The sequence below is a fragment of the Argopecten irradians genome, chromosome 7 (assembly GCF_041381155.1).
Source record: "Argopecten irradians isolate NY chromosome 7, Ai_NY, whole genome shotgun sequence".
Lineage (NCBI taxonomy): Eukaryota > Metazoa > Mollusca > Bivalvia > Pectinida > Pectinidae > Argopecten > Argopecten irradians.
In genome coordinates, this window is record NC_091140.1 from 46,226,065 (window position 1) to 46,370,243 (window position 144,179).

Sequence of the window (144,179 nt, forward strand, 5' to 3'; positions counted from 1 at the left end):
ACGTAATCATATTAAGATTCAGCCAATGAACGGGAGAATGAATATGGAAGGAGCGAGGTTTTAGCCAATTAGATCATAGTATGAAAGTGGTATAAAAAGGGGTGCACGTGAAGAAAAGAGAGAGTACATGGAAATTTTGGGACTTACTCCACGCATCTCAGGATCAGCTATTTTAATTCGGATTACTTTACTACACTTAGTGTGTTTGTGACTATGGGATTTATACTTGGGATGTACTGTACGGATATTTCCTACATGTATCAGTGATGTGATATACATACGGATTACTCTATCATTCTTAGTGTGTGTCCATGGGATTTATACTTGCATTTGGGATGTACTGAATACTTCGCAATTATGGATATCACCTAGCAGTGATCATGAACTTAAGTGAAAACAGTGTGCCAGTGTGTGTGTTCCTAGTGGATTTATTGTGAACTATATTACGTGGATGTTTATGTGAATAAACTATGTGAATTTTAAAGTGACGTTTTCTAGTTTTCCCTGCCGTAGTCACCTTCCATCACGGACTTACGATATACAATAGCCTTAAGTGCTATCATATTTTGGAGAAACGCTACAAATGGTGGCAGCGGTGGGATGGAAGTTACCATGATTACGGCAGTGGAAATGTTACTTTGCTGAACTTTTTGGATTTTATATTTGTGACTATTTGTGGTAATGGATATTCCGGAAACATCGAGGAGATCATTTCAGCGAGGGCTCACTTTTCCGCATGTGCGTCGAAATTTCAATTATAATTTCGACCACAGTGAAGTGATGAGTGCTGATTTGCTTTATTATTCACCTCGGACATTCCGTGATTCGGATGTTGAAATATCATCGATGACCACTACTCCGAGTGTTGGACAAATAGGGACTACAGTGAGTTGTGATATATGTGCTTCGTGTTCACGGACAGCGAATCAACGCAAGTCGGAACATCAATATACGGGATTCATTCTAAGATGGATTATTGTGTTGCTGTATTTGGCAAGTTCTGTGGGTATAGTGTACTATAGATACCCAAACCACATTATCACGTGCTTCATAAAAGAGTTTAAAGTGTTTGGAACTCTAGTGTTCTGGTTGTGTATCACGTGTTCTGTGATAGTGAATTCGATTCAGAATCCCGTGATGGTAGACATAGTGACAAATATGTCCCAGGGATTAGTGGACGATAGTGAATTAGTGTCGTCAAACAGCCAAGATGAAGCGATATTCAGTAGGAGTAACTAAACAAGAAGGAATTATGTACGCGAAATTCCGTCAAATGTGTCCCTGCTGGAGCAGTAGGCCGTGCGCGCGCGTCGGCCGCGCGGGAATGGAGGACTAATACAGGCGAGGAACGGAGTTAAGACTGTACCCAGCAATATGTGCTACTAACAGGGATACAGACACAATGAGTTTTGTGAAATTATTTCTTCCGCGGGAAACTGCAAACAGGAAGAAGAGTACGACTTACTCGAAACCAGAGTAATGTGTAATGTAATAATGTGTGATTTAGCTACGGAAGTGCGTGATATGGTGGACTGGAAAGTTGACACCGGAGACGTATTTTTATATCCGAAGATCTCTATAGCGGTACCGTTGCTATGAGGATCGTCCTGTATTGGAGCCTGACCTTTCCTTGTGTGAGACAGTCGATGTAAACACGTTGTTTGTGATAGTGATTTTATCAAAATTTATCATTCGGGAACTATCGTTATTAAGACAGTCTATCAAGCCAATGGATCACGTGCTGTTTAAGGAAGCACTATGGAGAGAATACCTCGACAAGTGTGAAGTATTGGACGAGGGATTTTAGCCATGCAATAAACCACAATGATTGATAGAGGGAATCGGAGAGTATATTGTATTTTAATTGGGACAGTTGCCGGACAGTGTTGTCGACTTAAAACGTCGTTGTGAGGAAACCCCATTTTGTGTATATTATTCGTAAAGACGTCAACTTGGTGTGTGATATTAAAGTTGTGTTGTGTTTATCAGTGGATCTACAAATGGATTATCATCAAATGCCTTTCAGTGAAGACGATAGATGGAAGATCGCCTTCGTTATTCCACTAGGTGGATTGTACCAATGTTATAGTGATGGTGTTTTGTTTAGTCAACGCCTGGATCACTTTCTCCAGAATTATTGAGAAAACGCTGAGTGGATGACAGTGGAACATTGCAGTGTTTTGAGTGGATGACAGTGGAACATTGCAGTGTTTTATCTGGACTGTGTTATTGTGTACGGGAAGAATTTCAGTCAGAAGATGGACAACTTGTATTGATGGCAGTCATGCATGAAGATACCTGACGGTGCCGATTTGAAGTTGAAGGCCTATAAAAAGGTGTCACTTGTTCTGCAGACAAGTGACGTTCCTGTGACATGTGGTGTCCAGGATGGCGTCCGGACTGATTCTTCAAGAACAAAGGCAACGCTGAAGATGTAATCATCAGAAACCGATCCAGAACCATATGTCAGGAAGTTGGTGAAAACTTCGCATTAATAGCGAAGTGTCTACATGGTCATACCAAGCAATGTAAAGTTTGGTGGTAGACAACAGAAACTTTTGGTGACGTGAAGAAATGGTTGACTTCAACTTTTGGAAATCCAGACGTCCACACGGAGGATTTATGCTGAACACTGAGGCAAGAAACTACATGCTGTATGAGCTGTGATGTCCCAAGAGTGACCTGGAACCTGTTACAACCAGTACCCAGGAGACACATGAACATGGGCTGATTCCAAAGATAATGTTGTGGTGGTGATCCATCCAGAGCGCTAGCCTTAGAAACCCAATTTTTGTTGAAATAAAATGGACGAACCGGAAGAAGTACCTGTACGTTGTGTGTGTACACGTACTTGTACCATGCCTGTCGCAGTACCGGAACAAGGCTGGGCTACGATGAACATTTTGAAATTACCTGTTTTGCTGATGATGACCTAATGTGTGGTGGCCGTTCCAGATGACTCTGAAGAACTGTGAAATGAACATTTTTGAAATAATAGACTTTCGCGCAAAGTTACATGTGACACTTAGATATCAGTGATGAACAATTTTGTGAATTAATATGTGACACATTACTGTACGTGGATTTATATATGTGACACTAAGATATCAGTGATGAACTTAACTAATCCGGTGGATTATTATGTGAGATATTCATTTTACGTGGATATATATAAGTGACACTAAGATATCCAAGTGATGAACAATTCTGTGGATTATTAAAAATGTGACATTCCTTTAACGTGGATGATACTTACGTGACACTTATTTTAAAAGTGATTCTACGTGGATTTATAATTTGTTTAGTGAACAATATATGTCAACACTTATTTCAAGTGTACAATGTGACATATGAATTATCTGTGAGCAGAGACTTGAAGTGTGTCCGGATTATCGGTACGATATCCGTAAAAGGTTACTTTCGTGAACGATTGACTTTTAACTTTTAAGTGAAGTATATGTGTTCATTCCCATGAGTGGATTACTTCATTCCAAATGTGACATTTTCTCTTGTTGGATTTATTATGTTGATCTTCTATTTCATGTTGATCATTATTGTTGAAATAATTATGTGAATCAGAGTTGACTGTATGACATGTTTCTTTCATCATAAATATAAATAGTTCAGTGACTGTGAACGTGGATATATTCGCGCACGTTTCATTGCGCGGAAAACGTGTTAAATTGTCGCGAAGCTGGTATTTTCTCAACGAATACGCGTGGACGTCTATATAGTATCACGGAATGTACACCGGATTTTGCGCGCGGAAGTGGCTTCTAATATTTATGTACACCGGAGATAGCGCGCGATATATATCACCGTCTATCATCGGTACACCGGAAATGGCTACACTCGAAGCGAAAGCGTAAACAAACGGTATGGCGGAAGGTAAGATAATCACTGTTTTTACCTGTATCATAAGCCTCTGCTTACTGAATCCTTGTCTTATCGTTACAGAAAAGATTCTAGTTACGTTACAGATATAGATTGTGAATTTTGATTGCAGCGTTATAGAATTATTTGACAAACACGAATGGTGTGCATGGGGTGTACCTTCGGTTTGATGTTGAAATCGTAAATAATTTCGTTTTATTAAATAGTTTTTGATTAACTTATCTTCAAATATATATTAAAAATATATATTATTGCTATATAGTTGCTATCAAACCGATATATTGACGATTCTGTGTAAATTAATGTCGTTTTGAATACATTATTTACTCGGCCTAGTGTACGGAGTATAGCCATTTAAAAATAACTAGTGTACGGAGTATAGCAGGGTAGGTGTACGGAGTATAGTTAGTTCAGAACAACTTCGTTTTAAGAAATTTGCTATTTTAAGATTTAATATCCTTTCTTTCTTTGCAGAAATGAATGAATCCATTGATTTGTCGGTCATTGTCAGTGATGAGGATGGATTTGCTTGCCATCTTTGCAATTATAGGACCATGGATAAACGTAACTTTAGTAAACATTGTAAGAAAGTGCACAAGAATAGTCAACCAAGAAGTACAAGTACACCGATAAAGGAAAACACAAACAAATCCAAGAAGGATATGTGCGACCATTGTGGCAAGTGTTTTAAGACACGATATGGCCTGTCTCTACATATTAAAACTAAACATGAAAAAATATTCAAATTCACGTGCAACACTTGTGATAAAAAGTTCAACCAGGCCGCACAGTTCCGGGCACATTTAGCAAGCCACATGAAAGAACTAGGAGTTAAATGCGCATCTTGTCACAAGTATTTTAAATCACAGTTTTCTTTGACAAAGCATTTGTCCACATGTACAAAAAACACCAATTCCGACAAAACGAAGCCCTATGTATGTACGGAATGTAACGCAGAATTTACATTCAAGTACAGTCTGGATTATCATATCCGGGGGAAGCACAGCAACCAGGTGTATAGCTGCGAGCAATGTGGGAAAAGTTTTGCCTGGAGATCAAGCTTGCGGGTACATAAGATTACCCATTCATCACAGTAAAGTTCTAAAAGCACAAATGTCCATAGACCATTTTTACGTTATATGGGTCTAGATAAAAAAAAATCGTACTCCACAAATTATTCATGTATACTCTATATGGTGTTTTATATATATATTATATATATATATCTCATGTACATCACGTTGAGTACGGTTTTTATAGAGTTTTTGTCTAGACCCATGGCGTTTAAAAATGTCCATAGGTCTATGAACAATTGTGTGGGTCAAAAGTTTGTATTCCATCGTGTTTATGTTGTGGTTTTGTTTGAACACAAACTATTTATTTTATTGGTGACAGGATGTCTCGAAGTCGATATCCAACTTATTTGAATGGTTTAATTGTTATTCTTAGATCATTCCGTCCGTCATTCCGTTCGTCCGTCGACGGCATATTGTTAGTATCGTAGGCGGCGTATTAGGGCCACTATATTATTTCATTTATCTTTATCTTCATATACATATGTATATCGAGAGTTAGTTATTTGATACTAACTTGTATGTGCAAGATACTAAGTTGTAGGCGGCGTATTAGGGCCATTATATTTTTTTTTATTTATCTTGTACGTACAACTTAGTATATTGTATGTACGTATCTTCATATACATATGTATATCGAGAGTTAGTTATTTGATACTAACTTGTATGTGCAAGATACTAAGCTGTAGGCGGCGTATTAGGACCATTATATTATTTTATTTAACTTGTACGTACAACTTAGTATATTGTATGTACGTATCTTCATATACATATGTATATCGAGAGTTAGTTATTTGATACTAACTTGTATGTGCAAGATACTAAGTTGTAGGCGGCGTATTAGGGCCAGTATATCATTTTATTTATCTTGTACGTACAACTTAGTATATTGTATGTACGTATCTTCATATATATCGAGAGTTAGTTATTTGATACTAATTTGTATGTGCAAAGATACTAAGTTGTACATACAAGTTAAACTTATTATATAGTGGTCCTTACACACTGCCGTAGTATCTTTCCTGTGGGCTTGGGAAATAAATGGCCATATTGAGATTCAGATTAAGCTTCTTCATTTCCCTTGTGTTTCAAAGAATATTGGAGAGCAAATTTATATCTAGCCATACAGATAGTGTTGGTTGATTATGTATACAAAATTATGTACTCATGTACTGTACGTCAGTTGTACATAATCATAACGTATATAAACTAAATTTACTAATGAAATGGAACTACATATTTTGAAATCATCACTACGATTTTTGTGCTAAATTAATAAATTTATTAATTTTATAAATGGTATCTATATTTTCAATGAAATATAAATGACACAGTAAATTCTTATAAATTACGCTTACAATGTGTATACATGTTCATTTTCATTATTTTGATATACAAGGATAGAAACAATGAAATATACTATTTCATATGCATAATCTTTTTGAAGTATCTTAGAAAACCAGGGTATTATCAATATTCCTTCAATTTATGCATATGTTCATACTGTACCATCTTGATATCATATTGACATTAGAATGCTGAAGAATATATTATTGCAAGGGGCCAGAGTGGAACCCAAAGGGGCTATTTTGACGGTACATATGTACAGCTCATTTTTAGGATAATGTTTCGGTAGGTATTACTGACATTCAAGGACTTAATGTATCCTTATGAACTACCTTCTTAATGAAAAACACTCCTACTTCATAGATATGAATAAGGATTCACTCATCTTTTATGTGTCCATGTGATGTTTGAATCCTACCCGAGGGATATTTTAATAGATTTTTTATTGTTATCGTTAAACAAACAGTTTTTATGTGTTACACTTTGACATTTTAATTTTGTTAATAATGTTACTTGTTGCTAACTATTTCATATGTTTTATTAAAATGTTATATTGAATAATTGTGTGCCTTTTGTATTTTAGATTGATAGTAGCTTACATGAACATGAACCATGATGAATTTTCAGAAGACATATTCATCCTACTGACTTATCAATTGTTATTTCATCAATCGTTAAAACATGTTGTAATGTAGAAGACTAGTTTATGCATTGTTTGTGAACATGAACTCTAATACCTGTTAAAGGAAAACAAACAAGTTTTTTTTAAAAGTCCAGTTGATTTGAATTGACCGCGCAGATTTTACTTTTCAAACATCTATTCCTAGTCTTTTATGAGGCAATATTTTGCTCTCATCACATTTGTGAAATTGACGGACTGGAGCAACACCTCTCGCAGGCTCGTTCGGGTTTGCAATCGTAGCAACTCTTCTTCTCGACTTCCGCTTTGAACGTTGTTTGGAGTCGAAGATATGGTCTCTGAAACAGCAAAACAATCAGAATTATGCAATATCTTGCCATCAGACGTAAAATAAAATGTACTGTTATGTGCCTGTGTCGAATTATTTCGTAATAAAGACGTAGCTATGTCGTTATAATGACTTTTCTATATCGTAATAACGACTTATCTATATCGTTATAACGACTTAGCTGTGTCGTTATAACGACATAGTTTGTCATAATAACGACTAACCTATGTCGTTATAACAACATAGCTTATTCGTTATTACGACATACGAATGTACTAAGTCGTTATCACGAGATACTAAGTCGTTATTACGACATACTAAGTCGTTATAACGAGATACTAAGTCGTTAATACGACACAGGTAAGTCGTTATTACGACATAGTTAAGTCGTTATTACGACTTATTACGACTTAGTATCTCGTAATAACGACATATTTTTTTTTAAATGTGACCCTAACAGGCTTCCGTATAATCCGTCTTAACGTTTAGTGACTTCACTCATGATGTATTTTGCATTTGTATATTTTTGCGTTATTCCTAATAACATGTACATTAGTGGCATATATGGAAAATCAATTAGTTCGTTTTAACATTATTGTATAAAAAAAACCCAAAAACATTAGGTATGACTAACTATTTTTCAATAACAGTGACCTTTCAAATGACATTTTGACCCCTATTTCATCCATAATCTATGTTAGTTATTATATATCAAAATCCATTTATACAGCCTCAACTTATCAATCGCGAACCAGCAGACTGACAGACGGAGACTAACACGAAAGAAATTTTATGAATTGTTAATCTCGATGTTTTCACAGTCTCACAAGATAATTGATATTATCTGAAGTAAATCTGAGTATTCTTGTTTATATATCACTGATAGCATTGCAATTGTTTCGTCCATTACTAATATGTTGACATTTTAAATACTTAATCGAGTATTTTAACTCAATTCCTCACCTTATAAAAATTGTGTCTGTACACAATGGCGTCATGTAGATTCCACTAGTCTCCATCTGAGATTCCTGAAGGAGTTCATGAATAGGATATACTTTTGATTGGTGAGATATTGTCATCTGGAACGGTCGATCAGGCTGCAGCCGAGTTTTCAAAAGCTGACACGCAGACTCGAGCGCAGTCAGTACTTCTTCCGCTTTTATGACTCCAGAACCTTTAGGATCAAGATCTTGAAATTGACCAAAAAAGTTTTCAACTTCTAAGCTTCCAAGCGATCGAACATTATAAGTTCCTGATTTCACGTGGGGGAAAATCTGGAGTCTTCGTTCAATGTTAGTTAGAAACCCTTGAAACATAATATTGGGCACCCCTATAACGTGGCTACCGAAGGGAGGGAAGGAACAAAAGTTGACTCCATCCAAAAACCACTCTCTCAACCGTAGTCTCCTCTGGGATCTCACCCACGATGACAAACCAGGCTCATCTTCCGCATCATAGAATTCTCTCACGAGCTTACAAAATTCAGCTTCCTTACTAAATCCTAATTGCAGCATTCGTGATTCCACTTCACTAGAAAACGTTTCGCGCGCGATCGCATCACTCTGCTTATCAATGAGATCTTCAACATGAGGTGTTTTCAGATTTGTTTTGTTTTCTTTCGCAACAGCTATCCAGGCCTCCTTGCATATACCGCGTTCTTTGATTCCATCTTTGCATACTTTAGTTCTGCAATTTGTAATTAAGTGATGTACGTCTAAAAAGCCGAAAATGTAGGACAGCGTCTGAGGATTGTGTTCTGGTTTCGAAAACCATAGAATCTCCAGTTCTTCATCTGGCCCATTGATAATCGTGGGTGACGTATATGGCATATCATCCCTCCAGCGCATAATCTCTTCCACAACTTCATATTCAGAAATAATTGCATTCAGAATTCCTTTCGGAATATGTCGTATCACCTTCTTACACATATTGGAAAGCCTGTCTGGATTCTTGCTCCTTGCCTTTCGGAGACTCTGTTGATGCATATGCCATTGGGCTGTCACAACAAAATACAGATACTCGGCTAATTTCCTTTTGTTCCATGATCTACAAAAATGCATGGGATGATTTGCAACGAATGGTTTTATTGTATCTAGACATGCCATGATATCTGTCTTTGTCAAGCCTGCCATAATACCGTCAGATGTCGCAAGTAGCTGCTGGAATCTCTGTATAGAAAGATTTTTCATTTTGCCAGAAGATTGCAGAATTTCTAACAGATCACTGAAGGTCAGGGTTATATCGCCGATGGTTGTTGTTTCACTTCTGGTGATAGAATCACTTATAGACTCATCTTCAGGAACAGGCATCTCTTCTTGAAGACTGGAATCACAAACGGCATCTGGTAAGGAAAAGGAGCATGTGCTTCTTATTCTGTCCAAATCTGTTATTGCTTCAACTCCAACAAACGGTACTGTGGCAATCATATCTTCTGTGCTAGGGGAGATAGCTTGCATCGACGAAATGTCCGAATCTGTCAAAGCTGACAGAACATGGGATGGGACATCACTCAAAATAGAGTCAATATCGATATTAGTACTAACACTGGCTGGTTTATCTTTAGCAGGTGTTTTGCTTTTCTGATATTTGGTTTCTTTCAGTGTTTCAGAAATTGGTCGAGAAGTTCGAAACAGTCTTATTGGTTCTTTAAGACCGACGTGGAGAGATTTGCTGGAATGACTGAATTCAATATCTAATTTGTCATTCATGTTGTTTTGGTTAATTTCTATAAGGCCACCAACGTCAAAAATCTTCTTTGTCAGTTGTGCTGTTGTTCTTCTTTTCACATCATTGAAGACTTTCTTCTGAAGTTCAATTAAAGTAAGAGGTTGTCCTTTGTCGTCTTGGTAAGCCAATTTAGCCCATTGGCCGTCATAAGACACTGCTGGAGTATAAAGACCCTTTTGGTAGAGACACAGAAGGACGTCTTGCAGCATCTTCCTCATAGCTTCCGACTTCATGCTATAGCCTTTTAGGCCATAGCCTATTGGAAATGCATGTGGCACTTCTGGTTTGTACAGTCGATCCATGTCACACACCATGAATACAAGTACCTCACTCGCTCTTTGTGCTGATAGCCTATGACACTTTTGTATCACATCAATCGCCTTGTAAGTAGTCTTGTGCAACGATGAAACAACTGTTTCTGCAAGAACATCTATAGATGATTCGACTTTTCTATGGTGAGTATTTCGTTGGCATTCATCGAAATCTGAATGGCTGCATGGAGTTGCTTTCACGGAGGGAATTTCGACGACAAGACTGACTTGGTTTTTTCGATAAGACTCGATCTTAGCCCGGAGTGATGATATTTCTGGTCTCAGTTTTTTTGGAATGCTATTCCCATCAACTAATGAAATCTCTGTTAGAATTTCTTCCCATAAGGACGCATCGAAGTTCGCCAAATGGACAGCCGTTGACTCCTCCGAGAATGACACGAAGTATAGATGCTGAACTTGAAGACTATACATCTGGCTGAGAATTTGAGTCACATATCTAGCGGGTAGAATATAGTGAACGGGTGTTGTATATTTCTTGTCTGGATAGGGGCATTTTATTTCAATCCCATAAATGACTTCTGATTGATTACCATTTGGCCGAACACTACCGTCTGGGCTTACGACAAGAATAGTTCGCTCACCTGTATCATCTTTTGTTACATAACAACCTTCCTCGAAGAAAGCATTATTTGAATGATCTCAGTTTTTTTGGAATGCTATTCCCATCAACTAATGAAATCTCTGTTAGAATTTCTTCCCATAAGGACGCATCGAAGTTCGCCAAATGGACAGCCGTTGACTCCTCCGAGAATGACACGAAGTATAGATGCTGAACTTGAAGACTATACATCTGGCTGAGAATTTGAGTCACATATCTAGCGGGTAGAATATAGTGAACGGGTGTTGTATATTTCTTGTCTGGATAGGGGCATTTTATTTCAATCCCATAAATGACTTCTGATTGATTACCATTTGGCCGAACACTACCGTCTGGGCTTACGACAAGAATAGTTCGCTCACCTGTATCATCTTTTGTTACATAACAACCTTCCTCGAAGAAAGCATTATTTGAATGAAATACCGGTAAAAATCCGGACACAAACGTAGCTATTGCGTTTATTTCATTTTTGGTTCCATAATCAAGTCTTTTCTGGAGGTCATCAGATATATGACGAGCACAACCTTTCACATTTTGTATCTCAGTGATAAATTCCTTCTGTGCCTTGAGACCCTCTAAACCGATGGCACGATTGATAGTACTTCCTGTGATAATTGACTGCTTTCTTAAAGAAAACCAAGCTGGAGTCCTCTGTTTTATTAGTGGAGGATCATTATTTTCGCCAACATCGTTAAGGCAAACAAAATTTTCCTGATGACTGAATTCAACAGTGTTGCAATTTCCCTTCCGCAAATGGCTTGCATTGCCCAACGCCGCGGCCGCATCACAGAACTGATCCGTAAGCAGCAGTATGTCTGCTATGCAATGTTCTATTTGAGAGATCGTCGTACGTATACTGCTGATCACCATAGCATAACAGCTTGTCTTCCAATCACCTTCACATCTCGACATCATTTTTTCCAGAAAGAGCGATTTCTTTACTTTAAGTTGTCTCATATCCATGATTCGTTTGCTTAAGATCATGATGGACGTTTTGCAAATTTCCTTAATTTCCTCACTTTCTATTTGTGACAAATCACATATTGTAGTCCGGCACATTGTGATTAACTGTTCCAATGTTTGATTAATCTGTTTCAAAAGGGTAATTTCTTCGCATAATCTTTTATTTTTTTCCTCACATGTAGGCTCGTCCTCTTTTCCCCATAGATTTACTTCTCCGTAGGATGATGGATTTATCTTTTTCCCGTCGACACACACTTTGTATGTTGCGGTTTGATTTGGATCGCTCTGGACAATTTTTTCAATTATTTTGGGTATCATTCCTGGTTTGTCCTTTTCAATAAAATGTTCGTCAACATCCAAACACCTTCTGTCCGGAACAATGAAGTTTATTTGTGAGGCATTCGTAGAGAAATACCCCATGTTGGCTTCTTTCAAAACAACTTGACCTTTGTTTTTCTGTCCACCCATGAAGCGTAAAAAGCGACCTTTAAACAACTGTAAACCTGTACGCCAAAACAGTTTTGTCTTGTCGTTGTATCGCATCTGTGTGGAAGAGCTCTCCAACGAAAACCATCGCACGACATCCAAAAAAAGTAAAAACGCAATGTTTTCCAAAGGAAACCTTTTCTCACTAAGAAGTCGATTAAACAAAACGAACTCGTCCAGTTTACCCGCGGTCTTTAACGTGTCAACAACACTAGGTAGTAATGAAGTTAACTCATTAAGATATTCGGTTTCTTCTGGCGGTATGGCGTGTTCCTCATGCTCTAAGTTGATCGCTATTTCTTTTGTTAAAGGTTCATCGTCGTGATCTTGTGAAGATATCGAAATTCTAACCTTTTTCTTTGTGGGGCTATCCTTTGGAATGGCATTGGCCCGTGATACATGTATGGTATCATTATTGGGATGGATGGTAATTGTTCGCCCTTGATCAACACAAAGTTCTGGAATAATGGAATATTTCAACACTGAAGATTTGCCACCAAAATATCGTCTAAACTTTATTTCTTTCGTTGGATGTTCCGTTATGGAATGTTCGACAGCTTTTCTATAATAAGCATTTTTTTCGTTGCACAAAACACATACGTACACAGGATTGTCCATCTAAAACATACAAAACATAAATAATCATTACGAGAAGATCATAGTTACATAAAGTCATTGTAAATATTAGCTATACTCCGTACACTACAATAATAATTTTAGCTATACTCCGTACACCTCGCGAGCTATACTCCGTACACATATGTCATGCTATAAACAGAATATTAGCAAATTATCGAAGCAATTCAGATTATCGGCGTTTCGTACAAATGATTAATGTATATATACCTTGATATTCGATTTGTAATATGATCTATATAATTTCTGTTTATTTCAAAATAAAGAAAAAATTCACATCAGTTCAACTTTTCTGCAGGTACACACCACCTATTTTTTCAAATAATTCTATAACGCTGTAATCAAAATTCACAATCTATATCTGTAACGTAACTAGAATCTTTTCTGAAACGATAAGAAAAGGATTCAGTAAGCAGAGGCTTATGATACAGGTAAAAACAGTGATTATCTTACCTTCGGCCATACCGTTGGTTTACGCTTTCGCTTCGAGTGTAGCTATTTCCGGTGTACCGATGATAGACGGTGTATATACTTTGCGTAGTTGGGGTGGTTTCCTCTTCGCGTAAATTTCCATGTTTGCAGAACCTGATTTTATCATTTTATACCATTGTTTAAATGTAATTCAGTTATAGATGTAGTATACCTTTACTTTTGTCGGAGACAAAACTTGAAAAGTTGGGGGTAGTGTAGCGTGGAAATTTATGTCACGCTTAGTTTTTATTTGTTGTTAAAGTTAAAGTTTATTTGTATTGTAAAATAACAGTTTTATACTATTTAGTTCATAGTTTTAGTTTATATATATGCAGTATGTTTAGTGTATATATACATACATAGGACAGTTAGGGACCAGGTGGCCACGCGCACGTGCCCATCTGGGGTCGTTACGTATAAGGGAGCTAGGGCACCGCATTCCGTTTTCCATATAAGGAGTTGTTTACGACTAGGGCTGTGTATTAGGGTCCAGTTTGATGGACAGGTTGCATAAGGTGTTCGTATTAATAGTAACAGAAAGCTAAATTTAGGTAGTGTTCACTCCGGCCAGCCAATTAGAGCTAGGTTGGGAGGGGGGGGGATAGAAGTAGGTAGAAATACGTAATCATATTAAGATTCAGTCAATGAACGGGAGAATGAATATGGAAGGAGCGAGGTTTTAGCCAATTAGATCATAGTATGAAAGTGGTATAAAAGGGGGTGCACGTGAAGAAAAGAGAGAGTACATGGAAATTTTGGGACTTACTCCACGCATCTCAGGATCAGCTATTTTAATTCGGATTACTTTACTACACTTAGTGTGTTTGTGACTATGGGATTTATACTTGGGATGTACTGTACGGATATTTCCTACATGTATCAGTGATGTGATATACATACGGATTACTCTATCATTCTTAGTGTGTGTCCATGGGATTTATACTTGCATTTGGGATGTACTGAATACTTCGCAATTATGGATATCACCTAGCAGTGATCATGAACTTAAGTGAAACAGTGTGCCAGTGTGTGTGTTCCTAGTGGATTTATTGTGAACTATATTACGTGGATGTTTATGTGAATAAACTATGTGAATTTTAAAGTGACGTTTTCTAGTTTTCCCTGCCGTAGTCACCTTCCATCACGGACTTACGATATACAATAGCGTCTCGTCATAGCCCAAGTGCTATCATATTTTGGAAAAACGCTACATAATTATATATTAGTCAAATTTTCTAACTCTAAAGTTCTTATCATTATGATATTATACCACAACTCCATGTTTACTATTACTGTCGTAATACTCATCCCTGGGCTATTCTGTAGAAAAAATAAAGATCCTGTATGCGACAACATGCAGTTTGGTCCTTTGATGAAATCCAAAAGAATTGGATGACAGTACAAAGAAATTTGGCGTCATTCTCTGTAAACTTCAATAGAAGTTTTTGTAAGCCTGTGATTGTTTTTCTCTCTCTCCTGAAATGCCTTCAGTAACACATTAGATATCGAAGATAAATCGAAGTATAAAATTCCTAAAGAAATTGTTATGTATGACACTAAATACATGTAGTTATGAGATAAGGGAGATAACTCCTATAGCTTTTATTATCAATACATCCTATACAGTTCATATCATTGATTTAGGTTATAGAACTTTCTAGAATATTATCATGTATAAACAAATATGTTTGTAAACATGTTGATTATAAGTAGAGATCTAGAATGATCTATTTCCAGAAAGTTCTGTGTGTTTATTTGTTTACTGTTTTTAGTTAGATATTTCTAGAAGTAGAAGGTTCTCCAATATTCTTGAATTAGGGTTTAGCTATATATACTCCAGCTGTCCAAGGCTAATCAGAACTGTAATGAGACCTGTAATTAGACATATCAAGAATTGTACAGCGCCATATAAGATTCTATTGGGAGAGCTATTGTGACTTTATATGTGGATTATTACAACACATTGTGTGGATTTATTCATATTGCCTGGAACTTTACAAATCATCTGTGGACATTCATTTTCCTTGTGGATTTGTGATTATTGTTAATTTGAAACCTGGAAGGATCAAGGGTTATACCAGGACATTCGCATACAGATAAGTAACACTTTAAATCATCGTATTACTCTTGTACCACCACCAATTACTTTAGATATTGTAAACCATCTCTGTATAATATTTTATGTATAATTAAATTGTGTTTTGAATCTAGCTGCTGGTTTCTCATTTCTGTTATTCTGGGTCATAACAGAATTGGGGGCTCGTGTCCGAGATCGATATTTAATTTGTGAAATCTAACTTTGAAAAATTAATTTAGAAATTTTCAAAATTTGTGTAAAAAACCAGCAGCTAGATAAACATGACTACTATGGAGGTAGAACAATTTGTTAAAGCGCCATCTCTGGAAGTTCTTTTGCAAATTAGTAAGAAGGATTTACTGTTATTGGGTAAACATTTAGGCCTAACTATCAAAACTAATTTGAGGAAAGCTGAAATTCGGAATGTAATTATAAGATATTTTGTTGACAATGGCAAATTTGACTCTAGTGCATTAGATAATATAGAGGAAACAGTCACTTCAGAAATCCAAATTAGACAAATGGAACTTGAAAATAAAATGAAAATGAAACAAATAGAGAAAGAAATGAGAGAAAGAGAAAAAGAAAAGGAGTTAAGAGAAAAAGAAATAGACAAAGAAAGAGAGTTAAGAGAAAAAGAAATTGAGAAAGAATTAAAAGAAAAAGAGAGAGATCAGATGTTAGAGCTAGAGAAACATAAAATTCAAGCTGAAACAAAACTTAGAATTAAAGAATTAGAACTAGCTTCTCAGGACAGTTCAAGTAATCCAACTTCTAGGGGTTTACAAGGAAACAGAGGTTTTGATGTCAGTAGAAACATTAGGTTAGTTCCTCCTTTTCAAGAGAAAGAAGTTGACAAGTATTTTCTGCATTTTGAGAAAATAGCTGATAGTATGAAATGACCTGAAGATAAGCTTACAATGCTTCTTCAAAGTGTCTTGATTGGTAAAGCTAGAGACATTTATTCTTCTTTGTCTGTAGATGAGATTTCAAATTACCAAGTAGTCAAGAAAGCTATTTTGAAAGCTTATGAGTTAGTTCCTGAGGCTTACCGCCAGAAATTTCGAAACTCGAGAGAGAGAGATGAACAAACTCATGTAGAATTTGCCAGAGAAAAAGAACAATTATTTAATAGGTGGTGTGATTCTAAAGAAAGAAATTGATGAGGATTTCGGTAAATTGAGGCAATTATTGTTGATAGAGGAGTTTAAACGTTGTGTCCACATAAACATAAAAACTCATTTAGATGAGAGAAAAGTTGAAACACTCAGTGAAGCAGCTACAATGGCTGATGATTACGCTCTCACCCACAAAGGCTCATTTGTTAAAAACAGTTCTCAAGACAAAAACAGTACCACATGTACTAGTAAATTTGGTCAGCCTAGGAACCCAACCTTTAGTGGCCCTTCTAACGACAAACCTAAATTAGGTGATAAGACTAAGTCTGATTCTAAAACAGATCATAGGGCAGGTGTGGGGTCTCCTTCTGGTCCTGTTTGTAATTACTGCAAGAAAGTAGGGCATACTATGTCTGAATGTTATTCTCTCCAGCGTAAGGAGCAAAGGCGTAAACAGTCAGTTCCGTCTCTGTTAGCTATGTCAAAGCCTAGTCAGAAACTTAGTGATATTGTGGAAGATTCTCAAGTGTCTGTTGAGATTAAGAGCTCAGAGTCTGAAAGTGTCTTGGTAAAGTACTCTCCTTTCATTTCTGAAGGTTTTGTTTCACTTACTAGTGATATCACCAACTTGAAACCTGTAAAGATTTTGAGAGATATTGGGGCTTCTCATTCTTTAATATTAGATGGTGTAGTGCCTTTGTCTGAGGAGACCTCGTCTGGTAGTAGCGTTTTGCTTCAAGGTGTAGAGTTAGGTTTTGTTAATGTCCCTCTCCATTGTGTTTATTTAAAGTCAGACTTGGTTACTGGGCCTGTCACCATAGGTGTTAGACCGGAACTTCCCATAGAGGGCGTGTCGCTCATTTTAGGCAATGATTTGGCTGGAGAGAAAGTTAGGGTAGATCCCTTAGTGTCCAGTATTCCAGATAAAACAGGTGATGCTGAGACTATTCAACAGGAATTTCCTGGTATTTTCCCTTCTTGTGCTGTAACTCGTTCACACTGTCTTGGCTCATGATATAGAGGATGTCGGGGGCAAGTGTGATCTTTTGAGTAATCCTGTAGACTTTGATAGTGATAGAGATGTTCCTAACAAGCGTACTTCTTTGGCTGACATGATGAGTAAATCATCTTTGTCTAGAGAGGAGCTTATAGTAGAACAGGAAAAAGATCCTGAAATCTCCTTACTGTGTAATCGGGCTTTGAGTGAGGAAAAGGCTGAGAAAGTCCCGGTTTGTTACTTCCGTCGGTCAGGTGTGTTGATGCGCAAGTGGCGCCCCCCTGATGTGTCTCCCGAGGAAGACTGGAAGGTTGTCAATCAAATAGTTGTCCCACTGAGGTATAGGCAAGATATTCTGAGTTTGTCTCATGATGTACCTATGGCAGGGCATTTAGGTGTGACCAAGACTTATAACAGGATCTTAGATCACTTCTTTTGGCCCAAGTTGAAACGGAATGTGGCTGATTTTTGTAGGTCTTGTCATACTTGTCAGGTGGTAGGGAAACCTAATCAGAAAATCCCTGTGACACCTCTGCACCCGATTCCAGCATTTGAGGAACCATTTAGTAGAGTCATTATAGACTGTGTAGGTCCTCTACCCAAAACTAAGTCTGGTAATGAGTATCTTTTAACTATTATGTGTGCTTCCACACGCTTTCCTGAAGCCATTCCACTCAGAAATATTAAGGCCCCTAACATAGTCAAGGCTTTGGTTAAATTCTTTACATTGGTTGGTCTTCCAAAAGCTGTCCAATCGGACCAAGGTTCGAATTTCATGTCTGGTATTTTTCAACAAGTCATGTACCAGCTCCAGATCAAGCAGTATAAGTCTAGTGCTTACCATCCAGAGTCTCAGGGTGCGTTAGAACGTTTTCATCAGACATTGAAGAATATGATGAGATCTTATTGTTTTGAAAACAAAAGAGATTGGGACGAAGGTATACACATGTTGTTGTTTGGCGTTAGAGAATCTGTACAAGCATCTCTTGGTTTCAGTCCCTTTGAACTTGTGTTTGGACATACTGTACGTGGTCCTTTGAAAATTTTGAAAGACAAAATTCTGGACGAAGATTCTAAAGTGAATCTCTTAGAGTATGTGTCTAACTTTAAGCAAAGATTGATAAGGGCATGCGAATTGGTAAAAGAAAATTTGGCCGTTACTCAAACCAAAATGAAAACATGGTATGATAAAGATGCCCGTGCAAGAAGTTTTGATCCAGGTGACAAAATTTTGGCATTATTACCAATACCGATTCAGCCTTTGCAAGCTAGATATGTTGGACCTTATGTTGTTGAGAAAAAGGTCGATGATGTTAACTACATTGTACAAACTCCAGGGAGGCGCAGGAAAATTCAATTATGTCATGTTAATATGCTTAAGAAATATGTAGATAGAGAAGAGAGCAAGACCTCTCAACCTATTGCTACTTTGGCCTCTGTACCATCACAAAGTGAAAATACAGCTGATATTTGTAAATTAGACTTAGATGGTGGTGTACAAGATGTAGGTTTAGACTGTGGTGTTAAGTTACGGATGTGCTCGCGAACTTGGACAAGAAACTGTGTCATCTATCAGAAAAGGAACGCAATGAACTGAAAGATTTGATGCTTGAGTATAAACATTTGTTTCCGGATACACCAGGCAAAACAGATGATATCTATCATGACGTAGATGTTGGTGATGCGCCACCTGTCAAGCAACATCCTTACCGTGTCAACCCTTTGAAGGAAGAACATTTAAAGAAAGAAATTCAATACATGTTGGACAAAGATATTATTGAACCAAGCAAAAGCGAATGGAGCTCTCCATGTGTTCTGGTGCCAAAGCCAGACAAGACATACCGATTCTGTACTGACTTCAGAAAAGTAAACTCTGTCAGTAAAACAGACTCTTATCTAATTCCAAGGATTGACTCATGTATTGACAAAGTTGGCAAACCCAAGTACGTAAGCAAGTTTGACCTGTTGAAAGGGTATTGGCAGGTGCCATTAACAGAAAGAGCTAAAGAAGTGTCGGCATTTGTAACCTCACAAGGTTTGTACCAGTACAAAGTTATGCCGTTTGGTATGAAGAATGCCCCGGCAACATTTCAACGTCTTCTCAACAGCGTGATATCAGACCTGGAAGGCTGTGATGGATACATTGATGACGTCATCAACTACCACGACACGTGGGAAGACCATCTACGCGGGATTCGTGAATTCTTCGAGAGACTCACACTACCATGAAATTGACTGTAAACTTACTGAAATGTGAATTTTGTCATGCAACTGTTGAATTTTTAGGCCATGTTGTAGGACAGGGGCAGGTTAAACCTGTTCACGCTAAAGTAGAATCAATTATAGATTTTCCAATTCCTGGAGGCAAGAGAGAGCTGATGAGATTTCTTGGTATGGCTGGATACTACAGAAAATTTTGTCAAAATTTCTCTGTTATAGCAGCTCCACTTACTGCTTTGTTAAAGAAAAATGTCAAATTTGTCTGGTCAGACGAATGTAAGTCTGCTTTTGAGAAATTAAAAGCCATACTATCAAACTCACCAGTTCTGACTGCTCCAGATTTTAATAAACAGTTTAAGCTGTTTGTTGACGCCAGCGATGTAGGTGTTGGTGCTGTTTTGATGCAAGAAGGTACTGACTGAACAAATTGACCATCCAATTTGTTATTTCTCGAAAAAAATTGACAAACACCAGAGAAATTATTCCACCATTGAGAAAGAATGTTTAGCGTTTATTTTGGCCTTGAACCAATTTGATGTATATCTCTGCACTACAGTTGTGCCTGTGTTGGTCTTCACCGACCACAACCCTTTGACATTCATTGGGAAAATGAAAAACAAAAACCAAAGAATTATCAGGTGGAGTTTGACTTTGCAAGAGTACAATCTTGACATCAAACATATCAAAGGAAAAGACAATATTCTAGCTGATGCTTTATCAAGGATTTAAATATGACTTGATATGTCAAGAAAGTTTCCTTTTCAAGAAAACTTTCTTTTCTTTAAGGAGGGGTGTGTTATGTATGACACTAAATACATGTAGTTATGAGATAAGGGAGATAACTCCTATAGCTTTATTATCAATACATCCTATAAAGTTCATATCATTGATTTAGGTTATAGAACTTTCTAGAATATTATCATGTATAAACAAATATGTTTGTAAACATGATGATTATAAGTAGAGATCTAGAAGGATATATTTCCAGAAAGTTCTGTGTGTTTATTTGTTTACTGTTTTTAGTTAGATATTTCTAGAAGTAGAAGGTTCTCCAATATTCTTGAATTAGGGTTTAGCTATATATACTCCAGCTGTCCAAGGCTAATCAGAACTGTAATGAGACCTGTAATTAGACATATCAAGAATTGAACAGCGCCATATAAGATTCTATTGGGAGAGCTATTGTGACTTTATCTGTTGATTGTTACAATACTTTATGTGGATTTATTCATATTGCCTGGAACTTTACAAATCATCTGTGGACATTCATTTTCCTTGTGGATTTGTGATTATTGTTAATTTGAAACCTGGAAGGATCAAGGGTTATACCAGGACATTCGCATACAGATAAGTAACACTTTAAATCATCGTATTACTCTTGTACCACCACCAATTACTTTAGATATTGTAAACCATCTCTGTATAATATTTTATATATAATTAAATTGTGTTTTGAATCTAGCTGCTGGTTTCTCATTTCTGTTATTCTGGGTCATAACAGAATCTACATATTTCTTGTATACAAGGGTCATATTAGCTAGTGCATTATGCAATAATGTCGAACTCACCGCACCAGGTGAACACTGCGATATAAAATTAAATGTCGAACTCTTACGTGACAACTCATAAAATCGACTCGTCACCTGGTGCATTCAGTTGCAATTCCCGGTATTTTATAAAGACAGGAAAGGCTTATGTTTGGTGGTTGCAGCTGAGAAGGATTTAAATGAAGATTCTTCCATTTTCCATCTCAGCAAGTTGTGGTTGCAGCTAACAAGGTCAATACAGCAAGGTAATACAAATTCGAAGGCATTGTTAATATTTTTGTAAATGTCCCACTTTCCAAATCATAAACATATTTAATAAGTTCTTATAATTCGAAAATGATCAGTCACAAAAAAAGATCATTATGTATCAGTCGTTTAAAACAAAAAAAATGAACGCCATAAATATACTTACACCAAGCTTTATTCATTATCGGTATAACAAAGTGGTAATTAGCACCAGTGAAGTTACTAGGTCGTCCCACCTGATGCCTCAGGAGTGAACTTATTTTAGTTTTAAACTAAAATTCTTGTCTCCCCATGGTAAACATGGATGAGACCTAACAGAGCCTACCATGTCCCACCCGGTTTTCCTCGGGAGTGGACTAAAATTCCTGTCCCCCATGGTGAATCATGGATGAGACCTAACCTGGAACTAGATTGAAGTCAGATTTGATTGCATGCGAGTCCGAATCCCTAGGATCCTGCCATACATTTGGATCAAATCCTGCTACGACAATTTGCTTCCATCATTCCACCATGCTTTTGTTTTCCTTGTTTCTTTCTTTCTTTAATCCATTTCTTACCTCCATCCCTGTAATGGCACAAACACAAAGCATGATTTGTTTGTTGTTTTTTTTTTTCTTCTTCTTTTTTTCTCTTCTTTTTTTATAATATGTACCTATATTTCAATTTCTGAACGTCATACCCAGTAGCATAATAAATTACATTGCACAATATACTTGTTTATCTATTGTCCCCAAATTTTTAAATATTTTTACAGACACTAGTCGCAGATAATACACTTAATAGCACCCATTACTGAGTTATCAAATATAGCTTTAAAATATAAACAAAATAATAAAGGATAAGCTACATGGTCAAGACTGTTTAGCTTAAAAAGTTAATGTCATTCAGATCACGATATCTATTTCACTAGTTAAAAAACTGTCAGTTTGTGAAAATGCACTTGGAAGTCATCCTCAATCAACCACGCTTCAAACATTCTCTTCAGTCACTGCCAGCATTGATTACATGTGTAATATTAATAAGTTTGTCTTAAAATTCTTAAATTCAAAGTTCGCCGAACCATGAGAATCATTTAAAAATTGACAACAAAGCACTTGTCCGAGGGAATCCAGCACAGAACGAATCCAGCACGGAACGAATCAAGCACGGAACGTCAAAGGTGTCTTGTTGCGGTGGTTTCTCTCTGTAGCATGACCTGCAATTAAAAAAACCTCAAAGCAGAAAAAAGGTACTGGTGAAAGCAAGGATAAAAGAATAAGCAACTACCTTAAAACCATCATATCAGAAAAAGGGGGTGGGAGGGAGGGAAAAAAAATTGCACTGCCATAGACTATACAGATGGGCTCAAAAAGTGAAACAAGCATCCAAGTCAAAGAGACGCTTAAGATAACTGTAATGCTATTAATAAACGCTGTAACAATCAGAGTCAGTGAGATGCTTAACTATATAAAACCTTAAAGGGACTTGTTCTGTGGATATTAAGGACGCACCCCCGCTAATCTGGGACAGCTAATCGGCGATCAGCTGTACCAGAGAAAAGCACGGGTTGGTCTCATATCTCCCCAAAGTAATTTTTAGTGAGAACAATCGTACGACAATCCAGTTGATGCACTGCCATTTCGTGCATATCAGCACTGTGCATATCAGCCTTGTATCTATATACATGTATCACATTATATAGATATTCCATCTATAAATCTGTTGCTGTCCCCTGGGTAAATCATATAACATATTATTTTTCCATGGTGAACAAGAACTCCCCAGTGGTAATTAGCACCAGTGAAGTTACCAGGTCGTCCCACCTGTTGCCTCAGAAGTGAACTAATTTTAGTTTTAAACTAAAATTATTTTCTCCCCATGGTAAACATGGATGAGACCTAACAGAGCCTACCATGTTCCACCCGGTTTACCTCGGGAGTGGACTAAAATTCCTGTCCCTCATGGTAAATCATGGATGAGACCTAACCTGGAACTAGATTGAAGTCAGATTTGATTGCATGCGAGTCCGAATCCCTAGGATCCTGCCACAAGAGACGGTCTATACTGACTCTCCCAATGCAATCAAGGCCTCCTATTTCACGGACCCCCCCCTTTTCTAGGAATCCCAACGCAACTTACTATGTTAGCCTCACCCCAACCCCCAAATCTTTTAGTTTGCATTGTCTGAAGTTATTATCTTTTTTTTCTACTGGGCAGTGATTTCTTAAAAAAAAAGAAATCAGGGGCCTGTGTCACTTGCTAAGGGCAAATTAAACCAGTCAGTACTTAATATTGTTAGTGATACTAGTTATTAGCTACAATATTATAGGTACAAATATATGTATGCCATCTAAACTCTTGTATCCAAATATTAAAATATTAGCACAGTTGCCTGAAGGGGCTGAAACTTTAGCAAAACAAAGTGCAATGTTTATGTTTCAAGTTCTGCTATCTAAATGATCATAAATCGACACATCTTTAAATGGTTTAATTATGGATATACATGTATATACCACAAATTCTAAACTTTTCTACAGTTTTGACAACTCAATACCAACAATCAAATAACATTAAGCCATTCCCAATTAATTTACAAAATGAACACCCTGACATACCAGTGACCATTTAAGTTGAAATAGCATGCTAATTTTACATGCCTTTACTCTAACACTGTGACTGATGAAAGTAATGAGTATCGAAACCAGCATCATAAATGAAAGCATGATCAACGCTACTTCTTTGTTGCACCTACATGCACGAATATGTGTGACTCATAAAATGAAAGTAAAATGACAGCAAATTGAATCACACAGAATATTACTTTACCGTATAATTTTAATTGACCTCTAATAATTAGTTGTCCAACTGAGAAATTACAATGCAGTTATGTACCCTAAATCCCATATGTATATTTATTTCATTTATTCATTGTAAGAAAGCGGAAGTGTGTGTCTTTGCATACAAACAGATTTCTAGCAATACATGTAACTATAGCTATTACATAATAGACTTGTAGCTGTGTCATTTCCTAAACTGTGAATCAAGGTTAATATATAAGGTCCCATGATGTAACTGTTATAGTTAAAAATTCGAATTTGTCCAAATAAGTAGAATACAAAATGATCGAGGTGATTATATAATTTACTATCTCGTGCTTGTTGGTAAATCCTTTGCGGTAAGATTTAAGTCTGTTATACCTCTACTTATTGTGCTTGTATTATATAAAACACAAGACCTGGCACACAAGTGTTCTAGTCAAAGTATGGCGTCACATATTGAGATCAATGCACATGCATAGCATTTATTAATTTTAAATTCTATTTTTGTTTTGAATTATTATTTATAATGGAAATACTTAACTTGCTATCTAAATATGATTATCACTTTAATATATGATTGATATCACATGAGAGTAACTGTGTCCCTGTAAGTGTGTAACACAACTGTCCTAATATTGAGAATTCATTAATGAGATCTCCAAGAACATAAAATTATTTAATTATTAACGAGGATTGACTTATATAACTACTTCATTCGGTGTTTAAAGTCTGTTAATGGTGTCATGCATTAGTTTGAATGATAGTTGTAATAGGAACATGAATAGTACCATTCTTATAAAATCTGAGGCAAAACACTTTTAATTTTAAAACTATTAATTCTTTACCTGTAGAATTATGTTCCTTGAAACAGCAGATATCAAACTATGAATTCAATGACTACATATTTGATATTTTTAATTATAATTATATATCATACCTATATATATAAATATCATACAATTAATACAAATTTCTTCCTTCATTTTAAATATATATTAATTAAGTACAACATTTTAAAATAAATGTATACAATAACAATTACAAACCACCATTATTTAAGTGTTTATCTAGGGAAACTGACAAACAGCTAAGAATACATGCATACATGTACCGGTACTTCCATTTCAATAATAGTTTGAATCTAGTGAATCGAATTGGTCAAAATTAATCTCTGCAGAAAATTGGAGAATGTTGTATTAAGTTGTTTCAGGTTATAAGCTGATACTTATATAATTACTTATATTAATTTATGCATGTTTTGGTAATCATCTATGAGACTTTGTGTACTTAAAATATTGGCAAATTAAGACATAAAAAGATAAATGCATAATAATTGTAATATAAATTAAAATAAAGGTATAATTAATAGAAATTGTCCCCATGCTGCCTGTTACTGTCATCAAACCTTACCCATAAGTTTGCACCAAGTTTTTTTTCAAATTTGTTGTTGCTAGTCCATATATTGCTATTGGTATATATTTACTTTAACATCTTTAATTCCTTCCTGTTCTGGATCATCTAATTACTGGACTAAAGTATGTATAGATATAAAAGTAGGCTCGGCACTACACTAAGTAATTATTATCACCTAATACTTAAATAACCAGCATATATAGCACTCCCAATGCTAACAATTTTCATACATGTAATACATATATATAAATATTATTAAGAACGAACTACCTAGTTATCGGACATGGTTATCTTAAGTTTATATGCCATATATACATACTGCATTAACTGATTTTTTTACACAGGAACCTTGTTTGTTATATTTAATTAGTGTATGGTTGTCCTAGTATTATAACAGCTGTATGATGTAACGGGTGTACTGTAATATGTTTTATGTATCTATAGCAGCTGCCCAAAAAGAGCATGTTCCTCTTAAATCACTTCAATATAGCATAGATATAGCAACGTATTCCCGAACATTTGATTTAGACTCGATGGTAAAAATTAGCATCCTAGAGTTACCTCCCTTCTTTTGAATGTTGTTACTTGTTAAATATTTTTACCCGTTATTTGCATCAATTTAAATCCTAAATAAGCATTATTTACCAAATATCATGTTCTATTGTTTATGTAAGATACTTCGCCCGGACAGCGTGATCAATCAAAATCACGATATTAAACGATGGATATTATTTAAGTCTGTAAGCCTATATTTTGGTCACATCATCAATTAACCAATTAACATTACCTATTGTCTCGACTACCGACGATCATTGAGATGTTGTAGACCTCATCGCCGAGTCTATTTCGGGGGTTTGGTGCTTTCACTCTGGCATCCAATTCTCGCCGTAAAAAGTGGCATGTGTCGTCGCTTGGCAGTCCTGTTGATGCTATATTTTGCTGTGATAATCTTGGTATGATGAAACATCAACGACAGGGATATTTCGCTCTCCGATGGAGACGGATTACATCGAAAAAATTTGCACTGCCATAGACTATACAGATGGGCTCAAAAAGTGAAACAAGCATCACAGTCAAAGAGACGCTTAAGATAATTGTAATCCTATTAATAAGCGCTGTAACTATCAGAGTCAGTGAGATGCTTAACAATATAAAACCTCAAAGGGACTTGTTCTGTGGATATTAAGGACGCACCCACGCTAATCTGGGACAGCTAATCGGCGATCAGCTGTCCCAGAGAATTGTTTGTTTTAACTGGCATTTATCATTTAAAATTGGATAAATGCATTTTTATTGATAAAACCAAAATCTAAATGCATAGAATCAGATGTACAATTCTGTTGGTGATGAAAATAACAAATGTCGACGATAAAAAAAGCATTATGCAAACCAACCAATGATTGATCTAATTGAAAAATTGCAGACAAGAACCATATGTTCAAGAACAGGAAACGTTGTCTGCTAAATCGACACCTGTAATACAAGCTGTTTTGTTTTACCTTTACTTTTACAGCTTTTTCCGGACAATGAAGATGACTACCAAATACAGCAGAGGTCTGGATGACATTATAACGTGTATGGCCACGTCGGGAATCTTCCTCTGGACACAAATTTGGACAGTCTAAGTAAGATGAAAGTATTATCATAGTTAAGTAGTGTTAGCAAAACATTAAGTTATGTATATCATAAATATATCTACTATATTGCATGTTACAACTCACAAGAAAAAAAACATTTTTTTTATAAAAAAAAATGAATTTTCGTACATTTTTTGTGTTTTTCATTAAGGCGATGAGTGTGATTTAATTGCTAATTAATTAACCTAATGATCATTTATATCATGGAGGAAGAGGTGATATACCCGAAGTTTTTGCCTAATTAGGGGTATGGAAATATTTTGATTTTGGAACTTATACAACTATTGTTCTGATTTTGAAGGACTCATTGGCAATTTTTCATTCATGTAATATCTATAAGTCATGATTGTCCAATTCCTACAAACATATCTGAAAACAAGTTGTTCGATCATGTTCCTTGGTCTGTTACAGAGTCACTCACTGCTACTAAATGTAACTGTTATGTAATCATTCTCAGTGCACACATGTTTATGAACAAATTACATGTAGATCTATATGAGCGCACATGTCCCTTCGGCGTTTGGTTCTTGTTTGTTACCGTGAATCAGTTTGTTTTGCTAGCGATTTCTATATTATGTGGATATTTTTTTCCGCATCACGCATCTGCACATGTTATATATATGCTATATGCAAGGAAATTGAAAGTGGGTATACCAAAATAGATGATATCAAAGTTTAAAATTGTACCAGATCGTGAGTTCGTTAAGTTATTTGCTGATTTTGGTATGCTATGAATGATAAAATTGAGTATTTTGACCAGTTTTATCTCGGCTTTTTATGGCTTTTATAAAGTTCTATTTTGTGGTTATCTAATATTAACTTTTGTCTATGTTTGCTGTGAAACAGTGTAGGATATGAGATGCATGTATTTATTCTAAAAGAAAATTAATTTTGAGAGCATTTTGTGTCAATTTATTTAGCACACATAATGTTGACCTTTTCAAGTACCATATCTGTGAAATGCAAATATAAATTCGCGCTATTTTTTTAATTCATCGAACCTCCTCCTCGACGATTACGCTGTCTGATGCACGACATCAACAATTTAAAAACACTCGAAAATAAGTTTTGAAATTAAGTTTTTTTATTAAGATTTTTCAACTCGCTTAAAGAGAAAGAAGATATTACCAAATGAAATGTTACTTAGAACAAATGTTCTTGGTTATTTTCTACATTTTTACAAAGTGTAACCAGTAGTGGCGACGTCTGACGAATCTGAAAGTTACGGGGTGAATGATTTGGGTTTGCTTACCAGAATTTGTCAATAGGAAATATTGCAACAGCTAGAAATTTATCAAGCATTAAACTTTCTTCCTATGGCGTTTATGGTATATATATATATAGATACCAGAGCTTGCAAACAATCTTTAGAATGCGTGGTATAGAACATGGATTCCATAGGAAGATAGTATAAAACTTATATTTACATTATTAGCTCATTTTTGGGGTTCCTCCATTATATTTAAGTTAGACAAGTAAAACTGTTTATAAACTACGACATACAAGAATGAACAGCCATTTTCGCGGTGATCAGACCATGTCAATATCAATGATATCATAAAATTAACATATTCATATTTTGGGTGTCAATTTTACCTTCATATACTTCATTTGGGCTTGTTTAGTTTATATGATAGAAGTGACAAGTGAATGAAATTATAACTGCTTGTCTGTCATCACCGTTTTTTTCTTCATGTTGATAACTTAATGGTACATGTAGCCGATTTCAGTTTACATTGATTATGATCAATATATTTTACTCTTAAACCTTTATTGATAAAAAGAGGAATAATTCAGTCTAGATTAGACAAACAAAAAGTATATACATAGCAGATTTTGGAACTGCCGATGGACGTGCGTCCCTTCGTCTTATCAACGAAATAATGGGTATTTATCTGCCATCTAACACAGGTTATTACATGTAACAGCTAAGGTTATTCTTTCATTAACAAAATTCAAATTGCATTTTATTTTTATTGAATTGAATTTCTACTTGAATAGATAGTAGAAATTATGCATACTCTTTGTGCATAGGCAATATTTAATTAATAAAAAATGAAGCATTATTATATGTTCTTCTATTATAAGGGTAATGCTTGAAGTTAACATTAAAGATGGTGGGTGTTGTTTAGAACTTGCCATCAAAAGAAAGTACTCGTTTGTTGAATGTAAAGGTAACGCGGTACCGTTAATCAAAAAAGTAAAATATTACATTTATTATATTAATGGATTACAGATTTATCCACTCTAACCTTGGAAAAAAACGAACCATCGTCGTGTATTACAATGATCAGCCACAGAACGACTTCAACCTTCTCAGCAAAGTCATAAAGGTTATATTTTGATTTTATGTAACATATGATACCTATCAGGTTCCTCCAAACAATACTAGTCCCAATCGTATTTTCTGGATAAAACTCTAAAGGTGTTTTTTTTTTTTAATTTTCTTATTGATTTTTCCATCGCCGACAGAGCATAAATGATGCTCATCATTTGAACGGTATTTGGTGTTTAACCATGTTTGTCTCATTAACACAAAACAATTAATATAAAATAATTTAGCTTACTTCTGGTGCGCAATCAGTACTTCATTCAATATAGGACATAGTACCAAAGACACAAATATTTTTAATATTTTTTAATCTTGAAATGAAATTAGAAGCTCAAACTTTTCAATGGTGGTAATGATGTAAAGTAAATAAGTTCTGTAACTGTTTTATTAAGACAAAATTATAATTGTCAGCAGTAGAACATCTTTAACCAGAATCATCGAAACTATTGCTGCATTTCAGATAACACAACGGCGTTAAAACTTATAGATAAAGATCACGTCTACCCAGTAATGGTATCGAGGGATATGTACGGACAGTGCCTTCCCGATAATTCCCTGGACTTGACAATATCTTCTGCGGCAACGCATTATTTATCTAAACAGTAGGTATCAGTAGAGTTTTTTTGATATAGTGTATCTAACATTAGTGTCAGGAGAAAAAGAAACATTCCACTTATAATCAGATGATAATGCCTCCACCAAGTGTATTTCCAACTCATAATCCATAGCTGGATTTTAGTAATAATATTTGAAATGAATTTAATCACTTATCAGACGTTTAAGACAATGTTAGGTTTTCCATTGGTAACTTAACTATTCGGATTTTATGGTGGATGTCGTCGAAGGTCAATTGACTTAGATATTTTCCTTAATTTCGGTAATACCTTTCTCCAGAAAATATTGATTCAAATAGTTTCCTTAAAGTTTTGGTACGTTAATTGAACTAGGGCCTAATCATATATAATGTGGTGCAAATTTTGATGTATTATCCTTCAGGATTTGTCAAATCAAAAACGGCGTTTTCTTGCATGAGGCGGATAATGAAGAGCAAAAGCTGATGAAAGAGCAAGGAAAACTGGACTGGAGGACGTGTGTTGTTTCAAGAGGACGTGAATTGATACCAGGTATGAACAACAATATATATCAATTAGATCATTATACATTTTCATAGGCTTGAACTCCAGTAAACATGGAAATCGACGCGAGGGGTAGCGGAATTACGCTAATTACGCGAAGGACATTTTTGCGCAAACAATTTCCGAAGCTTAGTATGTGGTAAATGTATGAAACTTTATTGCAAAACGTTAACAGATGGTTTTTATCGAGAATAATATAAAGAAAAACACAGGTTTAGATTCCTTTAAATGGTGCATCTTAATATTTCAAAATGCAAAGTCCATAAGCTTGCATAATCGCTTACCTTCGAAACATTTCCTTCCGTCTAGTAGCGGTGATGTCTGAGAATAATGCGCGACATCCCGAAGAAAAACTTCGAACTTCTCTGGATTTTTAAATGATAATCTGTGTTTAATATTGTCTCCACTGTCACCCCATAAACACATGACATCAACAGCAAGTAATCAATCAACATACATAAATAATTTTGGCCAACCAACGAAAGTGAACAGATTATTTAAAACAAGGTAGAATCCCAACAACAAGGCAGGCAGAGCGACCGAATACAACTGTTACCATCACTGCTATCCTGGGATGGGATGTTGTCTCACAGGTCCCCCACTTTTTCAGCTGAGTGACGGAAACCGCATTTAACATACCGGTATGTACAAGCCTCACAAACTAGTGGGGGAGGAGAAATAGGTTCCCATGTACCCCTCTGGCAGTTTTTCGAAACATGTTTTTTTAGGAGCGGTATGATGTCTAGTTTCATTTTATGTTTGTTGCCATTGACAACTAATGTCCCATGGGGGTCATATGGCGGCCATCTTGGATTTCAGGTATCAAAAATGGCCAAAATGACACATTCGCATATATGCGCATAGATAGAGAACCAGACAACATTCAGAGGCAAATAAACACATTTTTTGATATGATTGAAACATGCTGAATACGATTAAATCATAATAATGACGTAACGTCTTCTTATTTTTGTGAAATGACGGGAAAACAATGAAATTTTCAGCTTTTTTTCCCTAAAAAATCGATAAATGTCATAGTTTTTATCACAAGTAAAAAATTGATGGACAAATCACCTTGTAACAGTCATTTCGAATTGAACCAACTCTTATGTAAACATCTGTGTACTATAAAAAGATAGATCGCATCAATGAGGTCGGAAAAAGAGAGGGAACCCCCCCCCCTAAAAAATTAAAATAAATGGCCAAAATGACACATTCGCATATATGCGCATAGATAGAGAACCAGACAACATTCAGAGGCAAATAAACACATATTTTGATATGATTGAAGCGTGCTGAATACGATTAAATCATAATAATAATGTTACGTCTTCTCATTTTTGTGAAATGACGGGAAAACAATGAAATTTTCAGCTTTTTTTCCCTAAAAAAATCGATAAATGTCATAATTTTTATCACAAGTGAAAAATTGATGGTTAAATCACCTTGTAACAGTCATTTCGAACTGAACCAACCCTTGGGTAAACATATATGTACTATAAAAAAGATAGATAGCATCAATGAGGTCGGAAAAAGAGAGGGACCCCCCCCCTAAAAAAATTATCAAAAAATGGCCAAAATGACACATTCGTATATACGCGCATAGATAGCGAACCAGACAACATTCAGAGGCAAATAAACACATATTTTGATATGATTGAAGCGTGCTGAATACGATTTAATCATAATAATAATGTTACGTCTTCTCATTTTTGTGAAATGACGGGAAAACAATGAAATTTTCAGCTTTTTTCCCCTAAAAAAATCGATAAATGTCTTAATTGTTATCACAAGTGAAAAATTGATGGTTAAATCACCTTGTAACAGTCATTTCGAACTGAACCAACCCTTGGGTAAACATATATGTACTATAAAAAAGATAGATAGCATCAATGAGGTCGGAAAAAGAGAGGGACCCCCCCTAAAAAATTTATCAAAAAATGGCCAAAATGACACATTCGTATATACGCGCATAGATAGCGAACCAGACAACACTCAGAGGCAAATGAACACATTTTTTAAATATGATTGGAACATGCTGAATACGATTAAATCATAATAATGACGTTACGTCTTCTCATTTTTGTGAAAACAATGAAACTTTCAGCTTTTTCCCCAAAAAATATCGATAAATGTCATAAGTTACATCACAAGTAAAACAATTGATGGACAAAACAACTTGTACCATTTATTTTGAATTGCACTTACGCTTGTGTAAACATATGTGTATTTTAAAAGGATTTTATGTTTTTTAGCAGAAGAATCGTGGACATCCCCCTCCCAAAACTACTCATGGAAAAAAAATCATTATTATTATTACATAAATTACATATTTCCTGATCTATGATTCAGACAGTTCCAAACTAGAATTACATTTTTAACAGCCATAGTCATGTAAGAAGGTTTATTGGTGGATGAAAGGCGGAGTTCCCGGAGAAAAAACACCGCCAGCAGCAGCAACTGCCCCTGTAGATTCGAACAACCTACCCAGAGGTTGAGGGATTTTGGTTATATGTCGAGACATCATAACAATCAGCCATTCCGGCCTCAATTACAACTAGAACGTGGTTAGAACCGTAATAATCCACTCTTTTCAACTGGAAACATAGATTTCTTCATGAATTTTCGGCTCGTGCCAGAACGAAACGTACCATTGTGTTCGAATTATTATCCTTGTTTTTTTGTCCTGAAGACACGATGGTATAGCACTGCTCATTACCACAAAACTAAAACCTTTCGGTATCACGACTGTTACTTTGGTTTTTATCAAACTGCTGCAGGTTGGCGTAGGTTTTCATCATTCCAGGAAAATAAATGTACACATCTATTTCGACGATTCCCTCATACTCCACCAAGTCTAGGAATCGTTGGAGTGATGACAAATGACAGGTTGGGGGCTTACATCGACGGCCATTGCCAGTCGGGGAGTGGTCTGGGGATCAGGTCTCCGAGCACATCAACGTGCTGGAGATAAGGCTGTTCGGTTGGCGCTGCAGGCTTTTCGGAAGATTCTATATTCCAAGATAGTTTGTGTGACTACAGACAACTCTACAGTTGTCGCGTATCTGGAAGGAAAGGGTGGGGGCAAAGTCCCACGTCATATGTGCTATTCGTGTTCTTCTCTTCTGTCAGGAAAGGCGGTTGACTCTCTTAGTCAAGCATCTTCAGACAGGTTGAATGTTCTGGCGGATACTCTTTCCAGGCGCCGCAAGCCGGTTGTGACAGAAAGGCAGCTAAATCTCTCGATCTTCGAGGGCATTTGCTAGATGACCTTTTCGCCACTTCGCCACTAATTGTCCACTTTTGTCTCTCCGGTACCAGACCAAATGACTTGGGCTGTGGACGCTCTATCTCTAGATTGGGAGGGGATACATGCTTATGCATTCCCTCCATTCAACCTGGTGGGCAGGGTTCTAATAGAAGTTTCGGGAGCATCATTTTCCCCTCCTTCTGATAGCGCCCCTGTGACCGAGACAATCCTGGTTTCCGTAGCTCTTGTCGTTTCTCTTGGTGGATATACCTCTGGTTTTCCCACTCAGAACCAATCTCCTGCGCCAGCCTCGGTCCCGGAAGATCCATTCAAGAGCGTGGAAACTATCTCAGGAGGCCTCGCTCAGTCAGGCTTTTCTTAAGACTTGTCAGCTCGCATCGCCCGATCAATAAGTCTTCCTCACCTGGCGTCTAACATTCATGGAAGATCGTCTGTGATTGGTGTATCTACAGGAAGATAAAGCCTCTGCCCAGCTGATTGCGGATTCCCTTCTCTATTTGTTTAGGGAACGCAAACTTGCCTCTAGTACTATTGCAGGCTATCGCATGGCTATTTCCAGTGTACTCTATTCTCATGGTAGACCAGAGTTAGGGTCTTCCAACTCTTTGTCTACCTTGATTAGGTGGTTCAGTCTGGACAGGCCTAGGGTACGGCAGTTAGCTTCACAGTGGAATCTAGCACTTGTGGTACTGAAATGGGCTCCTTATAAGAGCCTTTGGTGTCGGTCTCCATTAAGGTTTTTACTTTTAACTTCCTGCTTGCTTTTGCCTCAGGCCGTAGAAGGAGTGATATCCATCTATTCACTTTTCGTGCTTCGTTGGGCCAGCTCTGTTACCCTACTCACTGATCCTGCTTTTTTGGTTGTCTGGTTCTCTATCTATGCGCATATATGCGAATGTGTCATTTTGGCCATTTTTTGATAATTTTTAAGGGGTCGGGTCTCTCTCTTTTTCCGACCTCATTGATGCGATCTATGTTTTTATAGTACACATATGTTTACACAAGTGTTGGTTCAATTCTAAATGACTGTTACAAGGTGATTTGTCCATCATTTTTTTTAATTGTGATAAAAATTATGCCATTTATCGATTTTTTTAGGGAAAACAAGCTGAAAATTTCATTGTTTTCCCGTCATTTCACAAAAATAAGAAGACGTAATGTCATTATTATGATTTGATCGTATTCAGCATGTTTCAATCATATAAAAAAAATGTGTTTATTTGTCTCTGAATGTTGTCTGGTTCTCTATCTATGCGCAGATATGCGAATTGGTCATATTGGCCATTTTTGATACCTGAAATCCAAGATGGCCGCCATATGACCCCCGATGGGACATTAGTTGTCAATGGCAACAAGCATAAAATGAAACTAGACATCATACCGGTCCTAAAAAACCATGTTTCGAAAAACTGTCAGAGGGGTACATGGGAACCTACTTCTCCTCCCCCACTAAACCCGCTCCTCAAGCTCTTTCTTTATTTTAACGGACGTATACTTAGTGAGTGTTAATCATTAACTTTCTATATATTACTATTAAAGGCGGATTTCTGATAACCATGAATTCATCGACAAACGAACGTGATGAGAGGTTGTCACTCGGTCATAATGGAACAATTCAATTGGGGAGAATTGTTTCAGAAATGGCCAGCGAACAAATAATAACTCAGGTTTGTTACTTGCCGCTTTTGACTACTAAAATTGACTTCCATTTGTATATCTTTGACCTAGTGAAAAAATCATATTTAGTAGTAATTTAATCTTGAGTGGTTTTCAGCTCTGATTATATCGCTAAATATAACAGGTAAATAGAGATTTTGCGCAATTCAACGTTTTCAACTGATAAAAGTATTGTTGTTTTGTAAATCATTTAACTGAAATACAATCAGAGGCACTCTCTCGTCTTGAAAACGTTGACGGAATATTGGATCTCTTTATTAGCAATAGTGGAACTTTCACCCTACTGTATAGGTGCAAATACTCGCGTTGTTTTTATTTGTTCGCGTGGGGTCCATCCAAAATTGTGAAATTCAATACTTCGCGCGAAATTTATTAAAATTATGGTTTCACGTATTATAGCCTGTCATCAGAATGGGATTTGAAAAGGTTAGTAAGATAATTCGCAAATATAAACCCCCGCAAATGAGTCCAGAATAGTAAATTGCGAAATTTTACACCCGCAAAATCTAACAATTATACAGTAATTCAATTTAATCTAGTTTGCACATAATATATATGGTTTTCATGAATGTACAGGAAGAATATCTTGCAACCAATTACAATGCCCATTACCGAAATGCAGATGAGTTTATGGAACCTTTCTGCAGTGCTTTACCAGGAGTAGATGAACTCGGGTTGGGATTAGTGTCATTGACAACTTTTAAAAACTACGTGCCAAATCCGACCATTGGGATTGTAAGCAAAGGTGAGAATGTGTTAAAATTGTACAAAAGTATAGGCGTAAGATATGTCTCTAAATGAAGGACATAAGAAAATGCCAATTCTGTGATATCTTGAGGTTTATCTTATGCCTATATATTTTGTTTCAATAATGTTGTTAAAACCACAGACGTTTTTTTTTCTGTACAGTGATAAAGAAATTACCCAACAAGTGGAGATTGATTATCATGTTTATCAAACACGAGTAAGTTAATTTTCAAATTTTGGAAAGACACGAGCTTTAGCGAGTTTATTGGCGCCCCACGTTGGGCGCCAATTCTGCAAAAGGAGAGGAGAAAATGTAGCGGCCAGATCGGGATTCGAACCCGGGACCCTCCGAACACTAGCCGAGTGTTCTACTGACTGAGCTACCTGGTCATCTATGATCGCACCAGTTCAATCCCGCTACAAATTGATAAACAAGAGGCCCAGAGGGCCTGTATCGCTCACCCGGTTTTTTTGTTAGTAATTATCACAAGACTCTGACAATTAGAAAAATAAGCAAAATTGACTCCCAAAGTTTAATTTTGAATCACAACCATACAATGATGCTATTGATACCATACAAATATGCTATCCAATACATAGGTTCAGAGACAAAGTAATTTATATGAAAGTAGTAGCCTAATTGACCTTTTTGACCTCGCATCTATTGCCGTCTAAAGCCCCGGGGGTCAGCCCTATCATTTGTACAATTTCAAATCCCAACCATATAAGGATGCTACCATTGCATTATAAGATCTCTTCCATTCTTAGTTGCAGAGAAGAAGTCGTTTATATGGAAATAGCTTAATTAACCCCTTTTGACCCCACCCTTCAGGCCCCCGGGGGGTCAGTCCCATCATTTGCAAAATTTTGAAACAAACCCTATAAGGATGTAACCATTGCATTATGAGCGTAATCCCATGTTAAGTTGCAGAGAAAAAGTCATTTATATGGAAGTTGACCCCTTTTGACCCCGCCCCTCAGGCCCCCGGGGTCAGCCCTATCATTTGCACAATTTGGAATCCCCACCCTATAAGGATGCTACCATTGCATTATGGGTGTTATACCATGCTTAGTTGCAGAGAAGAAGTCATTCATATGGAAATAGCCAAATTGACCCCTTTTGACCCCGCCCCTCAGGCCCCCAGGGGGTCAGCCCTATCATTTGCACAATTTTGAATCCCCACACTATAAGGATGCTACCATTGTATTATGGGTGCTATACCATGCTTAGTTTCAGAGAAGAAGTCGTTTATATGGAAATAGCCAAATTGACCCCTTTTGACCCCGCCCCTCAGGCCCCCCGGGGGGTCAGCCCCATCATTTGCACAATTTTGAATCCCCACCCTATAAGGATGCTACCATTGCATTATGGGTGCTATAGTTGCAGAGAAGAAGTCATTTATATGGAAAAAGCCAAATTGACCCCTTTTGACCCGGCCCCTCAAGCCCCCGGGGGGGGGGGGGGGGGTGTCAGCCCTATCATTTGCACAATTTTGAATCCACACCCTATAAGGATGCTACCATTGCATTATGGGTGCTATACCATGCTTAGTTTCAGAGAAGAAGTCGTTTATATGGAAATAGCCAAAGTGACCCCATTTGACCCCGCCCCTCGGGCCCCCGGGGGGTCAGCCACATCAATTGTACAATTTTGAATCCCCACCCTATAAGGATGCTACCATTGCATTATGGGTGCTATCCCATGCTTGGTTTCAGAGAAGAATTCGTTTATATGGAAATAGCCAAATTGACCCCTTTTGACCCCGCCCCTCAGGCCCCCGGGGGATCAGCCCCATTATTTGTACAATTTTCAGTTAGTAGCCCATAAGGATGCTACCAGTCAAATTTTGTTGAAATCCGACCAGCGGTTATGGAGAAGAAGTCGATTGACGCCGGACGCCGGACGACGGACGACGGACGCCGGACGCTGCGGTATCCCATAAGCTCACCTCGGTCCTTCGGACCAGGTGAGCTAATAATGATAAATAACAGTCAAGTACTAGGGAACTTACTTATCTCATAACTTTAAAACCGTAATGATCAGTTGTTTCTCGTTTACAGGGAAACTCTCCACCATACATTGTGCCAAAGTACATGTATCTATCTGCCATAAAATATAGTACCTAAATAAAGAGCCAATACTCTGTTGTTTAATGCTTTGAATAAGTACCTACCTGTTATACAGTAAATACAGTGTTGCGCCATGAAAAGTAGTCAAGAAATTTAACGCCAATCGAATGGAGTTAACCAATCAGATGCGCCGTTGGTGTTGACACACTGAGGTGTGTACCAATCACTCTTATAGAACTAAACTTGTAATTAGGTTAATTTTGTATTTGTTTGTGTGATAGATACCGTGAACAAGATGGAGTACTCCCGGTGGATCAGATCTATGGTGTATCCATGGTTTTATCACGCCCTGTATAACGGATTATCCACATCCCGAACTGAGGAACAAAAACAACGGATTATCGACCAGTATTTCGGCAGATTACAGAAACATGCTTCAGAACACTGTGACTATAAACCGGTCTGAATTTTCACTAAGGTTGTCATAAAAAAGCACAATTAATATTCAAGGACAGCCTCTCTTTAGACACTGGTATCATATTTGACATATTTCTGATACCTAAAAAACGCTATTCCCTTTGTCTCCTTTGCGTGAAATAAACGATTGCATGCAGTATAACAGATCTTTGATGTTTTTGCAACTCTGGTAAATACTAGCTGCAATATACCGCTCGTCTAGTTCTCTTTAGCTGGATCGGTTGAGCGGATAGGTGGACTTCCGGTTTAGGATGTGAATGGATGGCGATTTTGTTGATCACAAAGTTCAATCGTAAGTCAACCTTTACGTTTGGGTATATAATCCAAATTGTTGCATTGTATTAACATATACATTTGTGCTTCGTATAAAACTGTGTAAATGTAATTCTGTGGCTGGTGCTCTAGCCTTTTGAGCCATTTTTTTATGGACTCGGCCGGAGGCGGCCAAAATGGCCGCACGAAATTTTATAAGAAGGACTGCACGTACTTGGTGAACGTACGGGACAATAAATCAGTCCTTTCTATGGAACTTATTCGAGCAATTGAGGAAATATGTGATGTTGGTTCATTATATGCATGTGTGTCTACGGGTGGGGACTCGTATGAAGTGGCAATGAATGGAATGGCTAGCGGACAATTTTTATTAAATGGTGTTGAAGTGAAGGGGCGTACGTGTGAGGTCACAGAAGTGGTAAAATCGTATTTAGTAGTATCCTTTCTGCATATTCCTGCCTATATTTCGGATGATGAAATAAAAAACAAATTGTTGCAGTTAGGAGTGACTGTGCATTCTCCGATCAAACGTAGATGCTATCCGGGTACCGACATAGCGGACGGCACGCGCATCGTGAAGGTCAAACTACCCCCCGGCTTGCCATCACTTCCATATACTGTGAGAATTGAGAATGCATATTACCGAGTTGTACATAACGATCAAAAGAGAATGTGCACTATGTGTCATTCTGTGGATCATGTGTTTAGGGATTGTCCGGAGTTTAAATGCTTCAAAGGTAAAGGACAGGGTCACTTTGCGAGAAATTGTACGACCCCACCCTGTACTCTGTGTGGCATAGTCCGTGCCGATTGCATGTGTGACATGTCGCCTGTCAACGTTGACGATAATATATGCTTCGGGGTCACGCACTATCCCATGACACACGCGTGACATTTACCGTGTACTCGTCAGCATGCATTTCACGGTACCCGTATCGTAGACTTTCATGTCGAATAGCTTCCAGGGTGAACAGGTAAACAGTATTTTTCGAGTCATACACGCACCACATTATTCGGTTGAATGCGTTGAAGTTCATTACAAAGTAGCACATAACGCGGTTTTTACTAAAAAGAAATTTCTAAAGTGCGGTATTTCAGTTTCAGATGATTGTCCGGTTTGTCAGACACAGTCCGAGGATATTTTTCATATGTTTCTTCACTGTCCGGAATTATCGGACTTCAAGGCTTATATGGTTGGTTTATTAGAAAGTGTAGCGTGGAAATTTATGTCACGCTTAGTGTTTATTAGTTGTTAAAGTTAAAGTTTATTGTATAGGAGATTTCAGAAAAGATGGCGTGACGTCACAGAAAGTTTACATCCGGGTCCTCAAAGGTACAAACACAGTATGGCGACTAATAAAAACAATAACAGATACGTACATCCCTGCTACACAATCGATACGTTGGCAAAAGTATACACTTTCATACTTGCAAATTCTGATTTTAAAATAGTTTCTTATTGTTTCAGAGGTTACAGACATTTATATTTACAATTGTTCATTGCTAAATATATTTGTGTAGATTTAGGGTTGAAGCCAGCTTGCGAAGCGGAGCCGGGCCGTCACACGTACCCGCTTTTTGTTCACACGTAGAAATCCATGTTGTGAAAAAGTTATGAATATATAATTGATTTTAATGTATCATATTTCTGTTATACACGAAAAATCTGTTCATAACACTAATTAATATAAATATAACGAAATGTGAACCACCTGGCCAGAACACGGCCGATCGTGCATGGCTTCGCTGGTAGATCACCTCGGGTAACAGCCAATAATTGGGAAATTAATACTATTTATACGTAATTACCAACACATATCCCAATAAGTACTTGTAAAAGATATATATTTCGTTATTTCCCATGTATATATTATTTTAAATGAATGGTATAAACCACTGTTACACATAAATGAAAATGTATGTTGTTACATGAACGAATAACAGAAATGAGAAACCAGCAGCTAAATTCAAAACACAATTTAATTATATATACAATATTATACAGAGATGGTTTACAATGTCTAAAGTAATTGGTGGTGGTACAAGAGTAGTACGATTATTTAAAGTGTTACTTATCTGTATGCGAATGTCCTGGTATAATCCTTGATCCTTCCAGGTTTCAAATTAACAATAATCACAAATCCACAAGGAAATTGAATGTGGACCACCGATGATTTGTAAAGTTCCGGGCAATATGAATAAATCCACACAAAGTGTTGTAATAATCCACAGATAAAGTCACAATAGCTCTCCCAATAGAATCTTATATGGCGCTGTACAATTCTTGATATGTCTTATTACAGGTCTCATTACAGTTCTGATTAGCCTTGGGCAGCTGGAGTATATATAGCTAAACCTTAATTCAAGAATATTGGAGAACCTTCTTCTTCTAGAAATATCTAACTAAAAGCAGTAAACAAATAAATACACATAACTTTCTAGAAATAGATCATTCCAGATCTCTACTTAAAATCAATATGTTTACAAACATATTTGTTTATACATGATAATATTCTAGAAAGTTCTATAACCTAGATTAATGATATGACCTTCATAGGATGTATTGATAGAAAAAGCTATAGGAGTTATCTCCTTTATCTCATAACTACATGTATTTAGTGTCATACATAACAATGTGTACATGTACGTACACGTACAGTATGGCTGCCGATATCTCGAAAAATAAAATAGTGAAATCGTTCAATTTCATGAGTTTACTTTTTATTTTTTAGCCACTTTTATTCCATGTGCCGTTATGTGAAGTCTCAATTTGAGATGCTATTACTTTTAAATAATTTGAATACATGTTAGATAGACTACATTTAGATTTATGAATATAGCTAGATAGCAATTACTATAAATGCCGACCAGGACACATTGCGCACGGCTTCGGGAATCCTAAAATACTCGAAGTTTTGTTTTAAAATATGATAGAAAGTAACTATAAAATGACTCATTTAAATGTCATAAACTAAATTCCAAAATTTCTGACGAAAAAGTTAACCAAAATACATAATTTTGTGACTCTGAAAAATGACGAAATTCGGGATCTCGGCAGTACCGTACGTAATGGCTGCCGTGCGCTTGGGGTGATCTAGCTACGAAGGCAAATTTTAATTTGGTCATAATCACACATCGTAAGGTGTTTTACCAAGTTAGACTTAGAAAACAGTAATCGCATATTAAAATGTCAGTATAATATTTGGGGAAACTTGGAATTTAATTTGTAGTTTCTGTCAATGTTTATACGTAGGTCTAATGGCGACCGTGTTTTGTTCTCGTGGCGGTCGAAAATGGAGTATAAACAGATGTTTATATCTAAATATTTTTGTTAAATATATCAATTTTATTTACCCTTTTTATAAAAATAAAGCAATAGTTCTCGGATTGTCGTACTATTTATTACAATAAAATGAAAACAAACATCACAAGCGGCTGTGTTCCCTCTATGGTTATGTGTAGATATACGGAGTTGTACCTTTGAGCGCCCGGATGTACCTTTGTGTGACGTCATCGCCATCTTTTCTGAAATCTCCTATTGTAAAATAACAGTTTTATACTATTTAGTTGATAGTTTTAGTTTATATATATGCAGTATGTGTAGTGTATATATACATACATAGGACAGTTAGGGACCAGGTGGCCACGCGCACGTGCCCATCTGGGGTCGTTACGTATAAGGGAGCTAGGGCACCGCATTCCGTTTTCCATATAAGGAGTTGTTTACGACTAGGGCTGTGTATTAGGGTCCAGTTTGATGGACAGGTTGCATAAGGTGTTCGTATTAATAGAAACAATGCCATAATATTGTGGCGTAGATACTGTCCGATTTTCACCTAGTTGCCTTGTGTTGTGGATATCAAAAACAAATAGTATTTTGGAGGCTTCCTACGAACAGAAACTGCTTCAAGATATCGTTTTAACTTTTAATAATTAATATGTTTGTAACACCCCCCTTCGCTCTTCGCACACTCACACACACTCATAGTATGCCCCCTACGGCTAATGTTGTCGCATTGTTACAGTAACCGATATATAATAATATAGTTATATTGGGGATATGCACATTTTGTAGGACTATTATGTATGGGGCAAAGAAGTTAGGCCTATTCCAACAGTGTTAACAAAATATTGTAAAATTTTTAGGCAATCTGCCCCTTTATCAAAAACATTGCTATAGTATGTACATGCATATTATATGGATCATCCCTTCCACGGGGCGCTATTCCACTTCTAGTGTAGCAAATGGTGTCAGTAAATTGTTTATACAAACACTGGACAATCAGTTGAACATACTTGGCCACAGTACTAGTGGGGATCTCGGTAATATTGGGTCATATATTGTATAAACCTCAAACCAAAAGAAAACTCAGCTTCAGGTAGGCTAATTGTATCTTACAGAGCTACATTTTTCTCGCACCTCGGACAGGGAAATCTCGCATGATACCCAGTGCTAGATTTTTCTATCTCGTCCGATCTGTCTGGTACCTTTACGCAAGGACGTATATGAGAAGGATAAGTCACACTGATTTTAGGCAAAGACAGCGCAGGCGCTTTTGTGTTTGTGCACTGACATGACGTTGGGCGACGACTGATTTCCTTTGATATCCGCCGCCGCAGTCTTTGATGTAGCATGGGGGTGCGAGGTTACCGTCTTACTTTCTGAAGCGTGCTGCCATTTCGTGAGCGGTCGTATTTTTTTAACGATAGTTTAAGACATTTTTTCTAAATCTTCCGTCTTTAAAGCAAGTTATAAACGTTGTGAAATTTAATTTACTTTACATTGGTGTTTCGTTTGACTCGATAAGACAAGTATTTGTTGAGGAAAAAACGGTTTTTATTCCCGGTTCATAAGCGTCTCGCGTGGTGTTTAGTAATGTAAAGAGACAGACACGAATCCTTCTCACTTATAAATCCTTGGTTTGATGATACCGATACTCCAACTATCCGGAATAATCCCCGTGTCTAAAATTATATTGAACAATTAACCATAAACAGGGAGCATCTCCGGAGGAGACACATCCGGAGGAGAATTTTTCAAATATTCGTTCAAAATACGATCTAGGCCGGTATATGAGAAGGATAAGTCACACTGGTTTTTGGGGAAATACAACATAGGAGCTTGTGTTTGTGCGCTGACCGTGACGTTGGGCGACGACTGATTTTCCTTTGATATCCGCCGGCGCAGCCATTGGTGTAGATTACGGGTCCGAGGGTTACCGTCTTAATCTCTGAAGCGGGGCCGTCACTTCATGAGTTGTCGTATTTTTTTAAAGAAAATCTTCCGTCCTTAAAGCAAGTAATAAACGTTGTGATATTTAATAAACTTTACATTGACTCGATAAGACAAGTATTTGTTGAGAAAAATGGTTTTTATTCCCGGTTCATAGGCGTCTCGGGTGGTGTTTAGTAGTGTAAAGAGACAGTCACGAATCCTTCTCACGTATAAATCCTTGCTTTACGCGATTTTTGGCAGAATTTTACGTCATTCATGTAACAGTCCACGCATGTGACGTCATACTCTCGAATCGATGACAGCAGTTGATAATAAAGTACTTCATTGACCCTTAACTTATATAATTAGTAGTGACTCTATAATGTAGTGGTGACAGCACATAATATAGAATCTCGACAGGTGCTGAACAGTACTGTGAAGAACGTGAATAGGTAGAGGGGTCGACCTTAAAAAAACTTTTGTATACTGTACTATTTCTTCTTGTTTTTTTTTTAACAAAGTGATATAGGCTTTTACTTGCATGTTTAATTAGTAATAATTATTGATTAAAGACCTCAGGAATATAAATTTCTAAGGTATATCTTTATTTTATTATTGATAATTACATTTCATTTCTTATATTTTCTTCATCATGATATGATCATTTTACCATCATTACAAATTTACCTTAACAAATTTAAATGTGTATGAATTTGAAAAACAATGTCTTGTTTCAGCTCTCTGACATATGCAGAGGTTGTATGGGCAATGCCATCCAATCCATTAATATTTCCAGTACATGTAGATGATGACGGGGATCTGCCACTTAACAAAAAAACTGTTTCAGGACACTGCATGGTAAGTGCTATTTGGTCTTGGTGGTACTTACTTAGAGGTAATTTTCTATTCACTGAATGCTTCTAAAGATATTATTTAATCATTCTATAAACATTAATGTAAATTATATCTTAATTACATGTACATGTATTCGTAAGTCTGGGTGTGTACATGTGCAGATGCAGTTATCACGCTATGTATTCTTTAGAATTTATGCAGTTATGGTCAGAATAATATGTTATGTATAGTACCCGATAATGTTTTCCTAGTGGCCAATAGTTCAATGAGACTCTTTTGAGCAATTTATTAAAACTGGAAAAATATATGTAACCTGGATGCAGATTATTCTACATGTAATTTATTTCCCTGAACTCTACAAATTCTATCATAGAAGCATATGTAGCGGGATTGAACTGGCCATGGGTCAATCATCAGTGGCCAGGTAGCTCAGTCGGTAGAGCACTTGGCTAGTGTTTGAAGGGTCCCAAATTCGAATCCCGGTGTGGCCGCTACATTTTCTCCTCTTCTGTTACACATATATAATTATATTTCAATATTGAGGCTTATGATTGTTTAAAATCAAGAGATATTTTGTCTGATTTAGCGTAAATGTTACATACAACATAGAAGACATAGGCAAGAAAAACATTTGGCGATCAAATTCAATAAAGACATGTAATTCACTCCAATAAAGGATGCATCTAGGATATGATACCTTTCAATAGATATGTGAAAGGAGCTGGTCAATGTGGCTTGTAGTAATGTACTATATTATACATAGGTCCATGTCACTCAATTGACATAGCATGATTCTTTGACTCATTCAATAGGAGCCATGAATTTTCAGGGTACCCATCTGGAAAGGTGTGTATTTCACTTATTCTACACGCATTGTAGTGGAACAGAATCACAAGTCTGATGGGACTCATTCACGTACCACGTGATACCCAATAACGTTTGTGTTACTCTTTGTAATCTTCCCGCGCTGAAATGACGTTATCCCGCAATAACGTCATTTGACATCATTCCATCACCAATAGAAACAATAGTCCCGCACAAACGTTATTGGGTATCACCTGGTACGTGAATGAGTCCCATTTTAATTCTATTGTTGGGTTGCTATTTTTAATTAAATCGTGTATCATTGTTGGTTAATTAGGGAGCGCTTTTAAGTATATTTTTTGTGTGTTATTTTGCACAATTTTAAAAGAGGGGGGGGGGGGGCGTATACTGGAATCAGATTGTACGTCTGTCTGTCTGTAGACACTTTGTCCCGCGAACTGTTAAACTACAAGACAGATTTTGTTAAAAATTTGATACACAGAACCCTGACATAAAGGGCAGTTGAGTAAATTATATAGAGTTCTGTAATGTCCCCTATTGTCATTGATCCATAATGCACATTTTCATTATAAGAGCTTAATATTCGATCTCGGATTTAAGCTCGGTGATTATTGATGATTACTATCTATCTAACGAATTTCGGTCTGACCGGAAATGACCATTACATGCCGGAAGTACAGTATCAAAAGTGAAAGTAGAAGTTGTCAATGTAAACAGAAGATAGTCAAATCTTATTCATGGGTCGTGCTTATTTTATAAATGTTGTGTAAATGAGTTTTCTTCTAATTGTTCTAATGTCTGATATTAATGAGTTGTTTTTAATGTATTTTGGTAGTGTTCACTCCGGCCAGCCAATTAGAGTTAGGTTGGGAGGGGGGATGGAAGTAGGTAGAAATACGTAATCATATTAAGATTCAGCCAATGAACGTGAGAATGAATATGGAAGGAGCGAGGTTTTAGCCAATTAGATCATAGTATGAAAGTGGTATAAAAGGGGGTGCACGTGAAGAAAAGAGAGAGTACATGGAAATTTTGGGACTTACTCCACGTATCTCAGGATCAGCTATTTTAATTCGGATTACTTTACTACACTTAGTGTGTTTGTGACTATGGAATTTCTACTTGGGATGTACTATACGGATATTTCCTACATGTATCAGTGATGTGATATATACGAATTATTCTATCATTCTTAGTGTTTGTGACTATGGGATTTATACTTAGGATGTACTGAATACTTCGCCATTATGGATATTTACTAAAAGTGAACCTAAGTGAAACAGTGTACCAGTGTGTGCGTTCCTAATGGATTTATTGTGAACTATATTACGTGGATGTTTATGTGAATAAATTATGTGAATTTTAAAGTGATGTTTTCTAGTTTTCCCTGCCGTAGTCACCTTCCATCACGGACTTACGATATACAAAATAGCGTCTCGTCATAGCCTAAGTGCTATCACATTTTGGAGATACGCTACAAAAAATTATTTTCCAAGGCAAGTCCCGAGAATGTGAACTCGCTGAATTATGACTGTCTTATTATTTTGGGTTTTGGCGAGAAATGGAAGCATGTAAACGGCTTCCTTGTTAATTTTATACTAGGCGTGGCAAGATTTTGTATTTTTAAGAGGAGGAACATGTTGTTGCTCGGTGAAAAGAATGTACCAATTTTACGTTTTTTTCAAATTCACAGTTAAACAATTATTAAGTATGCATTTCATCAATATAAAGCACAGGATAATGCAAGGCTCTTTATGAAGTATTTTGAAATTGATAACAAAATTGTTTCTGTAGAACTGGATGGAGTGAAAGTAAATTTGTAAAGCCGTACGGGTATAATTTCTACTAGTTTTTCAATTATTTCATTGTTTGTAATGTCTGTGATATTTAGCTTACTGACATATGATGTCACAACTGTGATATTTTAATTTTGATATTTTATCTTATTGATGCCTGTTTTAATTTTATGTTGAATAGATTGTAGTGCTTGCAATATGAGGAACCCCAGGGGCCCCAACCCCTACGGCCCTATGTCTGGGAAATTAAAATAATATTTTTACGATAAAAAAAGCGTCAGACTAGTAATCCTGAGGTCCCGAGTTCGATCCCTGGCAGAGGCAGGTAATAAATTTATTGTAAATCCTGTACCCTGTTATCATTATTCTTTTTACGTCATAATTCCTGTAGTGAAATTTATAAAAAAAAAAAAAAAAAAAAATGAAACCTGAAACAAAACAGTCATACGCAATAATACTTTGATCTAATGATATTACAATGAATTACGTGCCGTCTGCATATAATTTAACAAAATTGTTTCTAACTTTAGGAATAGCATTGATAACCACAGAAATATGGGGCCCAAGGATGGAGCCCTGAGGAACACCATTTGTTATTACTGATGACTAAGTTTATTCATTATTTGTCCCGGTGGCAGTGTGATATGAGGGTTTAATTACCCGAAGAACATTTTCTTGTTCTGTGATATTTCCCGAGAGCTTGCCCGAGGGAAATATTACATTTGAGGTTTATAAACCTTCATATAACACTACTACAGGGGACATAAATTGTTTATTATAAGATTCACGATTCGCTACTCTGGGTAAACATTACTTAAATTTGGGATGAGTAAAAAATGACGTTTTACGCTTTGTCCGTCATTGTTGTACAATCAGAAGGGAAGATAAATCCGTGTGAAAGACGGGCGGCCACCATAGGGGCACGCACCCCAGGTAAGTACGATGTTTTATTCTCCTCGAGGGAAATACGACGTTTTATTTCCATGTCATATGATGTTTTTCAATTAATCATAGACACAGTAGTGAAGTATTATATTAACATTTATTGTTAATGACAAGTATTTGATTACGATTACTGAGATCATTTTTGGCGAGGGTCACCTCGCCATTGTGATCGTGGTTGCAAAATTCTCTTACAGTCAATTTCCTCAATATGATTGGCTAAGAACTTGCTCGCATGCAGATACTAGCGCTCCTAGCGGCAGTGTATTCAACAACTTTGATTTTACCGGGAATTTTAAATAGCAAATTTTGAATATGAAAGTTACTGAAATAAGCGTATCTGTAATGTTGAAATAGGAATAGTAGATTACTGCTTTCGTATCCTTACCATATACATCATCCAAATGATCTTAGGTTGGAAAATTTTCACTTGAATTGTGTACAATGTATCTAGACTTTTCGTCCCGAAAATGTTGTTTTCAATACATGAAGACGTTTCGTCCCGAAAATGCTTCGCTTCGCCCCACGCGTTTAGTCCCTACTAGTGACAATTATCCCGCAACGGAAAAAATGAAATATATATTTCACCTCAAACATTAAGATTGTTACAATAATGATTTTTGCACTTTGAATCATATTAGTTCGGGAGCAAATGTATTTCAGGACGATATGGAGATTTGTTTATCACGGCTGCGTTATGCCACATGTACGTGAAAATCCACAATGGAAGAAAGACAACTCTAACAAAATTTTGGACAAACTTGGACTACTGATTAAGTAGCACGTGACAGACGGTGAACAATCTTAAAACTAACGGCAGTTAATAAGGTATGAATATTTACCACATCCATTATTATCGATAATTTTATAAGCACATGTATAAATATCAGATTATATCTATATTAAAGCACGTTCAGAGATTACCACTAAACCATACTTTTAAAACATTTTAGTTATTTTCACCACAGGAGCTTGACGTTCTGATCACATACATACAACATATTCATTAAACTAGGTAATACGAAGTATAAATTTTTGGCAAAATGACATAAATCATATATGGAATGTTCATATAACTCGAAGTGATATTTTTTGGACTTCTTGATGGACGAAAATGCCGATTTCTTCTTCATAATTCTTCCGTAAAACGGCACTTAAAAAGCTGTTTCAATCTGTAACAAATGTAGAGAAAACTGTTAATTGTTTAGCAATTATCCTGAGTTATATTTTACCAACAAGCATCAGAGATTAGCAATTAAAACTTACATAAACATATTCCCGACTCTCACTTGCATTGTGTGATCACTCGAGCGGAACTAATCTCTACCATCTGGCACAGTCTTACAAATGCAATCGCACAAAAGCCTACATGATCACTGTTTTTAGTGCGATTACATCATGTTAGTTTTTTAAATTTTTACTCAACAAAATAGACTTTACGCTTTTCATGATCAGCACTATAATTTTCTCTATAACTTATTAATTTACCACTGTACCCATGCATACGTGTGTATTTATACTTCTTTGTGCACATTTTATAACAACTGCTATAGACTGTATATTACAATCAATTTATGAAGGACAAAACTCTTACATGTAAGAACAGGAGGACTGAAGAACTGCGGGAATTAACTTCAATAATATTTCCTCTATGCTGGTATTGCTATTTATGATTAAAATGTTTAATTATATGATATTAGCCTTTTCAGTAATTACTCTGTTAATACATTTATTGTTTCCTTATGTTTTACAGAATGTCAGCATGCATGTATCATTTCAACAGTCTATTAGAAGAATTGTGTGAACAAAAAGAAGTATTTTTCAACTGTGGAATCTTAATATTGTAATCATTTTCAATCCGAAAATAATTACTATCATCATCTTCAAATTCCTTATTGTGAATTTAACTGTAATATGATTTAAGCATATACCTGATATTTGTTTATATTCTATGACATGTACATGCTTGAAATGAAATGAAATAAACAAAAAATAGATTATTTAAATTTAAAACACAATATGACATTAGCTGTTTATATTTTTTGTCAAAAACATATTAAGCTCATCGTTCATAACACACTAATCATCACCTCCGAGACAATTTAATGAAAATCAATTAAACATTATTTGTATAACACAGGTCGTCCTATGTTTTCCCCGCCTTGACTATCAATGTTCCCTGATCACTCTGAAAGTATTGATTTTACCTTTTTTTTCGGTCACCACATGAACTGCCTTTAAATCAATCACACCAATGAGACATACATTTACTGTATTCATTATAACACTGTAAGGCAATTCTGCAAGATCAGCGAACATTGTTGATTTACCTTGAATACATTGTATCTACATGCACAATATAGTACCATATGTAACAGGAGAGGAGAAAATGTAGCGGCAAGACCGGGATTCGATCCCGGGACTCTCCGAACACTAGCTGAGTGCTCTACCGACTGAACTACCTGGTCATCGATAATCGACCCAGTCCAGTCCCGCTACACTCCTCCCTCCTTTTTTGAATACATACGAGACCCTTTCAAACACCACAACCGTTGGTTATTTAGTGGAGTGCCAATTCTGTAACAGGAGAGAAGAAAATATAGCTCTTCCGACTGAGCTTCCTGATCACCGATAATCAACCCAGTCTGATCCCACTACAAATATTTATCTGGTTATTTTATCTCCCTTCCTATTTTCAATTTACCTTTATGACTTAGAATCTTACCTGGTTGAAAAGAATATTTTGTCTTACAAATCTTGACAAATTGTGCACACTGTGATTGTTGCAAGCTAAACTACGTATCCGCTAGCTGATTGCTGTTGATTGTTAATGATCTCAAACACACTAATTACTTATTGTGCCAATTTAAGTAAATATATTCTACTTTTTTTCAAATATTCCTGATTACTATTCATTATGTAATATCTCAAAACATTGACATGTGCACGGAGTACGGCGGACCAGACCGCCGATGTTTTGGACATCTGCTAGATATTTCAGTTTCAGGTTACGGTGGCCAATAAAAGAAAACAAACACAATGCGGTTTTCATATGTTATTTCTTCTAAATACAACACTTTTTGTGCAAGTTGTCAAGCATTTATGGGGAATATTTTGCATTGAAATTGTCACCTTCATACATCGGTTTTGGGACTCCCTGGACATTGTTTTCCCCATTTTGTTGATGCGCAAAATATACTGATAGTAAATTTCTAAGCATTTTCAGCCCTAAAAATTACCTGCGCAAAATTATACCAGTTTTTACGGTATATGATATTGGAATGTATCCCAAACTTTTATCATATTATTTGCCAATAACACTGTTATGATATCAGAGATATCTGATGGTCTACAACAAGTGTTACATGAATTTTAACAATATTGCATAACATGGAAATTAGAACTTAATATCAGAAAGATAAAAGGTACAACAACACCAGTTGATGTTATGAAATACAGAATTAGATTTATAAGAATTGTTTACATATCAAGGTACAGAAAATAATGTTAATGGTAGCGTTTTTAAAGAAAGGGAAAAAACCTGCTGAACAAACAATTAAATCGGTGTTTGCTGTTTATAAGAAATAAAGGAATGTATCTCTTCCTGTTCATCTTAAATTGAAAATATTTGATTCACTTGTAATGATAGTTTTATTTTACTCATCAGAGGTATGGGGATTTGAAAATAAAAAATGTTGTAGAAAAATTCATTTGTAATTTTGTAAAACGATCCTGAAGTTAAGAAAGTGTACAAACAATTTCATGGTCTATGGTGAGCTTACAAGCTATCCGGTTTGAATTGAAGTTCGGATACAATGTATATCAATCAACTTGCTGGTTTACAAAAGAATAATTACAAAACTTGTTAAAAGTATACCAATTGACCAATTTATTCAAAAATCACATGGTGATATTGATAAGTCTTCTAGAGGACAGACATATTCTATATTTAAGACATTTTGGCATAGAAAAGTATGCCCCTTGTCTTTCTCTGCTGCAAAACAATACTTGTTAACTGATACTGTGGTCCCAGGAACTTGATGACAATAGTCATTAAGAATGGATATTTTCATTAACATCAAATTAACAAGGAAAATGCTAAAGGCGTTATAAAATCATTTGACATATAACATCATCGGAAATATTAGAATGGGCTTCCAAGATTTTAGTATGGGTCTCTTATTTTACACCTTGGTGTTCAAGGAATCCTCAAAAGTCCAAACTGGAAGGAACACCAGCCAAATTTATTTTTTTATTGTACAAAACTACAGTAGTATTGACCTTAGAAATATATTCCTCCTAATATCGAGACCGAGCCATTTAGTACTTTCAGTACTTTGATTAAACTTTTTAGTGTAGTGGTCCCCGAATCCTATAACTTGCTATAATTTAAAATTACAACCGCTTTCCGTAAGCAGAAATGTAGCAGGTGAATTCCGACAACGTCAATGCTAGTTGTAGGATAAAAGTTATTATTATACCTCAAGTGAAAATCCTGCATTCTGATTGGTCGAGAGATATTTGGTATTTTACACTATCACACGGCAGGTAACATAAGAACAATAGGAAGCAATAGACACGTTCGTAGCAACTCCCTAGCAACGGGTGATAGTGTATTTTTGACAGTACAAAATATTAACCGCCCAAAAAAGATTTGCACTCGTTTCTTTTTTGGACGCCATCTTTGTTTTTTGCAGCGACGCTTCAAAATTTATCTGGAGCTGTTTAGTAATAGTTTTGCCAAATTAATCTGTTGATCAATATATTTTTTTCAATTAAAGGACGGAGCTTTCCGTTTACGCCTTTTCGCTTACCGTCCAAGCGCTATATGTTGGATTTTATGAACCCGTCGGTGATTAGGTGAACGGAAGACATGCGATTTCAAGCGTCTTCGTGACATTGCTAATGTTGTAAACAGACGATCGGACGAAACCAAAATTCATTGAGATTTACAAAAACGTAAGATTTTACCAAACGCATAAGACAAGACAACAAGAATTTTCACTAAATGGTTATTGTGAGTATTCTTTTTAATAATGCAATGATAGTTAGAGCTACTAAGTAGAAGCCGATATGCTATTCTACTGCCGACGGTGACTGTTCGACTTTTGTTAAATTCAGTAAAAATGTTTCAATTGATTGCAAATACTTGAAAACTAGTTTCGTTTCCAGACTTTTGGTATAATAAAATAAATACTTCCTGCATTAGAGAGTGACAGTGCCTAGTGTCACCCCTCGGAATATTACTGTCACCCTCGGCTTCGCCTTGGGTGACAGTGATATCCTCGGGGTGACACTAGGCACTGTCACCCTCTAATGCAGGTAGTATTTATATATTATTATACCTCAAGTGAAAATCCTGTATTCTTATTGGTCGAGAGATATTTGGTATTTTACAATATTACACGGCAGATAACATAAGAACAATAGGAAACAATAGACACGTTCGTAGCAACCCCCTAGCAACGGATGATAGTGTATTTTTGACAGTGCAAAATATTAACCGCCCGAAAAAGATGCGCACTCGTCTCTTTTTTCGACGCCATCTTTGTTTTTTGAAGCGACACTTCAAAATTTATCTAGAGCTATTAAGTAATAATTTTGTCTGTTTATCAATAAAAAAATACATATTAAGGACGGAGCTTTCCGTTCACGTCTTTTCGCTTACTGTCAAAGCGCTTTATGTTGGTTTTTATGAACCCGTCGGTGATTAGGTGAACGGAAGACGATTTCAAGCGTTTTCGTGACGTTGCTAATGTTGTAAGCAGACGACGGGACGAAATCGGTATTCATTGAAATTTTCAAAAACGTTAAGATTCAAACAAACGCAGGGGACAAGACAGCAAGAATTTTCATTAAATGCTTATTGTGAGTATTCTTTTTTATAATGCAATGATAGTTAGCGCTACTGAGTAGAAGCTGATATGCTATTCTACTGCCGACGGTGACTGTTCGACTTTTGCTAAAATCAGTTAAAATGCTCCAATAGATTGCAATTACTTGAAACTAGTTTTGTTTCTAGACATTTGGTATAATAAAATAAATACTACCTGCATTGGAAGGTGACAGTGCCTAGTGTCATCCCTCGGAATATCACTGTCACCCTCGGCTTCTCCTCGGGTGACAGTGATATCATCGGGGTGACACTAGGCAATGTCACCCTCTAATGCAGGAAGTATTTATATGATATTGCCCGCTCCTAAAGATATAAAAATATGACAAGATGTGACGGACCGTAACGAGATACAGCAAACATGAACCATACTCGATATTCCATGAATAACTGTCGTTTTTCTGAACTTTGTCTCTCTAAGGCCTTTAAATTACTGTGTTTAGTCAAATAACCCATGTAAAACAAGTGTACAGAGGACCTGGTGAATTGGTTTGGGAAAAAAAAACATTGTAAAAAATATCAAAATTTCGTGTCTCCCATTCTCATATTAACTAGTGCATTATGCTAAAACATTTGCAAATTCGCTGCATCAGGCAGAGACAGTGATAAAAAATAAAATGTCAAACCCCAACGTGACAACACATACAGCCGACTCGTAACGTAGTGCACTATATCTCGGTATATAAAGGCAGGACAGGCTTACATGTTGTGACTGCAACTGATGATTTGTAAGAAGCCTCTTCCAATGTTTTCTATGGTCACCATGGCAAGGTAATACTATACTCTCTAAGAATTGGAAGGAAATCAGTCAGAATAATTCACTAAAAATCTTTCCTTTTTATTGATAAAAATAACTCGTTAAAACATGATAAAACGACTGGAATCATATCTATGTTATGCTTGGTGATGAAAATAACAAATGTAAACACTAAACATTATTCAAACAATTATTTACCTAATAAGGCAAAATTTATATAGATTTGCACAAAATTGGAAAAAAATAACAGACAGGAACCATACGTTCAAGACGAGTAAGCGCCCTCTGCTAAATCAACACTTGTTATACAATTCTAGGTCAAAGTTACAAAGAAGATGTATTAAGGATGTGATTACTTGAGCAATAAAAGTGTTCACTTACAACATGAATTTAACTGAATATGATATCACTTTTGAGATGAAGTTTTTCCTCTGTATAAACTTTTTTTTTATATCTAGTTATTCTCCGACAATGAAGATGAATACCAAATTTAGTAGAGGTTTGGATGACATGTATAACGTGCACGGCCACGTCGGAAATCTTTCTCTGGACGTAATTTTGGAAAGTCTAAGTAAGATGACAATTTTTGATACACATTTCACGTAAAGAATAATCACAGTTAGGAAAATATTAACTTTATTTATACCACTGTGTCATGCTGGCTTTGTGATGTCGAGCAGTAACTTTAACATCAATTTCATTATGAAGTAACTAATGTCTGTCTATCTTTCTTGCCTCCATTTTTTTCTTTTCTTTTTTATTCGTTGATTTATTGTTTTTTTCTTTAAAGTATATTTTTTTTACTATTTTTATGCCATACAATTGTAGTTTCTTTTCATAAACACTCTTCATTCTTGTTCACCCTCTATCCCTCTTCTCTTCTTAATTAAATTTTCTTCTAATACTTTTCTCTCCCACTTCTTAAATAAAAAACCCGAATGTAACTGCTAATGAACGAAAGAGTGAAAAGTCTGCATTGTCACTTCTGCTATATAAACTAGCCAATGCAAATTGAAGTATATGACACCCAACACGTGACCATTATGACGTTTCTAATGCTGACGTGGTGACGTCAAATGTTCACCGTCAAAATGGCTGTTCAATCACGTGGATTAAATCGTCGTTGATATTCATCTCATAATGTGCTAGCGAGCATTGTGAAGATTGTCTGCAAAGCTCTGGCATCTATATAGGCCATAAATGCCATAGGAAGATAGGTTAATGCTTAAATATTCATTTATATACATTTTCATATACATGTTTATGTGGTGAATGTAATATATGGTGCATTGTTTAAAAAATATATATATGTATAATGTTATAATGATTATATCCACTATAATACATGTTTCTATCTGTTTTGTGATGTTGATGCGATATTGAGATGTTTAATTATCAGTATTTGGTAATAACAAATATTGCAATATTTGGAAATAAAAACTGATTATCTACCATTCAACATATTTTTTATCTCGATAACTACGTATTATATGCAGATGATTTCAGCTTTCAATAATTATTATCAATATCTGATATTCCACACTTGAACTATTTTATAACAAAAGGAGGACTGATTCAATCAAGGTTAGACAATCCGCGAGTACAACCTATACACATAGCAGATTTTGGAACTGCCGATGGACGAGCTTCCATTTCTCTTATCAACGATATAATAGGTATTTATCGGCCATCTAATACGTATAATCTGCAAAGGTTTTTTCTTCATTAAAAATTTAAATTAAATTTTACTTGATTGAATTGAATTTTCTATTGAATGTATAAAAGAAATTAAGCATGGGCACTGTATATGCATAGACAAGATTGAATTAAAAAAAAATTGAAGCATTGTTATGTGTACTCTGTACCAGTAAATGTACTTGTTGGTAGAGAACGCCAAACAAACGACCAATTATGACCAGAAAATACTCAATTTTGATTACTAAAGGATTTTTATGTTTCACAGAATTTATCCACTTTAACCTCGGAAAAGAACAACCCATTGTCGTGTATTACAATGATCAGCCACAGAACGACTTCAACCTTCTCAGCAATGTCATCCAAGGTTGTATAAAACAATGTTGAGGAGCGCACCCACCCGGTAGACCGTAAACATGCGATATGAACAAAAGCATTTTGCGTATGAGAGGAGGGAGGGGTATATATTATAGGGTTTTGCGACCCTTCAGTGATTATGGTTACATTTTGCTGTTAAGTAATGTAAGGTACATATCACGTGATTCCAAACATTGCTAGTCCCAATAAAATTTTCTGGATAAAAAAGTTTTTTTAATTTGGTATTTTTTCTCATTGAGCACTGTAACCAGAATCATTGAAACTATCGTTGCTTTTCAGATAACACAACGGCTTTGAAACTAACGGGTACAGAGCACATCTACCAAGTAATGGTATCGAGGGATATGTACGGACAGTGCCTACCCGATAATACCCTGGACTTGGCAATATCTTCTGCGGCAACGCATTATTTATCTAAACAGTAAGTATCAATATGGCATGGATTATTTATACAATGTATAATCATGAACATTTAATAACGTGTCACCTGCATGTAAGAAGAAAAGGGAAACCGAAAAAACCCACACCACTTATAATCAGCTGATAATACCTGGCAATTCCACCACGTATATTTCGAACACATAACACAGAGTTGGAGTTTTAGAAATAATTTTCGGAATAAATCTAATAAGTTTTCAGCAGTTTAAGACAAAGTTTGAATGTTTGCAATTGGTATTGTTATTGGGTTTTATGGTGGGTGTTGTCGAAGGCCATTCACTTGGATGCCTTCCTTCTATTATGCTTTTCTATAGATTGAATCAAAGAGTTTCCAGTTACGGCACGGTGATGGAACTTGGGCCTGGGATCAGTTTCATGATGTTTCCTTAACTTTAAGGAATTTCTTAACTTTAAATTTCCCATAGGAAAGCACTACAGAAGTTAAGGAAAACAAGTTAATTTAAGGAGCAATCTTTATTTGTAATGCTTTTCTACGGAAAACTTTAAGTTAAGGAATTCCTTAAAGTTTAGGAATTCCTTAAGTTAAGGAATGTTCATGAACCTGGGCATAGCTGTCTTACAAGTGTATCATCTTTTAGGGTTTGTCAAATCAAAAACGGCGTTTTCTTGCATGAGGCGGATGAAGAAGAACAGAAGCTGATGAAAGAGCAAGGAAAGCTGGACTGGAGGACGTGTGTTGTTTCAAGAGGACGCGAATTGAAGCCAGGTATGTACAGTAGTGTATATCAATAGCATTATAATACCTTTTATATAACAGGTTTTTAAAACAAATGTTTCAAATGCGTTACTGTTCACCAAATTTCTCTCCTGTACAATGTATTTTAATTAATGTTGCAATTAATGTAATTCCATTACATGCAACATTTTATTTCTACGAAATAACGAGTAGTTTTATTGTAAAAATGGAAATTTACGCAAAGGGAGAATTTATTTTAATTAATTTAATTTGGTGCGAAAGTTATTCCCGGGCGTAGATATTTGGTATATTATGAAAGTTTGCCGTAAAGCTTTAACAGTTGTATTTATCGGAAAGTTAATGTCAAATATTAACTCATGTTAATCGCAAAATTAAACTCGTTTTGCCGCATTCTTGGCTACATCAACTAACATTATGAGCATGATGATAATACAATTTAAATATCATTATGCACCGAGCTGTTTGATAACAACAAATGTTCAAAATACTACATATACAAGTGTTGAATATTTTTACATATATATTTTTCATTTAATAAAACAACCATCAAATATGTCTGTCTCGTAGAACTATAACCACAGATATTCAATAGATTCCATTCCAGATTATGAACAAAGAAAAATAAAGAGATTAATAATTTACAAGGTATTTGCATTAAGAGGAATAGTAAAAACAAACAAGGACTCGAATCCGGGGCCCCGGCGTGACAGCCAACGGTCCTACATACTGTCGGACGGAGCATGCTCTGTCATGATCCTCTATGTGACAGAGACCGTATGTAACACTATGTACAAGTCACACCGACCCACTAAGTGACAAAGACCGTATTTAACACTATGTACAAGTCACACCGACCCTCTGAGTGACAGAGACCGTATTTAACACTATGTACAAGTCACACCGACCCACTAAGTGACAGAGACCGTATTTAACACTATGTACAAGTCACACCGACCCACTAAGTGACAGAGACCGTATTTAACACTATGTACAAGTCACACCGACCCACTAAGTCACAGAGACCGTATTTAACACTATGTACAAGTCACACCGACCCAAGTTTTAAATATGTTAGTCATCACCAAAAGTTACCAACATTTTGAGAACTACAGTACTTGCAATGCAAAGAGGTTTTGATTTTATAAGATCAAATAAAACGTGTGGTATAAACAAATTGTTAATCAACAGCTGCAGTGTTCATTCAATGACCTGAGAGTTGAATAACACCGCCTATAGACCTCTTCACTAATTTATGCAGACATGCGCAGAAGTGGCATTGAGTGGGTATCCGACTTTCCGCTTCCGCATTCCATCGTAACTAGCGTAAAGAATATGGCTACCCGCGAAAGTTTAAACCGCGTACCATTTTCTCATCTTAAAAGCATCGCGGTGGAGAAAAATATAGATGTGAAGAAAAAGAAGAAAGAAGGCATTATCAATTCTATTCTGGAAACACAAGCTCCAGAAGAAGCTTTAACGCCGACATGTTCTACATCCAGCAATCAACTCAAGGAAAACCTTCCTCCTTTCAATGCCCCATGCTACGTCAAGACGCAACCTAGACAAATTAAAATAACGTTTGCGTCAATATACAGTTTTATGATCGTTAGAACTTGTTGTGACAAGGACACTTCGGTCAATAACTACAAGGGATTGGATCGTGCCATGCAGCATTACGATGCTAACGACCTCAAAGATATTTGCTTTTCTGAGGTGAGTTAACTTAACGTTTTGTCGGTGTTATTGTTTTCTTTTCAGATTTCTTCTCAAATTTAGCGTGAATACTTAGGTTATTGGCAATGAACTAGGCCTATGGTATATCTGTATTTTCTTTTACAGATTAATGCAGACATAATTTATGTGAAGGCAAGCTGTCTCTCCAGCATGAAAGGCATACACTATAGGGTGTATGCCTGTATACAGACTACAAATGGCAAAGACACAGTGACACATGCATACTGTCAGTGCACTGTGGGGTAATTATATATATATTTTTTGACGAAGAATTGTAATAATAAATGTTAATTAACAACTGGTGTATAATTTCAGAAATAAGAAATTAAATGAAAAAAAAAACTATTAAAAAATCAGTTAATAATTCTAAAACATTTTTTTCATCTTTAATTTTTTGTTATCTGTGAAGATTTCAAGAATACATGGTCAGTAGTAAACCCCATATACAAATTTAAACTGTTATATACATAATATATAGGCCATGGGCTAGGAGGGTCCCACATGCACCCCCCCCCAAACCTCCGAACCAATATTTTTCTGAACCCTTATGACCCACTGATCACAAATCCAAATGTTAACATTGCATAAGTTGGGATGAACTTCCGGTTATGACGTCGTCAAGATGGCCGCCATCTCGAATTTCACTAAAATTGAAAAAAGTCATAACATTGAAATTTTTCAACTGAAGTAGACAAATGAGATATCAAAATGACCACAATAGAACAACAAATACATATCAGGACCACAAAATCCAATATATGTAGTGATTTCTTCGCAGGAAATGAAAAAATCGGATTTAAAGCTCAAAAATGGTGATTTTTCAGCAAATTTTTCATATTTTGTTTGACGCAGCAAAAATGCTTCCCAACAACAATCTATTATTTCTAATAAGATTTTTGACCACTTATCAATCAGTTTAAACATCAACAACAACAAAAACTAATGTTTACATTGTATAGGTTCCGGTTAGGACGTCATCAAGATGGCCACCATCTCGAATTTCACTAAAAAATGAAGAACAGTCATAACACTGATATTTTTCAACTAAAGTAGACAAATGTGGTATCAAAATGACCACAATAGAACGACAAATACATATCAGGACCAAATATTCCAATATGTGTTGTGATTTGTACGAAAGAAATAAAAAAATAAGCTTTTAAGCTCAAAAATGGTGATTTTTCAGCAAATTTTTCATACTTGGCAGAAATGTTTCCCAACAACAAATTATTACTCGTAATCAGTTATTTAAAATCCTATCAATCAGTAAAAACAAAAACAACAACAAAAATATATAGAAATGCAAAAAAAAAGAATTACTGTTATACCCTCAATTTTGTAGATTAGCAGCGTCTCATAAATAACACAACACCTACTGATAGCGTAACAAATGTAACCTAAGCTAAGCCTGTGTTTCCGTTAATATCATTAACAGTTCCCAAAGCGTTTGTGTCTTTGAAAATGAGCACATTCATTGTTTATTTCCTATGCATAGCATAAGCAAAATGTCAGATGGTTACTACAATGTCACTAATATGTCTTTCACTGGTTCTCAGTGATAACCATTATCATTGTGCGTGCTTTCTCGCCTCACTGACCTATCCACTGAAGAGACTCGGCATATCTGGTAGCTGGTACATGCAGTCCGAATCAGAGTACTCGAGATATCAGTATCCAATTCGTCGAAAGCCAGATCGACATCTTCGATGTCGATGAGCTCTTGTGACACTGCATTACCAGTGTTGTTCTATCCTTTTATGACCCATCCATGGCCAGAGTTCATATCAGGAACAACAGGTTCAGGGATGTGGGATCTCTTTCAGATACTAATATATCGTAAGTATATGCTGTATCAGACTTCTCCGGCTTAATGGAAATTACACCAGATGCACATTCTTCCAACGGTGGAAATGGTTCTCCTTAGCACATAACTCCATAATTCGTATGAAGTACTATTCATCAATCTTGGGGACCCTCGTGCATCCATAAATGGCACAGTTGATATCATTGAGGTCATTAATGAGGGCATAAATGTTAAATGTTTTTCATCAGTCTGACTTTTCCCATTCCCTTGAAGGTGCTGGTTATGTCACATCTGGTGTATGCGCAAAGAGACCATTGAAGACTCTCCAGTAAAAAATTCTCTAAAGTGCTTTCCAGACTTGGCAAAGAGTGAAACTTCACTGCAGACCTCATTTATAACCTCAAAGAATCCACCTGTGCCACCTATGGTCACTGAGGTTCACTAGAATGAGGAATTGTGCTTCATACGAATTAAGGAAAACCAACTCAACCCTCCGCAGAATGTTGATCTGGTGTCTTTTCCATCATGCCGGGGAGGTCTGGAACATCATATACGATATGTGAATCTAGGTGAAACTAGGTTGGAAACAGGAAGAGCTTCCACATCCCTGAAGCCGATGTTTCTGATCTTAACTCTGACCATGGACAGTTCACAAGTTAGAACCACGATGGTAACCCGGTAATGTAATGTCACATCAGGTCACCGAGGTCGAAGACGACACTCTGGCGAGAAAGCACGCACAACGAAAATGATAAGCATTAAGAACTAGTGAAAGAAATGTGACACTGTAGTAACCATCTTATATTTCCTTGCATTATACACAGGAAATAAACAATGGATGTGCTCATTCTAAAAGACACATTGTGTTTCAAAAAGTGTCATGGTATTTACGGAACTTTAATTTGATACCCTATAGCTATTAATTAGCGTTTTGCTGTAATAATTCAGTTTGAGAGGCTACTAGTCTACAAAATTTCGAACATGAAAATGGATTATTTTGAAGTCCCACTTAGATATTCAGCCAACTTTAAATTCAAATTTGTTAAGATATAAATCGTCAATAGCCAATGTTATATTCAGGAAATTCCAAGACACCAGGAAACTGTAGTGTTAGCGGTTTGGAAAAAATAACAATCATATGCCGCATCCGGTGATGTTTTGTAAACCAAATGATGGTATAACAATTCTCTTTTGCATTTCTATATATTTTTGTTGTTGTTGTTTTAACCGATTGATAAGAGGTCAAATAACTAATTGTGAATAATAATTTGTTGTTGGGAAACAATTTTCATGCGTCAAGCCAAATATGACAAAATGCTGAAAAATTACCATTTTTGAGCTTAAAATAATATTTTTTCATTTCCTGTGTTCAAATCACTACATATATTGGATTATTTGGTCCTGACATGAATTTGTTGTTCACCAGGCACCCAACCTTCCCTATTCACCGCCTTTACCCAGGCCCTGTGCAGTATAAAGACAATTTAATTTAGAGTAAGCGATCACTATTGCATATTTGATTATAAATATGTAATTCTATGTCTTCAGGTACTTTTCACCAAGATATATATATCACCAGTCAAGTATCAACAGTAAGACTACCAGCTTGTTTAGAGGAAAATGTATAGGGTTTGAGTTTTACATGTAGTTTTTAATATTATTATTATTATTATATGGTCATGTAATGACATGCCAGATTTGTTGGTGGCGGAAAGCCAAAGTACCCGGAGAAAAACCACCGACCAGCGGTTAGTACTTGACAACTACCTCACATGGGATTCGAACTCACGACCCAGAGGTGTAGGGCCTGTGGTAGTATGTCAAGACATCTTAACCACTCTGCCACAGTAGCATCATAATGTACAGTTATATTTACAATTTTACATAAGGGGCTTGTAACAAGAGTTGTGAGGTTTTGTCTGTTATAGGTTCATATTACATTAATATGTAGGCTAAATGATAAAGTTCTACAGCAGATACATATGCAGCCACACATCCCACACATCCCACACTCTCTTTACAAGCACCTGTGAGTGGTAATTTAGCAGCAAGTCTCCTGACTTAATACAACTCACCAGGAAATATGTACAGACAGCTTACAATATATAAACTTACTGTAGAAAGTTTTTTGCATGGTATTTTTTTTATTATGAAGACTGTGATATCAATTTTACATCAACCAACAAGTGTCAATGACATGTCATAAATCTCCATCTGCCCAGTCGAGCAAGTCGCAGAAATATGATACGCATGTCTGACCTGCCCTAGGCAGTCGGATAACTTTTGAGTCATAATGATTCAACCCTGTACCCTGTATTTTTATCAGTAACAGAGAGTTTAATTCACGTAAATATGTTTACATAGACCTAGGACTAAACCGTCCTTGATCCAATGCATGAAACTTAAAAAAAAACCAACAAAAATATGGATTTGACCAACGAACAACACCACTGTATCATGGTACAGTGGTATGCACAGTTACAGTACAGTACAGGCTTCACAGAACTTGAGCAGACGACAGCACAAAACAAAAGGAAAACATATAGATATCATACCTGCGCTGTCTTTTATCCCTTGGAAACCGAAAAAAACTCACACTGCCGCCTTTCTTGAACGCGTTTGAGCACTTGAACACTCAACAAATCTTTACCATGTTGACTGATCAGCTGTCAAAGTTCTCGAAGCGGATGTTTACGTTACCCACTCAATGGTATTTATGCGCATGCGCGAGGTTCAGGACCGCAGATAATGGGAAATACAAAGTTATTATTAATTATAAAGTGACATCTGCGGGTATGTTTCTATCTCAATATACGTAAGGCATACAAACGACAATTTTACAGTAAATAAGTTTAATGTTGTAACTAACGTTTATAAAGCAATTGAAGCCATTTGACTGATTTTTTACAGTTTAACTATCAGACCTCATGATGTTTTTAGATTAAGGAAGAAGAATTAGCATGTCAAAATTTTCGCATAGTTACGGCACATCTAAATTTAATGTATATATTTTGTGTGAGTGTGAATTATTATTGATAAAATGTAATACTTATGTAATCTTGTAACTTTCTCGATATTGATATTAAAGGCGGCTTTCTGGTTACGATGAACTCATCTACAAACGAACATGATGAGATCTTTTCAGTAGTTGAGAATGGAACACTTCAATTGGGGAGAATGGTTTCAGAAATGGCCAGCGAACAAATAATATCGCAGGTTTGTTGCTTTGAATTTTCTGATTTTGACCAGTAAATTGAATTCTATTGGTATCAACTTAACTTACTGTTAATACATGCATATTTTAATAGAAATTCAATCATTATCATTCCGCCAAAAACTATAACAATTTGTGCTAATTGCTTAAGTAAGATTAGAATAGTGCAATTCATTATTTTAACTGATAAAAAGTTATATTTCTGTTACGTCTTGATATGGAAGTTGGTCGTGGTGTAACTCATTAAACTGAACTAATATTTCTGTTACGTCGTGATATGGAAGACAGTCGTGGTGTAAGTCATTAAACTGAACTAATATTTTTGTTACGTCGTTTTATAAGCAATACTTGAACTTTCATTTTATATCCCAAGAATTCTGCAGCGTTTTTGTTGTCTATTTCAATTTAATCCAATTTGGACATAATATATGTAATTTTCATGAATATACAGGACGAATATCTTGCAATGAATTTCAATAGCCATTATCACCGGAAGGAAGAGGATTTTAAGGAACCTTTCTGCTGTGCTTTACCGGAAGAAAATGAGCTCGGATTGGAACTAGTATCGATGAAAGCTTTTAAACGCTACGCGCCAAATCCAACCATTGATTTTGCAAACAAAGGTGGAATGTGTTCAAAGGACACAAGTATGAGCTCATTGAAGTCAAAATAACTAAATTTTGCTTTGTATCAATGCAATTAAATATATCAAATAGTTACTAGTAACGTTTCTTGAAACTATTATATCAAAGTGCAAAACAATCTCAATTAACTGATATCATATTTACTTTTAACTAAAATCACTCTACAACAAACCAGATTCTGTTATACCACAAGCTTTGTAAACGAATCCGTTTAGTGTTTTGGTTTGATTGACAGATACCACGGACAAGATGGAGTACTCCCGTTGGATCAGATCTATGGTGTATCCATGGTTTTATCACGCCCTGTATAACGGATTATCCACAACCCGAACTGAGGAAGAAAAACAAAGCGTTATTGACCAATACTTTAGCAGATTACAGAAACACGCATTTGAACACTGCGACTTTAAACCGTTCTTACTATTCACACAGGTTGTGATAAAAAAGACCAATACATAACTAGTATCCATCGTCAGGGTACATAATCATGTTCCTTGTAAAAAATTACCAGTGCATTTTAACTAATTATCTTGGTGGATTTCCAGTGAGCGATCCAGAGGATGACTTCCGGTAAAATGGAGCAAAATTCGACAACATCAAATTAAATGAAAAGAGCCCCAGTACTATTGTCTTCAAAAATACAATATACAGGAGTGAAACGCTTCCAATGTACATTGTACATGCAGGGAAATGTCCACTTTATTATTTCACTATATTGATAAAGTATCCTCTTATATTAAGATGCCCAGCTCATTATTAGGTGACGTAAATCTGACCTACAACCTAGGTGGCAAGGGTCTACTTTAAACTTCCGGGTGGATAAACATGTTTACTTTATGACCCAATAAACAAATGTTGTTTACAATTATCTTACCATATTAGTGGTAAACAAATCAGTCGTGTATCACTATAACATTAAAAAGTAAAATACACGAAAACACGCAGAATAATATATTAGTTAGACAAATAAAAAGCAAGATGAACACAAGTATTTGCCGTCAATTAGACTGTTATTTTTTCTGAGACTAAATACTTCACTTTCATCACCTAGACTCTTACTGCGCTCGGATTTTAAGTGTCTTCTTTATTTCGTTGCATTCAGGAACATCAATAATATAACAGACAGTTGCTTTGTGGTTCCATAACAGATTCTCTCACGCCTACAAGTACTGATTTATCTCGGGCAATGCACTCATGTCGATTGAGGTTGTATTATTTGTGGCTAATCGTGCTGTTTTCAATTTTTATGTATAGAGAATTGGCTTGCAGTTGTGGTTTTCTTAAATTGTAATAAAACAATATAGCTATTGGATAAACATGCTCCTTCATATGTGGATATGAAGGATATAGATTTTCTATCCTCAGGGTCACAAAATGTTGTAAAAACCCCTCAGTAAGCCTCAGGTATTACTAGATTTTGTGACCCTCGTATAGAATATCCCTATCCTTCATATCCACATATGAAAGAGTCTTGTACTAAACATCTCGTAGGTAATATATAAGTAAAATATATACCGAGAAAATAAACAATAATGTAAATCACGGAACTACACTTGTATACAGAGGTTAAAACAACTTCCTTCTCATTTTAAGGATGTAAGCTCTTGTATGGGACGTCCGTTATCCCTGTCTTTAAGGAGGTAAGCTGTGGTTTGGGACGTCCGTTATCCTTGTGGTCAGTGGAAACATTTAATGTGGTTAGTTATCCCACCCCACTTGGTAGATCTATGTAAATTCCAGGTAGGGATTGACTTCAGGTATACTTAACATACGGGTTTATTGAGGTATAAACCTCACTAGGTATTGCGATATTTAATGAACTGATCCTAAAAATAATAATGAATGAAATAATGAATTAATCATAGATAAATGATTAAAAATAATAGTATGTACTGTAAGTTAAATCTTACCTAAAACTTGCCAAGTACAAAGTTAATAAATTGCTAATGAGTAAACAAATGACTTGAAATAAGTGGAGTTCATTATACAAGTCTTATCCACATACCAAATTTAAATAGCTTTGGTAGGTTCATGGAGTCTGAAAATATTGAATATTGAATACATGATTTTATAGCATTGAGCCAATACATAGCAGCGGATATAATAATTTCATTATGGACTACTGTAAAACATAAAATATTCGTGGGTAATTTTTTTTTGTGGTTTGGAATTTTCATGTCATTACGTGGGTAGAAAATCCTCTGTAAAGTTCGCTATTTTAACTCTATTTCTGGTTCAATAGAACCACTAAACAACGAACATTTTACTGGACGAAAACTTGGTGTTATACAATATGACAGCGTTTTAAACGTTGTGAAATGAAACTCATTCCCGAACCACACTTGTGGAATGTATCCAGGTTTACAACAGAATTAACAACATGCATGATGTAATATTTTGAATGATAATCTGGAGTTTTACATTGTATCCAAATGTGTCATCCTGATGAAACTTGAAGAATACTGAAGGTATTTGTTACTTCATGTTGAAATCATATAGATATTATAAAAACCCACAAAACAACAACAACAACAAAACATGAAAAACATTGAACTAATATGCAACAAGACATTTCCCGCAAACTTAGGTACCCACGAATAAAATGGAAGAATGGCAAGTTAGATAGCCTGTATTGCTTATTACCATAAGAATTTGATAAATGTACGAACGTTTCTCTTCATGAATAAGAAGCAAAGAGGAAATCGTGAAATTTCTTACCCGCAAAACTGTTCAGATTCCAAAAATTAAATCTGCGAAGTATTGAGAAAAGGTTCAATCATAATCCTGAAAGCCAAATTGCGAAAATTTCAAACCGCTAATATTTAATATTTAATTTTTATGTAAAATCGCGAACATTTTAACCCGCATAAAGAACTTGTATATAAGTATGTCCTTCTATATTCCGTCTATCATACCGAGAACCAAGAGTGATGTGTGTTGAGGGTGGAGAGGATCCAAGTCCAATTCGAAATATAGAAAATGTTTACAAAATCGTGATATAATGGGATGTTTATCATCGTTATCATTTGCGTATGTTTTGGCGTAGAAGGCGATCATCGGAAGGGGAGTAATCATGTAGCAGATCTAAAATTAAATCGAAACTTCGATCTGTTATTGATTAGGGATACCGTGTAATAAACTCATCTTGTTTACTGTTAAAACCGGAATTTAAGGATGAACAATGTTCACATCTACCGACACACTGGCTGAGGTCATGAGGAAGTCACGTGCTGGAGATGACATGTATAACTCCGTATAAGAGGGCGTGTAGTGTGAACATCGGGCAAGTCATAATTTGAAATCCGAGACGGAGCTTCATGTTACAGTTCCGTGTATATATTAAAAATATAAGGAGAGTCCCTCTATCAGTTTCCTATGAGCATCCGTAAGTTTTCCATTTTTATAACAATTTGTTCTTATTGCTTATCATGTGTTTTAGACATGTTATATACATGTACTTTGTTATATGATACATTATGTATTTCATTAGTTAAATGATATTAATTTTGGTTCTTAAAACACCAAATTTTTAAATGAAAAAAACCCTGATAAAACAGTGGGATGATTTAGCCATATGAGAATGCTTGTAAAAAGATGAAATAATTAATATGATGTTTAAAATATTTGATCATTTGTGTTTCAGGCTTCACCATATGTAGCTAAGGTATGAATATCCCTATCAGTGCTTCCCGACCGGACTTTGTACCGCCGAACTCCACACTTAACGGAACTACTTTCCTCATCCGCCGGGACTATCTATCCAAGCTAGAATGGCCAGGTTTGGTTCATGTCACATTTCCAGTGATCATACCAATGTTGTTGATTCTAGGTTTCATCGGAAACTCACTGACAATCATCGTACTATGGCACAAACACATGCAGTCCACTGCAACAATATTGCTGTTTCGAGCTCTTGCTGTTACAGACATGGCAGTTAATATAGTGTGGTCACTCAATGGTGTTTCTGAATATTACCTATTCCAGATACCGGAAGGTCGTTCATATTACCTGGACGTGGTATACCCGTGTATATACACATTTCTCCTGTATCTCATATACCTATTCCGAGGAATTAACATCTGGATCACAGTAACGCTCTGTGTCGAACGGTTTATCTACGTCTGTGTATTTTACAAAGCAAACGTTCTTTGTACCAAGAAGAAAGTTGCAATTGCCTTGGCAACCATTGTTGGATTTTTCCTCGTGTTCAGCATCCAGCAACTTATTGAATTTAAGCCAGTGAGTTACCCATGTTACGGTAGCTTATGCTACATCAACGAATTCACTGACATTGGGAAATTATTTTATTATTCCAAAGGGCCATTTTGGTTCAACATGTTAATGTATAACATTTTGCCAACCATTTTCCTGACTGGACTCAGCATACCAATCATATGTAAACTTGGTATAATGTATCGCAAGCGTGTACAGCTAAAGGGAATGACGCAAAACAATGGAACTATTCAGCGGAAGGAAGCGAACGTGACCATTGTTCTTCTGTTGATAGTTTTATTTTCAGTGTTATCGAACTTGAATGGTCCATACCTCGTGGCAGTCTATGTATACAATGTGTACAGCGCTAGCTTCTTTTACCTCATTTGCATATTCAATACCATTGTTGTTTTGAATTCATCTATAAATTTTGTCATATATGGCATTGTTGGAATGAGATTTAGAAGAATCCTTTTAAAAATGTTAAAACCCTTATATTACAATATATTACGTAAGCCCATGCCCACCAAGGATAAGCGCATTTCTATAAAACGCGAACCAGAGTCAACTGAAAATGCATTAGAACTGACTTCAAATGACACAACGCTTTATAACGGAATTTAAAAAAACCCAAAACATTTGGGCATATGGATATTGCTCAATACTAAAAGACAAACACTGCAAAACTAGGATGAGAAAATGAATTTCATAACGGGAGAGAATTGATTTGAAAATGGCACTATCCTCTCGGATTTTAAATTTCATATCGTTAGGGCATGCTCAGACAATGTTTTTTGGAAATGTACATACATGTAAGATAGATTTCTCTTATCATTATTTTGTTATTAAAATGTTGAATTATAATTCATCATTATTTGTTTGTTATTTGTCAATTAAAAACTTCCAGGGGTTACTATCCATGTTGTAATATCCTCCCTGGGACTTGCCATGGTAAAATGAAAGCATTTAAGAACATTCTGACCACCTAGCTACAGAAATAGAGGACAACGTCCACTTCAAACCCAACACATGTACAGTGTTATTCTTATTCGATTTATCGATTTCATTTTATTCAGATTAAAGTCTCATCTTATAAAGAAGTTGCCTCGCACAGAGTCCTCAGTTTTGATATAACATGTACGGTCAGAGGTGACTATAACAATAATGGTAATTACTCCTAGAGGTCTAGAAAGGAATTATTATTGTTAGAAAGTATATGTCTCGTGATTTATCCAGGTGATCACTAAAAACCATCCGTTCACATGAAAACAAGGTTATGTTAAATTAATATCAAACAGTAATTAAACCCACGTTGACGTCAATGACATTAACATGTATCGTGCGGAGACTGGATAGAAGTAAACAAGCAATTTTCTTACATAGCGAACAATTATCCGATTTCAAAATTACCGTAATGGACATATACTTGGTAGATAAACAAAAAGATAAAAGAGAGATAGGCTACTTGTAACATGATTCGCACTGATTGTTTCGCCAATAATTTTTCTCTGTAAAAATTTAATTAATCTGCTGTCATTATTAGTTTTAATAATCTGTATCAATGTATAATTATGTTGTTAAGATCAACACTTGTGGTGTGGGATAGAAGCGGAAGCCAACTTCCCGGTCTTGTCCAAAGGTTAACTAATACACTCTGTATCTATCGATATTGATATTATGTTTGTTTTATTACTTTCAAATTATGTATCGTTCTCGCTTATAAAGTAAAGCCGGATATTTTTGTGGGGATGATATTTGATCGATTTCACGGAAAATTGCTATGATCACCAAAATTGATCCGGTAAATATTGAGAAAAGGTGGTTAAAATGAAAAAAAAATGACCGTGTAAATTAAATTTTCATGTTTTTCTCGAGAACGTTTTAGCCTGTTGAAGCAGCCAGCTGTACGGTATATTCATTTTGTCGCGTGTATGAAAATACAAAATGATGAGTTAGTCGTCGAGTGAAATTTTATTACAAAACTTTATTCGACTTATTTTGATATATATATGTAAGCAAACATTCCTAAGCGACCTCACCTCTTTATCAAGACCACCTGCTTGATAAAACCACGTGACCCCAAATAACCAATTTCAACACAACGGGACTATTTCACGTACCACGTGATACCAGGTAACATTGGTGTCGCACTAGTACCTCCAGTGGTAATGGAGCGTTCCTCTTTGTAACTTTCACACTGAAATGACGTTAGAGCGATATATCATCTGTTGACGTCATTCTATCACCAATAGAAACTTTAGTCCAGTATAAACGTTATCACGTGGTACGTGAATGACTCCCATTTCCCCTACCTATAATGACCACTTGGCAACAAATACAATTTAACACTATTGCTTGGGTGGACTTTATGGACAGATTTGACCTTACATGTACTAGTGAAACTTTTATGGAAATGTAGAAACAATAGCAGATACCAGGAATATGATTTGACGATGTAGGTCATAATAATAAGCATAGGTTTGGCCTTATTTGGTTATATATGATTTTTTTCAGAGAAATTTTCACTCAATTACACTAGAATGAAGATAATTACATCAACATTTTTTTGCAATATGTGTAATTTCACCATCAACAAGGAAATTAAAGCTTCATGAATAATAAGTCACGTTATAAAGTACAGAAAGGTTCCGCATATGAAGTTATTGGGATTAAATGCTGCGAGAATGTTATTAACAATAAGCAAGTGATATTTCATAATGTGTTATAAAAATAGTTTGCATGTGTTTTTTTCGTTTTTTTGTCAGTACTTGCGTTTCATAAATTAATTTCAAATTTATTTTCATCAGCTGATAGTAGAAGGAGAAATAGACATCCAAATCGATATCCTACAACTACAAGTAGTGAACTACTCTGTAACTACGTTCTTTCGTGAGAATGCAAGATTCGCGATATCGATTAGCGTATTTAAAAATAAAATTGAATATTTGAAAACTCCTATCAACGTAAGTGATGTTTTATATCAATTAGCGTTGATAACAATTCAAATTTACTTAGATTCTGAAGTTTCCGAAAAAAGATCGCACGCGAAGGAAATTTTGTAAACGGTATAAGACCTCAAGGGACATGCATCGTAGCAGTCTGTGTCAAGTCAAAACAAATTAGCCAAAGCGCTCAGGGTTTTCATTAATCAATGTGTTTATAGAGAAAGGAGATGCACTAGGTTCGGAAGTGAACGATACACGAGAGCGGAAATCGATGAAGCGCCAATCTTGTAAATCAAATATCCACTTAACACGTCACAGGCCTCCGCGATCATCAGCACGTGATGGCTATTTTATCATCAACATTTATACGTCATAAGCTATCTCCAGGACAACAAAGTGCATGTCATATGAGATATAAGTCGTAGAAGTGATGTATGCAAGGATGTACCATTTATCTTGTCATTTTGACGTCAATAGCGTTATCAAAAATACCGCCTACATGACAAGAGTAAGGATACCACATCATTTACATGGCAACATAAAGTTAATACCACCGTCAAAATAGCAACAAATCTATTGTCTGCGTTCATAAGACATGGAGACCTAGAAAATCTATATTTGGGCCCACATGACAAAAAAGATGATAAACAACGTTCTCAGAACAACATAGAGGTAATTTTTGCTCTTGCCCGACTGATCATATATAAATATTAAATGAAACGTGACGTCAAATATTGTTTTACTAGAAATATATAATAAAAACTCAATCATATTGTTCAATTGAATTTTATACTCATTAGTAGATAATGTTAAGCATGTTTATACATTATCTGAGAGTTGTTTAAAGTTGAAAACAAACCCAAGCTGGACTACACTGCTCCTGAGTACGCCACCAATGCTTTCTTCCGCTGTTTGGAAACTATCATACTTCGTATGTATTTTACTATATATATTTAATATATTTGTTGGTAACTGATATACATTTGTTTCTTTTTCACCAAAATTCATTAGTTTTGCACACATATTCAAAATTCACAGAAGAAAATAGCTGCGGCGAAAAAACACAGAAACAAATCACAAGTGTGCTTCATAAGCTTTGTTTTCATATACTGCATTGGCTTTGTCAGTTTTATTTTTTCTATATTGACGCAACGTTTGAATAATTTCCTCGACAGGTGGCGCAATAATCGCAAAAGCTGCCCCAACCATGCACCACACCTGGCAAGTTGTGAGCCATCCTGAAAATTGACTGTACGTCAGAACCTCAAAACTCAACATAACAGCCGGAAATATAACCAGGAAAAGTAAAATGCTGATACCGCCCCCGATGTACGCTACCAATTTGGCAGAACGGAATATGGCGGCCATGTTGTTTCCGGTTATTTTCGTATCATGATGAATATTCGAAAGTTCTTCTTTATAAAGGTTTCTCCATGGGTTTAATGGGTTGTCAATGGAGATAGTCTTTTCCCATTCCGTCTCAGCGTCCTCACTCGAGCGGATGTTGTTCGTGCATAAAGAAATCGTTATGGTAACAATTGAACTTGTGATGACGCCCGCGCCAATACCGGCCAGAAGACTGTATTCAGTCGAAGTATTCACCATAAAGTTTCTCAAGCCTTCCTCATGAGCTGTTTCTCCCACCACCAAAATTCCCGTGATCGCCGCAATAAGTCCGCTTGCACTGCCTAAAATTAGGAAATGGATAAATGAAAACGTTGTTTAATTGATCCAACCATTCATTGAATCACTGCATTGCCTCTCTCTCCGAAAATATTAATAAAATAATGTAAACATGTATGTTTCACTACTGTGTTACTACTTCTTATCATGGAGTTAAAATCATAGGAAACATTATCTGACTATAGCATTTTCTGATTCAATACCAATATCTCCTAAGATAAATTATTAAAAAACATGCTTTGCAAACACTGCTGTTGCGAGTCAATTTAGAGTGAATTTAGAGCATACCTGAAATAACTCCAACGGCGGTACTCTTAGACCAAGCAATAGTAAGAAGAAGTGGCACCAAGAACGGGCTCAGAAGTGCTTGCAATGTAAACACGGCCCAGTTCAAGTTCACACCAGAAGCCATCACTATAAGACCATATGGAACCACACCAATCGTCACCCAGACAATACACCAGCTCTTGTAGTGGATCAGCAAGTCCTCATAATGTCGGTACAGCCCATGCGTTGTACATACATACCGGAAGCCAAAAGTATCCTTTCCGGTCATGCGCAATTTAAGGTCCTCTTTACAGTCACGACAATCATCGACCAGTTTGCAAACACATAGTTCATTTTCATGTGTTGAATTGGCGGTTACTTTCTCTTTACCACAAAGCAAACAACTTGTTGGCGATGATGATTTCCTGTAGGAAATATTGAAATACGAGGTCTCAAAATGAATGAAAATGATTGGTATAATTAGAATCGGTTTATTTTAAAAGTATAGAAAACATTTGAAGGTTGGTATTAACAAATTGAGCTTCAGCAGGAAATGGAAAATTGTAATGATATTCTTACATCCTATTCATTCAGAAAACATAAAACAACATAAAAGAAAAGTATGTTTTAACCTTAGGGTTCCATCTCATTCGATCACTGTGTTGTATGCGACAATAGAACGGGACGTTCGTACCTGAATGGATTGACGTAGGTACGATATATATCGTAGACAATTATTGATGAGACAGCCATCACTTCACCGGATCCAGTGGACATGAGAGCCATGGTTACCATGGTGATGAGAAGGTAACCTCCTTTCGAGCCCATCAGAGTTTCCAGCACAAACGGAGTTATAAAGCCTTGGAGGAAAATATGATTCATTACTTGATGTTTCAAACGTTGTTATGAAATTAGTGTTATTTTCATTTTGCTATTGAAACATTTTTGAGTGCATATGAAGAAGGAAGTAATGTGTTATGTACAAATACATGTAGATATTAGATAAGGGAGATAACTTCTATAACTTTATTATCAATACATCCTATAAAGGTCATATCATTAATTTAGGTCATAAAACTTTCTAGAATATTATCATGTATAAACAACTATGTTTGTAAACATGTTGATTATAAGTAGAGATCTAGAATGTTCTATTTCCAGAAAGTTCTGTGTATTTATTTGTTTACTGTTTTTAGTTAGATATTTCTAGAATTAGAAAGTTCTCCATTATTCTTGAATTAGTGTTTAGCTATATATACTCCAGCTGTCCAAGGCTAATCAGAACTGTAATGAGACCTGCAATTAGACATATCAAGAATTGTACAGCGCCATATAAGATTCTATTGGGAGAGCTATTGCGACTTTAAATGTGGATTATTACAACACTTTGTGTGGATTTATTCATATTGCCTGGAACTTTACAAATCATCTGTGGACATTCATTTTCCTTGTGGATTTGTGATTATTGTTAATTTGAAACCTGGAAGGATCACGGATTATACCAGGACATTCGCATACAGATAAGTAACACTTTAAATCATCGTATTAGTCTTGCAGCACCACCAATTACTTTAGATATTGTAAACCATCTCTGTATAATATTGTATATATAATTAAATTGTGTTTTGAATTTAGCTGCTGGTTTCTCATTTCTGTTATTCGTTCATGTAACAAATGGCACTATCTAGTCAAATTACTGTGATATTTTTCAGGTTATTTTTTCAGAATTACTACATAATCAAAATAGAGATGATACATTTCATGCATAAACAGTTCTTTTTTCTCGTAGTTATCATATAATAATGTAAATTTTATACAATGTGGTATCATCGTTATATTTGTAACGGGACTGCATAGTTTACACATACGTATATATGTTATACCTCATGATCTCAGTTAGCGTCGTTAGAAAATATTCCGGAAGTCTATCTACTCCCACTCTTGAATAATTCCGTAAGCGTTATGTAATCTTATTGTTCATTGGTTGACACAGGGTATTGTTAGCTATGGGTATAAATAGGGAGCGCACGTGTAAATCTTTAATCAGAGGGATGCGTTGAGTCGCAGGTCAGCTTACCTTTCTAACTTTCTCTCCTTTTCTAATGTAGGATTTAGGTATATACTCATGTGTAGGGTTATTATTATAGGTTAAGTAAATTGTCCTGTGGAACTGGGTCGGAGTGGCTTATTACGCACGCACCCTGTCCCCAGTATGTGAAGATTTAATAGTAACTACTGTGTAGGGCAGGTTGACTAGGTTATAGGAAATATTTGGTAGTCTTTGATATGTATTTATTTTAATATCCACGGGGTATAATAAATATGTGTTAGTTAATGTTTATGTGCCTTCTTGTTTTATATCATAACTGGCACAGAACCCAGAGTACCGAACCTGGGTAACTATATTTATGTTCCTCCAACTTAAAAATAACTCAATACAGAATAGACATTGAAATGGCCACCATAGGTGACATATATTTATTATCATGAAGAATTAAAACAATAACATTATGACATCAAAACAAATCGTTTTTCACTCAAAAAGTATTTTGAAACTACATTACCAAACATTATTACAATTAGCCCTAGTGGGGTTGTAAAAATCCGCCACACTGACAAACAAAAATAAATGATGAAGAGGGTGGCACGTGGGTGGGTTGCAAAATTGTCCCAAACACTAAAATTTGTTTAAGCTTTAACACAAAGGATTTCGTCTTTCTTTTCTAAATATAAACTGAGAAAGTTGCGCATGCGCCTCTCCATGTAAACCCAAACCTAAATATTTTGACCAATCAGAGTTCCCAGAATCATTTATCTCCCCACAAATTACAATTTATATTAAAGGTGCTTACCCCATAAACCTCTTTTAAAGCTACCCAAGTTTTTTTAAGATTCTTATAAAAAACAATATGATAACATGCCTACACGCAGGCAGTATAAGCCTATATAGCTACCTAAACTTAATATCTAATGTTATATTTATAAGTATTCTTAAGTTTTCGTAAACATAAATTAAGCTAATAAATTAGCTGCCTTTTATGTTCCTCCAACTTAAAAATAACTCAATACAGAATAGACATTGAAATGGCCACCATAGGTGACATATATTTATTATCATGAAGAATTAAAACAATAACATTATGACATCAAAACAAATCGTTTTTCACTCAAAAAGTATTTTGAAACTACATTACCAAACATTATTACAATTAGCCCTAGTGGGGTTGTAAAAATCCGCCACAAAAGTGTGTATCTGCAACACAGATAAACACTTTTTTTTTTGTTCACATCTAGACAGGTGAAAACCTCGCCTGTTACATATTATCTGATTCTGAAAAAAGTTAACGTTGAGGAGTTTACTGGGTGTTAAGACAGAAATAATTGGCGGATCGCCAGCCGATGTTTAAGCCACGCCCCCAACGATTCAAGGGAGATTACTTCTGTTTGCTCCGACATCGGCAATGTAAACAAGATGGCGACCGCCAAATTTTCAGATGACTTTTCATCCATAATTACCTTATTAACCAATCTTTCAACAAAAACGAAGGACAATATCGTTTGTCAGTGATTTTAAAATAAAAACTGTGAAATTGTCAATTGATATTTTGCAAACTTTCACACATGTATATTGCAGTCAATGCAAGTCAGAGCACCCGCATTCTGTAAATATTGAAGTGTTAGGCATATCGCTTTCTAAAACCGTGTTGAATGACATTCATTATTCATGGTTTAAAGCATGGTTAGTACTTATTGTGTGTGGAAAGGTTTGTAGGCCATTTTTCAAAAGCCTAATGGGGCCCTATATTTTTTAAACTTTTTTTTTCAAATATATGTTGAGGTAGGCCTAATAATCATGGCAGGATTTAAAAAAAAAATAAAAAACACTTAACTAGACAGTAAATAAATTTAATGATTTAATGAACATATAACTTTAAAAATCAATAATACAAAAAAAAATCACAGAGTATTAATTAAGGTAGAATATTGATGTGCAATGCATTAAACAGGACAGAACTAATGTAATTGATATCTGCATCATTTATAAGCTCCTGCAAATATCGCAATATGCCTATATCTTTATGGTTAAATTAATCATATTAAGATAGGTTTGTTGCATATATTTGTATCTGATGTTCATTTGAATTTTAATATATTATAGTGTAATTAATAGAAAAATCTGTATCTATTGTCATTATAACACTACAAATGTTGAAATACATACAATTGATAAATTAATATTTCGTTCAATTCATATACAATATATGCATTAAATGTTCATTAAAAGCACACTGAGTATACATGAATTAAATGTTTCAGTTTACAGCATGGATGGACTGTTCCCATGTACTGGCACTTATCATGATCCTCACCAAGATAGTTATAACTGTATATGCGTATATGTGCTGAATATGTCAACTCTTTCATGACTGACAAGTACAACTGGTTGTATGTTTTCCTCTTCAACTTGTTCCCAAATCAATGGCACTCTGTTTGAAAATAAATAAACAGAAATATTTAATTCCATGTCTTTATTTATTGCATATCTCTCAGTCAATTTTCAATTTAGCTGATATCCAGCAAGTATTATTTTCAAATAGGGTTCACTTCTTTATAGAAGATACCTGTGACCTGGTAAGAAAAGTTTCTTAGCTTTAGATTTTCCCATAACTTAGATGAAATGCTCTACATTGGAAACTTTTAAGTTAAGGATAACTTAATATTTCTTAAGTTAAGTTAAGAAATGTTCATGAAACATTGAAATTAGGGTCTATAAATAAATCAAATCAGACATCACAATGACTTTCAGACTGATTAATATGCATGTACACAGATTATAAAAAAATCACAGACATGATGCAACAAATGATAAAATCAATGTGATTAATATTGTAACTATACATGTATAGGAACCTGATCACTTCTCAAAGCTGTTTTCAGCAGGGTGTGGCAAGCTTGTACATAAAAGTACAATACACCAGATTAAAACAAATATATAGGTCACATTTCAATAATAAGAGACATTAAATACATGAATTATTAAGAAAGGTTGGGTATAGATTTTGGAATGCACATGTATATGAAAATTTGAAGAAAAAAAATCAATAATCTGCTTAAAGTATATTATTTGATTAAATATATTCTATTGCATTATCAAATATGTACTTTAAAACATTATATAATGAAACAGACTGTGGATTAGGGATGGTTGGCCCTCCATGTTTAAAGTGATGATCAGGATTAAAAAATATATATACAGTATATAGTGTAAGAGTTCAAATAATTACTTTCAAGCAACTTTAATTATAAGAGGGACTAAGTTTTTTTTCATCTTAGGAAGTTTTACATAAATCAGAAACTTAAATGCATTGTGTAAAGGTTTCAGTGTGTTAGGAATATTAATGTATGTACTACATGTACACAGTATTTTCACTCCCTATAAAAATGCACTAAGTAATACTGATAATGCATCATTGAATCTTTGGTTTTATCTAGTCACTAGGCTATACATTGTATATGCACTTGACTTGTCATATTTTTTTTGAACAAAATTGGACATTAGTGTACAAAAGTACCAATCGTACATTGTATATAGACCATTTATACAGATATCACGAGGCCCTACTGACAAAAATATATTGTCGTCTAAACCATACACATGCATGTACATGTATCTAATAACTATAATGTTAGCTAGTCTCTGGTATTGTACACTTTGGGCCTATATATAGGAAGTTCAGTCACGGCCACACACGTTACCGACTTTATACCTTCAGGTCTTGATAGTAACAAATTTAGAGCTAACACTTCTTGATGATCTGTAAAAATATGACACAGCCTATGCACAACAGAATATTTTATGAGTTACTTACATAGGCCTACAGTTTTACCTTTGAACACATGTGTAACACGTAGACGTGCTTTCAGAACATCAGCTGTTGCCTCGGGCGGTTTTATCCACTTGTCCAGCGATCTTCCAGGTTCAGGAAAGGGGTTTAATAAAACATTTCTAACAAATTTATCAGGATGTCGATTGTTGCTGTTATATTTATCCCAACGCCAACGCTAACCCGCATTTTCAAATTACACACGCCGTACAATAGACAATAGACAATATATAATGTTTATTAAACCAATCAAGGTCCCGCACGGGGCATTTACAAACAAAACATTTATGATTACATAAAGTAGACATCATACAGGACAACTTTTAAAGTGAAAACGCACTTATATGACTAGAAATTCATAACTAGATAATTATAAAGGTTATATAATAGTAGATATACAACCAGCAGTAGATAGATAGTTAAAATGTATACAATTTGATAGTTAGCTTCTATCGAGAAGTGGCTGTGTCGTTTCAGTGGGAAATTGAGTTATATGATTACCGACGAAGGTTCTGTGAAATAAAATCAGACAGAGGCACGAGGATACTCATGTTTTCGTTGTTCATGAGCCATATAAATTGGTTAAGTGAATCTAAGTGTAAAAAATTTGGACATACGTCATGGCATACATTGATTAATTTCTGACGTTGTGCTCTATATTTATCACAGGCAAATAGAAAATGGACTTCGTCCTCTATGTGTCCGTCATTACAATTTTTAAAAAGTCTTTCGTCCCGAGGGATCTTTAAATAACGTCCAGCTTCTATCATCAGTCTATGCGCGGAAATACAAGTCTACAGTGTTGACGTAAACAAATGGCTGTGATGTCGGAGCATTCGAATTGGCGGCTAAGGTCACGTGCAAAAGGGGGCGGTACCAAGCAGTTTGATTGACAGCTGGCGATCCGCCAATTGCGGTTCATGATGATTATCAAAAAAAAAAAAAAAAAAAAATTGAATTTTAAGAAAAAGGTCATAAAGCGTTTAATTTGATTTAAAAGTTTAAAACTAGACAGATACAGTAATCGGGCATCAACATTATCGATTTTTGCCATTCAAAATTCTTCATCATTTAGCAACAAAATGTATTTACTACTATTCAACGTACCTGAATCTATGTCACCGGAAGTGAGTAAATGTGTGCCGTTCTGATAGCTGAGTGACATATACGTCATTGCAGAAGTCATTGATATTGTTGTTGGAATAGCAAACCAGACATAAGCTGCTATGAAGAATCCAAGCACTCCTTGTGCCGGCTTCGCAGCAATTCTACTCTGCCAGTTAGCCTGATCACAAAAACTTATAGAAGTAGCCATGAAGAATAACATCAGACCGTAAATAATTCCTGACCTTGACCTAAAAGTCATGAGAGAGTTGTCATGGTTACCGTCCGGTCCTGAAATACACGTCATTGCTTCATACAGAGCTTCATTCGTGGCATAGTCCTGACTCGGATCTTTGTCGGTGAAACTGACCATGACTACAAACACAAGCAAAGTAACGAAGGTCAAGGCCGTGTTGAAGTAAGATATATAGAAGGTCGTTCCAAGGCCACCAATGAGGCAATAAGATCCGAAGAGGACAGCGAGAATTAAGATGACAAACTCGTCTGATGAGTCCTTTACTAGCACGTGCAGACTGGCTTTTCCCGCCAACACCAACGAAGTCATGGTAACGAGGTTTGCCAAGAGTGCAACACAGCAGAAGTAAATGTGTGCAGCTTTCCCGAATCTCGAGTAGATTATCTGCGAACACAAGAAAACACATTTTCGATGAGTATGACATTTAGTACTCCACATAATTGAAAAAAAAACCACTATGAAGTGGTATTTTAATGAAAGTTACGCATACTCATTATTTTTCACTTTCAGAAAAGTCGCCGATCTGACACAAGACAATTAGAGCGTCTGATTAAGGCCAAGAAGAGAAGTACCATACAGATAGTCGTGGATTGAAAGTTGTTGTTGTTAAGTTTCTTTTACGGATTTATACAAAAAGTTTTAACCGATACTTCTTTGAAGAAAGACAAAACAAAATATTTTCCTATTGTTATTTATTTTACCTGGAGGAATGTTTTTGCTCCAGGGGCTCTGGTTTTCAGGTGTATAGATAGCATTGGAAACAAGAGGATGTCCAGAACGATACCAATGGAGAAGAACAACGCTCCGCCCAATCCGGTCTGTATTATAAAGCATAAATGAAGTAGAGGGGAAATTCACATACTTAAGATCCTTTTGTATCCTTGTTTTCAAGATAAATATATCAAAACAAGATATCCACGGACGTGGATGTGTCGCCTGCACAGCAGTTTAAACATCACAAAAATTGTTTTTTACTGTTGAAAATATTGTTAATAACTAAATCAAGTTATCAAGTCCCTTAACTCTTGCAAATATTGACGGATTTCGACCAGTAACAAACTCATCTAAGATCTCATTGAAAAGATGAATGATCGATTCGTCCAAACCTTATTTGTGTTTTTTCACAACAGAGCAGACAATATTTTTCTCCATTCAGAAAGAAATTCAATGATAGACATTAAACATATGACGGAGAAACCTTAATCGCAACTGTGGCACTTTGCAGGAAGTCGGCTGGCCAGAGCATTTGTGACGTCACAGTAACGGCAGTGAGGCTGAGAGTGACCTTGCCCCCGGCATCGAATGCAGTGTCAAGGTGTTGCTGGTCGTGGTACACGTGTCGTCTGAGAGCAGACTGGATGAGGGCGAGGGTCACGGACAGGCCCCCGAATCCAAGCAACATCAACAATGCAGCTTCATGCTTCTCCAACGCAGGTTGCAACCTAACGCAAAGTAAAACGTTCTGTTATAAATATGATCATTATATAATCTTTTTTCCTTTGAAGCAACTTCGACTTGGTGATTTTGCTTTGGCATAATAATTTATGTAATTTAAAGGAGATTCTTGATAGAAAATGTATGTCTATTTGTATTCAAGCGCTTAACATGATTTGCAGAAATTTTCTGAAATACATTTAATAAGTCACTTTTGTTATTGTTAGCACATAGGGAGTAGAAATGCATTTGCGATTGTTGGTTGGTTGGTTTATTTATTTAATTAGACTTAATGTCCACTTAATAAGGACGCAGCCCTTCGTGTCCGAATGGCACGAAGTGCGAAGCACTTCTAAGGTAACATATACATGAAAATATAAGAAAAAACTTAATCTTCAAAATTCAATCCTACACACTGACAGCTTCAGTTTGCGGTTACCATTTTTCCCCATTATAACAAATCCCATCAACGGGAATACGATGCTTTGAAGTCAGCTCATTATATAATCGAGCGGTTCAAACGCTTTAACGATCCGACGAAGGTAATTTTCATCCGACAGAAGTTCAGTGCTATCGCTCTTTATTTGCAAGCGTTCAAGTGATAGACCACCTTCCAATATAATCAGCTGACCAAAAACGGAATATCTGTTACGGACATAAAACTTATGTGGAGTCCCTTCTCAAATGGGGGTATTATTTCCATAAATTGAACTTTTTAACAGTGCATAATTAATGGTTATTGAAACTTTAAGGCCTTTCCTTCAGTCATAATAGCAAAGGTTGAATTATTGAATAAATCATCCCCTTTCATTACTTACAGAGAATCCTGGTCATCCTGGACATCCTGTAGTGACGTCGTACAGTTGTCATGGTAACCCGTCATGATGAAGGGTTAGTCGAGGGAAAACACCAAGCGGTAGCAGACTTTGTGTAGTTACTACTGAAATCAAGATAATTATTCTTCGGAATACTGTATTTAAGCTCAAGTGTAAGTTGACAGCCGGTCGTAAAATATTTCGTAAGGCCGAAGGTGATTTAACGAACTATCAATTCATGAAATATTGCCGGATACCTTACTTCTCATCCAATAACAAAACTTCATAAAATATTTATGATATTGTTCATAGGTTTTTACACACTAGTCATAAAGCTGTACTCTCCTGTACCTGAAGTACAGTAATACCTGCCTTAACGACCACCTCCTTAATAAGGTCACTTTCTCAAGGTTAGCCAATGGTAAGTCTCATCACAATTTCCCACTTGGTTATGAGGATCTAGACCATATTTACTTGGTCCTTTTGGTGGTATTTAAAGACTATAAGTATATAGTGACATTATATAGTTACTTTGACAAGGAATAACAGAGTTCAGGCCAAACAAAGGGTTACATTGGAAAAAATAGGTTCGGTAGGTCGGGATTTTTTTAGTGTCTGTCACTCTAAAGTAATGGGCGGAACCGGAGACTGAGATCGAAATCCCGACATTTATTTTTTTCGTAGAAAATTAAGGTCTGGGCTAAAAAATTAGGGTTGGTCGGGTAACCCTAAATAGACATATTTTTTGGCCTTAGAATAAACAATCGAATGTTTAATAGCTTTAGGCAAAATGAGAAACTGGATAAGGCTAACACATATATGATATCTTTGATAAGACAGTCTATACTTCATTTAAATATGGTTAGATATATCTCAAGGGTACAATATGGAAACAAAATGTAACGATGCGAATTACTAGTATTTCGGTTGATGCAAACAAAAACCTAAACTTCCAGAATTGGCAAATTTTCCCTATGTCTTTGCGAGTTATGGCCCTTCGGATATTAGGCGTATGTGCCGTAATTTTCATACTCAAAAATCAAGAAGAACATTTGATATTTTATTCGTAATCCAAAATTACCAACAGTTTGAGAATCATAATACTTACAATACATAGGTTTTAATTTTACACGTACAAATAAGAGCTGAGCATGATTTTAGGCAATACTGCCAAAAATCATTGTATTAAGATACGGTCAGACCATGAGACCAAGCTGTGGTATACAATTTCTTTTCACATTTCTGCAGTGTTATTAGCAATTATAAAGTTATTTTCGCATGTATATTTCCACCCACACAAATATAACGCATAAAACAAGACTTTTACAGTGCATGATGTTTGTGTTGTCACCATTGTTTATAAGACATCATAAATGTGTGTCTGTCCACTTGAATTATTTTCTGAGCTTAATTTATCAAACCTGGCGGTTTTCAATAGATTACTGAAAAAATAGCATTTTAAAATGTTCGCCCAGTTACGGCACATATAACTTTTAAGAATTAGCATTTAGCAATTTACAGAAGCGCTGCCATACAAATGTGTGCTAGTGGGTATATATCAAAATTAGACGATAAACACCGCAATTAAAATGTCTTATCCTTCCAGCTTTAGCTTTATGAACAGTCAGTTAACAATGTTTACGATGTACAAACGTAAATGGTAAAATAAATAATCAACGATGCGTGTCATAAGAATAAATTCACATGAACAATGCAGTTATCAGCCTTAAAATAATAGTAAACTTTACCAGTGAGAATTGTAGCCCCATCCTCTTAACTTACGTGTGAACAAATTATATTTGAAATCGAATATTGTGAAATTATCGTCTCAAAAAGCCATTGCTTTATAAAATCTGTAAAAGTCGTTTACTGTTATGCATGTCAGCCCTCCTCCACAACTCTAATCCCCTGCACCTAAGCCTCACGTTGCAATTCAATTCCCAGGCAGTCCCGTTTAAGTACATCCTATAAAATGATAATTTATTATGCAATACCTATGTGTATTTTGCTTCATCTAAGTATCGCATTAAGTGCACCTTAAATATATGAAAGATAGCTTTAATGTTTGCATGTTATGTTTGTTTAATCTAATATATTTAAGTAAATATGAAAAGATTTCTTATTGATGGTGGCCGGTTAGGGTCACCTCGATTTGAGCGAGATAACAAGATTGCAAGGGCGAGATCGCGAAGTTGCCAGGTGAGGTCACGAAGTTGAGAAGTTACCAGTCTCGCGATCTCGCCTTGCGACCTCGTGATCTCGAACGCATTATTGTGATCTTAGGATTTCGTGCAAGGAGGCAGTAATTTGCTCATGCATATTGCGAAATAAGCTTTTTAATACACAATTATTATCAAAAATGGATAGTAAAACTTATGTTAGAAATCCACTTTCAGAAAAAAATAGAAGAAAATAAAAAATTGAACGAACAATAATTATAATAAAATCCGTTCAAAGGTATAAACATAAAATGACAGTATCTTTACATTATATAATTACATGTAAATAGTCAAAAGTTTTAAAACTATTATCTAGTTGGGGCAACTTCATGCAAATTATTCGGATATGTTTACATACAGAAAAAAACCACTTAAACATTATCTAATCTATTGACAAGTTCAAAGATATTTATAAAAAGGTACGAAAATAAGAAAACAAACAATTTTGGAAAACAAATATACGCATGTGCAAAATACTTCCTCCTGAACAAGGTAGAGAAATTGCTATTTTGCGCGGTGGGACTAATCGGCCACCACACTGATTAGATTTAAGAATAGATTTAGTATATGTAAACATATTTTTTAGGTTTGATGTGTCTAGGCAATAGAGGAATGTTGATATACAGTTTCCGTACTGTGAATGAGTAAACACCAATCCGATCGATTTTATGTGAATATACTGCACAAACATTGCCAACACATTCACAACGCCGTCATTATTCAATAAATCATAGCGGTAAGCAACAGAGCTTTCCTCTCATTCACCCTGTCGGATGTTTAGTTTTCGTATCTGGGCCCAGTTTCACGGTTATTCCTTAAATTAAAGGAGTCCCTTAACTTAAAACTAAAGTTAAGGGATTCCTTTAAGTCCTGACATCCTACAACCAGCTCTATTCCCCTAAATTATGCGGCCAGAAGGGACAGATGCATGGTTTCTCTCTGTCCTCTACATAACAACATCCCGCACACTTATTAAAAACAATCGACTACACCTCAAACTAAAACTGTCAAAAACAGCATGACCACAACCAGCCTAAAACAATCATCTTCATAGGATGTACTTATTTTCTAAGAAATAAAAAACTTAACATCACCAAATATAACCTATTTTATTTGAGAGAATGACTAAATTTCTTTTCGATTTGTCAAATCACGAGTTTATAAAATATCAGTAGAAGAATTTGGTACCATATTCGACGAAGGAAGACGATTGTGTCGAAGAGATATATGATAAAAAATATAGGTTTATTTGTATAAAGAGGGGCCGCGGGCCGCGGTGGCCGAGTGGTTAAGATGTCCCGACATATTACCACAAGCCCTCCACCTCTGGGATGCGAGTTCGAATCCCATGTGGGGCAGTTGCCAGGTACTGACCGCTGGCCGGTGGTATTTCTCCGGGTACTCCAGCTTTCCTCCACCAACAAACCTGGAACGTCCTTACATGACCCTGGCTGTTAATAGGACGTAAAACTAAACAAACCAAAACCAAACCAAAGTATAAAGACTATTTATGATAATTGTTTTTCTTACTATTAGTAAACACGTATATACAGGTCACCTGTCAAATGAATGTAAAGTATGCCTACCATCTCTCCTTTTCGTTATAACAAAATATGTATTACACTATACATACCTCACATAGGTAGAAATGACATGAGCGTCATCGGGAACTATCTTAGTAAGAGTTCAAAACCTGTAACAAAAATATTTTCACAAGTATGAATTCATCTCTTCATAAACACCAAACCAAGAATTGCTGTAGGTAAAACTGTTATCAGACGGACTGATACACATACCGATGTCTTCGTCGTATAACATTCCCTGTATTGACGGTTGAATACAAATCCCTCAGGTAATATCTTTGTACGGTAACCCTTTAGCTTCAATACAGACGTTAAAGTTCATGACCCCGAAGTTTGTAACGGATTACTTTTCATTGAGTTATTATTTACACATCGTTTCATCCACAAAAGTATCCCATATCTACTCTTTCGAATTATCAAAACTACTTGTCGTTTAGTGGGAAACAAATATCAGGTCATCCTCGAAACTCCAGGGGTTCCAATCACTTACGATCTTTAAACCCTTTGACTATCTCATTGTAAAAGTGAAAAAAATATTTCCAAATGAACTTCAAAAATGCTTTAAATGAAAAAACATATTAAAATGTTCGTGTGTATAAAAAGTATGCCCATGCAAATTGAGTATCCTTTTCATGATAATAAAGTTGAAGTTTGACTTTTTTATGTCAGGTTTATATCATATACGTTAATTCAAATGTATTCGTTTTGAGTTTTAGAAAATGAATCGAAGGAAGGCTTTGTAGTGAAAATTAATTCCTAACTAGCATCATTGTTCTCCATGATTGAACTAATGAGTTAGGTTACACCCCACTTTGAACCCCCAGTTTCAACGTGCGTTGAGACCATATTTAACGCAAACTCAAAAAAGGTATTTTTGAAATTGCATTATTTTTTTCAAAGCGAGGTTTAACAGAGGTGAATAGTGGATTAATACTATTACATCTATATAATAGTGTCAAACATATAATCTAGAACATCCTAATCCTCCGCATCTGTTCAGTTTGATAAAGCTGTACCAATTTTGAAAAAAATAATTTTTCAGAGAGTATTCAAAAAATATTTTCCTTTCAATGTCTGGTATTAAGTTCCAAATGTCATTTATCGCATGTTGTTAAATATAACTGTCTTTTGTTAAACGTGGCTGAGCTGTTTTAATATAAACCAAAACAATTATCACATACAGGTAGATATGTAATTGTATTTTACAGTTATTAAGTCCTTGATAATAAGACTGAAAAACATTATGTAAGCAAAGTAAAGTTGGACAATTATTCGTTATTCGTTATTAGTTATTCGAATAACGAATAACTGTTTAACTTTACCTCTGGCCGGGTAAAATAAAGTTAGACAGTTATTCGTTATTCAAGCGTCACCTGTTTTGACGGATGCAGACAAATTAAATAAAGTCATTTTTTTTTTTAATTCCTTGGAATAACTATATTTTTGGAGTTTTCCAGTAAATATTTAAAGCACAGACCTTTCTAAATCATTTGAGAGTTTTATTGTCGATAATAAATTATTTTACTGAAACCAAATCTTCAGTTGCGTTCACATTTATTTACTTTTTAACTCAAATGTATAAAAAGAAAAATAAAAGAGTTAGACAGTCATATAATTGATTTGGATCTTAATACTAACTAGTGGACCGCGCTCTGAACTTTGGGTCGGAAACAGGATCTCTGGGTCAAATAACACATCCTATATACATTATCAGCCGTATACGGTCCCAGGCAGTGGTAAGACATGATCGTGCACGACTGTTGGAGGTGGCTGCCAACTAAGTGGTGCCCATAGAACATTCCATAGAAATCTTATTTAAATTGAAATCAGAACGGGCCCTGAGCTCAAGGTCGGAAACTGGATCTCCTGGTCAAATAATACATCTTATATACATTATCAGCCGTATACGGTCCCAGGCAGTGGGAAGACGTGCTCGTGCACGACTTTTGAAGGTGGCTGCCATCTCAGTGGTTCCCATGGAACATTCCATAGCAATCTAATTAGGATTGAAAGAGGATTGAACCTTCAGCACTTGGTGGGAGAGTAAATCCCCCAACCCAAAACCCCATCTTATATACATTATCAGCCGTATACGATCCCAGTCAGTGGGAAGACGTGCTCGTGCACGACTTTTGAAGGTGGCTGCCATCTCAGTCGTTCCCATGGAACATTCCACAGCAATCTAATTAGGATTGAAAGAGGATTAAACCTTCAGCACTGGGTGGGAGAGTGGATCCCCCAACCAAAAACCCCATCTTATATACATTATCAGTCGTATAGGGTCCTCCTATGCATCGGAGATAAAAAGATAAATATATATGAGCGCAACTGAAGATATGGTATCTATAAAATAAATTATTATCGACAGTAAAACTCTCAGATGGCTTATAAAGATCTGTGCTTTAGATATTTACGTGAAAAGTCCGAAAGATTACAGTTATTCCAAAGAATTAAACAAAAAAATGACTATATATAATTTCGCTGCATCCGTCAAAACAGGTGACGCTTGAATAACGAATAACTGTCTAACTTTACTTTACCCGGCGAAAAGTAAAGTTGGACAGTTATATTCGAATAACGAATAACTGTCCAAATTTACCTTGCTCATGTAAGCTTTCTAGAAATATCTTGTCTGATTGGTAGTTCACAGCTATGTGGTAGTCATTAAATTAATATTGAGTAAGACAGAAATAGCATTATGTAAGTCTTTAAAATGATGACGCAGCAAGGAGGTGGTCATCAAAACAATCAGTTATATTCATAGTATATCTTTTTACAAAGAATATCCGGTCCTAAAAAAAAGTGATATTATCAAAATATTCTGAAATTTAATAGGAAATGAAAAAAACTGTTTCAAGAAATTAAGGAGACGCAAGTTACTTTATTTGAAAGTATTTTATGGACTTTTAATTTCGAAGTGTGACGAATTTCATAGAAGTGACTTTATAATATTTGAATTGTGATGGTATTTTGATACGTATGCATAGAGGATTATTGATATTCTGCATTTTTGCATCAAAATTTTTTGGCATTTTGTTTCGTTTTATATCAATTATAATATTCCATATCCTGAACATCACTAAAATATCATAGAATGGCGACAAAGCGGCACAGCTCCGTAGATTTTTCGAATGTAGCTATGCAATCACATTTTTTTACTTTGTGTATACAAAATGGCATTTAATGATATTAGTCCTACATTGCTGTATTAAGTATTAAATACAGAATATCTTTAAATTTTAAATCAAATTAAGCTTCCGATAGCTTTCCATTGAGTATGCTTTATCATTACCAATATAAATTGAAATTTTTAATAAAGTCAATATCTCTGAGCGGAAATAGAGACATCTGTGAAGTCTTTTGAGCACTCTTCGAACTTTTTATGTATGCTGATAAATAAAATCAGATTATTAAATGGTTATGCTGTTTATAAAGTCAGATTCAGAGTCAGTGCCGCGCGTGAATATCTACGTTTTGGGAGACTGCAGTATATTAGTGTTGTGTATCATTTTGATAATGGAACTTTTTGTAGTGCTATCTCACTATACCAAAACAGTACACATAGTCCAGTCACAATATACTGACCACGGACAAATATGAATAATACCATTCGGGAATCTAATCGTAAAACATACCACGAAAGAAACTTAATTTAGTTTGTAAATACTTGAAGCTCGTACTAGTGTACCTTTAAGTTGAAGAAAGTGACACTTATAAACGACATTGAAAGTGCCATTGAGTTATAACCATAGCTTTGATATAAAGAAACCCCGAAATATTCATGAATCTTGACTGACATCCTGACACGGATGAATGCGTACTGTCATCTTACGTACCTAACCATAACCTAACCACGCTATAGAGGTGTCCATCACTTTAAATACTTGGAGTAAAGACATGTTGTTAACGAACAAGATAGGAATAATAATTCAAGGTGTGTCGGTTTTAATTGATGTATCTATTTTAATCATTTATTTGTTACTATTTATTTATTTCTTTTTTATTTTTTCATTTCAAGGCATTGAGTATCTTTGCATAAAACCAAGTTGCACCTTTCATAGATATAGAAGTTATACAGACATGTTGACTTTCAGATATAGATTTGAATTATCTCCCTTACACTAATGCGTACAGAACACTCGTTGGATGGGAAATAGAAAAGCAAATCACATTGATATAATCATACTAGATTTACTGATAAATATAACAATTATGTATTTGTATTACTGTAATGCAATTAACGTATGTATTTTTGATGCGATGTAACATGGCGTTTTTAGTCCATTGAGCATTTTCAAGTCTATCAAATTAAGCGACAGGGACTGCCAGCTACATACCTGCCTGTACCCGTTGTGGATGACAGCCCTTATTTGATTAAAGTAAGTGATCGATTTAGATTAATATAATTCTACTTCGTACATGTGCTTGCCACATTTTTCTGACGACAAAATGAATTAAAGATATATTGATTAACATTGATGAATATAATCAAGGAAAAATAGCACTAACTAAGTCTCTGATGCCTTGAAGTACAATTCACGACGACGAACCCCATGAAGTGGTAATACAAGAATCACAATACTGAACCGTATTCAAAACGAGTTAGAATGATGGACCATCACGTTGGTAAATTTAACCAATGCAGAATTAGATGAAATTGGCTCTTTTGTATTCACAGCATTTTCTTTTGGATTTTGACCCTTCATTTGGTCCACTTACAGATGGAAACATTATTGACGAACCTGAAAACAGTACCGCACAGACGTGAAGTTCGTTGTCAAAAGTCAGAAATTATAAGCCATTGATAAAGCAACTATGTTCTTACTACCGTATCACGAAATTTTGATTCGTTAAAAAATGTTTTATGAATAAACACGATGTTTTGGAAATATTTATCAAAAGAATTACTACTGTGTTGCTAAATACAATTTCAAGATAACCTTCTTTTATTTTCGACTTAATGTCTTTAATGCTCAAAATGACCACTTCATGAAAATACATTTTCACTGAAATTACGAAATCTGGGTGCTTTAAAGGTGCAAAATTATTCACTGGAAAATAAAAAAATATAAAAACATCAGTTCAATAAATATTAACATTAGCCATGGAAGAAATTGTACACTCATTGTAAACTAAGTTTAAATATATTTTCTGCCTTGGTACTGTGATCTGATTTGGAGCGGCGATATCACATTGCACGTAAACGTCTGTGTTGTATAATTTGTTTAATAACAGATTTGCTTGTTGAATAGCCACGGTGTTGTTAGTATTACAGGAAAAATATGTTTATCATAGTTGATTCACTGATGGAAGGATTGTAAACATTTAACGCATTTCTTTCTTTTTTATTTCATTTGTTTTGATATATTTTTTCACTCTGAATTTTCAGTCCAGATTCAGTTCAGATTTTCAAATACAAATCCTCAATACGAGGGATGTTCCGAAATTAATGTTACTTGCGCAATATCTCGTGGAACTCGTGCTAAATGGGCTTAAAACTACCTCGTAGCGATAGCGTGATATCTGAAGCGTGATATAGGTAAATATCTCGCTTACAATTACACTAACCTTGGTGCTGTGTACATTGCTTTGTAGCGCATGCGTTACACTCTATACAAATATGGTTGGCAAGAGAGTTGAAAACGTAATTGAAATTAGGGCTTATATCAAAGGTAGGTCTCTACTTGGCTTAAAGCCGGTGGATATTCCTCGTGAGGTGTGTGATATATATGGGAAGGGTCAAATGTCATATATGACTATTTGTAGGTGGGTTGCTCGATTTAAGTCGGGACACCAGCAGCTTAAAGATGCTGCCCACACAGGTCGCCCTGCAACAACAACAACAAAGCATAACATTGAACTAATTCGGCAAATCTTTGAAAAAGATGCAAGGTACACTGTCCGGCAGTTAGCTAAAATGACAGGTTTGTCTTTAGCACGTATAACATATTAAGCTGGGCAATATCAATGCCAGGTGGATACCCCATTTACTAACTGACAACCAAAAGAGGTCACGGGTTGACAAGGCCAAATCCTTATTGAAGAAATACCCAAAATACAGCAAAAAGGCTTTTGATGATTTGGTCACAGGTGACGAAACATGAGTGTATTTTTTCGAACCCAAAAGAAAACGCTCTAATCGAATCTGGGCAAACAAAAACGCCAGGCGCCCTAGCATTGCTAAAAGAATACGCACCGTGAGGAAGGTTTTGTATGTCATATTCTTTGATAACAAGGGTCCAATCATTCGAATCCCTGTTCCAAAAGGCAAAACTGTCACAGCGAAGTATTATAGAGACGTTGTACTTCGAAAACTTAAGAAAGTCTACAAACGCCGCCGCCCACAGACAGGTTTGAAGTACCTCAGGCTCTTACATGATAATGCGCCAGCACACAAGGCGCGCATTGTAACGGAGTTTTTGAAGGCAGAAAAGGTCACTGTCCTCCCTCACCCTGCATATTCACCAGACTTGGGCCCCTGTGACTTTTTCTGGTTTTCCAAACTAAAATTTCACTTGTCTGGAACAAAATATAAATCAAGAAATGCCCTTGTCTCTGCCATTTACCAGTATCTTATGAGTATACCAATTCAAGAGCACGAAAACTGTTTCCAAAAGTGGATCGATCGGTTGAAACGATGCATAAATGCAGAGGGGGGAGTACTTCGAGGGACAGGGCAAAGTAAAATGATCAGAATTACTTCTATCAAAGAGAAATCACCAAAGTAAAAATAATTGTTTATATTGGAATGTTAAAAAATTACCAATTTGGCGGCCATTTTAAAAATATTTCTTATTGTCTTTTTTTTTCGCCTTAGTTTTACCATTTTTTTTACATAAATCTTCACTGTACCATCATTTTAGTTGTATCTAAATTTGGCAATATGAAGTCCTTAATTATACGCCAGAAAAAAGCATTATGTGAATTCAAATGTAATCTGTTTGAATCTTAGGAAATGGATCGAAGGATGGCCTTGAAAGAAAAATAAAATATCAACAACATCATTGTTCTTCATTATTGAACTAATGAGTTATATTACAACCCACGTTAAAAACAAACTGCATTAAATATGGTTCAATAAATAAAAGAATATGTTGTAGTAATGCATATTTGAAATAATTTTTCAAAGTGCGTTTTAATTTTAAAGTGGGTTGTAACTGAGGCAGATGAGGGATATATGCTATACTGTTAAACATAACATAGACCCTCATGGTCATCGCTATCATTTTCAATAGCAACAACATTTAATTTCAAATAAATTGAAATGGGATCAAACTTACTATGTAAGTTCTCTCCCTGGTAACAAAATGTATATATACAAATGACACGAAAGAGTATTTGTAAGCATTTGAAAGTATATGTTTCAGAAGTCATGATAGTATTTGAGGTATTATCAATGAGATTATAGATAGTAATTTTGTTTTTCAAAAATTATAATAATAAAGAAATGAGAATGCAGCAGCTATGAGGAAATTACCTTCACCCACCAGATACAGACCAGAAGATCTATCAGTTTAGTTTACCAAATGTTTAAATCATATGTGAACCTAATGTCTGGTATTAAATGTCATTTATCACATGTTAATAGATAAAGTTCTCTTTAATTAAACGTTGCTATTTTTAAAAAAAACCCAAAGCTATTATCACATATAGGTAAGTATGTATTTCAAACTTATCAAGTCCTTAATGGTACGACAGAAATAGCATTATGGAAGCTTTCTAGAAAGATCAGGTCTAATATGTATTTCACAATTTCACAGCTATGTGGTGGTCATTAAAGCAATATTGGTTAAGACAGAAATATCATTATATACGTCTTCTAGAAAGATCTGGTATACAAAGTGCAAGACAAAAAGATGCTTAAAATTAAGAAAAAAGTGTGCCTATCTGGGTTACATGACGTTACCAAGAAAAAACCTAAGGGGACCCAAGTTAAAGATGGACTTTGATTGGAAGAATGGAACGTTTATTTTAGCAGAAGTGTAACGATTTTCATAAAAGTGACTTTTTCATATTTCAATTGTGATGATAATTTAACAAAATGCATAGACAGATTATTTTAAATCTCTGCGTCAATTATTTTGACATTTTTTTACCTTTTGTTTTATATCAATATTTCATGTCATTAGTATTACTGCCATGTCATAGAATATTGTGCTGTAGAATTTTCAAATGTAACTGTGCAACCTTTTTTTAACTGTGTGTAGACAAATGATATTTTGTAATGATAGTACATTGCTTTATTTAGGATATTCATACAGAATATTTATAAATTTGAAATTATTCGATAACTTACCATTGATTATGCTTTATCATATGGAAATAAATTAAAATTTTAAATTTTAAGTCAATATATCTGAGCAGAAATAAGAACATTTGTGAAGTAATCGGAGCACTCTTTGAACTTTCTTTCTAAATTGAGGTTATTATATGTAAGTGCTGTTGGTAAGATCGAATTATGGGCAGTGCCGAGCGTAAATGTTTTGGGAGGCTGCAGTATATCCGTGTTGTGAATCCTTTAAGTTGTGGAACTCTGACCTTTTTATAGTACTATCTCACTGAAACAAATGACAAATACCACGCATCGCCCGGTCACACTATACTAACAACGGGCAACCATGCCACTTAAGAATCTAAAATTTATTTTTTTCCTCCATCAAGGTTTTAAACGTTAAAGTAATCTATAATATATTTATCGAACGATAAAAATGTCATGTAGTTTGAGCATATTTGAAACTCGTGCTAGTGTTCCTTTAAGTTAAGTAGGAAAAAGTGACACTTATAAACGATTTTTAAAGTGTAATTGAATGAAAAACGTAGGTTTAATATCTTAAAATTTATTCATGAATCTTTACTGACATCATGTCACGGATGAATGTGTATTGCCATCGCACACAAATGTACCTAACTATAGCTGTAGAAGCATTCAGCAGTTTAGATATTGTGAGGAAAGATATATGTTGATTTAGTAGAGATTATACCGACTTATTTACGAACAGGATGGGGAAAATAAATCAAGGTGTGTCAATGTGTCGCTTTATTTCTTTTAAATTTTCATATCTAGGTAGTAAGTAGTGAATAAATATCAAACCTGTTCATTATTTCCAATGGCTTCAAATACTTAAAGATGCTCAACCGCTGACAAATGGTATTTTTTCACTATCAAAATCAGAAGCAGACGATTAAGTATTTTTCTTCAGTTACAAAAGTTACTTACTTTACACCATTACCACCACTGAAAAGTTTGAGCTTCTAATTTCACTTCAAGTTAAAAATATGAAAAATAATTAATTGTATCCCGAAAAAAATCCGTGGCACTATATCCTATATGGAATGAAGTACTGATTGCGCATGCACCAAAGGCGAAATAAATTATTTTATATATTTTTGTGTTAATTAGGCATATATATACACGATTAGACACCAATTAATGTTCAAATGACGAATATCATTTTTGCTCTGTCAGCGGTGGAGCATCTTTAATGAATACTATTATATTGTTCCTATTCCACTATCGTATTTATGGTGCAACTTAAAACGTTTAAACTGTAGTCATCAGCTGGAAGTCACCATTACCTTTGATAGAAATCGAAAGTGTCGACTTCGTCTGTCACATTTTGTTGTTACGATTTAAAATCAGGTCATTAAAGCGTTCGTTTCAAAGGACCAGGAATGTGAAGCGTCGGTTTGGTTGTATAGACGATAACATTATCTATAATTGACGTATAAGGTTTTAAAATGAAAATATAAGTGATATTTTCACTCGCTTTTGAAAAATCGAAATGCAGCATTGAGAGTGTAAATTTCATGTTAATTATTACGTCATTAGTTTGTGCACAGGGAAAATAACTCCTTAAAATACAATGGCGGAATAACCTTTGACACTAACTAGGTCTCGGATGCCTTGAAGTACAATTCACGACGAGCTTACGAATCCTTTTCATGGGTAGAAATACTCGTGATTAGCAGTGAGGATAAACAACAACAACAGAAATATATTAATTATGATTCGTTGTTTATATATTCATGGTTCCATAGCAATGACTTAAATAACTAAAATTTCTCATCATACATTATATGTTTAATAACGTAATAGTAACTGTGAGGATATTTTATCTATCTGATACATTCACTTCGTTGCACCAGTGAACGAATACATAGGATATATAGTGGTGAAAATCGGGACTTGAAATTGACTTCATTGATGCCGACAATTCGTTGTTGTTCACGATTTCCTTATTTTCGAAGTTGACTGTATATTTGCATTACTGTATACTAATTTAGTTTTGAGGTAATTTAATGCAGTCTTGTTCAGGGCGTTTTTAGCACTATGTTGTTGAATTAGTTAAAATTGACTATTGCAGCAACTTTCTTTTGACTATGTTTCCTTATTTGGTCCTCTTATTGATGGGAACATCATTGACGAACTCCAGAAAAAATAACTAGCTTTACGGTATTTTGTAATCTTCTTTGGAATAATAGTTTAATAATGGGTTTAATAATATTACTTCTATTATGCTATTCAAATGGTATTTTTTGCGTCTTTCTTTGGACAATGTTTGGTTTAGTTTTGCTCATTTGTCGCCTTCTTTGATCCCCTTAGTAGTATCATGATTTATGTGAGCCTGGATAGCCTAACTTTTGAGGAACAGATATTACTTTTATCGCTGATTTTAAAGGGACAATTAAATCTAAGAAAACATTAAGATTTGTACATATATCGAAAAAAAACCCAGTTCTAATGGAAATGAGATCAGTCGGTTTTACTGTGATATGCATGAAAAGCCCATGTTTGTTGTAAACACGACTCATATATCAGATCCGGTCCAACTACAGTTATTTATTCAAGGTCTACTAGGCGCTTGTAAATGGTATAACAACATGAGTATATCAATAAACGTTTCACTGATCTTGATCATGAGGCCATACTAAATAACCACTAGGCTTAGGATAGCTATAATTAGCAAATACATAACATCCTTTCTCTTTTATAAAAGTTGAAATGTCTAGTAAAAATATAAGCTATTATCAATTATTAATTACTGATTTTTAAACTTATGCTATGCACATTCTAAAAGCACTCATTACTGTCTATGGAATAAAGTCTTTCATATTCATATTTTGTAATATACTTAAACACTGATGTATTAAATTACATATTAATTAATGCACACTTGTTGTTATTTATCATGTTAGCACAGTTCATCACAAAAAATGTCCTGAGATAACTAAGTGAAGTTATCATATTGCTTGTTTGGTCTAGCTCAAACTATTTGTTCATTTTGAAACAAAATTAAACTTTAAAGTTCCGTAAATACATTTTGTTTAACTCAAAATTCAACACTTCACACCGGTTCATTATAGTAATAATTTGTAACAAATAACATGAAATGTTGTATTTTTGTCGATCTGGAATCTAAGCATGACTCCACAGTCGCCACTTGAAAAACATATATTGTGAACTTCCTCAATTTCTACCGGTGTGATTTGGCTAAAACTTGCCTGATGAATCACTGTAGTGCAACTAGTACGGCAAACGATGTTTTGATCCGTTTCCGGTATCGCTTCGGCGTCATGAACGACCACGGTACTGTGTGCTTTCTAATCATCACTATTTGCTGGCGTTACGGATTATACCATGATTCATGGGTATTTAGTGATTGCTGAAGATTATGATAAGTTTCAACCATAAAACCAAAAAATATATTATTTTCTGTTTTCCCCCTTATATTTCAAAAAATGCATTTGAATATCACACATGACAGAAAACACAGCTAAATTTTTCGTTCAGAGCTTCGATTTGCCGACTTTATATTGAAGTATAGTTTTTACTGTGATTCAATATTGGAAATCTTTAGACTTTTCCCGTTTCCTTGGTATATAATATGGTTTTACAAAGTTAAAAAATACCTTATGAAATGTCAACAATGTTGTGTTCGATATCAGACTAGTGTCGCAACGGTTTTGAATATTCAATAGTGTACGGTTGAGACACAAGGATAATTAAACAAAAAGTGAGTGTACCGGTTTGCGATTTCTTTCTTTCAGATACAATGTCAATGGAAAATAGACCAATTTGTGTAACTATTATTAGAATAAATTCTTCCAATTTAAGAAAAACATATATATTTAACGTCGTACCTGCGGTTTAGCGACGACTTAGAGAAAGCTTTACAAGTAAAGTAACTAATTGCTATTCTTAAAAGTTTTGTAGTAGACTAGAAATGGCGTATACTGAGTTTATCCGTAATGCGCTTGATATACAGTAACCCTTGTTCATAGTCTATATATTTTGCATTACAAATCGGACTATGGTAATGTAAAAAAAAAACATATCAAATAGCACGCACAAGGGACTTATGGAGGTAAGTCTCACAATTCCCCTAATATTTTCCCTGTCGTTATTCAATTCTTTTTACATCATTTGATTTATGAAGTAAATTATGTTGTTATGCACTCTACTGTCAACGGTTTCGAAGAAATTGAACCACCTTTTTTTTGTTCTAAATAAATATTCAAATTTTTGCCATTTTTGAGTAGCATTCTGCTACATGAGTAAAACAGCATTAGTCCTGTACAAATTCTGCCCTGTAAATGAAGAAATAAATAACTAAAATGTTCTAGCGATATAGTATATTTGTTTAATTGATGGTGATATATATCATCAATCCTTATTTTGAAGAAAATGCTTTACATTTCGTCATAATTATTATGACGTGATCATTTATTTGGAGGAAATTAGGTAAAAAAGATGCGCAAGAATATTACATAAAATATCTCACACCATTAAATGGAAATTAAATCAAAATTCGGGTACACGCTTGTCTCAATTGATAATGAGGCTTACAATATACAGACTAAAAAGAGACCAAAGTTGTCTTTGAAAACATGTCCAATTTTCAAGAATAAATAGAACGCTACAAGTTGTCAAATAAAGAAGCATTTTTAGCACCAAAACAAACATCATATATTCATTGACATAAGACGGAATATCACAATAGAGTTATCTCCCCTAATATGAGATACTTTTTTATACAATCACTGCATAATTTTTCTGTTCACAATATAGCCTAGATGTCTATTACTCTTAGTTTTAAAATCATTAAACAATTAAAAAATTCAATATATAATTAACCATAAAATAGCAAATTAAGATGTATAGGATTATTTGTATGTTGTTAAATTTATCTCAAACTAATTAAATTAATATTTATTCAGTAAATTTCGAACTTTAGAAAAGGGGGGGTATTATATCATATCGCTGGGTCATTTCAAGATGCTTGAAGATCTTGGGGGACACTGTCATAACTCAAGCGTCCAGTATGAAAAAATCATGATCTATCTCCCTTACTCCACAGGACAACATTCTTAATTTAGATATTATGAAATACTTGGGGTGCGACATTAGACACACCCATAAAAGATAAATGATATTTCATATATGCCTGTGTTTTGACAAATATCCGCACCGGCAATGAATAGATATGCATAGCGAACAACCAATTTATGTCACACACATCAAATGCATGTCAAAATATGCCAAGGAAATGACTTAATTACGACTAATGATACAATGCAAAAATATTACATGAGCAAAATCACTAGTTCCAGTTATAAAGTAGAAAAAACACCATAAAGTTTAATAATAAAAACGCGTTTCGTATAACGTCTGTATAGATGTAAGAATATGATTGTTGTATATCATATAAAAACCTAATAATTTGTTTCTCAGTTCATATTTTTGAGAATATATTGGGATAAATAAGGCAAGATTATCATGATGAAAAACTTGAAGTTTTTTGCAAGGATACCTCGCATGCAAGCTGTATGTAAGTGTCACAACATGTGATGATAAATAGGAGTTCATTTGCGGTGGAAATCACGATCTTAATATAAGGGTAGGATATATAATTAACACTTGAGCATGAATATCGGTACTGTAAACACCATGGTGCGCAATGGTAGTTAAACTCTACAAAGTTGGAACCTACCTGCACGGTAACTCATTTATCGAAGCGATACGGAAAAACGTGATCAAAAAGTCGAATGCCGATACTAGTAGCACTACAAGTGGGAAATGACACTGAATATGAATCTTGACACCGTGGTCGTTTACAGCTCTGGATGATCCTAAATCGGAAGATGAACTACCATGACACCATATCTAATTAATTTCCAATACAGCTGCTGCCAAGGTAGTTCAGATTACCAACTCAGGCTATTGGGCCTGCTTGTTTAACAATACCTAAGAAGCTTATATTATTTATCGTGGTTTTTGAGTATGCATTGCCGCATGAGATGCAGGTATGACGAGCCACCAATAGTGTTCTTATCAAAAACATTTGGCATATATTCAAGGGTCATACAAGGGTCAAATATGCCAAAAATAACCCGTATTGTAGAGGGATATAGCCGTGTCCCGTGGACAGGGATGCCTTTGATGGAAATGATAAATGGTAAAATAGTTAATTACAACCAGTTATTGCTTCAAGCATAAATTAAATGGGTTTTTTTGATTATTTGTGTTTGGCTGACTTTTGGCTCTAAACTCAAGCTTTATGTTGTAGCCAAAAATATATCGACCTTCTGGATGACTTTCAGAAGGTGATATCTTTTCCACTATCAACAGCAGCTACTCCAACCTCGATACTCCAGTTGGCCGTGTTGGCCTAAAAAAAAAAAGAGTGTTAAGAGTGCCCAGACATAAAAGTACTTTTTGGAATACAACAACCAAAATGTCCCAAAAATATTACCTCTGGAGTTCAAATCTTGGATTTTGTAACAAGAGATCCATCTTTTTGGAATGACATACTACATTCAGGATGAACATCAGACCTCAATTTTGATCTTTTGCAGAAAAACGTTATTTGTAAAGTAGCCGTGTTATTGTAATATTGTAAATAATATACTTAACACGTACATTATGAGCAATATTCGAACTATCAACCTCACGAAAGTTTTTTAGGAAAAACATAATTTCCATATATTGTATTTCAAAACAATCTAATAGACAGAAATATATCTCCGTCTTTTGGGGATGCAATGAAATATCAAGTTTTTTATTTTCTTTCTTATCTGGAAAAAAATATCTAACACAAGTTTATATCATCGCGCTAATGGTTAAAGATGCTCCACCTCGCTGGACAGAGTCAAAAAATGATATTCATTATTTAGAAATCAATAATTGATTGTATATATGTGTCTAATTAATACAAAAAATCAATAACAAATAATTTTATTTTGCCTTATGTGGGGCATGTGCAATCAGTACTTCATTCCATATAGGATATAGTAGCCACGGATTTTTTTTCGGGATTCACATTAATCGATTTTTCAATACTTTTAATTTTAATAAAAATTCTGAGAAGCTCAAACTTTTCAGATTGAGTGGTAATGGTGTAAAGTAAGTAAACTTTTGTAAACTGAAGAAAAATACTAAATCATCTGCTTTCTGTTTCTAGATAGTAGGAAACATATACGCATTTGTCAGCGGTGGAGCATTCATTAAAAAGCTGGCTGCAAAAAGTTATCAAAATTAGACAATTGTGCTAATTAATTTTACGTATAAATATTCATGTCTTTATATACAATGCCACACAGATATATATCTACCATACTCAAAATATTTAAACTTCAGATGAACCCTATACCAATTCCGTTTAAATGTTTGGTAATAGTGGTGTCATATATCCCTTTAGCCCAAGGGCGTGAGAAGATGATGACCCAGATAAACTCGACGACTAAATGTCCCCAAAAGTCATGTCTCTCGACCGCTCTAGTCCTTGAGTTTCCTGTTTGTCTGGAACAGACTACAACAGCCCAAAGTCTCTCCTCTGTCTACAAATCCTTCTGCCGTAGGAAAGTCTTGGCATTGCATCTACATAACCAAGGAGCTGTCAGGTAAGATGGCGTCGTCGTCCACTTTCTTCTCCTGGTCCAGTTTTGCCGTAAAGAATCAAGTGGAAGCCGGTAAATTCAGTCAGAAAGACAAAGAAAGATTGGGCTGACCAGTTTCCTACCAATAGCCTGGCCGTCGAAAAGTATCAGACATTTAACTAAATACTGATGACCTTCTGGTACTGTACGCCCTGTGGAAAAAGAAAGGAAACACGAAATGTAATTGCCAAAGTTTTGGTGGTAAACAAAACCCAAACTTACTTCAGTGCAGATTGCCAAAACTAATCATCATGATTTGGTTCATGGAAATTGGTGAACCAGAGGAATATCACCGAATGGAAATAATGTCAAGTGGTGCAATACGGCGGAAAGACCTCCAGCTCGTTGAATGTGGAAAACATAAAGAGAAATTGGAGTAATTTCTGTGAAGGTCATCAGATATTGGGATGTTATATAGTGTATCATCGTTCGTGATCACCGCGAAGTGTGAGGGTGGTTACATCAGCAGATGGACTTCCGGGTCAAGCTGGAGCAAGTGGAGAAGCGATCGACAGTCTTTCTTGAAGGAACTGCGGAAATGCGTAGACGCCATGTGATATACTTTAATAAAAGACGTCGAGGTAGCAGTCTGCAATTTCTGATGACAGGAGCGACCAAGTCATCGCTTTGGATAGTTTTTAACAGACCTGCGTGCGAAAAATAGATGATGGGTTGGAGTAACTTCAGAATGAGCGTAATCTTAACAGCCTTAAATTGACTTGCAGCCTTCAAAGAGTAGGAAAGAGAGACTTGATATCTTAAAACATATAGTGTATCGAGCGACTTGATGATTGGCAAAATGCAGATGACCTTGGCGTGGTCATCTCAGGAATACGCCTTGAAGAGAGGACAGCTGTGCAGTACGATCGAGCCTATTACTGGAGAGGGGCAGGGGCGAGAGTTGAAGTCATTGTCAAGCCTTCGTACAGGGGTTTGGTGGCATCATATTAGCACTACCCGAATGATAACATGAAAATAAACCAGAATATAATGGGCCCTTGGATACAACACACCGCCTTTCCATGGGTAAGAAAATCAATTCACAAACAACAAAAGCGATTGCTTCCACAGCAGTTAGCCTACCCGTTTCAAAACGTCAGTTAAAACTGGTAAGAGAGGTTCAGTATCAGAGTTCGATCTGATTATGAAGAATGTTGTTCTTTGGGGATAGATCTCCTGTCAGCTGACCCGTGTTTGGTCGTGGCAGGACCAAAAACAATCAGAAAGTGAAACTCTTTACGGTTTGAACGTGTGATTTTCCGTGTGAAGTAGGAATGGGGGGGCGGAGCGCTCAGCCTTATGACCTGTGTAACATTGATGACATCTCTGTGGCACGTCATTCTGATGAGTGTTAATAATTCCATATGAAATTGTCAGACCGTTGAAGATTCCACCTTGTCCATTCCTATCCTATATACATACTTCAAAAATGCTACTGATGACTCGGTTTACGGGTGTTACCTTCGCTGACAATTCGTTTATAATTGGTACAGGATCAATCGCTTAACAGTGTAGAAAGAAAAGATGGGACTGGCTACAAGAACTTCATCCTTTTAAAATCAGATGTCTGCTTCTCGCTAATGACAAGTAAAAATGGGCACGTCTTTTGCAAGGCGTTTTCTAAACGTCTTTTCTCCTGGCACATTGGCAGTTGGTTCGCTTGTCCAGATGCTGGATGACTACTCCCCCCCCCCCCCCCCCCAACAAACGGTACTGGAAATTCTGGACTCGTGTACGGTGATGCGTTGGGGATAGACGTGTACAGGGAGGGTACATTGTGTTTGTGTGTGGGTGGTGACTCCAACAACGTCATACAGCGATACGGCCGGGGATGGAACAGAATATAAGGGACCTTCGGACAGAATAAGATGGTATCTAATGTACAATGGCCATCGCCATTGATTGGGCGACCAAGCATTGGACACAAGTAGAATGTTTCGACTCAAAGCGAACCTAGTCCACGATTTTCAGAACGTTTAAAGGAAAATAAATAGCTTACCAATTACCGTTGACAACGCATACATTGTGAACGAGAACCACATTGGGATAAATCGTTTTTAGATTAATATCCATTTTACTACTTTTGTCAAAGCATATCTTGCATATATACAATGGTACAACGTTTACCGGGGGAGAAACATAATATAATATAAACAGTGTAGCACATCGGTCACGAACAGACACACTTTATTTTGTGATTGTTTGGCAACTTATTTGTATTGATTTTTTCCGTTGATGGTACGTCTATAGGAAGAACTTGTATCTGGAAGCATGTTACGCAATTCATTTTCGTTTTTCACGACATGCTATTGAATGATTATTTACAATGAGGTTTAAGCATAATTTTTTTGAAGTGGTTGTTTTCATTTCCAAATGACACACGGGAACTTTTCATTTGTATATTGTTACAATGTAAGTGTGCAACCAGAAAAGAATTGGCAAGCATTGCAAAGCCTCTCTAGGATGTGTTTCGATATGTAAGTGGCTTTACTAAACTATTATTCTGTCACATATTTGGAACCAGTAAAATCCTTCCTAACGTTTAATTTTGCTACAGTTGCAATGGGATAACTTAGAAGATGTACAAGCATATTGCTAATAATAGAACGAAATAGCTGATTGTGTTTACTTAGTTTCATAAGTGTAACCATACCAAACTAACAAATTAACATTTATTCCCGTGGTAATTATCCTTGGACTCGCAAAAGGATAATAATGTTATTGGATTGATCATAAAGAAAAGATCCCTAATCATCTATTGAGCAATCAAACAAATTTTGATTTTCTAGCGACACTAGTTCAGATCTCGCCATTTTAAAGGGAAATTTCAGTCTAAGAGTGCACACAAGTTTTATTTCTCCTTATATTAACCTTATGTAAGTACAATTGGGGATCGTTCTGATGTACTATTTGGGACTAGTTCGTCCATCGCTATGATTATGGCCCGTCAGTGTCCCACAATAGATCACAGTGTGTGATGTTCAAAACTCGCTTCGCTGTCCGCCATTACACATTTGTGGTCCGAAGCGTCTTCTACAATTATGATGTATTATGTCGAACCCTGGGATCGTGGGCGCTTTTGGTAGTAAAAGATTAATTTAGTTTATAACAACTAAGTAAATCGCTAGTCTTTCCTAGCGTGTTTTACCTTATTTAGGCCGCAAGAACTGGCCTGAAAAAAACCAATTTTTAACCAGCCAGATCTTTGCTGACAATTTATTGCATTTGGCTAAATTTCGTGACACTGCAATCGGGTCGGTAAATTTGTTCTTGATTAATCGTATAGCTATACTATATGGAATATCACAGCGGTATCCATTGAAATAGATAACAATAACGCAGAACATTTTGTCAATAATTCTTGATTTTATTTACATAACAAATGTAAAAAATAGTATTTATGTCATATTGTTGACACATCGGAATCGTGGTTTATCATAATCTGGAATTAAGCCTCACTGCAATGTTCCCTATAATGACCTTGGTGCCCCACGGAAGGTCACGTTTTTGAACAAAATCAGAAGAAGTTTTGGAGATTATTTAAAATTATCAATAGCATACTGTATCAAAAAGTTGCCATTTGCAAAAAAAAAAAAATCAAATACTTCATTCTATGTATATAATAAAATGGTTTTTGTATCTTGTATTGTAACATGTATGTAATATTTAGCTGTTTTGTATAGGATGGCCATCAGGTTATAAGTAGACTTCGTATGTTTGGTCCGTAACCACGTTGAGAACTGTACGTTTTTAAATGGATGAATTGACTCTGATGTTTTTGTCGACATTATATTCTTCTAGTACTTCATCTATACGTTACATAGATATATTTAGATGATATATGTGGGCCCAAAATGGACCACACACAAGGTGTGTTGCACCTCTATGTTACTCCCTCTCTCGTTCTACAATAAGTGGTCAGCTCTATTTTATTACATAATAACGTGATAGCATGTGGATCAGTATTTGGCCCATGATATCCAACACCTGAAACATCTGATACATGGATAGCTACTGCGATAACATATAGTAACACGCTGCTAACCAATTAATACTGACCAGTTTCACAATTAGCATTACATATAAGATGTTCAGGCACCACATACCATTACACAACAACGATGAAACTTTATACCTATAAACCCAGACTATTTATGTACACGACCTGGACCCAGCTATCCGCATGGCACTGATAACTGATAGTATATATACCTTTAGACCTGGGACTCACTCCACGAATAGCTGTAAGTCTATATCAATATCTTATGAAATAAAACTTATTATAATTATAATGTATAATCATTTTATACCTGCGGGGATTAAGAAATGACCCATGTTGCCGGTCATTGTGTAAATATGTCTTTCTTCTCTTTGAATCGTGCCATTTTTTTTTTTTTTTTATCATTTTAGCCACCTGGTCCAAGAACCCAAGGTGAGATTATTGCTTATACATCGGCGTCCGGCGTCCTTCAACAATTGACTGTGGGGTGCTAACTGAAAATTGTACAAATGGTCGAGCTGAGCCTGAGGGTTCTTGGGCCAAAAAGGGATCAATTTGGTTATTTCCATATATAAACCACATTGGTAAAGTACTCTTATTGCGATGGTACAATAAGCATCATTATAAGGATGGGGATTCAAAATTATACAAATGATTGGGCTGACCTCCCGGGGGCCTGAGTGGCCGAGCCAAAAGGAGTCAATCTGGCGATTTCCATATAAAAAAAGCATCTCTGAAACTTAACATTGAATTACCAATCATAGTCATATGGTATAGATAGCATCAATAGGGTGGGGATTCAAAAATTGAACAAAAGTATGCTCTCACATTTGCCCAATTTCTTATAGTAAGAGCTTTCATTTATCATTACTATATAAACCAGGTGAACGATACCAGTCCTCCTGGGCGTCTTGTTTACTTCAATTGTGTTTACCTTAATCATAACTGCGACAGTTTTTGTCACTTAAAACAAGCGAGCATACGGACATATGGTTTTTCTCCATTCTTCTTGGCATGAGCTCCTATTTCAAAAAATTATCATTATATGAGGAAAAAAAAGTTTAATAGATAAGAATGACCCTTCGATTAAAAATACCTAAACCTCATTGGTAAAAGGATGAACAATTCTGAAAAAGTAAAAAATGATACCATTTTCAGGTCAATCTGGGCCGAAGGGTCATGTTTCGTCCGTCGTCGTCCGACAGTGCGCCGTGCGTACACTTTCCACATTTGAACTTCTTCTCAAGTATTACCGGTGCGATTTGGCTTAAACTTGCCTGAAATGATCCTGATATGGTCCCGACAAAGTGTTGTAAGTTTTCGGACTCTATCCGACATCCAAGATGCCCGCCACAGCCGATATCTTGAAAACATATTTTGAACTTTGTCACAAGTTCTACCATTGCAATTTGACTGAAAACTTGCCTGAAATGATCCTGACATGGTCCCCACGAAGTGTTGTAAGTTTTCGGGTCGATCTGATATCCAAGATGGCCGCCACAGCCGACATTTTGAAAAACAATTTTGAACTTCTTTTCAAACTCTACCGGTCGATTTGGCTGAAATTTTCCTGAAATGATCTTAACAATGTATTGTTCCATCTCTTATTGAATCCCAAATAGAAGATGGCTACCCTTACACCATATGTTATCACTTTCTTAAACGACTATTATCAAGGTATTTAGATGACCGTTAAAGCCCTTAGGCCTGCTGTTTGACATGTATTGATATTATTTACCTTTTTTAGGTTAATTCGAGGAGTTGTTAAACCTTTAAAATGTGATATTTCCCTCGGCCTTCTGCATTGACCTCTGAGGAATATCACCTTTGGTCTAGTTTTTTCATGTCATGGTATTAACTTTCAAAATGTTAATACCTGTATAAAAATGAATCAAAGATTGAATCGATCACCGGAGAATTTACATCATCCATTGTCCTTTGTGTTGGAACTGAACACTTCTCGGTTAAAACATCTCCAATCAAAGTAATCGATAATCGTATTAAATATCATTATCTGTCTTAGCAATAATCATATATTTAGTGCAGTAAACTTTGGCATTTTTGTTAATCGATCAATAATAACGACATCAACCAGGGTTACTATAAGACCAATTTTCGTCTCAATCGGAAACATTCGGCACTTTCCGTAAAAATGAGAAAATGTATCTTTTTGCTACGCCGCTTGAGGCGTAGCAGTTAGAATCGGATGCAAATCACGCCATCTTGCAGGATAGCCATGTAGCAAGAACGCTTGAATCAGATGGATGTTCGGTGTGTTACAAGCACTGCCCTGTTGAAGTAATATTAAAACGAATTACGGAAACAGAACTTTAATCTGTCCGGATTCGGACGCCATCTTCCTGATAAAGCGATGGTCACATGTGCGCTTGCATCCGTTATTTTTTTTTTTAGATTTCTGTGTAGAACAAGCATTTGTGGTAAAAGTATTCTGAATAAGGATTTTCTAGAAATTTAATCGGGCATTTTAATAAAATCTGGTTCCATTTACCAGATGGAACAAATATATCTTGTAGTAGTATACCATGTTCGAGACATTACTTTTATATTTCTTATCTAATTTTAGATCTACCATCGCGTGTAACATTAATAATCAGTAATAATATTATTTAACGGGACACGGAACATACTAAAATACGGAATGACAGTACGTACTTAAAGCGGAATGAAAACGGACCATAGAAAAACATAGAAACATTAGATTAAGTTCAATATTTTCTTTGCCTTTTCTCTGAGCTTAGCAATCTCTGCATAAAAACCCTTTTTAATTTGTTGGAAGCAAAAGTATTATTAAAACTGTTCGTCTGTAACTAGACCTGGCTACCTTGCACTAACACAAGCTCACAAACTATAAAAAGGCTTTCAACAGAACAATTAAAATTGCTAAACAATATCATCATATCATTGTTTAAGTTTCCATATTCTGTCCAATCAAAGGGTTATAGCTTTCCGCGTTAGCCCACCTAGCACTTTTGGGAGCTAGCTAATTATCTTCTTGTCCTATTTTATATTCTCGTTTACGGAAATCGCCAGCCGACGAACGGTCCCGATTGTCGTCACCAAGATCCCATTTATCAACAATATCCTCAAATCCTATTATATTTTTCACTCGACTCACACATCGGATCAGGACATCTAAAGTTTAAACTGGATATGGATAGTTAGATACTATTAATAAAAGAAATACAGGATCGTACTTCGTCAACTATCTGCACTCGATATGTTACACTGCAATCCGATGAACTATATTTCCGGATTTCAATTTTGAAACACATTTTCTCACTAGACAGGAGAATATCCCAGATACTATTTTTTTAAAGTTGGGTAAATTGTAGTTGTTCTTCAACCCTTTTACAGGTGATGCAATAGAAGATCAAGAATGAAAATTACAATTACTTTAACAAGATAAAAAATAACTTAACACCTGATTTCACTAACGGACTCTTCTTCCGCCTCTAGTCTCAATTTTCAATATAAACCTTCGCTAATGCTAGTAACTACTCACTTTACCAAACTATCGTCTTACAGCTAACACAACTCCGCCTTTTTCCCTTCAACTATGGAATCAATTGGACTTGTAATTAAGACAAAGTGTATCATTTTTTTGGCTTTTCAAAAATTATCCTTCTCAGTTTTAGAGATACATAAATACCACTCTTACTATCTTATAGGGGATAGAAAATACAATATATTGCATGCCGAGAATAAGAAATAGATCCAGCACTTAAAATAACGATTTATATCATGCTAATTGATATAAATTAGAAACATTGTCAATGTGGTTATAGTATCGAGGATGCACATAATTTCTTTTTCGTATGTATAAATTATGCAAAAACAACGTGTAAAATTATTTCATGAGCTTAATATCTTTATCCCGCTAGACCTAAATCTACTTCTATTTAGCCCCACCAGAGTATCCGATACTTAGTTTTAGAGATCAAGAATAGGTTAAAATCATGTTCTATATTTACATATGATATAAATGTAGAATATAATGTTTAACCGTTTTTCTTTCACCTATACACCCAAAACGGTCTATGAACACTTTGGTGGGACAAAATTATTTTTTCAACTGTGCTGTAATTAATTAAGGACATGTAACAAATTCTCATACTAAGAATTAACCCTTGAATTCATTTCATTTAGTTTAACGGAATTCAAATGCTAAACTTTTCAACTCGGCATCACAATATTTATATCCGGGATTACATACAATGTACTACTTTGTATATTAGAAATTTTCGTGACAAGCGCGAGACAACTACGAGTTGTCGTTTTCTGCGTAAAACTGGCGACAGAATATTCGAACTGGAGTACAGAATTACTGAGCCGTGAGTAACGTATCAATCGTTATTGACACTTTGTAGGGATAGATATGTATTTTCTAACTAAGTAGGAACTTTCGTTGGCAATATCAGACTTGAAATTGATTTGATTTGTATTGATATATAATCTTTTATAGCACCAAATCCAATAACATATGAGGAAAGGCTAAAACGAAAAGTAGGAAATATCTAGGGGTTTTCAAATTATGTAAAATCGTTAACATATTATGTTATTTTACAAGTTTATGTTTGTATCTATGTAATACCTAAATAAGATACACGAGATTGGTTTGATGTAGATGTGAATGCGCTGGTACTTTCGTTTTTATCATATCATCTAGCATTGAAAACATGATGTAAATCAATACGTGAAGTAATTTCGAGAGGAATTAATACGCCTAGCGTTCCGACAAAAAATGAACATGGCAGCATGATGTTTAAAGTAAGTGAGTCTAACTACGATGTTTAAATGGAGTTTCTTACAAAGGTACGGGACATGACACCGCCAAAGGGAACTTTCGTGAATGCACCACAAAAGCGTAGTTTTTGTGATTTTGGGCCTTGGGTTTTTGATGGTACCCATTAGATGTGAAAACGACATTTATGACCGCCGGACAGGGAGAATGTCTACCTAGCATATTTTCGGTAAAATTTCTCCCGATTCATCAAGCCGACTAACTTCGTCCACTACTGAGGCCAATTTTGTTCATCAAGCACTCCACTGGGAAAGGTTAATTATTTCTCATTTAAGCGTAAAGATCATCCTCGATATTTACCCAGGGGTTCCGGTCGACTAACGATCTCTACACACCTGGACTATCTCATAGTAAACACTGGAGGGCAACAGAATTAGAACAAGGTAACTTAGTCATTTGATGTACTATCAGAAGAGCGTATAACAGGTACGCCTGTGCGTTTACTTCGTGGCTTTGATGGTAGGCGTTTGCCTCTCTTGTATAGTCTTTCAAATGAAATATTTGCTTAGCCCTGTGATTGGTCAAAATGTTTTCCGCTGAAGTGCCTTCAAGTTTCACCTATAAGATAGTTCAGAGAGGGTTGTAAGAGATCGTAAGTGATCGGAAGCGCACTGAGAGTATCGAGGATGGGATGGCTAAGATATAGCGTTAACGGTGTAAGAAGCCCCATTTATTAAAATTAATCACGGGTTCTGAAAAAATAGGTCCGTTTTTCTCGACCGACCGAGTTTCATTTACCTTTGATCCTAGCATAATATTTAAGTGTATACTGTCGGTAAAAAAATTGTGACAGGGTCCTTGTGGCATGTGACTGGCCAGCCTTTTTTATTAGGTCACTCTGATCGATATAGGTACAAGTTATGGGATGACCATATGCTATAGTCTTTTGTCCGTTCGTCGTGCATAGTATACGTCGTTGTGAACGCAATAAATCCTTGGGTAAATAAGCACAGAGCCTTAATGGTACTTTATAAGTTATTGTAGATCTAACATTCGGAAAGATATAGGCACGAGTTCGGAATTTCAGACTTGATTTTCCCACTGGCTTAAAATTACATGATTATTGCCCTTTGCAATGATAATTATTATATGAGACCTTGGTGAACGCGGATAATCGTTGTGTAAATATAAACATGAGCTTAATATAACTTTGTTTATAGACTAACACTGGAAACTATCTAGGACCGAGTTCGATATTTAGCTTAATTTGACTATTAATTTACTGAGTTATTGCCCTTTGCACTTAATTGTTATTATTTGGACCCTGGTGATTATTGATAACTTGAAGGGTAATATGCACTTAAATTCATGAAACTTTGTATTTAGACTAATCATTGGGAAATAATCTCGGGACGTGTTTTGAAAATCAGCGTGATGCGGCGGGTCTATTTAGGGAAGTTATTATTGCCATTTGCACCTAATCCATCATGATTTGGGGCCATTATGAATATGATAAATTGAGTTAGCTAAATATATGCACCCCACGCTTAATTTAAATATTTGCAGTGTAGAAATAACATTGGGAAAAAGATCTTGGACAAGTTTGAAAATCATGTTCAATTAGACTCTTAACCTTATTTACGAAGTTATGTGCCCTTTAGCGAATAATAATTAGTGTGAACCCTTGGAATCACATGTAATGTGAGTAAATATGCAGCCAAGCTTAATGAAACTTAGGTTTATAGGAACCTAGTATATAAGGGACCGTGGGCTGTTTTGAATGATGTGATACTAAGTTTGAACAAAAATGAATGACATTTACTTGTACCATTCATTCATGGTCTCAATGGGTCTGTACGATCAATTCTTTAAACGACTTCTTTTCATCAAGTATTGAGAGGCCTTGAGACATGAATTATCTAAGTTACAAGATTCTGTTTTGTATTAATCCGTTTTTTCATGATTTAACATTTTAGCTCACTTGGCCAAACAGGCTGGTGATCTTATTTTATGTCGCGGCGTCTGTCGTCCGTCCGCCTGTCCATCAACATTTCGTTAAAATTCCTTTTAGTCATAGACTTTTCATGGATTGTAACCTCATGGTGGGGCGAGGCTCGCGGAGCCCAGTAACTGAGATATTGAGTTAATCTTTACTGAAATCATAAAAATCTGTAGAGATGTCCGATTCAGATTCTGAAGTAACATTCCGGATTAGGAATGATGGTCTGGATACTGAGAATGAAGAGGTTGATAATAGAGTTTCTCCAGAAATGGTTTAAAGTTCTGAAAATACACAAAATAGCAAAGTATTTAGCTAATATTCTGATGGAGAATATAAACAAACAGTTTGATAGTTTTAGAGAAGACAATAGAAGGAATTTATGGGAACTCAATAGAGAGCTTAGACAAGAAATTAATAGTATACATGAACATGTAGAATCTTTAGAGTATAGAATTAATCATAGTCATAGGGAAAGGAATCCTTCTCATGAACACCAGAGTGCTAATGTCTGTAGTTCACCAGTGGCTGACATAAATGACAGTAGTCGTGGATCACCTCATGTGAACACACGAAACACTGCACACAATACAAGACATAGTTTAAAACCTCAACAATATTCTGGTGGAGAAAATCTAGAAGAATATCTGTCCCAATTTGAAATAGTAGCACAAATAAATGGGTGGGACTATCAGACAAAATCTCTCTATCTAGCTGGAAGCCTAAGTGGAAGTGCGAGAGCCATCCTCACAGAGCTCAATGCTAAGGAGACCCGAGATTTTGATACCCTAGTTAGGTTACTTAATGTAAGGTTTGGGTCATTGGAACGCTCTGAAATTTACAGACTCCAAACAAGAGTTAAAGGGAAGGATGAGACACTCTCTGAGATGGCTCAGTCTATCCGAACAATGACTCGCCAAGCATACCCTATGGTTGATGCATAAATGATAAATATCCTAGCATTGGATTACTTTATCGATGCTATACCAGACTCTGATACCCGGTTACGGATCAGGGAACTGAGACCAAAGAACCTTAATGAAGCCGAAACGCATGCCATCAGGCTCGAGGCTCATAGGTTAGCTGATAAGCAAAGGAGTAAGGCAATACACATGATCTCTGAGGAAGATCGTACTGTGTGCCACACCTAAATGCTATATCCTGCTAAAATGGCAGATCAAGAGGGCATTGATATTGCGACATTAAATAAGTCCATACAAGCCCTACACAAAACTACCAAAAATTTGGTAGATCAAAGAAACTCAGGTTTCACTTCAAATGGACAAAATCCTAAACCTAGGAATAGGTGGAATGGGAATGGAAATGGTAACAACCAAGTGTTTAATCCATATTATGGAAAACAAACACAAAATGGTCATTTTACCCAAAACACAAATCAAAATAGAGTTCCAAATGTTGGTAACCAAAGATTTGATTCCCAAAATAGGAAAAGTTCCAGATTTGACACACATGACTATGGCACAAGTACTGGTTCAAATTGGAACCAAACACAGAGGTCAAGGTCAAATGTCATACAAAGGTCAAACTTCAACAACCCCTCCCACACTTCCCAGTGAAATGGTGGTAACTTTCAGTCACCTCCGATTCAGGGAAACTACTAGATACTGACTTCGACGGTCGGAATTCAGTAGAAGAGGTGGAGAGACCCACAGATATTGTTGTGAGCAGCATAAATAATGATGATCACACCGGTTTGTTTGTTTGTGCACAAATCAAAGACTTTGCACTTCCGCTACTAGTGGATACAGGTGCAACTGTACCCATTCTAAGCAATAACTGCTTCCAAAAATTGGGTATAAAGAACTCCAATGTAGAACCGGTCAAATTAAATTTGATAACCGCTACTGGAGATAAAACACCATTTATTGGAAAATGTAAGCTTGTTATTGGCATAGGGAAACAGAAGTTGTTACAAGAAGTCTTGATAGCAGACATTAAACAACAGGGGATCATAGGTTTAGATTTTCTGACCACGCATTCTATTGATATCTTATTAAACAAGAATTGCTTGAAAATAGATGGAGACGAAATTCAATGTTTCCGATATCAAGCTGAAGCAGCAAAGCCAGCTTGTTGTAGAGTCTCATTATCAGAGGATATTATAATACCTCCAAATTGTGAGATGATTGTTACTGGAAAATTTAATGATCCAATTTGTAGACAAAATACAGCTGTTATTGAGCCTTCACCAGGATTCATGTCAAAACATGAGGTGTTAGTGGCCAAAGCTGTTGTAAACCCTAGTATGGGTTATGTCCCTTTGAGAATTCTGAACTTTAGCGATAATGAACGCAAAGTGTACAAGAATTCTGTGGTGGCGACTTTAGATACTATTGATGAAATTGTGGATCAAAAGCACGAGAATGTGCAAGTTAATGAAGTCACTGTGGAAAAGCCACACACTCATGTTATTCCGGAACATTTGAAGTCCCTCTATGAGCAATCTTGTGAATATCTGAATGAGAATCAAAGTGGTCAATTAAAAGAATTACTTTTAAAGTACAAAGATAGTTTCTCAAAATCATCCCATGATTTGGGTATGACAGATCTTGCTGAACACAAAATAAATACTGGCTCAACTCCACCTATCCGACAACCGCCTAGGCGGGTTCCTCTATCAATGGTTAAGGAGGTTGAGAAGGAGATAGAAGAAATGGCACAAAAAGGCGTAATCGAACCTTCCGATAGTCCATGGAAAACTCCAGTGGTCTTAATACGGAAAAAGGATTTTAGCCTAAGATTTTGCCTAGACTATTGGAAATTGAATGATGCAACTATCAAAGATAGTCATCCAATTCCTAGGATTGATAGTACTCTTGACTCACTATCAGGTCACACCTGGTTTTCAACCATTGACCTCAAAAGTGGCTACTGGCAAGTTAAGGTAGCATCTGAAGATAGACCCAAAACAGCATTTTCCATACCAGGGAAAGGACTTTGGCAATTTATATCAATGCCATTTGGTCTTTGCAATGCCCCGGCTACCTTTGAAAGGTTAATGGAAAAAGTACTTATTCATCTTTCCCATGATATTTGCATGGTGTATTTGGATGATATAATAGTACTAGCCAAGACATTTGATGAACACATCAATAACCTTGATAAAGTGTTTGGGAGGCTTCAGGAAGCTAATCTTAAGATGCATGCTAAGAAATGTTTCCTATGTAAGAAACAGGTTTCATTTTGGGCCACATTGTTAGTGAAGAGGGTATCTCTACCGATCCAGGAAAGATAGAGTCAGTCAAAAATTGGCCTATTCCTAATTCTGTGAAAGAGGTGAGACAATTCTTAGGGCTATGCTCCTACTATAGAAAGTTTGTCCAAGGATTTGCTACCATAGCTAAACCACTACATAAGTTGACGGAGCAGTACCAAAGGTTTACCTGGTCCTTGGACTGTGACACATTGAAACAGGCATTGACAAGCTCGCCGATACTGGCATATCCAAGGTCTGAAGGTGAATTCATACTGGATACAGATGCTTCTGACTCAGGTTCAGGTGCAGTCCTCTCTCAGCTACAAGATGGGAAAGAGAAGGTCATATGTTACTATAGTAAAATGTTCAGCAGATCTGAGAGAAAATATTGTGTGACACGTAGAGAATTACTGGCAATAGTAAACTCTATTAAACAATTTCACCACTATCTTTATGGGCAATATTTCTTGGTCAGAAGTGATCATGGTGCCCTTACTTGGTTGATCAATTTTAAAAACCCCGAAGGACAAATGGCAAGATGGTTTGAATTATTATCTGCTTATCAATTCAAAATTGAATATAGAGCAGGTAAAGCTCATGGCAATGCTGATGCCTTATCTAGGAGACCTTGTTTAGAGAGAAATTGTAGCGATTGTGATAAAGCAGAACAAAGGTATGATAATAAAACCTGTTCTGATGAGGCTACAGATACTATTTGTAGAGTTACAACAAGATCTCATAAAACAAACCATGCCAATGACTCTAGGGGAGACAACTCTCAAATGTCAAGATCCAAGGGTTCTGATCCAAACCAAGATATGTCTGATATACCCAAGGCAGCAGCTTAGGGTTCTACACCGGGACATCAGGATGTATCTGAAACAGGAGAAAAGACTATTAATCTCCTACAAATTAAAGATAGTCAGAAAAATGATCCAGTCCTTAAAATTGTATGGAACTGGGTTAAACGTGGGGAAAGACCTAAATGGTCTGATATATCTCATTTAGATGAGAGCACCAAGTTTTATTGGATGCGATTTGATTCCCTCACTATAAGAGATGACATATTATGTCACAAATGGGAAACCATCCAAGGGGGACAACCCTTGTACCAAATGGTTATACCCAAATCCCTAACAGACTATGTGATGAAGCAGTTACACAATAGTGTGACTGGAGGTCATTTAGGGAGTAAGAAAACACTCTCAAAAGTGAGAGAGCGATATTTCTTGGACAGAATGTCGAGAGATATCAAATAGTGGATTAAAAGCTGTGACAAATATGCAGCTAGAAAAACACCACCAAAATGGCCGAAGGGTCCATTACATACATACAATGTGGGTCTCCCTATGGAGAGATGGGCCATTGATGTATTGGGACCACTATAAGGGGAACTCCTATCTCCTAGTAATAGCAGATTACTTTACTAAATGGGTTGAGGCAATACCCATGCGTAATCAGAAAGCTACAACAGTTGCACAAAAATTCATAGATAGCATTGTCACCATTTTTGGTGTGCCTATGCAACTTCACTCTGATCAAGGGACAAACTTTGAATCAGATGTATTCCACGAAATGTGTAGAATCTTGGGAATTGAAAAGACTCGAACCACACCATATAGACCACAATCTGTTGGAATGGTTGAACGAGCCAACACACAACAATTGGAAATATGCTCTGCTCATTTGTGGCAGAGAAATTAAGGGACTGGGATGAACACATTAACGTATCATGATGGCTTACAGGTCATCTTCTCATGAAAGCACCGGGGTCTCGCCTTGTGAGATGGTGTTTGGTCGTAACATAAATCTTCCTGTTGATCTTGTTCTGGGACGGGTTGTACCTGAAATGAACACGTGTACTAATTACACAACAACACTAAGGAAGCAAATGGATAAAATTCATGAGTTTGCTTGAGATAAAATTACGCTCTCTACAAACAAAATGAAACATGAACATGACCGAAACACTCAACTCAATCAATTCAGAAGAGGTGATCCAATTTGGCGTTACAATCCTAAAAAAAATTGGTATTGGCTCCAAATTACGGTGCTCAATGGAAGGTCCATATGTCGTTATTGAGAAAATAAATGATGTGGTGTATAAAATCCAAAAATCTCCAAAGTCAAGACCTATGGTAGTTCATCACAATTACTTGAAATTATATGATGGTGATGAGAAACCAAAATGGCTCAAGAATTAGGAGAATGGTTCGTCAAATAAATTTAGACTGTTGTCTAAATTACTATTCCAATTATTGTTCTGTCTCAGACGATGTCTGAACAATATAATGGCACGTTCTCTGCAATATGGATTTTGGAAAGAAGTCGTAAACAGTATACCGGTGTACCACTTGTAAAGCTACCTTCCGAAGACGGGATGACGGGATACATGCAGCAGTCTACACCAGATGATAGGGAACTTGATGGGCGTGTCCGGATGCCAGGAAATTCCAGTGAAGGAAGTGAACTGTGGGAAACATGAACAATTATTCAATAATTATTGAATTATATAAAGAAATTAAATGTAAAGTTCTGTAGAATTAATTTAATAATCAAATTATAGAGTATTATATTACTATATATTTTCTCATTATTATCGAGAAATTATAAATAATTATAACTATATTATTGATAAATATAGATACTATGAAGTGATATTCCTCATTGAATTATACATGTAATTATGTGTATATAAGATGTTGATGTAGGAATTATTTTGTGTATTGTATTGAACATATTTTTTTAAATGTATTACCATCTCTGTTTATAAATTCACAGCATGTACTTTATCACATTGGAATAATATGTGAGCAAATTATGGCTGCAAAGACTTACCACAGTACTCACCATACATGCATAATAGCTGCTAATTGGTTGTTTCTGAAGTCAAGCACCTGTGTTGTACATTGTGTACAAGCTCCAATATCTTTGGTTGAGTAAACATGACATGCACGCCATGACTTAATTCCTAAAAATGAAAATATTCGCAAGTGAACTACTGAAATCTATGATATTACATTTGGGACGAATGTTTTTAAGAAGGAGGGGGGTAGTGTTACGATCCGTAACGGCGAATATTATACACAGGAATGTAAATTAATGTCATCGTCATATTTCCTATCAGAACAACGGAGGCCTAGCCCCGATCTGAGAATGATTATAAACTCAGCTACACTCAATGTGATATACGTGATTAAAAGACAGAGAATCATAATTATATTCATTATTTATATTGACATGATTAATAGAATGTATGTTGTATTATTATAATTACTTGTGCCACGAATAACTGTTGAACTAACTGACGATTTGAATCTGTAGCGTTAACGTTAGAGTCAAGTATTGAGATTCGACAGATAACGAAAATGACAAAGTACATATATTTTTATCAGAAAACATGTATAAATATGTTCTGTTATGTTCATGGAAGTCACCTGAACCATGCTGCAAGATTGGTATGTCATAAAACGTCGTATTCTAGCCAAATCACGTCTCTGTAAACGACAGCCTGCTTTCCGTGTATTTCGCCATTTGTTATGGTTGGATTTCGCGGATTCCGCACGCGCTATGTAACAAGCGTTTTGATTGGCTCGGACCCGTCGGATGATCACCAGCACAGGCTATAAAAGGGGGTGAAATCGGACGGAAAGTCAGAACTCATTTGAGCTCCCAAACGAGTGGTCGCCTCTTCTGGCCCTAAACTTTGGAAAGCCTCGAGTCTCCTCAAACCAATAACCTAATAGTGGTTCAAGATGTTTGAGATCTTCTCCATAAAGGGAACTTAACGTTCCAAGGGGAATAACTCTTATAGAGTTAAGTTACAAAGCTCTCAGAATATGAGTGTTGTCCGTTGGCGGAAACGTCTCCGTATTCGGAAACACTATTTGTAGACGGAAGCACCTCTGTCTATAAATTCATTACATATTCTTAAGCTAATAGTTAATGTTTATTATTACAGTTTTATAAAGTAGGTATTTATTTCTCCATATTCGGAGCATCATACCAGTATAGATGGAAGCACCTCCATCTATGGAAATGTTCCATATTCCAATAATGTATTCAAGAATCTAGATCAGTATTTAGTATAGAATATTTGTATAACCTTGGTAAATCTCCATGTATCCAGTACCTGTATTTTGATGATTTGTGATTATAATAAATCATAAGTTGATTTTTATTCCTGACTTTGTTCTTTTATGGAGTAGTGTTAGGCTGGAACCGAATCCCTTATATATTACTTTTACTTGGTGATTGCTGAAATACGCAACCCAACTCGAAAAGTTACACCGGTTTGGCCAATGGCTGGACAGACTTTGTGTTTCTTGCTATATCCACATCTACCACATTCACCATAATTGTCAGTGATAGTTTTTTACGGCTTCACGCTCACATCAGATTTTTTCTTAAATTTAGATTTCGCAACCATGTTTACTTCTTCCAAATCAATCTTGGACATATCTCTGGCTTGAGCATGACTGAGTTCATAATTTCTAGCTGTGACAAGTGCCTTGGCTAGGGTCAAATCTGATCCAATATTTATCAGTTTTTTACGTACCTTGGGATTTTTAACTCCAAAGACAATGCGGTCCCTAACCATCTCGTCGCTGTTGTCATAGTTACAATCTTTCACGAGTACTTGAAGTTCAGTAACAAATTGTTCAAATGTTTCGCCTTCACTTTGTTGTTTACTATGAAATCGATAGCGATTGTAGATTACGTTGGATCTTGGTTTCACATAGGACTCGAAACGGTCGTAGTAAGTTTTTAGGAGCTTACCTTCATCTGCGGTCAACGTCCATGTTGAGTAAATGTTTCTGCCCTTTTCACCGATCCAAAGCATGAAATATGAACATTTTTCTACTTCACCTTTCTTTTTGAGCGGTCCTGAGAACATAAACTCCACGTGTTGTTTAAAACTTTTCCACGCGGTCACTAGATCGGTTTTACACCAATCCATCTGAGGTGTATGTCCGGCTAAAATATCCATCGTGACTTCTCGTCGTGTTTAAGGACTATTCACATAGGACTTATAGCTCGATGGCTGCCGATTGCTGCAGAGTTCGTCAAAATTCTGACACCATGTTGTAAACACGACTCATATATCAGATCCGGTCCAACTAAAGTCATTTATTCAAGGTCTACTAGGCGCTTGTACATGGTATAACAACATGGGTATATCAATAAACGTTTCACTGATCTTGATCATGAGGTCATACTAAATAACCACTAGGCTTAGGATAGCTATAATTAGCAAATACATAACAATGTTGGTGACTGGTGTGAAATGTTCAAACTCGCTCGCTCTCCGCCATTACACACTGTGGTCAAACTTCTTGTATGCCGAACCCTGTCCCTTGCTCGTAGAGTAATGCAACTTTTGTCTAGAACTGCTCAAATCGCTCTGACAGTAGTGTGTGTTCCCTTATTAGGTGAATTTTCTTGCCAAAAAATCATTTTATCACCTTCTCAGTGGTTATGTAGTTCATTTGTTTAACGTGCGGGACTTTGGCTCGGGTATGGATACAGCGTCCATATTGTACCTGCTTAATCGTATTGATCAACAATTTGATATTTCAATGATATTAATAAAATACTTGACAATGTCGAGGAATTTTGCCAATGTTTTACGTTATATGTTTCATAAGAAATGTAGAACAATACATTTATGCTATATTTTGCTTCTTGGTTATGTAACATAATTAGCCTGAGTAAATTGTCTCTTTAAATCCAAATCCATATGTTAGATATTAATCACCTACTCCTGCCACATATAGACGTCAAACCCATTAACTTTACTAATAGGGTGTGTGTAACCCTATAGAGGTATGCAGGCTGGTAGCCTTGCTTAAGCCCCAATGATATTATTGGTGATAGATGATTGTAACCCTATATAGATATACAGGCTAGTAGCCCTGCTTAAGTCCCCATGAATATCATTAATAGATATGATATTTGAATATTCCCGCTAGGTAAACAGGAAGTGGGGTACCTCTTGAACCTTGACAGAAGTTGTCATGTTATGCCGTGATCGCGGGGCTGAGTTAAATTATAGTGTATAATTAAGAGTACAAGTATTAGTTATTTAATCGCATTATTGTGGTGTATATAGTGTTGCTGAGACCTAGTATTGATGGGTATATTTAAAGGTCAGTAACGCGGGATTGTTTTACTCATGTTTGCAGCCAGAGTTAGGTTGTTGAGTTAAATATCAGTAAATTGTTACGGCACCTACTTTGTATAGTGTATTTTATAAGAGTACAAGTATTAGTTACAGGACATCGCGTAGACCACAATACTGCCAGTAATAGTTTGCATGCTAGATGTGGACCATATTAACAGCTGTTCTGTCCAGCCCTCAACCAAGCCCCAGTCGAAAATCCAAAACGATTTCTATTTTGTTAAGCCTAGCATTCAGGCGCCGGTAATCTGTATTCAGGAATTAAAATAGTAAATTTTGACAGTTTTGATGAAGCTGGGCAAAACCTTTGGGCGAAGCATATGTCCCCAGCCTATGCACGTGTACCAGTCACGTACCCAATCATTAGGTCAAATAAGGCCGCAATAGGCCCCAGTCAGACTGAAAACAACAGACGAAAACTAACTGAAATAAGACGCAAGGACATTAGACGGAATAAACTGATGACGGGGTACTATAGCGCACCGCCTCCTATCTAGGGCCACTCTTTGAGAAGAGAAAAGTGAGAACTCCTTGCCTACAACTTTGAATAAAAGACGCCCACAAGCATCTGCCCTACTCCTTGTCGTCATTTCAGACCCAACACGAGGCGAGAAGTACCAATGGACATTGACCACACCAGACAGAGACAGTGTTATAAATGTAAACAAAACAATATCATAAGACATAGACCACGCCCAGTACAAGACAGAAATAGTTTTAGGGAAACACAGAGACAGACACCCCTTAATAGAGCCCCTAGAAATAGGTATTCAGACAATAGCAGATATCAGAACCAAACCCAAAATAGGTCGTATAGTACAGGTAACAGAGTGCAAACTCAGAACCCCCCACAAGTGCAGTCATTAGGTCGAAATAAACAAAGATCACAATTCAGATGTTTTCAATGTAATGGAGAAGGTCACATAAGAAAGAACTGCCCCCAATTAAATAGAAAAGGTAGGCCGTTAAACTAAGGACCTCGCTTCATAAGGAAACCGATGGGGCGAGGTTGAAAAGAAATAAGAAGCATGTGTCTAAGAAAATAGAAATATCGGGTAACCCAAGTACAACTGTGATAAAAATAGGTAAACAAAAATTAAGAACTCTCTTAGACACAGGTGCTGAGGTTTCCATAATCAGCAATAGGATTTTTAAGATGTTACCGAATAAACCACGACTAAGAAAAGAAAGCATGACTCTCCAATCCGTCAGCAGTACACCGCTCAAGGTAATAGGTTCAGCAGACATTTCATTTCAAATAAGACATTTGACCTTAAGACATAAATTTTATGTTGTTGATGGCATGAACAGAAACTGCATCCTTGGTTTAGATTTTCTTAAACAAAATGGCGTTAGAATGTATTTTGACCTTGCATGTATGCGTATAGGTAAGACCTATGTTCAATTAGAGGAAGACATACATATTGCCTCAATAATAAGAACCACCCACAAGACATTGTTAAGACCGCAAACGGCAACGGTATGTCAGGTAAGACTCCCAAGAACTTTTAAGATACCAGGATCAAAGCTCTTAGAGATATCAGCAAATGACACTTGTATATATGATGAACCTGGTTTGACCTTACAAAACGGTGTAACAAAGGTCACGAACCCTCGAAAGATACCTATCTTGATACTTAACCAAACAAACAGGACGATTAACTTAAAACGAGGAAGTGTAGTAGGCAAAGCACAGGCCTTAGAAGACAAAGACATTTCAAGTATAACTGCGACAAAAGACGATGACAAAGACGAAGAAAACTTTAAGGAGGTAGATGTACCAGACGAGTACAGTGCTGAGACACTAAAGATATTAAGAAGAAACAAGGATCTATTCGCCAAAAAGGATTCTCAGCTTGGACATACAAAAACAGTTAAGATGCATATAGAAACAGGAGATCACAAACCAATTAAGAACCGACCTTACAGGACACCCCTGAAGAAACGTCAAGTAGTGGACGAAGCTATTGACGAGATGTTAAAGGCAAAGGTCATAGATAGGTCTAGAAGTCCCTGGAGTTTTGGCTTAGTGGTAGTTGATAAGAAAGATGGAAGTAAGAGAATGTGTGTAGATTTTAGGAGTTTAAATAAGATCGTTACCCCGATGTCAGTACCTCTTCCTTTGATAGATGACATTTTGACCCTCCTAGGACACTCAAAACATTTCACTACATTAGATTTGAAAAGTGGATATTGGCAAGTAGAACTCGACGAGGAAAGTAAACAAAAGACAGCTTTTGCCTGTCACAAAGGACTATTCCAGTTCAACAGAATGCCTTTCGGACTAAGTAACGCCCCTGCTGTCTTCCAAGAATTGATGAATATTGTCTTACAAGGATGTGAACAATTCGCCACGGCTTACCTTGATGATGTCATAATTTACAGTAGGACAGCTGAAGAACACCTGAAACACTTACAGATAGTCTTCAACAAATTAAGACAACATGGACTCAAACTAAAGCTTAAGAAATGCACTTTCTTCAAGAAAGAGACGGAATATCTTGGCTTTATGATTACGGACAAAGGTGTAAAGCCGGACCAAAAGAAAGTTGAAGCTATTAGGGCCTTACCAACCCCTACTTGCGTAAGAGATGTAAGAGCATTCATTGGAATGTGCGGTTACTACAGGAAGCACATCCCCAACTTCTCAAAAATAGCGGAATGTCTTACAGAACTAACCAAGAAGTATGCTAGGTTCAAATGGACTGAAGAATGTCAGAAGTCATTTGACTATCTTAAAGAAAGTCTTACAGTAGTACCTCTACTAGCATACCCAGACCCAAACCTACCATATGTGCTTTATACAGATGCATCAGACACATGCATAGGAGCTTGTCTTACACAGAAGACAAAGGAAGGTGAAGAAATGCCACTTTATTTACTTGTCACATAAGCTTAGCCCAACACAGCGTAGGTGGTCTGTGATAGAGAAGGAAGCTTTTGCTGTGGTATATGCTCTTCAGAAGCTTGATAACTACTTACACAACAGTTCCTTTGTAATAAGAACGGACCATCGCCCACTTTCTTACATATTCTCAGACAAGAAGACATTGAATAAGAAACTCTCCTTATGGTCCCTTACTGTAGCGTCTTATAATTGTAAGGTAGAATATATTGAAGGTAGATTTAATTGTTGCGCGGACTTACTATCGCGACTACCAACAGATACAGCGGAAGAAGCTGAGGATAAGCAAGGAGAAAACCAGGAAACTAAAGACATTCATGATGTCTTGGACGTAGATGACAGAGCCTTAGAGATTGGAGCTCTCAACTCTAACAAGTTTAAGCCAAGAGACTTTGTCGGTAGTACAGTTGATACTCCAGACGATATTGTTAAACCTCATATGGATCTCCCTAAAGACATAGACATGAGAAAAACTCAAGATAATGACGAAGACATATCAAAGCTGAGACTTAGACTTTGTAATGGACAAGCAACCAAGAGTGAGGAGGAGCGCTTCTTGGTTGTATATAACTTAGTGTATTATCTGTCAAACGCGGAATCAGATGACCCGGTTCTTGAGACTTTACATTCCGAAGGAACTTGAAGGAATGGTGATAAGACAGTATCATGATTTCCTAGGTCATATGGCAGTTGACAAAAGATATGACGTAATAAGAAAGAAGTATTATTTTCCTTTGTTATACAAGAAGGTTCACCAACACATTGAAAAGTGTGTGACTTGTCAGACAAGAAGTCACAGTAACCCTCAACCTCCTCTTCAAGACAGCCAGATACCCCCATACCCTTTTGCTAAGGTAGCAATGGATTTGTCAGGCCCTTACCCCCAGACATTATCAGGAAACAAATACATCGTGTCGTTCATAGATGTTTACTCTGGCTTTCCGGAAGCATTTCCAGTCCCTGACAAATCAGCAGCAAACATTGTACATCTTATCTTGGAAGAACTATTCCCAAGATATGGTAGCGTATTAGAACTGGTTACAGATAACGGTTCAGAGAATATCGCTAGATCAGTAAAGGAGACACTAGAAGCATTGAATATCCACCATGTTACCACTTCTTATTATTGCCCCCAGTCAAATGGAAAGGTGGAGAGATTTCATAGAACGATGGTAGACATTTTGGCCAAGAAGATCAAAGAAAACGTTAACACGTGGGATCTTTTCTTGAACCAAGTATTGGCCGCAGTAAGATTTCATACCAGTGAGGTAACAAAGGCTTCGCCTTTCTTTCTGCTTTATAACCGCGATGTAGTACTCCCCTTGGACACAATCTTAAAGCCAAGACGGCGGTATGCCGGTGAAGAGTTACACAAGATCGCCTTAGAGCAGCAACATAAGTCCTTTGTTCTAGTGCATAGACACATGAAGCAAGCGAAGAAGAAACTCGCTGATAGGAACTGTAAAGACGAGAATCTTAAGACAGGAGATCCGGTTTACATAAGAAACCATAAGCGTACCTCAAAACTGGACAATAAATGGACACCTTACTATAGGATTATTGAGCAAACTGGAGCAGTAAGTTTTAAGGTAAGAAACCAGCTTACAGGTGAAGTCACGAAGACACACGCGAGGCATTTACGATTAGCAAATGTTGATGAATGGGAGTTGCCCAAAGATAATATAGGTCGACCTTTAAGGAAATCGGCATATGTAGTTCCCCCTGAGAGTAGTTCAGAAGAGTCTGAGGAGGAAACATCATTAAAAAGAGTCATAAGATATAGAAGACAAGAAAGGTCAGATTCGGACTCTGAGGATGATATTCCGTTAATGGAGCTAAGACAAAGGCTCCGGACTCGAGAATTGGACAAAGCTAGTCCTATTGATTCAGATGATGAACGTATACCTTTATCACAATTGAAAAATAAGTTAAAAGAAAACAATAACGCTGACACTCAGACAGATGACGATGATGATGATGATTTTGTAGATGCGTCTGAGACTGGTGGTACTGCTGATGACATGGAGATTGATGCGATAAATAAATTAGCAAATGAACTTACGCCCCAAATCTCCACCTCAGTAGATAAAACATGTCAAGATGATAGGCTCCACAATAGAAAAGATGTAGATTATAGGAATCAGACAAAGAAAGTTAAGAGAGATATATCAAGAGACTCTGTGGACAATTCAGAGCTATTTAAAAAATGTCTGAAATATTTTCTTCGAGATCAATAACGAGATTCATTAGTGAATCGTTTCTTATCATTTCAGAAAACGAAATATAAGCTTTTGTTCTTAATCTAAGCTATTGATGAATATTTAGGTACATACACTAAGATCGACAGGGCCCTTACTGAAGCAAAAGAATTAGTTGGATTAGCTAGAGATTATCTTAATCATTTGAAACTTCAGATCAATATGCTATCTCTAGGACATTTAAGCCCTTCAGTCATTTCACCCCCAGACGTGTACGAACTCCTTATAGAAGTAGAAAGCAAACTTGACCCAGGTGTTAGAGTACCTTTTGACCCGGAAACTGACCTTTGGGAATTTTATAAGACAGTGACCTGTACGACACTTATTAGTACTGATAGCCTTATTGTAGTTATTTCGATTCCATTAATAGACATGGTTGGCAAGTTTGCTGTGTACCGAGCACATAACCTTCCTCTTCCGTACCTTGGTTCGAATCAAACAAATATTTTGGCAACTTATAAATTAGAAGCAGAAGCTCTTGCAATCAATGAAGCGAAAACACAATTGGTTACAATGACAATTGAGGAGATGAACCAATGTGTAAATAGCGTTAAAACTACTGCAGGTTTCGTAGTCCAATGTATACTATAATGGGAAATAAGAAAATGTATTGTTAATCTTTTTATGAATTGGACCAATAATTTAGTTAAATATTGTACTACAGTAGTACAAAATACAAACACTTCCCCTATGGCCCAGTATTTGACCAATGGCCAATGGATAGTTGTTTACGATAGATCTTTGACCTTTACACTGAAATGCCCCTATAGAACCCAATCTGGTACTGTGGTGACCAGATACCCTATTGACACCTTATCCCTTACGGAAGGTTGTTCTGCATCAAATGAATATATGACCTTGCCCTCATATTATCATTCAGAGAGTAAATATAACCTAACAGATCATTTTCAACAGGTGATTTCAAATTATTATGTAGGCTCCATTGAACTCTGGAAACCAATGACCCAAAGACTACCAAATGTAAAAAACATTAAGATACCCCATAAACTTAAGCCTATAAAGGAAATCCCCATTGATGAGTTGATAAATGAACTTGACAATTCATTTGATCTTGAACCCATGGAATCTGATTTGCCCTCTCGACCTACTTGTCGATAGTAGGTGTGGTAGTAGTTGTTGTTATAGTGATATATTTATGTCGTAGGAGAATTAGGGATAAATGTCAGAAATGTAGGTTAGGTAAATGGTCAGTGAAAAGGGGAAAGTCAGAGTCGAGTGTCTCGCAAGCCTCAAGACCCATGCAAAGACACAAAAGTAACCAATCCACAGAAGACATGACAGTCTTAGAAGAATTGATGACAACATACATCAAGGAACTCATCCACCAGGAACAAGAAAACACAGAAAAACCTACACTGATGTCAGGAAATTACCCTAGGGCGTTGACCTCGCCGAGGCAGATGTAACTGCCCCATCAGGAAGTGGAAGAATTGAATCGGGTAAACAAGACTGCCTTACAACCCGAGTACGAAGTGTAATATACCCAGACTTGAGAAAAGAGCTCAGTCTTCCATAGACAGATATAAAGTAACGTCTTGGTCGTAACAAGACAATGTCTAAATGTGAAGAAGGAAATGATGATGACCCGGTGAAACATTATGCCGTGATATTTAACGTCTATATGATTAAAGATACTTACGAGACAAAGATATACATATAATGTCTCGGTTATTACAAGACAATACGGAAACGTCTTGGTGTTAACAAGACCAACTCTTGTCTGGATATTAACGTTAATCAATTTAAAAAAAATCACAATGTCTTAATGCGGATAAGACAAAATGTGACCTCTTCAAGAACCGTGGTGGATGACGAACCTAAGAACATGAAGAAGCTCTGGATATAACTAAATAAGCAGCAACTGTGGAGTTAAACTGTGGATTTTTATATATGAGCAGCCATATTATTACGAATTATTTTTAACGATGAAGTTACCATGGAACTCGGTGACTATTAAATAGGTTCAAACTAAAATGGACGTGACTGTGAAATAATATTACTGATTTTCAACGACGTAGTTACGATGGAACTGTGTGACTGTTAAATACATTGTATGTTCGAACTACAATGGAAGTGAATGTGAAATATGTTCGAACTACAATGGAAGTGACTGTGAAATATGTTCGAACTACAATGGAAGTGACTGTGAAATATGTTTGAACTACAATGGACGAACTGTGAAATATAATTACTGGCCAACTTTATGATGTTGTGACCATAGAACTGTGACTGTAAATAAGACTTTATATTGCATGAATATATTAAAGAGATGTTTAGAGTATAACGTCCAAGATAATTACAATATGTGTATGTACATATTGTGCATTAAGGTAAAGAGTTGTAACGTTTAATAGGATAACTTCGCGATAATATACAAATATAGCATTTTGATGAGGTCGATACATGGTTATATCGACCAAAGAAAAAATATTGACCGAGGACGTAGTCCGAGGTCGATATTTTTTCTGTGGTCGATATAACCATGTATTGACCGAAATCAAAATGCTATATTTATTTTATTATTTTTCTGGATTTTTTTACATTTTGAAATGAGTGCAAATCTAAATAAGCATCGCATTGTAAATTCTGCTTTGCTATGACAGTTACAATCTTATGATTTTGTAACATGTTTAATTTAAGAACAACATACGAAAACAGTATCAATTGATGCACTTCACGCTTTTATTACATGCACCCGGTACATGCGTTCTTGTCAATTGCATACATGTACATGTACTCGATTATACCTGTAGTTCCATGTCGGACACAGTCAATTAAATGTGTAGTTTGTTCTCCGTTGAAATAATCCACTTCGACGCCAAACATATATTAAAAGATTCAGATTGACATGAACATACATTCTATTATGCTTAGTACTCCATTTCGTAAAATAAAATTCGTATACATACTGTACGATTAGCTTAATTCAGCCTAATATTGTTACTAGTCTAGGTGGAAATTTTCAAATAAATATCAAACGTATTCACTATTCAATGGCTGCAGATGCTTAATGAATGTTACTCGATTATTTCCTACTCTCCTACCGTGTTTATGTTGAAAATTTGAAAGTTTAAACTGTAGTCATCAGCTGGAAGTCATTATCATCTTTGATAGAAACCGTAACAATCAACGTCGTCTGTCACATTTTGTGGTTACGCTTCAAACTCAGGTCATCAAAGCGTTTGTTTCAAAGCGCCAGGAACACGAAGCGTTTTGGTAACGTAGATGATAACGTTATCTAAAAATAACCGTGCAATATACTTTTTCTATAAACTACTTCCGGAAAAATCGTGCAATATAGTTTTTTATCGGTGAGCACGTGGCGTGTTTTTGACCAATGAGAAGTGACAAAAAATCCAGAAAAATAATAATTAAAAATATACTGCATGACGCATGCGAATGAAAAAAGGTTGAAAGGAGAAATGAATGAAATGGCCACTAGTTACTATTTAGGGATTTTTTTTTGAAAGGAGGCGGTGGTAAATTGAAATGTTAATAATACTTAATACTTTGCGTTAAGAAATATGTAAGCCATTCTGAGAAATGCCTTACATATTGTCTTGTTTGAAGAAAGGGGCGATTGTAACCCTATAGAGGTATGCAGGCTGGTAGCCTTGCTTAAGCCCCAATGATATTATTGGTGATAGATGATTGTAACCCTATAGAGATAGACAGGCTAGTAGCCCTGCTTAAGTCCCCATGAATATCATTAATAGATATGATATTTGAATATTCCCGCTAGGTAAACAGGAAGTGGGGTACCTCTTGAACCTTGACAGAAGTTGTCATGTTAGCCGTGTATAATTGTGGATCGCGGGGCTGAGTTAAATTATAGTGTATTTTATAAGAGTACAAGTATTAGTTATTTAATAACAACCATGTATATATTTATTAGGCTGTGTTTAATTTCATAGTGCATTATTGTGGTGTATATAGTGTTGCTGAGACCTAGTATTGATGTGTAGTATATTTAAAGGTCAGTAACGCGGGATTGTTTACTCATGTTTGCAGCCAGAGTTAGGTTGTTGTTTTAAGGCATGGCCAAACTAGGTGACCGAAATATCAGTAAATTGTTACGGCACCTACTTTGTAGCGACTACGTGGGATGTTCTGGAAAGCATGGCAGGACATCGCACGGTCTATGCACGTGTTAAACTAGGTGACCAACTTATTAGTTAATTGTTACCGAATAGGTATGGGTATGGTAGGGACTACGTGGAATGTTCTTGAAGGAATGACAGGACATCGCGTAGTCCACACACCTGTTTAACTGCGCAGTATAGTTTGTGCAAAATGTGCATATTACAGGCGGTTCTGTCCAGCCTCAACCAAGTCCAGTCAGAAAATCAAAACATTTCTATTTTGTTAAGCCTGCATCAGGCGCCGGTAAGGCTGTATTCTGAATTAAAATGAGTAAATTTTGACAGTTTATGATGAGCTGGGTAACCTTTGGGGCAAGCATTGTCCCAACGGCACGTGTACCAGTCACGTACCCAATCATTATAAATAGAGGGCCGCAATAGGCCCCAGTCAGACTGAAACCAGACGGAAACTAGACGGAAACTAGACTGAAATTAGACGGACATTAGACGGGAATAAGACTGAGACTGGGTACTTCCGCCTCACATACACCTACGTCACCGCCTCCTCTAGGGCCACCTTTGAGAGAGAGAGAAAGTGAGAACTCTTGTCTACACTTTGAATAAAAGACGTCAACAAGCTTCTACCCTACTCCTTGTCGTCATTTCGACCAACACAGCCATCCATAGGACGACAGTGTCGCAAGTTTCACAATTTTGATATATAAAAGGACAAATCATATGTCCAATAACTAGGTTTAATTAGACGGGTTAAATTGTATTTATGATATTAAAGAGACTTGCTAAGGACAGGCACGTGTCTGAACCAGGAGTAAAGGGTCTTACGTCAAACAGACATGGATCATATCTTACACAGAACGCAGGTTATGTCTCAACTCCGCATCATCCTCGATATACTAGGGGTTACCTTAACTGACGTTATATCCATCCCTGAACTATCTCATAGTAATACTGAAGGTATTCCAGGAGAAAAAAAAGAGAACAAATCACAGCCTGCAAATACTTTCTTTTAACTAACACTTTATAGATGGTCAGTACATTTTATTATGGTGCAATAATTAATTTTATGTGTAAAACTTACTTAAAACTTAATATTTCAAATTAAATGAAATATTTTTTTAAATACGGCTTGCTTCTCCTACGCCAGTTTAAAAGTTGATGGCGCCGTGGATGTCAAACGTAACAATTAAAGCTTATTCTAGATTATAAAACAAATGGAGGGATTCGTAGCTATTGATCAATACTGTACAGTCAATTTATCGGCATAACTTTTAGCAATTATCTCAGCGAGAATTCAGAGATGATCAAGGGGATGGATACTTGTGTCAGTTTTGTTTGTGATGTTTTCAATACACAGCCAGTCTGTTGTCGTATTGAGTTAACTGTTAGGCCTACTGGGCATAAGAATGTCAAAATTAGGATTGTTTATTAATGAATTTTTCAATAATATTGTGCAGGTTACTTATACAATATATTTGCAGATTCCAGAAAGACATACATAAATAAATATGTAGGTCTAGACCACTTTTGAATTAAATTAAAAGTGACGATTGTTCGCATCCTTCCCCAGCAAGATTTCAGGTTCCCGACAAAATATTCCTAATGAAAAAATCAATGGTCCTCCATGCGATATATTCGTTAAAGGCATAGAAGATCAGTAAGAAATATAGGACGCTTGGGCTATGCCCTCACCCCTGTAAATCTTACCACCCTCTATGCCTTTAGAGGGAGTCAGTTACTGATTATATAACTAATGATAATGAGACAAAAAGTAATTCCAACCGTGTGGACATGTGTTACGCCAACCGTGTAGTGAAAGAAGGAGTGTCAATTTGGGCCTGCTGGTGGCCATCACCGATAAGCATTCTTTTTTGTTTACAGATACCCGGAGTATAGGACATTTAAGTAATAAACTATTACCAGATTGGACATACAGTTGATATGAAGCCCATCCGGAAGGAAGATAAATAGAATGACTCCCTAACGGGCGCCATGAATATTTATCTTTCGGACGGATGGGCTTCATATCAACTGTATGTCCAATCTGGTAACAGTTTATTACTTATATTTCCATTACGATCATTCGAATTCAAAACTATACACGTATATCCTTTAAAGTTTCCGCTTGTGCTAGTGTTGACGTCACCAAGTTCAATAGACGGAACAGCAATAGCATCAGGTTCTGAATATAGTTCAGCACAAAACGGTTTGAAACAAGCGAACAAATAAAAATTATGCCATGACGTTTTTTAATACAAGTGATTTTGTCAACACGATAATACTATTAGATTTCATAGACTGCACAACTTTAAAACCACTTTTGAAATTATTTGACCGTTATGTATTGACGTAAGTACTGTACATTGAATACATTGTCAGTGACGCGGAGGAAACGTTAAATATTCATACGCTTGACCAGATTGGAGTTCATAGCCAGATATTGCCCATCTGGTTTAACATAGATTAAACGGGAAACTGAAAGTAGAATGGAAATATCATGATATGACATCTTGAGTTATGATTAAGGTCAGGTCGGAGTCCCTCTTGAGTTATGTTTTGTTAAGTTTTGTTAGAACCAAATTGTACCATTGTTTCGCAGGTAGTTGTCGTTATTTAACTTGAAGTTGTTAAGGGTGAAGACACGTTCCCATGATGCATGTCAGGCAGCAATGCCATTCGCATTCGGGATGTTGGTGTAGAGAGAGACAACATCCATCGTAGCCATCTGGTAGGTCATGGCATAGCGTTTTATTCAGGTAATAAGTACATGCTGTATCTTTTAAGTAAAATGGTAGATTTTCAATAATGGGGCGTAAATGGAAATCAATAAAATTAGATATATTCTCTGTAGGATGGCCTATACAATTGATGAATGGCCTGAGTTTGTCGTGATGTTTGTGCTGCTGTTAAAATTTACATCCTAATGCAGTGCTGTTAACATACTACGATAAGAGACCGATCAGATGTCTATATTTTTGTGTAAGGATCTATTGTCCATAAATACATACTACAGGTAAAAATATTGACATAAATACATCTAATAAGTATTCCGTCTTCATATTGAATTTATTATTAATGTATTTCTTCTGTTCTTCCATAACAAAATACTTCGATCCTTGTGTATCTAGTATTTTCTTGAATTTCTGTACATCTTATTTGCCACATTTTCAGTAATTTCGGAAGACAATGATATCAATATAATTTACCTAGTAAATACAAATAAACACGTAGTAACATAACAGGGACAATTAGTTGCCAGGTACTGACTGCTGGACGGTGGTTTTTCCCTCCTGGTACTCCGGGTTTCCTCCACCAACAAACCTGGCACGTCCTTATATGACCCTGGCTGTTAATAGGACGTTAAACTAATAAAACTTAAACCCATCGTTGATGGTATGCTTCAATAGACTTATCTAGAATAGTTTAAATGTATAGGTATGTGATCGTATTTCATAAAAGAATGAATGGTAGAAAGGTTATAATGATGTCAATAAAAATAAAAATGAAAAAAAGCAACATATACATTGAGTTAGCTACATTGCTATTAGGTATACATTGTGACGTCATTCTTATGTTAGCCCAATTCATTCGTTTCTCCGAAAAATATTGCTTTATGCTCGCAAACATATGACGTCACAATAAATAAATAACCACAAGGACAGATAACTCTGTATGCAAATATGGAATATCAATGTATAAGTAAAATAAGTAAATTTTAGTAAACTTTAAATATTGAAACAAAACAAAAATTTTCATAAATAATGTCTTAATTTTACCAAAAAGGAATAAAAGTGCAATAAATAGGAAATTTTGCACACACATTGTAAACTGATTTTATATTCCCTGCCTCGGTGCTGCGATCTATTTTGGAGTGACAATATCCCAATGCTTGTAAATATTTGTGTTTCATGATAATTTGTTTAATGACAGTTTTGCTTGTTGAATAAAAAACTAAATCATGCTGGGACATCATTTAGTTTATCCCAGTAATATAACTGATTGAACGGATGTAAATATATGTAACGCAAAAATTTCTCTTTTGTCATAATTTGATCTCATATCGTAAAGTTGTATGTTCTACAACTTGCTCTTTTTTCTGATAGAAAAAAGGATTTAAAGTGTTCCCTGCCTTTGTAAGTTTTAAACTTACCATATTTACCGACTTTTATAAAGTTCGTATTCGCAAAATAATTAAACAATTAAATATAAGTACTGATTTTTCGGAAGTCACAGAACTATTCCGATCTATTCCGATATGCACGGGTATTGGGAGGGCTGAAGTTGGTTGCGAGTTCCTAGTTCCTAGTTCCGTTTAATAAACGGAACTAGGAACCAGACCCGAGATCCGTTTAACAAACATACTGGCCAACGAGCGGAGTTCCGTTTATGGATTCCTCTCTCTAACTGCATGTTCAATTACCTATTATATACAGGAATCGAACTTAGAGCTTCCATGAATAATACAGCACAGAATAAATCTCCTTAACACAAGTTTCCTTAAACGGATCTGACACCTAGACTCCAGTTCCGTTTAACTTAAACGGAACTAGGAACCAGACCCGAGTTCCGTTTAAGCTTATACGGAACTAGGAACCAGACCCGAGTTCCGTTTAACAAACATACTGGCCAACGAGCGGAGTTCCGTTTATTAGGATTCCTATCTCTAACTGCATGTTCAATTACCTATTATATACAGGAATCGAACTTAGAGCTTCCATGAATAATACAGCACAGAATTAATCTCCTTAACACAAGTTTCCTTAAACGGATCTGACACCTAGACTCCAGTTCCTTTTAACTTAAACGGAACTAGGAACCAGACCCGAGTTCCGTTTAAGCTTATACGGAACTAGGAACCAGACCCGAGTTCCGTTTAACAAACATACTGGCCAACGAGCGGAGTTCCGTTTATTAGGATTCATATCTCTAACTGCATGTTCAATTACCTATTATATACAGGAATCGAACTTAGAGCTTCCATGAATAATACAGCACAGAATAAATCTCCTTAACACAAGTTTCCTTAAACGGATCTGACACCTAGACTCCAGTTCCGTTTAACTTAAACGGAACTAGGAACCAGACCCGAGTTCCGTTTAAGCTTATACGGAACTAGGAACCAGACCCGAGTTCCGTTTAACAAACATACTGGCCAACGAGCGGAGTTCCGTTTATTAGGATTCCTATCTCTAACTGCATGTTCAATTACCTATTATATACAGGAATCGAACTTAGAGCTTCCATGAATAATACAGCACAGAATAAATCTCCTTAACACAAGTTTCCTTAAACGGATCTGGCACCTAGACTCCTGTTCCGTTTAACTTAAACGGAACTAGGAACCAGACCCGAGTTCCGTTTAAGCTTATACGGAACTAGGAACCAGACCCGAGTTCCGTTTAACAAACATACTGGCCAACGAGCGGAGTTCCGTTTATTAGGATTCCTATCTCTAACTGCATGTTCAATTACCTATTATATACAGGAATCGAACTTAGAGCTTCCATGAATAATACAGCACAGAATTAATCTCCTTAACACAAGTTCCCTTAAACGGATCTGACACCTAGACTCCAGTTCCGTTTAACTTAAACGGAACTAGGAACCAGACCCGAGTTCCGTTTAAGCTTATACGGAACTAGGAACCAGACCCGAGTTCCGTTTAACAAACATACTGGCCAACGAGCGGAGTTCCGTTTATTAGGATTCATATCTCTAACTGCATGTTCAATTACCTATTATATACAGGAATCGAACTTAGAGCTTCCATGAATAATACAGCACAGAATAAATCTCCTTAACACAAGTTTCCTTAAACGGATCTGACACCTAGACTCCAGTTCCGTTTAACTTAAACGGAACTAGGAACCAGACCCGAGTTCCGTTTAAGCTTATACGGAACTAGGAACCAGACCCGAGTTCCGTTTAACAAACATACTGGCCAACGAGCGGAGTTCCGTTTATTAGGATTCATATCTCTAACTGCATGTTCAATTACCTATTATATACAGGAATCGAACTTAGAGCTTCCATGAATAATACAGCACAGAATTAATCTCCTTAACACAAGTTTCCTTAAACGGATCTGACACCTAGACTCCAGTTCCGTTTAACTTAAACGGAACTAGGAACCAGACCCGAGTTCCGTTTAAGCTTATACGGAACTAGGAACCAGACCCGAGTTCCGTTTAACAAACACACTGGCCAACGAGCGGAGTTCCGTTTATTAGGATTCCTATCTCTAACTGCATGTTCAATTACCTATTATATACAGGAATCGAACTTAGAGCTTCCATGAATAATACAGCACAGAATAAATCTCCTTAACACAAGTTTCCTTAAACGGATCTGACACCTAGACTCCTGTTCCGTTTAACTTAAACGGAACTAGGAACCAGACCCGAGTTCCGTTTAAGCTTATACGGAACTAGGAACCAGACCCGAGTTCCGTTTAACAAACATACTGGCCAACGAGCGGAGTTCCGTTTATTAGGATTCCTATCTCTAACTGCATGTTCAATTACCTATTATATACAGGAATCGAACTTAGAGCTTCCATGAATAATACAGCACAGAATAAATCTCCTTAACACAAGTTTCCTTAAACGGATCTGACACCTAGACTCCAGTTCCGTTTAACTTAAACGGAACTAGGAACCAGACCCGAGTTCCGTTTAAGCTTATACGGAACTAGGAACCAGACCCGAGTTCCGCTTAAGCTTTAACTGAACTAGGAACCAGACCCGAGTTCCGTTTAACTTAAACGGAACATGGAACCAGGCCCTAAACGGAACTAGAAACCAGACCTGAGTTCCGTTTAACACAAATATACTGGTCAATGAGTCGAGTTCCGTTTATTTGGATTTCTGCATCGTATAAGATATTAAATTCAAATGATATAAAGGAATCTAGCTCTGAGCTTTCAGGAATGATACAACAGAGAATTAATCTCTATAACACAGATTTTATTAAACGGATCTGACACCTAGACCCCAGTTCCATTTTGCTTAAACGGAACTAGGAACCAGACCCTAGCTCCGTTTAACACAAATACTGGTCAACCAGCCGGATTCCGTTTATTGAAATTTCTACCTGTAATAAGATATTTCATTACCATTATAATTCTGAAATCGATCGTTAAGCTTCCATGAATAATACAACACTTAATTAATCTATATAACAGAATTTCTTCAGCGGGTTTGACACCTAGACCCCAGTTCCGTTTAACTAAATCGGAACTAGGAACCAGACCCGAGTTCCGTTTAACACAAATACTGGTCAACCAGCCGGGTTCCATTTATTAGAATTTCTACCTCTAATAAGATGTTTAATTACCATTGTAATACAGGAATCGAACTTAAAGCTTCCATGAATAATACAACACAGAATTTCTTCAACGGGTTTGACACCTAGACCCTGGTTCCGTTTAACTTAAACGGAACTAGGAACCAGACCCGGGTTCTGTTTAAGCTCAAACAGAACTAGGAACCATATTCGAGTTCCGTTTATTTGATCGGAACTAGGAACCAGACCCGATGTCAGTTTAGAGCCGACGCTTGCATAGATGTGACTTTTTTTACATTTATTTTTACAGGAATTGTCATTGAAATTTCAGGACCATGTAATCAAAGTAAAAATCATTTCAATGTAGATTTCTTTACACGAAGTCGACAACGAGACCTGTTCTGTTCTGTTTAATATTATGCGGATCTAGGAACCAGTTCATAGTTCTGTTTAAGCCGATGTTGGCCTATACATTGCCTTTAAAGACTTTAATGAATATCCTGATGCTTAATAGTGCCCCGTATCGCAATACGGGTGCCTTATAGTAATCAGGTTGTCGGTCTATCTGTCCATCCGTCTGTACGTCCGTCCGTCCGTCCGTCCGTCTGTCCTTTTTTAGTTCTTTTTTTTTGTTACCAAGAAGTCTTAAATTGCAGATGTAGGTTACCTTAGTGCCCTTGTTCTGCATATTACATTTTTGGGCCAATCGGTCAATATGATGGCCGACAGAGAAACACCTTTGATTTTGGTAGTTGAAGATATTTATCTCTATTAAGCACCAAAGGGATCTGTCTGAAATTTCGGAGGTTGGTTTCCCCTAGGTTCCTAGTTGCGTATCAGGCATTTTTGAACCGATCTATCAACAAGACAGCCCCAAATGGGCTCAATCAAACAAAATCAACAAGATAGCCAAGAGGCAGCCATTTTTGATTTTAATATTTATTGTTTAAAAAGAAGAGAAAATATTCCACTTTCGTCAGACATACATCATTCTTTGGTACGCTCCAAGAATCCTCTAAGATATCTTGTAATATATACTGTCATCAATCATTTCGAAATCAGAGCTTTAATTGTACATTTCATTGTCAAGATATTACTTTTCCTAATCGCAAAGCATCTTGAGCGGGGCCTATTTTGACGTGTCAGTGTTCTAGTATTTTACAGTAATCGTCTTCGGAATCTTTAGGAACATATAATCACAGAAAAACTCAATATAGCGTAGAAACGGAGTCGAAAAACCATGCCCGAGTTCCGTTTAAGATCATACGAATCAAGGAATTAGACCCGAGTTCCTTTTAACCCAACGCAATCAAATTCCATATTCAGTTCACGTGCTTTTACTGACCAATGAGTTCGTTTATTATGATTCCAAGCGTGTAATAAGATGTTTTACTGGACAATTTCATTGGACAATATGACGGATGTTTATCTAAAAAGGAAAAGTGGTCAATGGCATTCATATCTTAACTCGAGTTATGAAGAAGAATTTTTCCTCATCTCGCACGCTTAAGTTAGCCCTGTTGCACCTCAGTTTTGGTCAAAGGTTCAAGCCCCTGGTTATGCAATACACGATAGACTGCCGTCCTCTTTGCCTGCTAAGCTTGAGTGTTGAACTCTGGAAACTTGGTCAATGAACCAGGTAGTGTTCGGCTCCAAGGAGCACCACACGATGGAGAGGCTGTTGCGTCTCTCCATCCAGAATGTCAGATATAAACTTGAAAACTTCTGCCCTGAACAGGACATTGAGAGGATAGGCTTCTTTGAAGGTTTTATTACTCGTCAATGTCAGACGTGGTCCCTTCTGCCTTTTCTGAAGAGAATTCAGACGTTGAAGGCCTTTACCTCACAGAGGTCATCACCACCAAAGAAGAAGGCTAGAAATTCTGCTCCCACTGTTATATGCGACCGAAGTCAAAGCCTTATTTCAATGGTAACATTGGGAAGGGTAGGAAGAGTACAAACCATCATTTGGACATGTCGAAAAGTTCCTGATTCCTCTCTCCGTCCTTGATCGTTCCATACGAAAGGTCTGTTCTTGAGAATTCAGCCAGCCTCAGATTCAAGTCCTCCTCTCGTACATTAGGGTTTGGGTAAGGCAACAATTCTCCATCTGTGAAGGTCTCGATATTCCTCGTTTTCATCTTCCTGTAGGAGATCGTCAGTCCACCTTCTTTCTAGAGTCAATGGAAGGATATCACCCAGGACCCTTGAGCCTTTTCTGTAGTGAAGGAGCGGTTTGGCATTCCATACTTGCGGCATCCGCACTTTGTGTCAAAGTATGTATTTTTTCCCTCCTTCGGGGGATCCGGAGATGGCAGTTTCCATCCGAGAGGAAGTAAGGACCATGCTTTTAAAGGGCGCGGTCGAGGAGGTGCCTATTATGGACTACACACTCAGCTTCTATTCCAGAATAATTCTGATCCGCAAGAGGTTTGGAGCTTGGTGTCCCATCAACTGCTGCTGGTTGTAGTGTGATTTCTGCACTCTAGGGAAGTCATGTTCACAACTATGTCGACGAATTCCTAATGATCCATCTAGTTCGGGAATCTTTGGATCGGAACACCCGTCTGGTCATGAAACTTTTGCTAAAAGTTGGCTTAGTTCCTTAAAGAGTATGAGGTTCCCCTTCTTAAAACATTGTCTTCTTGGGAAACCGTTTCCACGCGGTTCATGG

The 144,179-nt window shown here is 36.1% G+C and overlaps 5 protein-coding genes and 4 long non-coding RNA genes across 10 annotated transcripts; 4 read left to right on the plus strand and 5 right to left on the minus strand.

Annotated features, from left to right (window-relative positions):
• Positions 1 to 22,292: 22,292 nt before the first annotated feature.
• On the minus strand, positions 22,293 to 65,331 carry LOC138326709 (uncharacterized). The gene is made up of 2 exons (XR_011208941.1): positions 65,137 to 65,331; positions 22,293 to 27,532 (listed from the first exon to the last, which is right to left on the minus strand). It is a non-coding gene; the product is annotated as an uncharacterized lncRNA (long non-coding RNA).
• Positions 27,423 to 67,313, plus strand: LOC138326701 (uncharacterized). The gene is made up of 13 exons (XM_069272705.1): positions 27,423 to 27,536; positions 29,785 to 29,881; positions 30,341 to 30,482; positions 30,877 to 31,004; positions 35,827 to 35,954; positions 36,541 to 36,709; positions 57,380 to 57,490; positions 57,778 to 57,876; positions 58,167 to 58,308; positions 58,925 to 59,052; positions 65,670 to 65,797; positions 66,247 to 66,442; positions 66,675 to 67,313. The coding sequence occupies exons 3-13, from the start codon at positions 30,391 to 30,393 to the stop codon at positions 66,896 to 66,898; spliced, it is 1,545 nt and encodes a 514-aa protein (XP_069128806.1). The 5' UTR covers positions 27,423 to 27,536; positions 29,785 to 29,881; positions 30,341 to 30,390; the 3' UTR covers positions 66,899 to 67,313.
• Positions 59,368 to 61,257, plus strand: LOC138326703 (uncharacterized). Its single transcript, XM_069272708.1, has 2 exons — positions 59,368 to 60,756; positions 60,883 to 61,257. Exons 1-2 carry the CDS (start codon positions 60,304 to 60,306, stop codon positions 61,021 to 61,023), a joined length of 594 nt encoding a protein of 197 aa, XP_069128809.1. The 5' UTR covers positions 59,368 to 60,303; the 3' UTR covers positions 61,024 to 61,257.
• A 381-nt stretch (positions 67,314 to 67,694) lies between the features above and the next one.
• Positions 67,695 to 71,520, plus strand: LOC138326702 (FMRFamide receptor-like). The gene is made up of 2 exons (XM_069272707.1): positions 67,695 to 69,824; positions 70,083 to 71,520. Exon 2 carries the CDS (start codon positions 70,106 to 70,108, stop codon positions 71,273 to 71,275), a length of 1,170 nt encoding a protein of 389 aa, XP_069128808.1. The 5' UTR covers positions 67,695 to 69,824; positions 70,083 to 70,105; the 3' UTR covers positions 71,276 to 71,520.
• Positions 71,521 to 73,937: 2,417 nt separating this feature from the next.
• On the plus strand, positions 73,938 to 75,396 carry LOC138326708 (uncharacterized). Its single transcript, XR_011208940.1, has 2 exons — positions 73,938 to 74,268; positions 74,772 to 75,396. It is a non-coding gene; the product is annotated as an uncharacterized lncRNA (long non-coding RNA).
• Positions 74,367 to 85,162, minus strand: LOC138326700 (uncharacterized). Its single transcript, XM_069272704.1, has 7 exons — positions 85,044 to 85,162; positions 83,990 to 84,233; positions 83,493 to 83,609; positions 82,539 to 83,175; positions 76,241 to 76,406; positions 75,568 to 75,971; positions 74,367 to 75,284 (listed from the first exon to the last, which is right to left on the minus strand). Exons 1-7 carry the CDS (start codon positions 85,106 to 85,108, stop codon positions 74,671 to 74,673), a joined length of 2,247 nt encoding a protein of 748 aa, XP_069128805.1. The 5' UTR covers positions 85,109 to 85,162; the 3' UTR covers positions 74,367 to 74,670.
• A 30,557-nt stretch (positions 85,163 to 115,719) lies between these two features.
• Positions 115,720 to 120,001, minus strand: LOC138326962 (uncharacterized). The gene is made up of 3 exons (XR_011208987.1): positions 119,506 to 120,001; positions 118,944 to 119,076; positions 115,720 to 115,823 (listed from the first exon to the last, which is right to left on the minus strand). It is a non-coding gene; the product is annotated as an uncharacterized lncRNA (long non-coding RNA).
• Positions 120,002 to 120,492: 491 nt separating this feature from the next.
• Positions 120,493 to 122,670, minus strand: LOC138326963 (uncharacterized). Of its 2 annotated transcripts, none has more exons than XR_011208988.1 (4): positions 122,194 to 122,670; positions 121,607 to 121,727; positions 121,123 to 121,226; positions 120,493 to 120,600 (listed from the first exon to the last, which is right to left on the minus strand). It is a non-coding gene; the product is annotated as an uncharacterized lncRNA (long non-coding RNA). The 2 variants fall into 2 exon arrangements; XR_011208989.1 differs by having other exon boundaries at positions 121,595 to 121,727.
• Positions 122,671 to 123,131: 461 nt separating this feature from the next.
• Positions 123,132 to 123,746, minus strand: LOC138327266 (uncharacterized). The gene has a single exon (XM_069273245.1). It carries the CDS (start codon positions 123,744 to 123,746, stop codon positions 123,132 to 123,134), a length of 615 nt encoding a protein of 204 aa, XP_069129346.1.
• Between the last annotated feature and the right edge of the window lie 20,433 nt (positions 123,747 to 144,179).

Coding starts and splice junctions, on each gene's coding strand:
- LOC138327266 (XM_069273245.1), bottom strand. CDS start 123,746: ATGGATATTTTAGCCGGACATACACCTCAGATGGATTGGTGTAAAACC.
- LOC138326703 (XM_069272708.1), top strand. CDS start 60,304: ATGCGCAGAAGTGGCATTGAGTGGGTATCCGACTTTCCGCTTCCGCAT. Junction 60,757..60,882: donor AAGATATTTGCTTTTCTGAG/GTGAGTTAACTT, acceptor TTTCTTTTACAG/ATTAATGCAGACATAATTTA.
- LOC138326700 (XM_069272704.1), bottom strand. CDS start 85,108: ATGACGGGTTACCATGACAACTGTACGACGTCACTACAGGATGTCCAG. Junction 83,176..83,492: donor GAGCAAAAACATTCCTCCAG/GTAAAATAAATA, acceptor TTGTGTTCGCAG/ATAATCTACTCGAGATTCGG. Junction 76,407..82,538: donor TTCCGGTGACATAGATTCAG/GTACGTTGAATA, acceptor TTTTCCTCCAAG/GCTTTATAACTCCGTTTGTG.
- LOC138326702 (XM_069272707.1), top strand. CDS start 70,106: ATGAATATCCCTATCAGTGCTTCCCGACCGGACTTTGTACCGCCGAAC.
- LOC138326701 (XM_069272705.1), top strand. CDS start 30,391: ATGGTATCGAGGGATATGTACGGACAGTGCCTTCCCGATAATTCCCTG. Junction 31,005..35,826: donor AGGACGTGAATTGATACCAG/GTATGAACAACA, acceptor TTACTATTAAAG/GCGGATTTCTGATAACCATG. Junction 57,877..58,166: donor TCTCAGCAATGTCATCCAAG/GTTGTATAAAAC, acceptor GTTGCTTTTCAG/ATAACACAACGGCTTTGAAA.